We start from the raw sequence: 144,179 nt of genomic DNA on the forward strand, positions 1-144,179 counted from the left end.
AAAGAGGCAGTAAGAAAAAATAATGAGTCCAAGAGTGCAGAAAGAAAAAAATCTGACTAATGGATAGAATGAAGGAGAGAGATAGAGAGACATCTAATAGCTTCTTCAATAGAGATTTTTTTTTATGAGTGAATCATTTACTGAAGAAGATTCCAAAAGGCTCTCCCTGCACTCTGCCAATTCACTGGGGTCTCTCCTCACTTCTCTCTCTCTCACTCATTCTCTCTCAGTCTCTATAAAGTATTGGCATCATGGGAGGCAACTGTTAGACATCCCTCTCTTGCTTTCCATCCCCCATTTCACTGTCTCTCACCATATTTTCCTTACTTTCTCAGTTTCCTTTCCTCTCATTCCATTTTCTCAGTGTTTGGATTACGGCAGACTTGAACTTCCCCCTGTCCCCAAGCCAGCTATGAATCACTGGTAGACCTGGGACCCAGAGAAGCTGTCAGAGCTTCCTGATGACTCCCAGGCCCACTAACAGCCCTGCCATAACAAGTGGCTGACAGCCCCATTTACATAACAGGCAGCCAAGCAGTGTGAGGCCGCCTGGGCAAAGCCCCGACTCCACACACCAAGCAGTCAGTCAGGCAACCAGTTCCAGCCTACACTCCAAAAACCGGGCAGTTTAACACTCTACCAATCAAACAACACACAGAGTAAGATAACAATAAGTGGGTCCTCACAGAAAACGTAAGCATGAATGCATGTATGCAAACATGGAGGACATAATCAGTGTGTTTGTGGCCTGAGGCAAAGACCAAATGGTTTGTTTTCTTGAGGACGTGGAGTGCAGGAGGTGGTAGGGCCCTGGGGATGACCTCCATATCCGGCAGAGTAATACGTCTCTCATCACTGGGCTTTTCCACATAACCCTGAGGTATAGACACATAGAGGTTAATGGACGAGTGATGACTGATATTAGGGTGCCATAGCAAGACTGCTCTGTAGCCTGTATTTCAACTTTGGCGTGGATATGTAGATACATTTTTTTTTATTGATTTACAAGGACTTGGTTCTCAGTTAAGTCATGCATAATTTTTAAGTCACTACTTTTCATCATTTAGTGTACAAAAAATGAAACTCTACTGCAACACTTTCATGACAGGTACATTTGTATTTTATAATCATACTTACGTTAAGTTACTTTTTAGCAAAGCATCTATGGAGGTACATGGTTAAAAAAGTACATTCACTGTGCTAGCAAACGGCTAAAGAGGAGAATGAGAGAAAATATTCATCCTGACAGCTGGAAAGACTGTTTATGAAATAAACATCAGGGCTGATGCAATATCCCTCAGAACAGTTTACTGCAGCCACGGCCTTGGTCTTCAGGGTCTGGGACCCCTCATGTTTTCTGAGGTTACGTACAGTATACAAGATGGTTCTCATGTGCTAAGGGACCTAATGCAAATCAACTAACCATACCATTCCCAAAAAGCCAACTCAATAAACCCACCCTAGCCCAAAATGATAGACTAGAAGATATCCTATTTTTACTAAGACATGCACTGAAGGGTAGTACTCAAGTGGTAAAAACCCATAAATATTCTACCTAATTCTGTTAAACTATTACACCAAGGTTCATAATCACAAGGTTATTATTGATCGGTTTTGTGTGATTTCACAACACAGTACTACTAAAATACTAAATAAATTATGGCGATTGACACACATTGCTTGGTAATAAACTGAGTAAAATGCAATGTTCAGAATTTTATAAAAGAGTACACACCAGGCTATATAATTGATATATTAAAGTCATTATTTAAATGCTATCTGTTAAAATATGTACCCATGCAATATGGTTAATTAGGAATACCGTAAATATTGTTATTCATTGCGGAGCAATAAAAATCTAGCATTTGGATTCAGCAAAAATTGGCTAATAGAAAATTCCCTAAACCTCAAAAGGACACATTAAGAAAAAAAAACAAGTGAAATACAAAAACACTAAATTAAGTCCTAATTCAAAATGACCAATTTTTTGGGTGAAAAGTAGTCCACTAAGACAAACAGGTCTTGGTTGGAACTAAGCCACATTGTGAGTAATGCAAACTAAACAGCTCAGCTGGTTGCTAGGTGAAACAAGCCCAGGCCTGGGCCTTAGTGAATAGTTATGGACGCCATTCGCTCTCTCTGCGTGTCATTACTCCTGCAAACGAGCGGAAAAAGAAAAGTCACTTGTCGGAATAACAGCTCCCTGGGCAGACGGCTCCTGTGGCGAATTGTTGAAACCACAGGTTGGTTGTTTGCCCACCCGGAGACGATGAAAGAACACAAGCATCCTGTTGGACGACACAGTGGGGGGGCTTCCTCCCCCCTTCTCTCTCTAACAGAGGTCCAAGATGGATTCATTGACTGTGTCTCAATCCAAAACGGCAGCCTATTTCTTGTATAGTGCACTATGTTTGACCAGGGCGCCTATAATCCATAGGGAGTAGTAACCCATTCAAGACACAGCCATTAACAGCGTCCACTGACCAACATACGGTCACATTTCACCGGTGGCTTTCAAAGTTCAATTAGTCATTGGAGAGGCTATGAAACACCACATCCATGCGGTTTGGCTAGGCCTCCTTAACGGACCATTAACAGGACTTAGGTTGGCTTTCATTTCGGGAGCCTTGAATAGAGTATAGCACAGATTCAACGTTTATTTCAGATTGAGATCCTTGATACCCTCTTCAGATAATGGCAAACATCTAACTCAGTTAACCCATGCAACATACCAAGCAGAACAACAATTACCATGCATACAATGCCAGAATATTCTTAAGAATTAAGGCCCAAGACGGTGTGATATACGACCAGTTTACCTGGGCTAAGGGCTGTTCTTATGCACAGTGTTGTGCAGATGCCTGGATACAGCCCATTAGGATACAGCCCATAGCAGAGGTAAACTGGCCACAGACCACCAACCCATGAGGTGCGTTATTGTTATTACAAAACTGTCACCGAATCATTTAGAAGAGCAAATATTTTTGCCAAACCCAAAGTCCCATATATACAATGGTAGACAGACACCGTTATTTGGGGCCTACTGTAAAAATTATACAAGTAACTGAGGACAAAAGCAGAAGAATGTCTGCTATGGTGAGTGATATGCTATCAGGGTGTTTCATGCTTTTCTTCCAGGGCATGAGTCATTAATTGACACATTTATGGGAAACAATCTGATGTTCCTGGAAGTGCAGCCCATGGTGAGGTTCCTCCCAGCTTGCAGCCCAACCACTCAGGTTGCGTCCCAATTATATATTGCACCATGTAGAGAATAGGCTGCCATTTGGGACATTGTATTACCCATAGCAAATTACTTTATTATACAACACATGACAACCACAACAACAGCCCACATCCATTCCATTATAGCGTGAATAATTGATTCTACATGCCTGGTTAGGAAATTAGATATCTACAACCCACTGGGCTACACAGGAGACATTGTTGGATACGTTTGCACTAGCATGCAGTATTCTACTTCAAATGTCAAACTGGTAAACAAATTCATTGATAAATAAAGTCACACGAAGGCAATAAAGCGGTAGGACTACGATCATCAAACCGCTAGTGAGCATCAAGTTGAGAGTTGAGACCATCATTCAGACACACAGATATCATCCACTTTAACCAAAAGTATCATTTCATGTACTGTAGTTTACAGGGAGCCTTAACCTCTGAAGAAACTGACAACAGTGACTCACCAAACATTGGTAACTTTTGCTCCACAAAAGACATATAGACTTAGAGTAAGGTATAGAAATTCAAAAAATTAATAATAAAAAAAACATCTGTCTAAACAATACAATTCCCTTACCAACCATATAGAAAACCTCCCAATGTGATGTAATCACACTCGCAAACATCGGACTGAAAGTGGGTTCCGGAAACACCGGGCCAACATCCGTGACCACAAAACCCTAAGCAAACAGACACTCTTTTTAACTATGAATGCGTTCATAACTGCCCCTGGTGGCTGGTTTCCAATTTTCAGGAATGTAATTGCGAGTCATTAAGGACCAACAGCACTGGTATGTTCATACTGAATGTAATTGCACTGCTGATATGTTCATACTAAACGTAGGTGCACTGCTGATATGTTCATGCTGAACGTAATAGTACTACTGGTATGTTCATTCTTAACGTAGTAGCACTGCTGATATATTCATGCTGAACGTAACAGCACTGCTGGTATGTTCATGCTGAATGTAATAGCACTGCTGATATGTTCATGCTGAACGTAATAGCACTGCTGATATGTTCATGCTGAACGTAATAGCACTGCTGGTATGTTAATGCTGAACATAATCATGTTTTCCAAAAATAGTTAAATATGAATGTCAATCCTGCAATGATGCCTTCAAAAAATCTGCACACCCTCCTGATCCCTAAGATGCTCTTACTAAGAATGCGCAGCCTTCGTGCAGAAGAATGCAAATTGTCTGCCAGTATTTTCTGATAACATGCTGCATTCGTCTTGCCATACATTTTCACAAGATTCCCTGTGCCTTTAGTGCTCACACACCCCAAAAACATCAGTGAGCCACCACCATGCTTCACAGTGGGGATGGTATTCTGTTCCTTATAGGCCTTGTTAACACCTTTCCAAACAAAGCGCTTATGGTTGTGACCATAAAGCTCTATTTTGGTCTCAGCACTCCAAATTAGTGTACCAGAAGCTGTGAGGCATGTCAAGGTGTGGTCGGCCATATTGTAACTGGGCTTTTTTGTGGCACTGGTACAGTAGAGGCTTCTTTCCGGAAACTTGACCATGCAGCTCATCGTCGTATTGTGCTCCTTGAAACAACCGCACCATATTTTTCCAGAGCAGCATGTATTTCTCCTGAGGTTACCTGTGTGTTTTTCTATGTATCCTGAACAATTCTTCTGGCAGTTTTGGCTGAAATCTTTCTTGGTCTACTTGACCTTGGCTTGGTATCAAGAGATCCCCAAATTTTCCACTTCTTAATAAGTGATTGAGCAGTGCTGACTTGCATTTGCAAGGCTTTTGATATATTTTAATAACCTTTATCCATCTTTATTAAGTTCCATTATCTTGTTACCCAGGTCTTGTGACAGCGCTTTCCTGCTCCACATGGCTCAGTATCTAGCCTGCTCAGCGCATCCACGTGAGAGCTAACAAACACAATGACTATTCATACACAGACAATAATTGCAATATAAAAAGCCACAGGTGTGGGAAATTCACCTTTAATTGCCATTTTCACCTGTATGTGTCACCTTGTTTGTCTGTAACAAGGCCAAACATTCAAGGGTATGTAAACTTTTGATCAGGGCCATTCTGGTGATTTCTGTTATCATTATAATTTGAAAAGGAGACAAACAACTGTGATAATAAATGGCTTCACATGATCACTATCCTTAAAAATCTATTTTTTTATTTTTTTTTGCATGATCAGTCATATTTTCACAATTTCTGCCAGGGCATGCAAATTTATGAGGACAAATGTATATATATAATCAAGAGAAAAACTAAGTACACTCCCATGGAAAGTTAAAATGTGAAACCATTTATGCAATTGAAATAAAAAGGACTGCAATTTCCTAATGCAGGATAAATGAATACACACATTTAGCATCACACAAATCCAATCCAAACCCCTCAGAATGAAGATTACTGATACCCATGGGTCTGGGAAGGGTTTCAAAGCCATTTCCCATCAATCTCCTGTCCAATGGATCATCTATCTACATAGGATAGGTCATCCTCAGCCAAGAGTTGCCTGTAAGATGCTCATAGAAGTCTCATAGAACCCCAGGGTAACATCAAGGCATCTACAGGACTCTCGTGCCACAATCAGTGTCGAAGTGCATGAGACAACTGTCAGAAAGAGACTGCAAAAACTTGGCCTACATGGGAGGTCAGGAAAGACAAAGCCTCTGCTCTCAAAAACAGAATATCAAGACATGATTGATGTTTGCCAGACACCTAAGTATAGATCAAAACCGCTGGAACAATGTGCTCTGGACAGATGTGTCAAAGGTGGAGTTGTATAGCTGCAATATAAACCATAAATGCCTACCTACCTATTCGCATATACATAAATATTATAAATATATACACACACACACACACACACACACACACACACACACACACACACACACACACACACACACACACACACATACTGGTTTATATGGTTTAGAAGGACATTTTTCAAAAATAGGTGCTTTGGTGGTTTAAGGGGACTATTGATTCTGATGGTCCTAAAGACTAAAGAGAAACATCAAACAACTGTTTTTGATTGTAGTAACAACAATCTCACTTCAAATTTTCATTAAAAAAAATTGTTTATGTTAAAGTGACAACCTGACATTTCACAGGCTTATGGGGACGGGGCGGGACAAGCAGAAATATGGTTTAATGGGACCTCCCTGGTTTGGCTGGACATTGCCTTACACACAAACACAGACATGTCAGGACCCTGAACAAAGAGGACACTATGGGTTTAGCTGGACGTTGGTTTACACACACACAGACGTGACAGGACCCTGAACAAAGAGGACACTATGGGTTTAGCTGGACGTTGGTTCACACAAACACAGACGTGACAGGACCCTGAACAAAGAGGACACTATGGGTTTAGCTGGACGTTGTTTCACACAAACACAGACGTGACAGGACCCTGAACAAAGAGGACACTATGGATTTAGGTGGACGTTGGTTCACACAAACACAGATGTGACAGGACCCTGAACAAAGAGGACACTATGGGTTTAGCTGGACGTTGGTTCACACAAACACAGACGTGACAGGACCCTGAACAAAGAGGACACTATGGGTTTAGCGGGACGTTGGTTCACACACACACACACACGACAGGACCCTGAACAAAGAGGACACTATGGGTTTAGCGGGACGTTGGTTCACACACACACACACACACGACAGGACCCTGAACAAAGAGGACACTATGGGTTTAGCTGGACGTTGTTTCACACAAACACAGACGTGACAGGACCCTGAACAAAGAGGACACTATGGGTTTAGCGGGACGTTGGTTCACACACACACACACACGACAGGACCCTGAACAAAGAGGACACTATGGGTTTAGCTAGACATTGGTTCACACACACACACAGACAGACGTTACAGGACCCTGAACAAAGAGGACACTATGGGTTTAGCGGGACGTTGGTTCACACACACACACACGACAGGACCCTGAACAAAGAGGACACTATGGGTTTAGCTGGACGTTGGTTCACACACACACACACACACACACACATACATGACAGGACCCTAAACAAAGAGGACACTATGGGTTTAGCTGGACGTTGGTTCACACACAGACATGACTGGACCCTGAACAAAGAGGACACTATGGGTTTAGCTAGACGTTGTCTCACACACACAGAGACATGACAGGACCCTGAACAAAGAGGACACTATGGGTTTAGCTTGGACGTTGTTTCAAACACACACACACATACATGACAGGACCCTGAACAAAGAGGACACTATGGGTTTAGCTGGACGTTGGTTCACACACAGATGTGACTGGACCCTGAACAAAGAGGACACTATGGGTTTAGCTGGACGTTGGTTCACACACACACACACACACACACAGACATGACAGGACCCTGAACAAAGAGGACACTATGGGTTTAGCTGGACGTTGGTTCACACACACACACACACACACACACACATACATGACAGGACCCTGAACAAAGAGGACACTATGGGTTTAGCTGGACGTTGGTTCACACACACACACACACACACACATACATGACAGGACCCTGAACAAAGAGGACACTATGGGTTTAGCTGGACGTTGGTTCACACACACACACACACACATACATGACAGGACCCTGAACAAAGAGGACACTATGGGTTTAGCTGGACGTTGGTTCACACACAGATGTGACTGGACCCTGAACAAAGAGGACACTATGGGTTTAGCTAGACGTTGTCTCACACAAACATACATGATCACCAGTACAAGGAATGCACATCAACATTAGTGGTCATTTAGTTTAATTAAATCCCTAAGGTTTTACTCAATGTCTTGTAAATGTTCTGCCCTCTTCTATTTGAACTTCTGATTAGATGCTAACTGCATTTTGTAGTACTGTACTGGTAAGTGTTCAATGACAATAATGTTGAATCTTATCTAATATTTAAACTCCGACAATTTTTTTTTTCTTAACATCCAATAACTTAAAATGTTTTAATCACCAAATTGTAAACTAAATTGATATTTAACATTTCAATAGGATGCTGAAATCTGTACTCAAATGGAATGGAAATGATCAATTCGTACTTAGGGTTAGAGTTGATATTTGAATTACAGACTTTTCAGTTTTTTGTTCCCATTATCTTAGACCACAAAGATTGCTAATCATACCTTCTTCAAAACATATAATTGGTAATATTGAATAAAATCTGAATTTGCTGAGAACAATGCATTGAAAGAGACCATTTAACATCGAAAATCTTCTACAAAGCAGATGTCACATTAGTGTTTGGGTCAAAATCTGTCGCCACCTCCAATGAAAGTGATCTTTCGCACTAAAATTATTCTATTAAAAAGAAGACAGATTAGGGTTAGAGTATATTAGACGCCTAAGATTGTTACTTACATCTTTATAAACTCATTACGTTTTATTTTTCAATAGAATGCTGAAAGATGTAGCAGAAAGCAATTAACATGATCACAAAGTCACATATAAAATCTCTCAAACAGACAACAGATTGGGGTAAACGTAGATATTTATTTTCAGACCTTACTATTCCACTTTTCTCTTTTATCTTAGACCCTTTTTTAAATTTTTAAATTACACAACATTTTAAATTGACATTTAATATTTCAATAGGATGCTGAAAGCTGTAGCTTAACGCAATGCAAGTGATCAATTCACACTAAAAACCTTCTCTTAAACAGAAGACACATAAGGGTTAGAGTAGATAGTTAAATTGCAGACTTAGATCCCAAAGATTGGTACTTACATCTTAATAAATGCTTCTGAAGTTCTATTAGAATAGGATGTTCAAAGCTGTAGCAGAATGCTATGATAGTGATCAATACGCACAAAAAATATTAAGTTGACATCTCAAACAATATGGCCTCCATTCTAACTTTTGTGAAAAACATCTCCTCGGAAACCGCTGAACGGATTTGCATTTGGAATTTTGAAATCTCAAACGATTTGACCGCAATAAGTTAATGAATTAAAATCATAGTGCAGTGTACATGCAGTGCGCAGCGTGCGCGCCTGTTCAAGTGGTTCTATAGTTAGTGAAATTTTTAATTGTAAATGGCCTCAGCCATTATTATACCTATACACCCCATGGTGGCACTGTAGCACTTAGTCAAATGTTGTAGGTTTGAGCATGCATATCTCATGAACTGAATGTCGTAGAGTCATGCAGCCAAGTTCCATACATGCCCCTTCTCATGCTGGCTCAATTGAGCCAAATGTTTTTGTGTCCTAGGGCAAGTGAGTGAGTGACTGACTGCCCCTTATTAAATAGCGTAGTGGTTAGAGATGCAAACTACCAAACAAGAGGTCTTGTGTTTGAATCTCGTCACATTCAAAATAAATTATGCATTAGGATTTGTTCTGGATAGACAAAAACTTTGCTGTCCACAACCTTCATTAGCTACGTTATTGTAAGCCTAAAATAACTGTTTACAGTTGTATTGTGACTATTTCTGGTTGGATTTTCGAAGTACGCATCCATGCATGCTTTCTGGGGTAATATAGGCTAGATCACATCTCCTTGGGCAATAAAAGAGTAGGGGTTTCCACAATTCATCTTTTCACTTGACAAAAAGTCGGTTATCATCGCCCATATTGATAGTTATTGTATCAATGACATTCACGAATGAAAGAAAAACAAATGTTGTTGTGCCATGAAATGAAATTGCTTTGGCAGTGTAAAGTTAATCTTCAGTCTCACTTGCAATTGTTCAATTATTTTGACTATTCCAATTAGTAAGTTAGCAGATACTAGTAAGCCTGTTACTGGCTAATAAGCTGTTAAAACGGCCCTTTGCAAAAGCCATACAGTTCATCGATGGTATTTGTGGTAAATATAATAAGAAACGTTAGTCAGTTTAACACTGCTAAATGAGGGCCGGCTAAACTAGGCTTGCCTGGTTCCTTTTCTAGTTTGAGAAGGTATGTTAATCAGTGTTCTTCATTGTTCACTGCAATGGATCTATAGTAGGGGTTGGACGATATGAGAATTTCATACCACGATTATCCTGGCCAAAGTTATCCCGATTTATGATTTTATCCCAATTAATGACAATCCCTACAACTCTGGTTTCTAGCTCAAAACGGCTGATAATAAAACAGCAGATAATAGTGTGCAATCTTGTGCATTTAAAAATCCATTACAGAATAAATAATATCAAAGGTTATTAATAATTAACTAATACTATAATAACATACACATCTGTAAATGCGTATTGCTGCCAGCTTCAATGACAATACATTTCAGAGGATGTTTAGTGGCATTTAGAATTGCCATTTGTACTTCATTTACCATCATTGCACATCTATACATTGCACATCTGTATGTCACATCTGTAACATACACTTAATACTACAAAACTTAATACAAGTACATTTTCTGCCCTCTTCTATTCGTTAACTGCATTTCGTTGTACTGTACTTGTGCTTGTTCAATGACAATAAAGTTGAATTTAAAAAATATATATATTGAGATATGCGCTCCACCAGTTAAATAAAACAAGTAGTCAGGAACACTTTGGTGACTGCTGGTAAGAGATTTCTTAAGTCACTTATCTTAGGATCAGGGGTGAAAATAGATTTAATTTCTAACCCGGAACTGACCTGTGGGTGCATGCACTTCCGTGTGCATTTTGTGCCTTATTAGCTAAGGATAGGCCTATTTGATGTGTCGATTCTATATAATAACTTTACAATTCACTATAACAGCTCCCCGTTATGTTGTGCGCATCATGTATTGTGCAGATCATGCAGATCTAAAATTGTATTTCGGCCCGCGAAAATGATATTCTATTTGTGTTGTCCTGTCACTTTCAGTAGGAAAGCCTTAACAATTTGCCTACAATATAAACAAAATGATAATTAGAACATCCAAAGGGATGTGTATAATGTATATCCTACTCATATGTTCTACAATTTGCAGTTTGTTAACAGGTTTTTTCTGCATGCATCGTAGCTGTCTTCTAGGATATCAGTGGTTTGAGCTCAACATTGTTTCAACTGCTACAACACGACTACATAACGGGAAGAATGAGCACATAGCCTACATTACAGTTAAGTATTTTGCAAGTCAATACAATTCAGTTAATAGCGAATCTGTCCGTTTCAGTACTTTATATTCTTGTAATAAATATATACATGTTAATTAAATGGTAATCTGCATGAGAACTAAAGAACATTCATTTTGTCTTGCCTAAGGCCAGAATCGGCCCTGGATACAGACAGTCAATGATAACTAAATATTGATTTATATTTAATTTCACATGACATACAGGTGCTGGTTATATAATTAGAATATCATCAAAAAGTTGATTTATGTCAGTAATTCCATTCAAAAAGTTAAACTTGTATATTATATTCATTCATTACACACAGATATATTTCAAATGTTTATTTCTTTTAATTGTGATGATTATAACTGACAACTAATGAAAATCCCATATTCAGTATCTCCGAAAATTTGAATATTATTTAAGACCAATACAAAAAAAATATTTTTAGAAATGATGGCCAACTGAAAAGTATGAACATGAAAAGTATGAGCATGTACAGCACTCAATACTTAGTTGGGGCTCCTATTGCCTGAATTACTGCAGCAATGCGGCGTGGCATGGAGTCGATTAGTCTGTGGCACTGCTCAGGTGTTATGAGAGTCCAGGTTGCTCTAATAGTGGCCTTCAGCTCTTCTGCATTGGTCTGGCGTATCGCATCTTCCTCTTCACAATACCCCATAGATTTTCAATAGGGTTAAGGTCAGGCGAGTTCGCTGGCCAATTAAGAACAGGGATACCATGGTCCTTAAACCAGGTACTGGTAGCTTTGGCACTGTGTGCAGGTGCCAAGTCCTGTTGGAAAATGAAATCTGCATCTCCATAAAGTTGGTCAGCAGCAGAAAGCATGAAGTGCTCTAAAACTTCCTGGTAGACGGCTGCGTTGACCTTGGACCTCAGAAAACACAGTGGACCAACACCAGCAGATGACATGGCACCCCAAATCATCACTGACTGTGGAAAATTTACACTGGACAACGTGGATTCTGTTCCTCTCCTCTCTTCCTCCAGACTCCTCTCTTCCTCCAGACTTGCATTTCCTTTGATTTCCAAAGGAAATGGAAAATTTACTTTCATCAGAGAACATAACTTTGGACCACTCAGCAGCAGTCCAGTCCTTTATGTCTTTAGCCCAGGCGAGACGCTTCTGACGCTGTGTCTTGTTCAAGAGTGGCTTGACACAAGGAATGCGACAGCTGAAACCCATGTCTTGCATACGTCTGTGCGTGGTGGTTCTTGAAGCACTGACCCCAGCTGCAGTCCACTCTTTGTGAATCTCCCCCACATTTTTGAATGGGTTTTGTTTCACAATCCTCTCCAGGGTGCGGTTATCCCTATTGCTTGTACACTTTTTTTTCCTACCACATCTTTTCCTTCCCTTCACCTCTCTATTAATGTGCTTGGACACAGAGCTCTGTGAACAGCCAGCCTCTTTAGCAATGACCTTTTGTGTCTTGCTCTCCTTGTACAAGGTGTTAATGGTCATCTTTTGGACAGCTGTCAAGTCAGCAGTCTACCCATGATTGTGTTGCCTATAGAAGTAGACTGAGAGACCATTTAAAGGCCTTTGCAGGTGTTTTGAGTTAATTAGCTGATTAGAGTGTAGCACCAGGTGTCTTCGATATTGAACCTTTTCACAATATTTAAATTTTCTGAGATACTGAATTTGGGGTTTTCATTAGTTGTCAGTTATAATCATCACAATTAAAAGAAATAAACACTAGAAATATATCAGTCTGTGTGGAATGAATGTATACATTATGCAAGTTTCACATTCTGAATGGAATTACTGAAATAAATACATTTTTTGATGATATTCTAATTTTATGACCAGCACCTGTATATGCACTCTAGCAACTTCCACAAGCAAAAAAATACATATATTTGCGATAATGCAGTTATGAGCTAAAGCCCGCGGTAGTCATCACATGACCGCTGAGTTGTGGTGATCGTCACAGCCCTAATTACAAAAGCATGGCTCTGCGGTAAAAGTGCCAGGTATAAATAAACAGGCCTGCCTGCAGTCCAGACCTGTCATCCATTGAAAACTATTGGCTCATTATGAAATGACAAATATGACAAAGGAAACCATGGAGAAGCTGCAACCCTATATCAAGAATAGGAAAACATTTAACTTTCAAAACTATAGCAATTGGTCTCCTCAGTTCCCAAACGCTTACAGAGTATTTCTAAAAGAAGTGGTGATACAACACAATGGTAAACATGCCCCATCCCAACTTTTTTTGTGTTCCTAGCATCAAATTCAAATGGGCATATAGTTTTCCAAAAACAATATTCCAACATTTGATATGTTGTCATTGTATCATATAATTCAAAACAGGGATACATGATCTGCACATTATTGCATTCTGTATTTTTTTACCCAGCGTCCCAAATATTTACTATCAAACTAGACTCAACATTTTCAACTAATCACGAATGCTTGAAAGTCTCCATAAGGCATAACGTCCTCCTACACCACCATAAACACAAACACTCCATAAAATATGAAAACAATTCATACAGAAATTGAATGTTTGAACGGTCTCCCTAAGGCATGGTGTCTTCATTTTTACTGACTAAAAGAGTGACCGGTCAGAATAACCTGGCTGATGGAGGCACTATATAAAGGGCAATGTTTAGCGAGACGACAAATTCAGGCTGACTTAATTTAAAGCAAATACAGGCACACTACACTTCTACTATTCAACTTAATGCGTCTGATTTTAATTACAGAAATCAGCTCGTCTTAACCATGCAAAGAATAGAACTAGAATGCTGATGATTAGCTACAAGGATGACACACATCAAACAATCAAATGTCTACCATCGGTTCAGGAGTGGAGACAGCCCGCTGCAGCTCACAAACTGATCCACCTGTAGTGAATATTTCCTTCTGCAAAACAGAACTGCTCTGCACATCTAATGCCGCTAATATTTTATCTGCTTACAGCCTATTAGGGATGGTATCACTTCAAACTTGAGGGATATGGATACTTTAGCAAAGCAGTGTATAAAGACTACAACAAATGCATCCTGTAGTTGTTTACTGGTCTCAAATCACAGGAATTATGGCCAACTCTTTCAGTCACAAGTTTGTAACTCATTTGTTGGTTTTTAAGCATGAATATTATATAAATATTAAGAATATTGCCACATTTGACAAGTACAATTTCAGCAAACAAATAGGTGAATAATTATGAAACCCATTTGCAAAAACAAACGACAACTTAACAATTAAAATGGATCAACAAAAACAAGGTGGACATAAAAACTATTAAATTAAAACGTAGGCCACACCTTGAACATGGATGTGCCACCATTTGGTCTGTAATGTGCAAGTGCATGGGCTACTTTTTTGGTAAAAAGTTGAATTATTAAATTTAAAACGTAACAAATATCTACATTTATAGCACACCGTTAAAAAGACTAGTCATAACATTTCATTTTAAAATTAATGCAAACAAATGCTAAGCAATTAAAGGTTATTGTAGAAAAGTATTTTAAAAGTATTCAGACCCTTATTCTAAAAAATGTGTTAAAAAAATTACTTTCATAGCAATTACTGCCTCAAGTTTTCTTGTGTGTGACCCTACAAGCCTGGCATATCTGTATTTTTGGGGTTTCACTCACTCTTCTCTGTAGATACTCATAACCCCTGTCAGGGTGCATGGGGAATGTCACTGCACAGCCATTTTCAGGTCTCTCTATAGATGTTTGATCGGGTTCAAGTCCGGCCTATGGCTAAGCCACTCAAGTACATTCACAGACCGGTCCCATAGCCACTTGTGTTGTCTTGGCTATGTGCTTAGGGTGGTTGTCTTGTGGGAAGGTCAACCTTCACCTGAGTCTGAGATCCTGAGCGTTCTGGAGCAAGTTTTCATCCAGGATCTCTCTGTACCTTTCTCTGTTCATCTTTCCCTTAAACCGGACTAGTCACTCTGTCCCTACTGCTGAAAAACACCTTGCTTCACCATAGGGATGCATTGGCCGTATGACCAGTGCCTGGTTGTCTGCAGACATGACGCTTGACATTAAGCCCAAAGGAGTTCAATTTTTCCAAAATGGAAACATTTTAGAATGATGGAGACCACTGTTCTTCGAGACCTTCAATGATGCAGACTACAGGAAACCAGGCACCGCACATCTGGCCAATGCATCCCTACAGTGAAACAAGGTTGGAGCAGCAACAGGTTATGGGGATGTTTCTCAGCAGCAGGGACTGGGAGACTAGCCAGGATTGAGGGAAAGATAAAGACAGAGAAGTACAGAGAGATCCTGGATGAAAACCTGTTCCAGAGTGAACAGAATCTTAGACTGTGGAGAAGGTTGACAATCCAACAGGACAATGACCCTAAGCACACAGCCAAGACGATGCAGGAGAGGCTTTGGTACAAGTCAGTGAATGTCCTTGAGTGGCCCAGCCAGAACCTGGACTTGAACCCGATTGAACATCTCTGGAGACCTGAAAATGGCTATGCAGCATTGTTTTGCATCCAACCTGACAGAGCTTAAGAGGATCAGCAGAGAAGAATAGGAGAAACTACCCAAATACAGGTGTGCCAAGCTTGTAGCGTCATACCCAAAAAGACCCTAGGCTCACACCCCTCTTCCATTAAGGGATGAGAATAATAGTGTATATTTCATATTAGGGGTGGGCGATATAACCCAATAATATAATTATTTAAAAAACGATAACAGTATTGATTGAATTATCGTCAAGCCCTGTCATATTTCAGTTTCTTATAAACGTGCAAAAAAAAATTAAACCCGTTTTGTTTTTATTATGGGGTATTGCGAGCAAGTTCGATTTTTTTCCCCCTCATAATTTAATACATTTTAAATGTAGGCTATACTGTAACCAAATGTAGATTAGGGTCTATCGCCACTCATTAATTCACTACACAGCAGATTCCAAAGCAAGTGCATAACCCATTGTCTTTTGAGATGCTGATATATAATCATACTTTTTCAATGTGTTATAGTCACAAAAGTTGCTTTTTTGATTTGACCGTATAAAATGTTTAACAAATTATGTACTGAATGATAATCTTTACATTTGTGTATTGATCGCTTTTTCATTTTGCCTTCTGAATGTCAGTCCTTTGTTTCTTACAAAGTCTCGTATGTTTTGAGGGGACCTCATTTTTAGAAAAGGTTCTTCTGCATCTTTGCATTGTTTGCACTCCAGCATTGTTGCTGTTTTTCCTTGGATGATGTGGTTGCCAAAGTGCTTCATCACAGCTTGTATTTCTGTTTTGTTCCATGCTATTCTTCTCATGATTTTTCTGGGTTTGGAAACATCTGTAAGAAAAACATTATGAGCAACATAGAATTTCTAAGCAATAACACCAAAATATTAGGTTATAGTCAATACTACCAAAATATTTGGTTATAACAGAGTATCTTAAGTGTAGAAATAATTGAGTATTTCGAAAATGTATGAAACTGAAACAGCTTGGCTAGATAATAGCAATCCTAAATTAGCTTAGGCATAACAAACTGACAAAACCACACAGTATATTGGCTTTTTACCAGGGGCCAAAATGCTAAGTGTTATATTTGGACACCATCCAAAGAACACCTACTACTGAAGCAAACTGAATTGCATGTTTGAAAGTAATCAGGGGTTAAGCTCAGTCCTTAGTCCAAGCCATGTAGCCATGAGGGCAAATTGTTTTTTTCTTCCTATGACTGCTCAGATAAAAACTGTCAAAAACAAAAAACCAGGCAAGCCCATGTGAAAGGCTGTGTCGTTAACCACTACGCCACAGTGCAGTACATTTACTGGGTATCAGTATAGCCTCTTGACATTATATCATTTTGTCACGCATTAACATCACGCCGACTTTTAATACTTTGTTAGACACCATTAATCATTGTGTTAAACTGAGTATTGTTTCTTATTAAGTTTGCCTCCAAATAGAATCTATGAACTGTATGACGTTTGCCTCTAGCTGTTTTAAAAGCTTATTAGCAAGTTATGTCGCTAGACGCCATTAAACATTGTGGTAAATTGATTTATTTCTTATTTAGTTTACCTCTACCACAAATAGCATCTATGAACTGTATGGCTTTTGCCATTGGCCGTTTTAGCCAATTCGTGAATGACATTGATACAATAACTACTGTTTTAATATAGGTGACGATAACATACTTTTTCATCAAGTGAAAAGACGAGAGAATTGTGTTGCCAGAGAAGTATTTGTCTATCCTGAAGAAATCCTATGACAGAAATACTCGCAATATAACAGTAAACAGTTTCATTTTAGGCTTCCCATGACGCAGCTACTGAAGGTTGTAGCCAGCAAAGTTTGTATGGCCAAGATCTACTCAGCCAAGAGCCTGATCAATTTGAATAGTTGGGAAATTGATATACAAAGGACAACAGAGAGAGGATGGGAGACGTGTTTGATTTGTGCTGTACTTATGCCACCTTTCACTAGCCTCCTATTTTTTAAGAAATTAGTTGGAAATCTATATCACACTCAAATCCACAACTTCCAATAAAGGTTCAATAATGTTCAGATCTGGTGATTGAGAGGCCATTGAAGGCGTTTCACATTCTAGTGTTCATAAAACCAATCTTGAATTGGTTTAGTATAGAGAAATTAGCATCCTGGAATATTGGAACATCATGAAGGAATAGAGCAACAGCCTAAAACAGATCACTGACTTTCCAAACGCCTTTTGAGGAATACTAGCCCTATCAATCTTCATAAGCTTACATTGGTCATCCAAACATGCTGCTACAGAATGTACTCATAGATACACATGTATCTATAATTTCACCCAAAAAGGAAAGTACCAAGTTTTGGAGAAGTTTGTTCTGCTTGATGGCCGTGTCGCTGCTTCCGATTGTGATGAACATTTGCCTCGGCACGTTTGGAGTCTGGATGGTGCGAGGGATTGTCTGGTACACCACATGGATGTTGACCCGGCCCAATAAAATTGCAAAAATCTGGTACACTGGTTACGCCTGCAGCTTCGCTGTGAAGCTGTTCAATTTCTGAAAATCAAGGGAAAAGGAAGGTTAAAGGAAAAAGTTGAGCACTTTCAATACCAACATGTGTTCAATAATTGTCAATATAGATTACTACTCTTTACCATGATGAGCACTAATATGATCATGGCACTGCAGCTTTTGAAATACACTAACAGGTGTTTAAGGAAAACCCACTAGTGTTTCCATTAGGTTTTGGGCCACCACAAGTCCCCAGAACAGCTTCAATGTCTTGGCATAGATTCGATTAGTCTCTGGAGGTCTACTGGAGGTATTCTTCCAAAACATATTCCTTCATTTTGAGATTTGATGATGGTGGTGGAAGGCACTGTCTAACTACAGTGTATCTCAACCCTGCTCTTGGAGGCACCCAGCCCTGCATGTTTTAGATTCCTTCCTGCCCTAACAGACCTGATGTAGTCTAATCAAGGACGTGAAAATGAGCTGATCATTTGAATCAGGTATAATAGAGCATGGAAAGATCAAAAACATGCAGGGAGGGGTGCCTCCATGAGCTGGGTTGAGAAACACTGGTCTAACATGTCGGCCGGAATTCTCCCATAGATGTTCATTTGGGTCGAAATCTGGAAGCGAAGGTTATAAGTAGGCTTGGGTATCGAGTATTGATTGGAACCGGGACTAGCTTTGCGATTTTCCCGGTATCGTTCAAAAGTTCAAATTTCGATTCCTAGTTTCGATTCACAGTCCACCGACCGGAAGAAGAAACCGCTGAACACCAACGAAGAAGCGTCCACCAAAGTGTGGTTTCGCTTTTCTAAACAGAACTTCGTAACCTCTGACTGTTTCATCCTAACGTCGTTGGTTCCAACGTGAATAACTATCTCCTCACTCTATACTTGCCAGTTTTGCGGCTACGTCGGTGGCTCTGCCCCCCGGTAAACAGTGTAAGATCGTCGGCTGATTCTTTAGTCTAATACTGCGGGTAATGGAATCGCCGATGACTAAAGTTTTTAGTTTTTCAAGGCCACCGGTAGAACATGCCTGCCGATCATTCCCCTCCGAACGATTATTCTCCTCTGTGTTGTAGCTACAATAATTACAATGATAAGGCATTTTAATGATACTTAGCGTCGGGTGTTCAGGGGTGAGCAGTTCTGTTAATTTTGTCCATAAAGAGTCCCGGTGTAGTAAATTTGGGTAAGAGGTCAACAGAGGAAAAATATTGTGTTGGTAAACTCTTAAAGTATAATTCAAATCTCGCTTTCTCCTATTTATGTGTTCAAGCTTCTTCTACAACCAGCGAACTTGTTTTCTCCACAGCAGGAGATACTATCTGTCCAGAACGCTCACGCATCCTGCCTGAGAAGGCAGATATGATCATTTTCCTAAACAAGAACTGTTTCTGATTTTATACTGTACCTGCTGCTAATCTGGACTGGGTATTAAAAGCTGTTTCTTATTGTTTATTTGCTATTCTGCACCAGGTTAGCCCCTCAGTGAGAGCACGGTAACATGTTTAAGTTCCTGCAGCATCATACACTCATGTGTAAATGTGTTTTCATGAGGTTTTCAAAAATAAAACTCTCTTAAGGAAAGTGTACCCCTTTTTTGACCCTGCCTCTTAAAAGAATAAGAATCGTTAGGAACCGGAATCGAAACAAGGAATCAGAATCATTCAAATTCAAACAATACTCAACCCTAGTTATAAGATATGATTCACAGCATTTTCATACGGAAACCATTCAGTGACTACTTGTGCTCTGTGGATGGGGGATTTGTCATTCTAGAAGTGACTACTCCCATCAAGATCAAAATGTTTTACTCTAGGATAAAGGTGATCATTCAGAATAACTTAGTAATGATTTCAGTGACCCTAACCTAAGTGGAGAAATGAACCAAAACCATGCCAGGAAAATGCCCCCCATATCATTAGAGCCCTACAGACACTTATATCCAATAGATCTAAATGCAGATGTAACTTTAGTCATGTTTTTCTTTTCAAGGCTTCAGCAAGCAAAGGCACTAAAGTCCTATTGTTTCTTAGTGTTCCTTATTATTATTTTCCTTCTACCATTTTGGGTGAAAGATTCCTGTCAGATAAAATGCCCTTCATAACTTTTGCCATTATTGACTTTCCACAATTCTGGATTTTGTGAAAACTGATTCAAACGCTCAGCTGTAAAGTATGGTTCACTTTGGTGAATAACATTACCTTTCATCACAGGAGCAGATATGTCTGCAGAATCTTCATTATCTGACTCAGTGGTAGAACCGTCTTCGTCACTCACATCAAGTAGGTCTAAAATCGCAAAAACAAATCATGACCAGGCTGTTACTGTCATGAACTATCTGTACAGTGTCAGCTTGCACAATCACTAACATGCAACTCTAGCCTGAAGAAGCCATGCAGAAGAGACTTGTAAACCTTTTTTTGGCACAATATGCTAAGACTGCATAACAAGCAAGTATCTACAGAATTGGTCGGTCAGACCTAAAGTGACAGTGGCCACTTGAGGATTCCATAAATAGATCTTGGTAAGGGGTGAGTGCCATAAAGATGTAGAAAAGGTGTTGCAGAGTCCCTTCACCGCAAAGCCACAAAGGTAGGGAGGCAAGTCCCTGCAGTAACTGACTGTGGCATATGCCACTGAAAAAAAACATTTTAATCTATGCACTTAAAACAGCTAAGTATGTGTGTGTTTTTTTGACTATGAATAACATTAAGACAGAATCCCAAAGCTTTTTCAGTAAATATTTGATGGGGTTTAGACATACCTGCAACAGCAAAGGTTAATGTAAACATTACTAGACAAAAAATTGTACTCTGATATTAGAGAATATACAAATAAGCACTCTGACCTTCAATTTCAATGTCATCCAACGACTTTCCCTTCAGATTTGGAAGGCACCCTTTCTCCATAGCCAAAAGGAGCTTTGACAATTTTGCCATTTGTGTAGTTGCTTCTGGAAGTCTGTAAAACTCTCTATGAACTCTGATGTCATGACCTAAAAAGTTGGCCAAGTTATCCAGCTCGTTGTTCTTTAAGTTCAGGATTTGTGACAGTGTAGCCACATGTTTGCGTAATGCTGTGGACCGCAGATGCTGTGGGTTCTTCGCACCACATTCACTTGCAAAACACCTGATGCTGTCGTCTCCCCGAAATGGGCTCTCACATTTGGGTCTTGCAAATAAGTAAGGATTATCTTTTGTAACTCCACACTCTTCCCTTCTTCCAACCAAAAGTGTTAAGGTATCAACCATTTTGGGAGTAAGCAGTATTGCAACTTTTCGCCCTCTTTTCCCTTCCATTTCAACTCTACTAAAAGTCTTGCAAAGACTTTCCTCAAATTTAGATAGGCCCACAGCAACATCTGAATGCAGCCTACTCTGATCTCTATCCTGGAAAGATTTTAAAAGAAGGTTAGACACCTCACCAGCACGCCGTCTGTTAAAGACGATTAGCTGTGAAAGGGCTACTTTGGTCAGTTTGACATAGTCATGTAGTGATGATTCATTAGTTAGGGATAGAAAAGCTTGCTCTCTAGTCTTCTCCAGATGCTGGCTGAAAAGTACCACATCTTCTGTGAATGGTAGTGTGGATGGTTTGTTGAATTTGGCCTTATATAGGGTACGGAGTGCTGTGCTTGACACAAGTTCAGCCCATTTAGCGGTATATAGTGCTTTAAAGGCCTCAGTAGATTTTTCCAGGGGGCTATCTTCCGACATAAGGGCCCTACAGTGTATTATATCCGATATCTTAACCAGTGAGTGTCCAAGTTTCAAAGAAAGGCTTGGTGTTTGATAAGAAAATGTTTCTTCATCGAAACCAGCAACTGTTTTGACTGCCTCGGCAACTTTATAAAAATTCACAGGCTTAATGGCATCTTCAAGGCTGTAAATTGTTGAATTTTCACGCAGATACAACAAAAGTCTTCCCATTTCCCGAAGCTTTTGCCGTATGTACTCAGATCTTTTGGGGTTTTTTCCGTGTTTATTATATAAAGACTGTGCAAGTTGTAGTATTGATATGTCACTTCGCACAACAGATGCCACTTCATCCTGATTCATTTTGCTTAAGATCTTCCAAACATCTTGGGAAATATGTTGACTGTAGGGTGCATCCACTAGACTGGCCAGCCCTAATACTTTCATTCTTCCAGTAGCTTCAGTGGCTGTCTTTGTTTTTGAAGGGCATCGGCGTACATGCCTCCAGAGCTCTTTGCGGACAAACATGCCTTTACAGTAGAGGCAATGCATGTAACTTTGACTAGCCTGTTTGACCTTTGGTCTTCTATTGACCTTCAGTGCTCCACTCTTCTTGTTACAGACCTCCTCATTGTGCATATGATTCCCTCTATTTCTAAGTTTGTCCAGCAAACTTTTTCGTTGTTTGGAGTTTTTGGGGAGTGAAAAAGCAAGTGCAATTTCAGCTTCTTGTTTCTCATGTTTTTGAAAATGTCTAGATATCTTAGATTGGGGTTTCCTACAGACAAAACAGTAGTTCTTCTTTGTGAAAGATGGTGTGGAGGAAACATTCTCCTCTTCTGTTGTCCCGCCTAAGCTGGATGACAAATTGAGATGCTCTACTTCCATGTTGGAGTTGGATGGGATGATTCTTTGAACTATAGGCTTGACTTTGTATGTATTGGATAGTCTATTCAACTCTTCGGAGTCTCGTTCAGAGTCTCGTTCAGAGTCTCGATCAGAGTCTTGATCAGAGTCCGATTGGCTGTCGGGTACATATTGCTCTTCTGACGAATAGTCCTCGCTTTCACATTCCTAAAAAAATAAAAGTTGTATTAGTAGTCTCATTAGCCATAACAATATATATAATTGTCGCATAAAATAAGCACATCTACAAACAGGGCGTGAATACAGCTGGTATTGGATTAGGACCCGGTTGTATCAAAAAATGTAAGTTCAATACTCTGAATTGGTATTGAAACTAAGATCAATGCATCGCTAATAAATGCAATGAGATTTTTTTGTTTATCCTAGTCCTCAATACTATGTTAACAGCAAAAACATGTAGGTGAACTTACCCTATAAAGATGAGGTTGCACTTTTAATAAACAGCTTTTGTGCCATACAAGAGAGCACCCTAAAAAAAACACAAGTAGTCAATGTTATAACCCTTGCACATGAAAATAAACTAATAAAAAGTATTAAAAAGTCACCATTGTGACGCAGTGCTTTAGTAGATTATTTAATTAAATACTCTTATGCTAAGTATTGTTAAATAATGCATATATATGAAAGAAAACGTAGCATTCTGTCATGGATAATAAAACAATACAATGTTGGAGCCCACAAGAAAACAGGGTCTTGATCGATGATCATAATGATCACTTTAAATGCTCTGATAAACATTCAATCACATTAACATATTTTAATGTACCATTCATAGGAACTACAGTTTTGCTCAAAAGTTTGCATACCCTTGGAGAATTGGTAATATATGTTCCATTTGTAAACATGAGCAGGCACGTACATTTTTTTACTGAACCCTGTTCAACAGTCTGCATACCCTTAGTTCTTAATACTGTGTATTTCTGCCAGGGGATGCAAACATATGAGCACAACTGTATTACACTTATATTTATAGTATTAAATATTTATTTCAGATTTTCCATATTCCCCTCGTCTATACTCTTTGGAATTGCTGCTAATCTACATTTTTATGTATATTTTAAATTTTTTTTCTTTATATTTGACTTAATGATTACTGCGTAGATGTCGTGGGCCATGATATAAGACAAGTGTGTGAACAGACACGCATGTTACGTGTCTCTAATCGAGTGAGAGCTAGCTTGTAACTCCAAACGCCGGGTACAGAACCTTGTAGCTCGGCAATGATGCTCATTCTATGGTAAATTGTGCATAGCTTTGTTAAAAACTAAGACAAATCTTAAATATTCTATTTTTATTTAGTGACATGTCAATTAAGCAATAAACTATTTGAAGCAGGGATACCCTAAACACATGAAAAAAAATTGGTTTGGTATCTACAGCTTGAATTTGATTGTTTTAGGGTTAATATACAAGATGCAAATAAGGCTAACTAAAATAGTCTACAGTGTTTATGCTATTTCAAGATGGAATGGCTTTAATGTAAGCATTACAGCTTGATTGGCCAAAACGCATGAACATTTTGTCTATAGCCCGCTGAATCCCTATTGCTAAAATTTTATACCCATGTTAATCTCTGCAAATTTTGAAAGACTAATATAACAAACGTAAACATGGCATATTAAATGCAAATGAAAAAAAAAACTCATGTTGGGCAAGTCTGTGCCCATTGAGGTCTGGAAACCGGCTACCTTTGTTTCTCCATTTAAATAAATCAGAAGCCAATTGAAATATTGGCTTGATTATAAAAACAAATAAATATATCAAACCCATCTCCAAAATCAACTGGTACTAGCAGTCTCGATGTTTAAGAATTGTTTTTGTTGTGGACAGTTTTTATCATACAGTATGAAGATCGGGGCAAGAAAAGACACACCTTTACATTGCATTCCAGACCACCTGAGTGATGACATTGTGCCACCACTGCAGACATTGCATTTGTCCAAAGAGGATGCAACAGCATGTACAAGAATATGCTGACACTGGAAAAAAAAATTAAGAGAATTGCCATTAACAAACAGTACATTACTGTTCTATTCCAATTACACTGGGGAGAACAAGTATTTGATACACTGACGATTTTGCAGGTTTTCCCCACTTACAAACCATGTAGAGGTCTGTCATTTTTATCATAGGTACTCTTCAACTGTGAGTGACGAAATCTAAAACAAAAATCCAGAAAATCACATTGTATAATTTAAGTAATAGATTTGCATTTTATTGCATGACATAAGTATTTGATACATCAGAAAAGCAGAACCTAATATTTGGTACAGAAACCTGTTTCTGTAGTTCTTGACCAGGTTTGCACACACTGCAGCAGGGATTTTGTCCCACTCCTCCATACAGGTTGGAGTCTGTTTGTTTGATTGAGTGTGTGGATAGGTGTCGTTTATACAGGTAACAAGTTCAAATAGGTGCAGTAAATACAGGTAATGAGTGGAGAACAGGAGGGCTTCTTAAAGAAAAACGAACATGCCTGTGAGAGACGGAATTCTTACTGGTTGGTAGGTGATCAAATACTTATGTCATGCAATAAAATGCAAATTAATTAATTAAAAATCTTACAATGTGATTTTCTGGATTTTTGTTGAAGTGTACCTATGATAAAAATGACAGACCTCTACATGCTTTGTAAGCAGGACAACCTGCACAATCGGCAGTGTATCAAATACTTTCTCCCCACTGTACATTGGGCATATACCACAACCATCATGCATGGTTGATTACAAGAACATTGACAATATCCAAAGTCTTACATTATATAAACAGCTCTAGTTCCAGTATATTTAATGATTGAAATGAAATAAAAAAGCACCTCTTCAGTGTTCTCGGTCTCTGTAGTAACGGACATTTCTTGGACATGGATTTGCTATGAAGAGAAAGAAGACATTTAAAATCATTAGCCCAATAGTATTATAATATCAAACTAGACTCAAACGGTTTAACTAAACGGTTTAACACAGGCAATATTTCACAAACCCCAGAGATGCATTAATGCTCTATTAAATTGGTTACCAAACACAATGAGGGCAGTAAAAAGCAATGTGACGTCATACCCATGGTATACAGTCTCACAAACCAGGTAGGTGGAATCATGAATACCTATTGGCTGATAGCCAATATATATGGGACCGTATACCATGGCTATGATATCACTTTAATTCTCTAATTGCATTGGGAACTATTTCAGTAGAGCAACAAGGCCCAGCAGAGGTTTATGGTGTATTGCCAACATATTCCATGAAGCATTGTGCCTAAAAACAGCTCTTAGTTTTGGTATATTGGGCATATACCACACCCCTCATGCCTGGTTGATTACATGAACATTGACAATATCCAAAGTCTTACATTATATAAACAGCTCTAGTTCCAGTATATTTAATGATTGAAATGAAATAAAAAAAGCACCTCTTCAGTGTTCTCGGTCTCTGTAGTAACGGACATTTCTTGGACATGGATTTGCTATGAAGAGAAAGAAGACATTTAAAATCATTAGCCCAATAGTATTATAATATCAAACTAGACTCAAACGGTTTAACTAATCACAAACACTAGAACGTCTCCATAAGACATTACGTCCTCCTACACCAGTATTAGATCATAAACACACACACACTCCATAAAAATTGAAAACAGTTCAAAGTGGAATTAAACAGTCTCCATATGGCATGCTGTCCTCGTACACCAGTATAAGATCATATACACACACACACACTCCTCAACACATGTAAACCGTTCATACTGAACATTTATGTTTGAAAGTTCCCTTTAAGGCATGGCATCCACATATAGAAGCACAGAGAAACAAATCCACGTCACCATTAAAACCATGAAGAATATTAATAATAGGAAGCACTCAAATATTTTGATGTCAGCACATCTGGCAAGGGTAAGTTACTGAATTGCCTTTCCAATTTAAGATCTTACTCAAAGATTTCAATTGTCTAAGCCAGGTGGTTTGTATATTGGATGCTGATTGTCCGACTGCCGTGATACGTGGAGGCAATAAATCGGGGGGAGGGGGGTGTTATATGACCAATATACCTCGGCTAAAAGCGGTTCTTAGGCACGATCAAACACAGAGTGCCAGGACACAGGCAATATTTCACAAACCCCAGAGATGCATTAATGCTCTATTAAATTGGTTACCAAACACAATGAGGGCAGTAAAAAGCAATGTGACGTCATACCCATGGTATACAGTCTCACAAACCAGGTAGGTGGAATCATGAATACCTATTGGCTGATAGCCAATATATATGGGACCGTATACCATGGCTATGATATCACTTTAATTCTCTAATTGCATTGGGAACTATTTCAGTAGAGCAACAAGGCCCAGCAGAGGTTTATGGTGTATTGCCAACATATTCCATGAAGCATTGTGCCTAAAAACAGCTCTTAGTTTTGGTATATTGGGCATATACCACACCCCTCATGCCTGGTTGATTACATGAACATTGACAATATCCAAAGTCTTACATTATATAAACAGCTCTAGTTCCAGTATATTTAATGATTGAAATGAAATAAAAAAAGCACCTCTTCAGTGTTCTCGGTCTCTGTAGTAACGGACATTTCTTGGACATGGATTTGCTATGAAGAGAAAGAAGACATTTAAAATCATTAGCCCAATAGTATTATAATATCAAACTAGACTCAAACGGTTTAACTAATCACAAACACTAGAACGTCTCCATAAGACATTACGTCCTCCTACACCAGTATTAGATCATAAACACACACACACTCCATAAAAATTGAAAACAGTTCAAAGTGGAATTAAACAGTCTCCATATGGCATGCTGTCCTCGTACACCAGTATAAGATCATATACACACACACACACTCCTCAACACATGTAAACCGTTCATACTGAACATTTATGTTTGAAAGTTCCCTTTAAGGCATGGCATCCACATATAGAAGCACAGAGAAACAAATCCACGTCACCATTAAAACCATGAAGAATATTAATAATAGGAAGCACTCAAATATTTTGATGTCAGCACATCTGGCAAGGGTAAGTTACTGAATTGCCTTTCCAATTTAAGATCTTACTCAAAGATTTCAATTGTCTAAGCCAGGTGGTTTGTATATTGGATGCTGATTGTCCGACTGCCGTGATACGTGGAGGCAATAAATCGGGGGGAGGGGGGTGTTATATGACCAATATACCTCGGCTAAAAGCGGTTCTTAGGCACGATCAAACACAGAGTGCCAGGACACAGGCAATATTTCACAAACCCCAGAGATGCATTAATGCTCTATTAAATTGGTTACCAAACACAATGAGGGCAGTAAAAAGCAATGTGACGTCATACCCATGGTATACAGTCTCACAAACCAGGTAGGTGGAATCATGAATACCTATTGGCTGATAGCCAATATATATGGGACCGTATACCATGGCTATGATATCACTTTAATTCTCTAATTGCATTGGGAACTATTTCAGTAGAGCAACAAGGCCCAGCAAAGGTTTATGGTGTATTGCCAACATATTCCATGAAGCATTGTGCCTAAAAACAGCTCTTAGTTTTGGTATATTGGGCATATACCACACCCCTCATGCCTGGTTGATTACATGAACATTGACAATATCCAAAGTCTTACATTATATAAACAGCTCTAGTTCCAGTATATTTAATGATTGAAATGAAATAAAAAAAGCACCTCTTCAGTGTTCTCGGTCTCTGTAGTAACGGACATTTCTTGGACATGGATTTGCTATGAAGAGAAAGAAGACATTTAAAATCATTAGCCCAATAGTATTATAATATCAAACTAGACTCAAACGGTTTAACTAATCACAAACACTAGAACGTCTCCATAAGACATTACGTCCTCCTACACCAGTATTAGATCATAAACACACACACACTCCATAAAAATTGAAAACAGTTCAAAGTGGAATTAAACAGTCTCCATATGGCATGCTGTCCTCGTACACCAGTATAAGATCATATACACACACACACACTCCTCAACACATGTAAACCGTTCATACTGAACATTTATGTTTGAAAGTTCCCTTTAAGGCATGGCATCCACATATAGAAGCACAGAGAAACAAATCCACGTCACCATTAAAACCATGAAGAATATTAATAATAGGAAGCACTCAAATATTTTGATGTCAGCACATCTGGCAAGGGTAAGTTACTGAATTGCCTTTCCAATTTAAGATCTTACTCAAAGATTTCAATTGTCTAAGCCAGGTGGTTTGTATATTGGATGCTGATTGTCCGACTGCCGTGATACGTGGAGGCAATAAATCGGGGGGAGGGGGGTGTTATATGACCAATATACCTCGGCTAAAAGCGGTTCTTAGGCACGATCAAACACAGAGTGCCAGGACACAGGAAATATTTCACAAACCCCAGAGATGCATTAATGCTCTATTAAATTGGTTACCAAACACAATGAGGGCAGTAAAAAGCAATGTGACGTCATACCCATGGTATACAGTCTCACAAAGCAGGTAGGTGGAATCATGAATACCTATTGGCTGATAGCCATGGTATACGGTCCCATATATATTGGCTATGATATCACTTTAATTCTCTAATTGCATTGGGAACTATTTCAGTAGAGCAACAAGGCCCAGCAGAGGTTTATGGTGTATTGCCAACATATTCCATGAAGCATTGTGCCTAAAAACAGCTCTTAGTTTTGGTATATTGGGCATATACCACACCCCTCATGCCTGGTTGATTACATGAACATTGACAATATCCAAAGTATTTAATGATTTAGATGTTAGGGCACCGGGTAATTGTATCACACAGTACACCTAAATGGATGCATCGTAATTCGTAATATTCCTCCACTAATTTCTTGAAGTGTTTCCCTTAAATTTTTTACTCGTCTGTTTATACAACAAAGAGTTGTCAGTTTGTTTTTTTTCAACTTGTTTTGAAAGGAATAATTTGTATGTTGTGCAAATCTAATGGCAAAGACTACAATTACATTTTCATTCCAGGTTGTTACACAAAATGTATATGTCCAAGAGTTTTGTATACTTAGTGTTGGCAAGCCACTGTATCTTAGATTATGCTTCAAAGAACATTAGAATTTACCTTATTTCGCCACGGCCAGTCCGAGTCACCATAATCATAGGAAATTTCCTCTCCAGGTTTTATGTCGGACGTTGCAAATAAACAGAGATGGGGCTTCCCTCCAACTGTTAGCCTTTTCATTTTGCTGTTCGGATTGATATGGTCATCGTTGACAAATCTGGCAAGTGATTCAGTGTTTGCTGCATCAATACTAGACAAATAGAAAAATATTTCTTAGGCTTTTTGCTAAACCAACTATTCTATTAGCCTACATTATCACTGTACAAATATACACTTTCCAGTGATAAATGCTGTCATGTTCACAATTAAATATACCAAAAGACTGCATTTTAAACCTATATTTTAGATGCAAGTAATTTATGTTTGCAGCCAATACAACTACAGATATTATGTCACTCCTCCAGTGCCCGCCCTATTCAGACATCTGGATAACTACCCTGCTAAAATCATGCACATGCAAAACCTTCTTGCAATCTCCGGAGGTTGAACCCCCATGGGGAGAACCAAATTAAACATTATTACTTTGACAATAATTAATGGGAGCTTTGAATGACTACCAAACAATCTACCAGTATATGCAGGGCAATTAAAATGTCACTGTGCAAACATTTTTGAACAGACATGCCTCTTTAACAACACTAGCTTTGGTTCCAATCCAAGTTCAGTGCAGATTTCCATAATCCAGGGTGGTGAATCTGATTACATAATATAGTTTTTTGGCAACGCCCCCCCAATGTTTGGCATGGGGCTACCTCTATAGCTTTCGACAATCATTGCCCATGCCACTTTAATAGTACCAAAAATTATAGGTATGTAGTTCTTGCTTCAGAAAGTTAAGACTTTCATAATGTTACAAAGTCAGAACCAGACTTACCACCACAGTTTCCCATTGAAACTTAGGTCAAACATGAAAACATTAAGGGCATCACTGTATTGTATTCTTCTTCTTTTGCTCTCATCAAATGTAATAAAGTCCCCTCTGTATTCCAGCAGGAAGTCTCCTTTTCCAAAGTAGCTATTGCTGAATACTCCATGACCTACACAGGAGAAAAAAGTAGTTAACATTCATTCATATACTATATTCTACTGTGCTCTACTGTTGATGTCTATGACTAGCATAGGTGTGTTATGATCTGGAACAAAATGTGTGTTAGCACGGTGCTCCTATTTCTTCACCAGTTTGTATTAGAACGAGGACAAGGACATAATGACCAGCATATACTGTGAAAAAGGCTGTGTTTCCATATTAATGCCCATGGTTTTGGAACAGGATGTCCAACAAGCTCACATAGGTGTGATGGTCAGGTGTCCACATACTTTTGGCTATATAGTGCATGTGGACTGGATTTTGTGAATTTGGCTAGTTCAGCCACAACCATTGATTACAGGTGAATTTAATTGAGCACACAGCTATGAAATCTCCATTTACAGTTCATCAGTATCCCACCCTGCTAAAGGGTGCTAATACCAATCAACTTTCAGTGCTGTTTTAGTGAAGCTGAAATGTCTAGGAGAAAACACAGCAGAGCCATGTTTTTAATGCCATATTGCCCAGCCCTACCTCACTGTGCCAAAAATAGAGCGTGTTTGACATTTCAGATAACTATTTTGAGATTACCCAAATATAAACTGTTCTTGTTGAAATGTAAATGTCAATAAACAGGTTTTTAGAACACAATTTTATCCCTGCATTTTAATGCAGAATCCTGTGTTACCGAGACCTCTGCCCCCTATACATTTCAGTGTTTTGTTCAGATGTAGTAAGCATGGTCATAAGTCAAAATGAAAGACTGTAAAACTCACCTTTGAAGGGGTTAATGAACTTCTTTAGAAAACCAACTTTGTCCAGTGAATTGGAAATATAATATAGTGCATCTTGTTCAGGATTTCTGCCCCTTCCTCCTCTCCTTTCTTTGAGGCTCATTGTTGTTTATATGTTCCTAATCAATGAAAAGCAAATGCTACCATTAATTATGGATTCAAAAACATATACATTCAAAACATATAAACAAGAGAATATTAGAGATATGACCAATCAACATCACATACAATGCTTAGGCTGCCACCGTTTAAACTACATTTACAAAATACCCAACCTCACATGGCTAACAAATAAAAAAAAATAAAAAACACACCATACTAGACAGTCAGCCAGAATTGCTAACGTTACAGCACTCTCCATTCTGACCGGAAGATGTTGCAAACTCGTATGGCTCAAGTAAAAAGATCCTGTCAGAATTCTGTGCCTCAGTGTATGCATGCCTCCTATTCTAATCTTGCAGAATTGATGACGTGCTGCCGCAAAATGCAAGTTGGGTTTATCAGAGTTACTTGAATCGTGAGAGCCCTAATTTCATATTGAATAAACGTATTCATGTTATCAATCAACGGGATTAACCTCCAAAAAGATGAATACGTAGACGCTAAATATTTTAACCATAGTCACTGTATGATGCTGGTTAGCTGCATAATTGCATAATGCAAAGCACCAATCTGCTCGCGTATATGTTATTGTACTTGCTGCGTTATGAGGGGTGGATAATGCATTTAACAGGCCTAGGGAAGCTACTGATATGACTTTCAAAGTCACTTAATGCCTGAACAGTGCCTCAAAATAACACCCATAGGCAAATGATCATTACCACAACAATGCTTTCTGTTGTCGAGCGCTGATATTAAAGACCTATTCACCAATATTGCAGTGTCATGGATAGATCACCTAATGTTTGTCAAGGGTTATGATAATGTAAGTCTTCCTTAAGTTATCCCACATTTAATTTAATAGTTGCTATTACTACAATATATTAATGTACGTATCAAATGTATTATTTTATTTCCTTTTGCTGAAATGCCTGCATAAACACAAATACTTTGGGATTGCAATAGTTAACTTAAGGTCCATAAACTTACACTGCATTAAATATATTAGAACCCCGACATTCAGACTTATAGACGTATTTATAGGCATTCAGACATATTCAACTATGTAAATCTGTCTTAAGTTCACATTCCTAGCAGTATCATACAAGCAAAAAAGGATACAAAATATCCTCTTTAAACAGCAAATCTCATAATAGATTTATAGCTTATTTATATCATGTTAAACTCATGCGCTACACTGTACTGGATGCATAATAGTTTTTAGCCTCAAAATCATAATACCTTTCTTAACAAAACAAAGTAAATTATTTTTACTATATACATAACCATTTGAAAGGGAAATGTGGAGATTAAATGGAAATTACTTAATTCTAGTCTAATTGAAGCATTAAATGTAACATTTTCATCCTTAGTAATGCCAAGATCTGATGTCTCCCATGGTAGGTTCATCTCTTTTTCTCTACTTCTGATCACCAGCTTTCAAATTCAAAACAATTTTAACAATATGTTGACCTGGGACCTCAAACTTACTGCCCAGATAGAAAACATTACTTAGCTAATCATAGTCCAAACTAGTAATCACTAGAAGTGTGAAACTGGTCTAGTATATAAACTAGTCATATTTTAATGCAATGTGTCATGAGACAGGCATCACAAAAATGTTACACCTTTTATTTTTCTAAATTTCAGACAATAGTATAAAACAAAAATTGCAAGATTTAAAGCGAGCAAAAAGATAAACCCTCATGATGTACTGACATTGAGAGCACCCGATGTTCACAAATTCATGAAACTATTAGCATTTCTTTCAAACAAAAACTGCACAAGCTTGTGAAAACACAAAACAAGTGAAAGACCTTATGTATTGCATAACATACCTTAACAAGGGTCTCTAAATCAGCTCCAGAGCAACTGTCCTGGTTGTTGTCATTCCAACCCCATGTATATGCAGCCACATTCAGTTACTAACCGTATAAATATTTCTTCACTTGTGAAATACAAAGTCTAAATATTTCTTCACTTATGAAATACCAAGTCAATCATCTGACCAAATGTGCTGCGTTTACATCACAACCCAACATACAGGGTTATTTGAACCCAACTGTAATAGTGAACTATGAGTGATGAAAGACAGTTCTCCAACTCAATATCAATTGTGGCTTTAGTATGGGGCTACTCAGCCACAACAGGTAGACCTATCAATGTACTTGCCACTCGTTCCCCTTGTTCTTACTATTAGACCGCACAGGACCCCCGCAGTTGAGCAACAACGCCTGAATGCCTTTTTAACATGTGTTAAAAAGGCCTTCACTATTTAACACAGAGTCAAACTTACCCAGCCACTATGCCTAAATAAAATTACAAAATACATCGGCCAAGTGTTTTGACAATACACTATATTCATATTATATTACTATTACTCACCTATTTGGGTGAATGAGGGATACATCAGTCAAATTATCAGATCATGACAAGAGGAACACTTGTCATTCCTCAAACACGGCCAAACACAAAGCCATGTATTGGCTTTTTATACAGTTTCTAAACAACACTAAAAGCGAAATCATTTTGAGAGAAGAAACTGCTGGCACTTCAGAGCCCATTGAATGTCCATCATTACATTCGCTAACGTTAGCTTGAAACAATTACTTAACTTACCGCTAACAAGCAGACGACAACAATTAACTCACGTTTCGGACAGAAATACGATATTAACAAATGTTTTAAGCACATGCAAAAAAAAAAAAAATTAGCCAGACTACAAAAACACTCAGGACTGACTATAAAACTGCGAGACACTCCAACAATAACATCAACGCAAGTTTAATCTCAGTAGTATTAACCCATTAGCCTGCTTGAACAACAGAACAGGAGAAGTACAGTACATAATTACCAAGCTACAAGTACTATAGCAGTCATTACTCTACCCTGTTCACGTTTGTGTTTAAACTGCACATTTTATATATTTTAGCTATAAAATTGTAAACTAAATAATACATTTGATCAATTGTGTGAATAGAAAAATTACTTACCTATTTAGTAGTGAAGATAACCATTAGAAAAGTCCTCTTCGCGTCGCGGTTTCTTTCAGGTGATGTCTTCTGAGGTAAAATAAACTTCAGCATAACTTGGCGGGGTTTCACTAGCTATAGGCTCGCGACATAGAAAGTTGATAGTTTGCCGCCAGAATGCGGTGACTCACAGCCGCAACCGCGAATCAACGATCGTCCCCGTTATTGACAGAAGCAGTAGCCAATCGGTGATCAGACATGCATACAACCCATGAGCCAATGAAAAAAAATCGTATCAAGCTGCACTACCAACAACCAGACATAGGGGGAGTATGGGCTGTGTGTGATACACAACAAAACCAGGTCTTTATGGTATATTAGGACATGAGTTAAAAAAGCAGGACATAGTTAATAACAATGAAATAAGTACTTCTACAGTGCCCGACTTATGGGGACATTGAAAATGTCCTCATAAACCAAAATGTCCTCATAGTGCTGGTGAGATTTCAGGTCAAATGTCCCCCTATACCATATAAACAAGAACACACTTATACACACACACACACACACACACACACACACACACACACACACACACACACACACATTCATATACATACATACCTACCTACCTATACATACATATACATATACACATATACACTCACCTAAAGGATTATTAGGAACACCATACTAATACTGTGTTTTACCCCCTTTCGCCTTCAGAACTGCCTTAATTCTACGTGGCATTGATCCAACAAGGTACTGAAAGCATTCTTTAGAAATGTTGGCCCATATTGATAGGATAGCATCTTGCAGTTGATGGAGATTTGTGGGATGCACATCCAGGGCACGAAGCTCCCGTTCCACTACATCCCAAAGATGCTCTATTGGGTTGAGATCTGGTGACTGTGGGGGCCATTTCAGTACAGTGAACTCATTGTCATGTTCAAGAAACCAATTTGAAATGATTCAAGCTTTGTGAGATGGTGCATTATCCTGCTGGAAGTAGCCATCAGAGGATGGGTACATGGTGGTCATAATGGGATGGACATGGTCAGAAACAATGCTCAGGTAGGTCGTGGCATTTAAACGATGCCCAATTGGCACTAAGGGGCCTAAAGTGTGCCAAGAAAACATCCCCCACACCATTACACCACCACCACCAGCCTGCACAGTGGTAACAAGGCATGATGGATCCATGTTCTCATTCTGTTTATGCCAAATTCTGACTCTACCATCTGAATGTCTCAACAGAAATTGAGACTCATCAGACCAGGCAACATTCTTCCAGTCTTCAACTGTCCAATTTTGGTGAGCTTGTGCAAATTGCAGCCTCTTTTTCCTATTTTTAGTGGAGATGAGTGGTACCCGGTGGGGTCTTCTGCTGTTGTAGCCCATCCGCCTCAAGATTGTGCGTGTTGTGGCTTCACAAATGCTTTGCTGCATACCTCGGTTGTAACGAGTGGTTATTTCAGTCAAAGTTGCTCTTCTATCAGCTTGAATCAGTCGGCCCATTCTCCTCTGACCTCTAGTATCAACAAGGCATTATCGCCCACAGGACAGCCGCATACTGGATGTTTTTCCCTTTTCACACCATTCTTTGTAAACCCTAGAAATGGTTGTGCGTGAAAATCCCAGTAATTGAGCAGATTGTGAAATACTCAGACCGGCCCGTCTGGTACCAACAACCATGCCACGCTCAGAATTGCTTAAATCACCTTTCTTTCCCATTCTGACATTCAGTTTGGAGTTCAGGAGATTGTCTTGACCAGGACCACACCCCTAAATGCATTGAAGCAACTGCCATGTGATTGGTTGATTAGATAATTGCATGAATGAGAAATTGGTGTTCCTAATAATCCTTAGGTGAGTGTATATACATACATACCTACCTACCTACCTATACACATAAAAAATGCCTTGTTGATGCTAGAGGTCAGAGTAGAATGGGCATTTGTGAACCCACAACACACACAAACTTGAGGCGGATGGGCTACAATAGCAGAAGACCCCACCGGGTACCACTCATCACCACTAAAAATAGGAAGAAGAGGCTATAATTTGCACGAGCTCACCAAAATTGGACAGTTGAAGACTGGAAGAATGTTGCCTGGTCTGATGAGTCTCAATTTCTGTTGAGACATTCAGATGGTAGAGTCAGGATTTGGCATAAACAGAATGAGAACATGGATCCATCATGCCTTGTTACCACTGTGCAGGCTGGTGGTGGTGGTGTAATGGTGTGGGGGATGTTTTCTTGGCACACTTTAGGCTCCTTAGTGCCAATTGGGCATCGTTTAAATGCCACAGCCTACCTGAGCATTGTTTCTGACTATGTCCATCCCTTTATGACCACCATGTACCCATCCTCTGAAGGCTACTTCTAGCAGGATAATGCACCATGTCACAAAGCTTGAATCATTTCAAATTGGTTTCTTGAACATGACAATGAGTTCACTGTACTGAAATGGCCCCCACAGTCACCAGATCTCAACCCAATAGAGCATCTTTGGGATGTGGTGGAACGGGAGCTTCGTGCCCTGGATGTGCATCCAACAAATCTCCATCAACTACAAGATGCTATCCTATCAATATGGGCCTACATTTCTAAAGAATGCTTTCAGCACCTTGTTGAATCAATGCCACGTAGAATTAAGGCAGTTCTGAAGGCGAAAGGGGGTCAAACACAGTATTAGTAGCACGCACGCGCACACACACACACACTCACACACACACACATATACATACAGACACACACACACACACACACACATACATACATACACACACACATTATATATTCATATACACATACATATACACACATTATATATACATATACACATACATATATTTTCACACTGTAAAGCGATCTGAAAATAAACTGAAAATATAAACAAATCATTATGACCAATGAGAGTAGAGCTAGTGTGTTTGCGTTTCACACATACATACTGTTTGCAATACCTTGGCAGCAATTTTTAATCTTGTCCCAGGAACGAGGACCACGTTATTCTTCCCCATGTTGCCCCAGAAGCCTAGATTAGTGCTTTCATTATTCTGTTTAAGATTATTCAAAATAAATCTGACTATATTGTAAAACAGAGAAACCTATTGGAATCGTTTTCTTCTAATTTGCCAAGAGAAAAGTACCCTGCCTGAAATAGTATGCAGATTTTAATCTCAAACAGAAATTATTCTGTTAAAAAAGAAATAGGATTAAAAAAAATTACAAGGGCCATTTCACAGTATGCCAACATATTTTTACACATTTTCTTTACTGTTCTGTCCCATTCCTTAATTTAAATTCTGCATTAAAAGCTGGGACTGCAAGACAGTAATGTGACTTTTTTTACCTGGTGAAATTTTTAACAGTGCAGTAATATCACATCTAGTCATGTTTTCTTTTAAACACATGCAAACTTACTTATAAGTAACAAAATGTAGCCAGGGATATGATGAAGTGTTTAAAAAGTTTTGGCTGGGCGGAGGACAGATTAGACCAATTAAAGTGCTTGTGTTTGAGGCGTGCAGATTCAATCACATAACGCTGGGGGACTTACGTGTGTGAGTAAGTGTGTGTGTGTGTGTGTGTGTGTGTGTGTCTTTGCATTTGTATGTGAAGGGGTAAAACCCTGGCCCAACTCCAATTACTATGCTTGAAACTTCTAACTTACTGTAGCATTTCCATAACCCTCCCATAGGCCCAATGAAGAGTGCAAAGCCATATTTCTGGCAGAACAAAAAGAACCAGCACAAGGGAGTCTCCCTGTTGAAACCTGAGGGGGCAAAGCTGTAAATTTCAGCTACATTTACAACGTTCCCAACTTCTGAGGAAACCAAACACACAGCCGATGGCCTGGATGCTTATTAGCCCCAGATCTTTTGTAATAGGTGAGTGGCTTGAAGCAGGCAGGCTAGCCACAAGAGGGATGACAGGTCTAAAGCAGTAAAGCTCATTTTAAACCTTATTCAAGTAAAGAGGGAACTTACTACAGAACCTGAAACAAGAACCAGACAAGGTACTGTTCGTCTGCATGACCAATGCCCTGGCTGCTAACCATGAACCTCCTTCAGTGTTTATATTAAGTATGTGTTGATTTGTATTATTCAGTGTACTCCACAAAACTCTTTCCATTCCAGCCGTGACACACTGACACATGTACAGACATGAAATAAGCACACAACGTATTCCTAGGAGACTTTCTTTGAAACCGTATTATTATTTATTTTTTATTGTTTAATAAAGACTATTTAGAGGGTTATTGCTTGTTGTGTAAAGCCAAGGACTGTTTACCTGTTTAAATGTTAGGGCCAATATAAACCCCCACTATCTGCACGTTTTGCCAGCCCTTTAAAGTAAACAGTCCTCTTTATTGTTAACGACGCCAATGCTTTCATAGCTCTTTAAATAGTTTCAGTCAGCAAAGTCATTAGTAGGCTCATCACCAGCACTTCAGTAAAACATCGAACTAATGGATAATCATTTCACATAATAACCACCTACCCTTAATCTCTTTTACAGATACAGCCCAATTGCTGACAGCATCTGGGGGACCAATGGCATTAAGACTCTTGTCTACCAACCACCTTTGTTCGCAAATAGAAAGGACAGGAGTCTCCCAAAACACAGGCATTTGCTTAAAGACTCATGCTCATTTCCAAATATATTGTGAAATTGTGACTTTTGTTTGGGACATCAGCGTGCACAAAAAACATATAGAGGCAAGTCAAAGTTCAATAGCCATTTGGATACTTTAAATATTAAATCTTAATATATTAAAATCTTAATATTAAATTGGCATTTAAATGCCTCATTCAAGGTCACAATGGAAGATTTTCACCTAATCAACTCAAGATTTAAAGCCAGCAATTTTCCATTCACTGGTTTAATGCTGTTGATCAGCAGGCATTTGGCGCCAGGGCAACCTTGTTTTCTTATTCAAATAAACACTGTTGTACAAGGACACATTGATTCCTCTTCCTGATCCAACCTGAATCTGTCAGTAATCAGTCCTGCACTGACATCAATACAATAAGTTAAATCACATGAGATAGACTGCATCAAACATCTTAGGTAGATGTAAATCCACATAAGAAATTACACGTCTTCGTCTTAAATTAATTCCCACTATTTTGAAGAAGTGGTACTGAGTGTGTTGTTGCAAGGAGTCTCAAAACTGTTATTTGAGGGAATATGCCATCACATTTGCTTGTGCCTAGCAGAGTTTTGTTCGTACCAAATAGGACCTAGTCCTCAAGGCCCTTTAACCTACTAACCCAGCATCTCCCACATCACCTTCTCCTAACGTTTCTTTCATCAATTTGGACAAAGTACATTCCACTGTCATAGGATTCACTACAACTGAAGTATGATCAAATATTTTACTCAGTAAGGTCGCTCCCTTCACTCCCATTGCATTCTGTGGTCACTCCCACTACAGCAAATTTGGAATCCTGCTATCCCAGGTTTTAACGCCCCCGTAGCCTAGGGACAAGTTTACTATGCTATTAATATGAATTGGGCAGCGGGGCCCAGCTACACCTGAATAAATACGCTGTTGTTCATAAACTTGTTCAGGACTTAATACCCGCTAACATGGCTTTCAAAGCCAGAGCTAGCTGCAGCCCAGACAAGGCATGCGTTGAGTTGAGAGAGTCGGGTTTGTCACGCTAAACTCTGGGGAGGGTTACAGTTGTGCAGCGGATTATGCCTGGCACTGGTTGTCTCAGGCCTCAGGGCGTTGTTGGAGTCAACTAAGAGGTTGCCTGCACCCTAAATGGCACCCTATTCCCCATGCAATGCACTCTTTTTTGATCAGGGTCTTTAGTCAAAAGTAGTGCACTATTAAGGGCATTTGGGACCCAGCCCTTGGCTCAGGTGGAATGAGGTCACCGGTGACGGTCACATGGGAGGTGAGGAAAGGATGGGAGCAGCCGCTCATTGTTTGGCTGCTGTGTGCTCTGCTGTGAGGAGGGAAGAAAGGTGCCGTTCTGCTACTGGAGGGGGGTTGGGGTGGCAGAATAGAGTTGTCTGCTACTGGGGGGTTAGAATGCCTGTCAGACCACTGGTCACCGAGAGAAGGAGACAGAGTGAGAGATCCATTTACGGACCCATTCTAGACAATAGTGAGATAGTCTGTAAATTACGAGGCCATTCTCCATTGTTGTTTCCGGATAGGAGTCTCTTTTTGGGTCCATCAGTGATTGAGCGGTTTCACTCCAGAGGACTGTAATGAATCGAGCAGACGCCCTTTCACATTCTGCATACTTACTCCTCTCAGCTCAGGTTAGCCACACCAACACGTGATAGTGTAACAATACAATACAGCACAGACCAACCAACACACAAACAGACCCCCCTCCCACACACACACACACACACACACACATTTGTTGAATCAAGGTGTGACAAAATAAACAAATTACCCGAATGGAAAAAGAAAAGAAAAACACTAAGTAAGATTTAATGGTGGAAGGAGATTGAGACAGACAGTTTGCACAGTGTGCTGTTAGTGGGTCTGGGCTGAAGTGCATTATTATAGGAGCTAGATGTTTCCTACGTGAGTTGTGGATGAGGGCTGTTTTATTGTCTCTTCCAGAGGACGTCGAATCTGTTGCTGCCTCGTCGCAATACTCGGGCTTACAAAAAGACTGTCAAAACAGACAGGTTATAAAGACAAACTGGGAAGATGAACGGAGGATCTCCTTAAAAATGCACAAAAAGATGTAAAGCAAAGCAAAAGCTACAAGCAGCCACTTGATCATGCGCAGCTTTTAAGTGCAGCTTATAATGCAGAGAGAGGGGAGTTGGAGACTGACGGGGGAACAATTTTATTTTGATCAAGTCTCATGATGCATGCAGGACGTGTGTGAAGCTGAAACACCCCTAGGTCAACGGCAACAGATTCCATAAGAAGACCATGTAAATACAGATTAATGTCTGAACTCCCCCATACAAAAGGTCTAATGCAGCCATTCCCGCTTGTTGCTTTATCCGTTTTCAGGAAGAGGTCGGATATCGTCCCTCAAAGCCCAATTGTGCTCTTGTAAGGTGATGTTACTTGACGGAAGCAATTAAGAGAGAAAGAGAGAGACAAAACTACAAGAACTACATCAGTGTGAGTTTAGGCGGTGTTCTGTGAATCTAATTCAACTGTTTAGTTCAATCTCAGCAGTCTATAGCAGATAAAGACTTGGAGGAACTGGAGCATGAACCATATGGAAAGTGCGAAGCACAACAGCTAACAGGGCTGAAACAGAATCTGAGGCACACCTCTTTATAGGTCAGTCAACCTTGGGAAAATCAAGCCTCTTTTCATTGACGGCTGCATTTTGAAAGAAAATCACACTACCATTCCCAGATGCTACCACACAATGAAGGGCGGGAGGGGAGAATGATGTACATGCAAGACCGGATTTGCTCTTTTGACCTGTTGTGTTTTGGTTCCTTTACGTTTACAGTGCCCCAACAACAAAGTAACTCTAATCATCAAAAGCTTTTTGGCCTTTTTCATTCTAAAGGCTCGCCCATCCCTGGGAAAAGCTACTCACAAACAGGACTGCAACTCAATCCACCCCAGACTACATGATTACAATGTCGTCACCAAAGATCTGTACACAGACACAAGGATTAAAGTCACATCCCTCAAAGGTAAAATGGTTGTAGGCTACATGGGTGTTTTTTCCTGCTTGGGAAAAAGGCAACATCTTTAACAGTGAGCGAATTACAGGGGTTTTTCCATAAAGCAACTGATATCCAGATGCATTGAGAGGTTCCACTGAATATGAGTAATGATCATGGATAATGTACACAACATGTTTTCTGTACACATTCATGTTCCTAATGTTTCTGTGTGTAGGGCTTGCTATTGTTTTGGTTTCATATTTTACCAAAGCTAATGTGAAACACGAGCAGCACTGGGTTCATGATCGACATAATGAATAGTGGTTTTGGTTCAACTTTTTATGACATAGGGTGAACAGATGGCAGAAAAGACGGCATCCAAAATACCATAGCCGGTCTAGAAACAACACTCACGTCACAAGAGAAAAAAGCAGACCTGGAAGGCACTGTTTGGTGGCGAAATGGTGAGATCTCCTACGAACCGTCTGATAGGATTGGTGAAATTTTAGTAGCATTCCTCACAAGGGGTAGCCAACTTTTTGGCTACATCAGGAATTTCAAATGAAATGGAGGGCCGCTATTCAAAAGATGTAAATATGAAAAGCTTTTCTTTTCAAGCTTTTTCTCTCTGGTACAACAATTTTATGATGTTTTTGTGGACATTTCTTAGTATTTCTGCCAACCCACAGCCCGCAACTAAGTGATTTAAAACACACAGACAAGGACAACATCCTGGAAATGTATTTCCAAATAATGTGTTAGATTATTAAGGCAGTAATGGCTAAAAAGTGCTTGAGTTATTAAAATTGTTACTGGGTGCTTTGAATCAATCAATCAATCAATCAAATGTATTTATAAAGCCGTTTTTACAACAGCAGTTGTCACAAAGTGCTGTCTTATACCTGTGAGAATTGTTTGAAAGTCTGCGGTAGAACACTTCAAAATTGCAAACATCTTTAGAATTTCTACACATTTGCTCATTCGTGAGAGCAATAGCGTTTTCGTTCTGTCACATGCCAGTATTCTGTATTCACCTTTTAACTGATTAAAACAGATGGAGTGACATGGTTTTGACCTGTATGGATTTCTGAGCTCCAGCCTCTTCTACACGTGTCTGTCTTTGACCAACCCACAAGAGAGCTCTGCAGTCGAGCTGTAGAAATTCATAATTTAACAGGAGGCAATCAATACTGGAAAAAATAGAGACGCAAAGGCATAGGGGAGGGTGAGATTTTCAGGGGGAAAAGAGTGAGAAAGAGACGAGGGACGATAATGCTTCTTCCCATTCGTCTATCAAGAGTCATATACAGTGGGGTAAAAAAGTATTTAGTCAGCCACCAATTGTGCAAGTTCTCCCACTTAAAAAGCCCTGTCATTTTCATCATAGGTACACTTCAACTATGAGAGACAAAATTAGAAAATAAATCCAGAAAAATCACATTGGCAGGCCAATAATCTATGTTTGGAATATAAATGGAATTCATGTTTTTACTATTTTATCATCTTGGCACTTTATGGTTAACCTAATGAATGTGGATTAAATAACAATAAATGGTTGCATGTTTGCCACTTCAAGAAATTTTTATGATGAACATGGGGATGAACTTGTAAAAATCTCCTCCACTACTGAAGATTATTTGCAAACATTATCCCCCAAATCCTGTTCCGACCACTGGCCCCTTTCTCTCCCCACTTTCTCCCTCTCTCTTTCTCATCAAGAAAGTATCTTCAGTGTTCTGCAGAAACATTCCTATTAATTCTCGACAACAAGCAGCAGCAGAGTAATATGGACCCAAACCAGTCGAGTACATCCGGAAGAAACACATGAGTGTCTATGGTTACTGTAATGAACTGTAATCATTTGTGTCGTTACTTCAACTGGCAGATGGGACACAATCCAAAATAAGGAATGTCACACTGCACGCACAGTTCAGACCAACATGAAACACAATAAGCATATTTTTAAAAAGGGCAATTTTTCATCTGTAATTGCTCTCTAAAAGGCTGCTTTCTCTTTGTGCTCATTGTCGGAGTATAAAACTATGCACATTGTTTTTAATGTATTTTTTAATGATTGATGTAACATTTCCAGTCTAAGCAACTGCTTGAAACTACTTTCAACTTACCAAGGTTTTTGACTACGACATTCAGTAATTGCAGCACATTTTAAATAGTCCCCCCACTTTAGGGTAGCAAAGCTGTTTGGACAATTGGCGTCAATGCTGTATTCTAAAGACAGGTGTGTTTGTTTGCAGCATGAATCTGGTTTGTATAATCTGGTATGTATAATCTGGTTTCAAGGGTTTTCTTTTGAATTTGTATTTTGTTGCTGGTGTCAGACAACAGAAGGGCCAAAGAATTGTAACGCAAATCAAGCTGGCCACCATGAGGCAGATAAATCATATAACATTTATCAGAGACATAGCCAAAACATTAAGTGTGCCTAAATCAACTGTGTTGGTCATTAAGAAGAAAGCCCTAGTTAGCTCAGCAACGGCAAATGATCCAGTAGATCAAGGAAGACTTCTTCAGTCGTTGATCAAAGAATGCTTACCATAATGTAGACAAGTCAATACATACCCAGTCTGATGGATCAGAAACACTATCCAGGAGGTATCCATTGACGCGTAAGCCACTAACAACGGCAAAATAATGCAACCGATCTACAGAGGCTGGACTGCAGAAATTGTTAACCTCAAAAAATGGACGGCCTAAAAAAGCACATGAGAGCCTGCAAAGTTCTAGGAAAAGGTATCCTGGACAGAAAAGACAAAGATGTCCTTACACAGCTCTTTGACCTTACACAGCTCTCTGAGAGCTGTCCTTACACAGCTCTCTGTGTAAAAACGAACAGGTCTGTGAGAGCCAGAATTCTTACTGGTTGGTAGGTGATCAAATACTCATATCATGCAATAAAATGCAAATTAATTACTTAAAAATAATACAGTGTGATTTTCAGGATTTTTGTTTTAGATTCCGTCACTCACAGTTGAAGTGTACCTATGATAAAAATTACAGAATTCTACATGCTTTGTAAGTGGGAAAACCTGCAAAATCGGCAGTATATCAAATACTTGTTCTCCCCACTGTACATACACACACACATACATATATATACACAGGTTACCACTGGAGTCCTCTTCCACTCCTCCATGACAACATAATGAAGCTGGTGGATGTTAGAGACCTTGCGCTACTCCACCTTCAATTTGAGGATGCCCCACAGATGCTCAATAGGGTTTAGGTCTGGAGACATACTTGGCCAGTCCATCACTTTCAGCTTCTTTAGCAAGGCAGTGGTCGTCTTGGAGGTGTCTTTGGGGTCGTTATCATGTTGGAATACAGCCCTGCGGCCCAGTCTCCGAAGGGAGGGGATCATGCTCTGCTTCAGTATGTCACAGTACATGTTGGCTTTCATGGTTCCCTCAATGAACTGTAGCTCCCCAGTGCCGGCAGCACTCATGCAGGCCCAGACCATGACACTTCCACCACCATGCTTGACTGTAGGCAAGACACACTTGTCTTTGTACTCCTCACCTGGTTGCCACCACACATGCTTGACATCATCTGAACCAAATAAGTGTATCTTGGTCTCATCAGACCACAGGACATGGTTCCAGTAATCCATGTCCTTAGTCTGCTTGTCTTCAGCAAACTGTTTGCAGGCTTTCTTGTGCATTATCTTTATAAGAGGCTTACTTCTGGGATGACAGCCATGCAGACCAATTTGATGCAGTGTGCGATGAATGGTCTGAGCACTGACAGGCTGACCCCCCTTCAACCCCTTCAACCTCTGCAGAAATGCTGGCAGCACTCATACGTCTATTTCCCAGAGACAACGTCTGGATATGACGCTGAGCACGTGCACTCAACTTCTTTGGTCGACCATGGCGAGGCCTGTTCTGAGTGGAACCTGTCTGTTAAACCGCTGTATGGTCTTGGCCACCATGCTGCAGCTCAGTTTCAGGGCTTCTTATAGTCTAGGCCTTTATGTAGAGCAACAATAATTTTTTCAGATCCTCAGAGAGTTCTTTGCCATGACTTGCCATGTTGAACTTCCAGTGACCAATATGAGGGAGTGTGAGAACGATAACACCACATTTAACACACCTGCTCCCCATTCACACCTGAGACCTTGTAAACACTAAGTCACATGACACCGGGGAGGGAAAATATCTAATATATATATACACAAATATGTTTGCATATTATTAGCTGTACTTTTATTGAAGTATGGCAGGATAAGTGTTAGTAAACGTGGAAAGGCTGATTTGTAAAATGGCAAAGTTGGTCTTTCAATCAGGCTTCGCTAAAAGACATAGGAGCTTGTATTGGTTGTTCCCAATGATAATAAGCAACAGCCAAACATGTTGCAGACTTCCAATTATGTTATTCAAATTTTTTTTTCATACATACAGTGGTTTTATATACAGTTGTGCTCGTAAGTTTGTATACTATGGAAGAAATTGTGATATTTTGGCACTGATTTTGAGAATGACTGATCATGCAAAAATCATGTATTTGATTTAAGGATAGTGATCATATGAAGCTATTTATCATCACATAGTTGTTTAGGTACCTTTGAACTTGTGGCCTTGTTACAGACACACAAGGTGACACACATAGGTGAAAATGGCAATTAAAGGTGAATTTCCCACACCTGTGTTTTTTTATTTCCAATTAGTGTCTGTGTATAAATATTCAATGAGTTTGTTAACTCTCACGTGGATGCACTGAGCAGGCAAGATACTGAGCCATGGGGAGCAGAAAAGAACTGTCAAAAGACCTGCATAACAAGGTAATGGAACTTTATAAAGATGGAAAATAATATACAAAGCCTTGCAAATGCCAGTCAGTACTGTTCAATCACTTATTAATAAGTGGAAATTCAGGGATCTCTTGATACCAAGCCAAGGTCAGGTAGACCAAGAAAGATTTCAGCCAAAACTGCCAGAATTGTTCGGGATACAAAGAAAAACCCACAGGTTACCTCAGGAGAAATACAGGCTGCTCTGGAAAAAGACGGTGTGGTTGTTTCAAGGAGCACAATACGACGATACTTGAACAAAAATTAGCTGCATGGTCGAGTTGCCAGAAAGAAGCCTTTACTGCGCCAATCCCCACTGTGAAGCATGGTGGTGGCTCACTGATGTTTTGGGGGTGTGTGAGCTCTAAAGGCACAGAGAAAATGTATGGCAAGATGAATGCAGCATGTTATCAAAAAATAGTGGCAGATCATTTGCATTCTTCTGCACGAAAGCTGTGAATGGGATGCTTGACAACAACCCTTTCCAGCACAACAATGACCCTAAGCACAAGGCCAAGTTGACCCTCCAGTGGTTACAGCAGAAAAAGGTGAAGGTTCTGGAGTGGCCATGACAGTCTCCTGACCTTAATATCATCGAGCCACTTTGGGAAGATCTCAAACGTGTGGTTCATGCAAGATGACCAAAGACTTTGCATGACCTGGAAGCATTTTGGCAAGACAAACAGGCAGCTATACCACCTGCAAGAATTTGGGGCCTCATAGACAACTATTACAAAAGACTGCATGCTGTCATTGATGTTAAAGGGGGCAATACACAGTATCAAGAACTAAGGGTATGCAGACTTTTGAACAGGGGTCAGTAAAATTGTTCTTTGTTGCAATGTTTTGATGTATCATTGTGCCGTTCTGTTATGACCAACAGTTTTATGTGAATCCCATTAGAAATAAAAGACGTGTTTTGCCTGCTCACTCATGTTTTCTTTACAAATGGGAAATATATTATCAATTCTCCAAGGGTATGCAAACTTTTGGGCACAACTATAAACGTAACAAAACTATTGTCCTTAAAATCCCCTTAAATGGGTGGAATTTAATTTGGGAAACTCTAAGGCACTGACAGCAAAAATTTCATTTATGCAGAGTAAATTTACATTCTGCTAATTTAGCTGATGCTCTCATGCTCTTCTTTTAATTTAATAGAGTCAAGTTAAGGAAACATCAATCCACATTATGTTTTTTAAGACATTTACATAAACATAAAGTACAATATTGAAATATAACTTTCTGCTCACAATGATAATAGACTGCTTCCCTTCCAAATAATTAAGCCATCAGGTATTGTTTGTTACACAAGCGGTTTCCCTTGGCATGGTGAAAGCTAATGGAGCACAATGTTTTAATAGGGGCTGTTGTGTAAATGAAGATGACAGTGGCCCCACTGCTAGAGCTGTAGTCAGCTGTGGCTCTGTCAGGATGAGGTCGGCAACTTGTTATGGACCTCTAAATCTTCACACTGTTCCTACCTGTGCCTCCTCCCCCACAGCCTCACACGAGCCTGCTTAGCGGCGTGCGTCCTAAACAAAGAGTTAGCAGCAGAGCAGGGAGGAGGCCGCTTACGCACAGCAGGCCACATTTTAACTGCTAAATAATCAAACACAGAATGGCATGTCCATGACAGTGGGGGAGGAATAGCGCACCCAGAGTGCCAGGCTTTAGCTACACAAACACAGGGCCCAGGAATGACTGCCACCAACCCAGGGCCAGATGTCGGCAGATCAAGCCCGTAGCGGGGCACAGGGCATTTTCCTCTCAGGTCAACAAGGACATCCTGCGCCCTGGGGCTGGAGACCACAGATCACGGACTAAGACCAAGGGAAAAGAGATGTATAGGGTTGGTTTGGGAGGGGAGCTAAGGAGTGTGTTCTGCCCAGCAACAAATCTAGTAGCAAGGCAGGGGATAAGAGGTTAGGAGGGTTGGAACCAGAGAGGGAGCAGGTGTGGGTGTCCCATCCAGGAATTAGTCCAGTGGCTCAGGCAGGGAATGGCAGGCAGGGCACGTTAATAGTTTCATTCACATTTAGCGCACACGCTACGTGCACGTCTCAACTCATATACCTATATAGCGCACTGCTTTTGACCAGAGCCAGAGGGCCCTCAATGTAATATACTCTTAGAGAATAGGGTGCCATTTGAGATGCAGTTAATGTCTGCAGTAGACATTAACTGCATCTGAAATGGCACTGAGGCATGGGGTCAATGGTCAGTGTTATTTCCTAGATGAATATGACTCACCAGTAATGGGGAATATTGAGATATTTTTTCCTCCCAGTGATATGGCTCTGTCCTGTTAAAACATGGAACTCAAGTGATATGCAGATTCATCCCCAGCCCTTGTGACTGCACAGCTAATCTGGAAACCTCATTTCCAGATTCCTGATGAGTGGAACAGTACCTTTTCCTGCTTAAGTGGGGTTTATGCATGGCTCTCTCAAACGAGTATATGAAAGGTAAGGTAACACCGGCGATTGGGAACAAAATAATGAGGATTTGACTAGACGAGTTGTTCAAGAAGCAAGTCTAATTGAATTCAAAAATATTGACAAACCGATACTCACAAATTGGAGTTCAATTACTTGCAAGCTCCATTCAAACTTTGCCGTCCACTATTTCTCCTCTGTCCAATAAAGCATGAGAAGTACAGTGGCTGTCCGCAACTTATAAACAAATAAACAAACGTATCTATAAATGCCTACGCTAATTCTGGATCAGCACGTGGTTCTGTTCCTGACGTCATTAACGGAGGTGTAACTGGACTCGAGGACAACGATCCGCTTACGGGGACATTTCATAGCGAGCCCTCTGGGGTTGTGTAGAGAATGTGAGCAGGAATGACACACACCCTAAAATTCAAATATAGATCTCAAACCAGATCATTCACTACTCCTGCTCCTCTGTTTCTTCCGCTGCCCTTGGACCACACGCAGAAAAGTTATGTTAAAGAGTTATTTCAGACAAATCTACAGCAACCTGTTTAGGTAATGGGTGAATGTATTCACATTTTCTTCTTTTGGATCTATACTCTAGGAGATATAACTCGAAATCAAATGCCTACGATGAAATAAAAATGTAGATTCCAAGCTGTTATTTGAGGGGATTTGTGTACATATTTACATCACCATAGAAACGAACACTTTTTACACTCACTGGCCACTTTTAGATACACTTGATTCTGAATGCAAATAGCCAAACAGTGAACCGTGTGTCTGCAACTCAATACATATAGCATGCAGACATGGTCAAGAGGTCGACGACCTTACCAACCCCTTTTGAAATGAAGGTTGACAAGATTCGCAACTACCTTATTCCTTGACCTCTTTCTCCACCCCTCTCTTCAAATGAAGTCCTGTGTCTAGTGATGTCTGGGCATCCAGTAACCTGTCCTCTTGACCCCATCCCTTCCTTCCACCTCTAGACCATCTCTGTTGACCTGTTACCTTACCTTACTTTCCTCATCAACTCCTTCCTATCCGCTGGCTGTGTTCCCTCTGACTAAGTCAGCATGTGACGCCACCCTCCTCAAGAAAACTCTTTCTGCTGCCATTGACACAGTGAACCACCAAATCCTCCTCTCCACACTCTCAGAGCTGGGGGGGGGGGTCCGCAGGTTCTGCCCACTCTTGGTTTGCATCCTACCTGGCAGGACGAATGGAGTGGGTCTGTGTCTGCGCCACATGCTCTCACTACTGGGGTACTCCAGGGATCAGTCCTTGCCCCACTCCTCTTTTCCCTCTACACAAAGTCACTTGGAAGTCATATCCACATATCCATGGCCAGCCCTATAATTGCTACGACAATGACACTCAAGGCATCTTCTCATTTCCCCCTTCCGATTCCCAGGTTGCAACACTCTCCATGCCTGGCATCTCAGCTTGGATGTCAGCCCACCACCTCAAGCTTAACCTTGATAAGACGGAGCTGCTCTTCCTCCTGGGGAAGGCGTGCCCACTCCAAGATCTGTCCATCACAGTTGACAACTCCACTGTGTTCCCCTAACAGAGCGAAAATAACCTTGGCGTGACACTTGACAAGAACCTGTCATTCTATGCAAACATCAAAGCAGTGACTCGCTCTTGTTGATTCATTTTGTACAACATCCGTAAAATACAACCCTACCTTACACAGGAAGCGGCCCAGGTTCTGATCCAGTCACTTGTCATCTCCTGTCTGGTCTATTGTAATGCAATGTGGGCTGGGCTCCCAGCTTGGGGCATCAAGCCCCTTTAAGTTATCCAGAACACTGCAGCCCGTCTTGTGTTCCACCTTCCCAAATTCACCCATCTCACCCCTCTGATCCGCAAGCTCCATTGTCTTCCGGTAGAAGATCGGATCCACAACACCACAAAGCACTCTGACATTTTGCTTGGTTAGACAGTTCTGTTTCATCACATCATTTTTGCTGAAATAAGCAAGATGTCAATGGCTAGTCTCTATTCTAGGCTTTGTGCAAAACAAAGCCCATATGTATTAGCCATAATCTATAAAAAGGTGGATTTATCTTGCCTCAAATTTGTAACCATTAGTAACCAAATTTAAATCTTTATCTGAAAAATAATCAAACATACTCACACCCAAATAACATTGTCGCCAAGGTGACTGCTGGCTAGCTATAGGGATTTCAGCCATATCAGCCATGGTGTAATATTGACTCGTTGGCAACATAATGCTTCGAATCCATTGAAAACATGGCCAGCTTATTTCATTTTCTGATGAACTGATACATTTGGACCTGGTTAAAATCCAACCTACACAAACCTACACTCACCTAAAGGATTATTAGGAATACCTGTTAAATTTCTCATAAATGCAATTACCTAATCAACCAATCACATGGCAGTTGCTTCAATGCATTTAGGGGTGTGGTCCTGGTCAAGACAATCTCCTGAACTCCAAACTGAATGTCAGAATGGGAAAGAAAGGTGATTTAAGCAATTTTGAGCGTGGCATGGTTGTTGGTGCCAGGCGGGCCGGTCTTAGTATTTCACAATCTGGGATTTTCACGCACAACCATTTCTAGGTGTTTACAAAGAATGGTGTGAAAAGGGAAAAACATCCAGTATGTGGATGTCCTGTTGACAAAAATGCCTTGTTGATGCTAGAGGTCAGAGGAGAATGGGCCGACTGATTCAAGCTGATAGAAGAGCATCTTTGACTGAAATAACCACTCGTTACAACCGAGGTATGCAGCAAAACATTTGTGAAGCCACAACACGCACAACCTTGAGGCAGATGGGCTACAACAGCAGAAGACCCCACCGGGTACCACTCATCTCCACTACAAATAGGAAAAGAGGCTACAATTTGCACGAGCTCACCAAAATTGGACAGTTGAAGACTGGAAGAATGTTGCCTGGTCTGATGAGTCTCAATTTCTGTTGAGACATTCAGATGGTAGAGTCAGAATTTGGCGTAAACAGAATGAGAACATGGATCCATCGTGCCTTGTTACCACTGTGCAGGCTGCTGGTGGTGGTGTAATGGTGTGGGGGATGTTTTCTTGGCACACTTTAGGCCCCTTAGTGCCAATTGGGCATTGTTTAAATGCCACAGCCTACCTGAGCATTGTTTCTGACCATGTCCATGTCCATCACCAGATCTCAACCCAATAGAGCATCTTTGGGATGTGGTGGAACGGGAGTTTCGTGCCCTGGATGTGCATCCCACAAATCTGCATCAACTGCAAGATGCTATTCTATCAATATGGGCCAACATTTCTAAAGAATGCTTTCAGCACCTTGTTGAATCAATGCCACGTAGAATTAAGGCAGTTCTGAAGGCAAAAGGGGGTCAAACACAGTATTAGTATGGTGTTCCTAATAATCCTTTAGGTGAGTGTAGATACAGTAATTGACATTAGTGATGTATTTATGTTTAGTGTATTTACATTGAGATTTCATTTACTCATGAATGTTGACTTTCTGGCAGTAAATTACAAAGGTAGAATTACATATACATGCTGTTTCTGAAGAATCGAATTGTTAAATTGTCATACAACCACCATCTCACAAGGATGGGATGAAAATGTTTATTCATACTGAATATATGGCAGGGATGTCCGGAGAGGAGACAGAGCTGTATAATGTATCTTTTGACTCAAAGATAAATCACAAATTGTACCTCTCTATTGTGATTAACTTTTCCATGTTTACCCAGGGAATGTTTTGTATTAATTCAAGTGAACTAAGAGCATAAACACACTCAATCTGCATGTTCACAGTTCTTAAATCTATCTCAGGTGTGGTTTAATGGAACTACCACAGAACTGGAATGTTTTAAAATGACTGTAAAAAAAATTATAATAATAATCAAGCAGGGAAGAAAATACAGATATATATCAGCGCTACCAAAATTAGCAAAAAGTACTTTTCAGTATTGTTTCAGCTTGTAAAGCATCTTGGCTAACATCAGTTCATGAATTTGCATGCATTGTTAAATTATGTTAACTACTGGCTGTGGCAGATTATTGGGGATCCTGTCACTATGGCCTTAAGATGGTATGGAAATGTCCCCCCAGAAAATTATTTGCCAGAAAATTCCCAAAAAGATGGTCTTTCCCAATTTCAGTAACTATTATCACTAAAAGCATACACATTTTACCAGCTACATCACCATATGAGTGGTGATTAATGGAGGGCTCATTCTTCAGTGCTCTAGACCTCAACACTGTTAGTGGAATAGTGTGTCTGGAAAATTACACATTACTTCAGCTCTTTGGGAACAGTAAGAGGAATAGCGGACAACGTCCGGAATGTTCCTGTTAAAACAAACAATCCCACACTTGCAATTTAACTGATCATAAGTGAAGAGTAGTAAATCAGGTTTATGTATGCACATATCTGGAGATACCCAGGGATCAAATTCATCCTGTAGCTTTTAACATGATACTAAAAAAAGAAACCATCTATAGGTTTCTCAGACTAGCAGCAAAAATAACTCACATGATGCTTAAAGTTATATGAGGGCATTTCTTACTAAATTTGGATTGCAGCATTTTCTTTTCTTTCTTCATCCAATTTTTAAAACATTTCCTCCCAATCTTGTTATCATCTCCAATTCACGCTCATTGCCTTGCCTCATTTGAAAAACTATGAAGCATGTTTAGGAAAGCTACCAACCTACCCCAAAGATTTCCATTGGTAACTGGATTATAACCGCAATTAGGCATCTTTGGGTTTTGAGAGATATTGACTATCAGTAGTTGTTGACCAATCAGGAGTTGAGATAGTTGATCCATGTCAAATTGAAAAAAACATTTAAAAAAATCAATAAACCTTTAAATTAAACACAACAGAATTAATTGATTGCACAAGTATTCACCCCCTGTAGTACATTTTTGAAAGAGACACAATTGGCAGCAATTACAGACATTAATTTATTTGGATAAGTCTCCACCAGCTTGGCATGTCAGGGCACAGCACTTTTTGTACATTCTTCTTAAGAAAATTGCTCAAGCTCCGTCAAGTTGGATGGGGACCTTATAGTGAACAGCACATTTCCACATTCTCAACTGGATTGAGGTTTGCGCTTTGACTGGGCCACACCAAGACATTGACCTTTTTGTATTTAAGCCACTCCAATGTGGCTTTGGTTGTGCTTGAAGTCATTGTCCTGCTGGAAGATTAAATCTTCTCCAAGTTCCAGGTCACATGCAGACTTTCCTTCAGGATTTCTCTGTTCTTCCCAGCACCTATTTTACACTCTCTTCACAAGGTTTCCAGGCCTTGCTGCAGAGAAACATCCCCATAGCATGATGCTGCCACCACCATGCTTCATGGTAGGGATGGTGTTCTCAGTATGATGTGCGGGGTTAGGCTTGTGCCAAACACTGCCCTTAGTGGTAAGACCAAATTCTATTGTCTCATTAGAGCATATAACTTTCTTCAACTTGCCAGTCTCCCAAATGCCTTCAGGCAAACTCCAGCAGGGATTCCATTAGATAAAAAAAACTTTCTATTTACCACTTTTATGAAGCACCCAGGTAATTGTTGCGAAATGCACAGTGTTTCCAAGCACATCTGTGGTAGACTGGAACTCCTTAGGCTTTGCCATGGGCCTCCTGGTGGCATCCCTCACTAGTGCCCTTTGCGCCTGTTTGCTCAGTTTTTGAGGCCTGTTTTAGACAGATTCACAGTTGTTTCTTAATAACTGACTTTCTGGTGCTCTAGGGAATATGCTCCAGACTGTGATTTCTTTTTTTTTCTTATTATTAGAGTACTTTTTATTTAGATTGTCTTTTGTAACATTTAAATAAGGACTTGCTGCTGCTTATATTGGCCAGGCTGCACTTGTAAAATAGATTTTTAATCTCAATAAGCCTTTCCTTGTTAAATTAAGGTTTAACCAAAAACAATTATATTCAACACCTTGGAAATGTTCTTATATCCTACCCTTGCTTGGTGCTTTTGAAGAACCTTATCCCACATTTGCTTTGAATGTAGTTGAATGTTTTGATTTCATGTTCTAAAACATTAAAACATTTTGCAAAAAACGGGAGTGAATACTTTTGACAGCCACTCTATGTGCTGTAGTATGGACAAAGTAGTATAACATTAGACAGAAGATATTTAAAACCTAATATTCTGGTGACCTAAGCCAGAGCTAAATCATGGGTTTGAATCAAGCCTACAGCTTTTTCTGCCAAAAATTATTCTCTCCACAGTCCTTATAAATAAAGGATAATCCCTGAAAAATACTTGTTTTGTAAGGATGTATGGCATATTACCCAAACTGGGGGAGAAAACAATGGCCTTTGATCTCTTTAAGTGGTTAATAATTCACATCTTTAATACAGTAAACTAGAGTTGTCTGTGTATGTATGTTTGATAAGACCACAGATTATTTTATCAACCAATCACACTGAGCCGTGTTGATAAATCTGTGGCCGAAAAGGGCTATTTGTGAGAATTCCATGACTAATCCCTCTAATTAAGACAACCGTTCTTTTACAGCACACGGAGGGGACAACATTATTGTCTGTGGTGGTATCTAGATTAAAATCACTGTTGAAGCCACACTGTTGAAACACAAGCAATGTTATAACCTCTTTAAAGTGTCATTCATAAGTACGTCACTGGCAGGTTTCTGTGGTTCAAGTTCTTGGTTCTAATAAAAATTTCTTCATACAGGGCATTGTGGAAAGCATCCTTCTGGCATTGTTATTAACTGAGGGGTGAACTGGAGTGGATAGTAGAGTCTTGATTTGGCTGCACGTCTGGGGAGTAAACCTGAGTAGTGATGGAACGGTCTCTGGTTACAGCGCTTTGCCCTCACCCACATATCAGGGTGATCATCAACCTATCAGGCCTCCTGTCATCGGGGGAATTTGCAGTGAGTTTGTTATCAGATTCTGGGGGCATGTGGAAAAAGTATTCCCTGCTGTCATATGCTACAGCATGTTTGACATGTTGGTTGTTGGGTTGTTTTACAGTAAGCACGAGGCAACATAAACACCTCATGCCTTGCTGCAACTTTCTCTGCTCACTAAGGCTGCTATAGTTCAACGCCCTTCTTTTTCACTTGCATGCAAAAGACATATTGAGTCCAACTTTGAATGTGAATATGAATTAGTCCACTTTAAAATATTGTAAAATGATTTTACTGTTTAATGAATGCAATTAGTGTCTCTTAATGATGCTTTACCAATGATTTAAATGAATTATAGTTCCATTTAGATTACTTACATTTTTGTTCAGTGTTGACTGTCCATTGTTAACAATGTATTAGTTACCACATTTCTCAGTGTCACTGAGATCCAGCTTAATTACTGTGTCTGAGCACCACTCCAAAGCATTTTGTTGTGTCAAGTTTGGTGATACATGGACATCCTGGAAACCAAAAGCTATGCAACAAGATCCCCAAGGAAAATCAAGCAAAACTGATAACTACAAGTTCAACAAGTCGCCCACAATATCTATTTGTGATACGTAATGTAAGTGTATAGTGATGAAAAATAAGTTTATAGTGATGCATTGTTCATGGTTCATAATACCAGTGAAACCCACCCAAAACATTTTAACTGGGAAAGGAGCCTGCTCTAGAATAGTTTTATCCTGAATTTCTTTTCACAGTGCTTGCAGAACCATGTCTTAAACCAGAAACCTTATAGTTGAAACACACAAGGCCCAGAGAAAATACTGGTATTTCAAATAAACCAGGCACAATATTTTCCTTTCAAAGGGAACTTCATGATTTCTGCAGTGCCCATCACCTTAGTTCCACGATCTGCTCCCCTATCTGTGCATTTATAAACACACTGCATATAAACAGAGAACACATATATGAGTTGTTCAATAATACAGTTACAATTAAAACAGTCAATTAGAATAGTCCTAGAATATTAGATCTCAGTGCAGCATTTGACACTGTAGATCATAGAACACTGTAGATCATTATAGATAGGCTGGAAAATTGGATAGGACTCTCCGGGACAGCCCTTGATTGGTTCAGATCTTATCTAGATTGCCGGAGTTGCTTTGTCACCATTGGTAATCATGAATCTGATAGGGTGGCTATGAAATGCGGAGTTCCACAGGGATCAGTTCTCTGAGTGCTTCTGTTCAATATTGGTATGCTACCTCTGGGCCAAAATCTACAGAACAACAACATTAACCGATGATACTCAAATATATATGGCTCTCGAACCGTATGACAACAGCTCAACAGACTCTCTGTGTCACTGTATAGAGCACATAATGAATGTGAATGAACCAAAATAGTCTACAATTAAACCAAGATAAGAGATGACTGTGTTTGGCAACAAAAATAAAAGAACAAGTATTAGTAAAGAGCTGGATTCTCGGGCCCTTAAAACCAGGGATCAAGTGCATAATCTTGGTGTTCTGATCGACTCACACCTCACATTTCAAAGCGGTCACCAAAACAGCATTCTATCATCTAAAGAATACAGCCATAATAAAAGGCTTGGTGTCCCAAAAAGACCAAGAGAAGCTCATCCATGCTTTTATCTCTAGTAGGGTTGACTACTGAAATACCCTCTTAACTGGACCCCCCAAAGACTGTAAAACAGCTGCAGCTCATTCAGAATGCTGCTAGAATGTTAACCTGGACCAAGAGAACAGAGCACATCACTCCGGTTCTTAAATCTTTCCATTGGCTTCCAGTCAGTTACAGAATCGTTTTTAAAGTGGTGCTTTTAGTTTATAAATCTCTGAATGGTTTAGGACCCGAATACATTTCTGATATGTTTGAAGAATATAAACCGAGCAAGGCTCTTAGATCCATGAACACAGGTCAGCTAGTACAGCCCAGAGTCCAAACTAAACGCAGAGAAGCTGCGTTTGGTAGTAATGATGTACACAACCGGAATAAACTACCAGAAGATCTTAGATGTGGCCCAAATGTATCCATTTTTAAATCCATGTTAAAAACACTTCTCTTTTTACGTTTTCATTTGAGTATTTGTACTTATGATATTGTATTTTTTTCTTTTTCTTTGTAAAGCACATTGAATTGCTTCAATGTATAAATTGTGCTATATAAATAAACTTGCTTGCTTGCTTGCCAGAATAGTCCCAATAAGAATAGTCCCAAGGCTACAGTTAGGTGCAGTTAGGTGCAGCACGTATTTATGTACACATACATATAATCAAACAACTTCCAGCATTATTATAGCAACTTGAGTTCACATTATGGATAATAATGATAATAAGTTAACTTAACATTTATTCAACTGGTGGGACAGCAACATTTGACAAGAATCATAATTTCCAATTAGCTGCAGTAGTCTGTCCTTCTAGAGTATTTAAAAGTATTTTAATGTGTGCTTTTAATAAGAGTGTGTCTAATCATATACAGCCTAAACTGGTTGGTTTCAGAATGGGCTTCTGCTCTGAGGAATATGGCAGTCCATCTCCAGGCAGGACTTAAAAATGCAGATTGGACAGTTTTGACCGTACTGAATACAGCAGTCGTAACGAACCGCGTTTGTCTGCTGGGGCCATTTCAAAACAGATTTAAATCGAGCTGCACTAGAATTCATAACTCTGATAACGCTTTGATGTAATAGGTGAACCCTGATAAACAGAACGTCCGCACTAACTAAATAAACATACTTAACTTAATTGTAAACAAGTTCAAACTGTGGATTTGGTGGATTTCAAGGTCAAGTTGACTTTGCCTGTCACCTCCTTAACTCGCTGTGAAACAACTAATACATTCCCTTTAATGGGATGACAGAACAGATTGGCGAGGGCTGTCCAAGATTCTGTTTGATCGTGCTCACCGGTGCGGAAACCTTGTGGTGAGCCTGCCGAAAATGTTGGAGGCCCAGCTCCACGGCTCCCTCTCCAGTGCTCCTGCCTGACAACCGGCGTTAGTTTGTTGCCTCCTAATGGGCTCCGGCATGGAGTGACCCGAGCAATGCCTGCTGATGGACCACAATGCACCAGTCCCCCTGTGTTAAGTCATCAGTCTACTCCTTCATCAGAGAGGCCCATGTGTCTCAAAACATTTGGCCCACTGCTGTGGGTGTGACGCTCTTATCATGGAGGCCAAGGACACCGCTCGTGTCAGAGATGCTGAGACGTTCAGTTTTGTCCAATCAGACAACAGGGTTTGGGCGCAGCATTGTGGCTCCAGGGTAGGGGAATAATGGATTAGGTGTAAAACAGTCACATGTAATCTGATGAAAAGAAAAAAAACACAGATGATTGCTACTACTTGGATTGTTTTTAAATTCAGAAAAGATTTCTGCGAAGCAAATACATCATGACACCTTTATGTTTCCTCAGTGATATTCAATGTAGCTTTAAAAGACATCACAGTCAATTGGTTTTCCACCTGAGCGAATCTGACCACAGGTCAGTGAATACTATGTTTACACAACAAATGCTGGAGGACACCAGGTGGATGTTTCTCTTATATTGCCTTAAAAGTAGAAAGTTCATGAGTGTGGTCATTCAAAGTGTTACACACATTTTTAAAACATCACCCCCAGACAGATACGTTTTATCAGATTAATCACGGGAGAAAAACATTAGGACGTTGGACGAGTTGTGTCAAAATATATAAGTGGTTGAAATAGAAGGGAGAGAGAGAAAGACAACTAAAGCTGAGGAGATGAAGGAAGACAATTTCATGCAGTGGAGGTGACTTAACTTTTTCACCTGATTTGGATCAAATGTTTGTGGTTGTCAAGCCCATTTGGAAGTAGTTTTACCCTAACAAATGAGTTTCCCACCTCCGCCTTCACCCGCCTCTATTCAATCTTAGCCAATACTTCACAGACAGATGGAATCGTATTTACCTAATAAGATAATTATAATAATATATGGAAATTGGCAAACACTTTCATCTCACATGTACATACCATTACATAAATGGGTGTTCCCAGGAACAGAACCATGTACCCTGGTGCTGAAAGTGCCGGACCATACAAGCACCAAAGGATGAGATGGATGCATAATCTACATGGTACTACCACACCAGTGCACACACATATGTGTGGTTTTCTATTCTTGTGGGGATAAGAAAATGCACTGCTCGGAACTGCTCTCTGAACCTTAACGGCCGAATAAAACTCTAGGATTGACAAACTAAATAGTCCTGTAAGACTGACAAGTCCCGTGCAGCCATTTCCTAGCGTTTTGCAATGTACTGTTTCTTAAAATGATCAGTTTTTATTTACACCCGAGTTGTGCTATTGATGAAATGTGACAAAGGAACAACTTTATAACTGTAGGCCCTAGACAAAGCTGACTTCCAGATCTCTCTATCCAGAGCAGGAGAGCAGAGCTGTTACCAGAGCCTGTCACTGCTTCACTCACCAGGGGCTTGACATGTTGCCCTACAGCCCTCTCTCCTGGTTCCCAGGGGACTTCATTTCTCATGCCCTCCTGGTAAACATAATATACAAACGTTCCATTACTGCTGCCAGGACCACCTAAGGAGACAGACAGGCAAGCCGGCAACCAGACGCTGACAAAGATTTTCTTTCATTACCAAAAGGTTTATCCAAAATAAACCAACTTCAACATGATAAAGATCAAATCATCATATGGAAACATCCACTGGGTCCGGAGAGCGGGAGACATCTTTGACCTTATGCCATTTCTGAATGGAATTGTGTGAATGGATAATGTGGTCATTAGTTACATACTAACCTAACATTTCGATCTTAATTGTTCAATGTCAATATTTTCAAACAATATACTTTAGTAAAATTCCCTAACATACACATGGGTTTAAAAGTTTATCTACTGATTACTTAGTAAGTAAACATATCAATGGAAAATCAACTGAGAGGGTATTTAAAACATTTCACCTGAATTTCACCTGAATATCACCTGAATATCACCTGAATATCACCTGAATATCACCTGAATAGAGGAAATTCTGAGTACAATTTATTATAGGACTCAGGTTGGCTTACTGTTGAATGGTACAGACAGCCGTGAAGTAATAATTCACCCGCTCTTAAAACATTGATTTGGCAGAATACACTCCGATGACATTTGCACAAGGCCAATTTGATATAACCTGCATGCTCTGACAAGAACATGGAATTTAGACTGTGGCACGACTCTTGTCAGATACAACGTGATAGGCATGAGATTAGTCACTGATAGAGCATATGACATTTTTAAATGGACAGGCTAAGAATGTGACCACACCGAAGCTGGTTTGCAACATCGCCAGTCAGAAATTGATTAAATATCACTGTTCATTTCCACTCTCCATCTCCTCTCTGCCCTGCATGTCATGGATGTGATATTGTTGCGTTTTATCATATGTGAAATTAAAATGATGGCGGCCCAGGACACAAAAAGCCTGTTTGACATTGAAAAACACTAACAAGAAAATAACAAAATGCATGCATACACTGTATTTGCTCTTGAACCAAATGTATAATTCATAGTTCCATCTGTGCTCCTTGGAACATTTAACTTCATGTCTTACAACAGACAAAAAAAATAATGATTAAATTAAATCGCTATAAAATTTATGAACAAATGTTTGGCTTTTTTATTTATTTATAAATTTTTTTGAGAACAGAAACGGTGTCTCAATAACACATCAATAATCTAAACAGTGGCAGGATCACCTCGCCTGCCAATCAAAGAATGGTCTGGGGCATGCTGTCTGTCCTGATTTCAAATATTAATACAGGTTAGCCTTGCCAGATGCAAAACTGTAGACTGGGGCACTTGCTGGCACCAGAAGCAAGGCCACAGTTTGACAAGACAAACAAGAACCTATAAATAAATTATGAGCTAAATGGTTTGGAGAGGTTTGCAAACACGTAATTACAAGAAGTACCATGCAACAGTAGCAAGAACCCAGGCCAAGGATTTAATATATTGCAATACGTACTAGGACTTTAGCATAAACCAGCCATAACACAAATCAAATTAAAATGAATATGCTGGGTTTTTTCCTAGAATGGGAATGGTCTCATATATACACCTCAGGATATACACACCTCAAATTTACACTGAAATCCAAAGGTACCCCTATTTTAAGGTGTCAAACGTGTTTGAATAGATGAATGTTATGTTCAATGAAGAAGTGATGTTAAATATTTGGTTGTGTAACCTTTACAAGCAATCCTAGCCTGAAGTCACATCTTGCACATCTTTCTTTGCCAGGTCAGCCCTACAGCCATATTCAGTTCCTGCATGTTTCATGACCTATTCACCTTTATTCCTTACAACTGGATTCAGAATTCAGAATTGATTCATTTGGTTATATCTGAGCAGACAAGGTGTTTCTGTACACTTCAGGATTCACGCAACAGTTCTGTCAATGGAGACCAGTGAGACAGCCATTCACGCCCCAAAACATAACAACCCCTCCACCATATATCGTAGATAAGGTCATGTTGTTTTTTTCCACCAAACCTTCCTCTTGCTGTCGCTCTGATACATGTTAATCTGTGTCATCTGTCCACACAACTCCTCCTTCCAGAACTGCAGGATATTTATTTTATGCTATCTTGTTTTTGTGGCAAACAAGTGCACCTTTTTGCACCTTGCAGTCCAGCCTCTAATAGATGACACAGCAATGTCTAACTCCATAAGAGTGGAGGTCGATCTGTTGAATTTCTTGTTTATTTTTTACATCATTATGTTGATCATGTTTTGGTAATTGACTGTGGCGTTCTTGCTTGATCTACCAGGCAGTTTACCATTAGAGAGCTCACAAGTGATTATTTTCTTCTTTTTAAGGTAGCCATAATTACCAGCAGCAAACCTGTATATCAGCAAGAAACATAACAGGTCAGAGGGCCCCTCAAGAAGTTATGGTGACAAAAGCTGCTGTACATAAAAAAATAAGCAACACTAGCACCAAACGTTCATTAAATCATATAATATGTTGCAATGCTAAACAGTTTAAAGAGTTCACTAATAACACAAACACACACACACATAGATTTTCTGCATCTGGGCATAATGTCGGAAAAAAAAAACGGCAAGGACTAAAAACAAACAAGCACATAAAGAATAATTCCCTTGCAGTTAAAAATTCCAGCCCTCTTCTGGAGGAGTTAGTTATACTGTATCTGTATGTGGGTGTTTGTGTGTGCAAGCACATGAAAATGTATGGAAAGTCCAAACTGACAGTCTGAATGCTCATTTTCAAGCCCTGGGGATGTGAAACACACATCCATTGCAGGCAAGGAGAGGGCTTCTGGAAGACAGGAGGACAGAACTAGAAATGGATTTTGCGTGGTGGTGTGGTTGGGGGGAGATAAGCAGTCTGTGTCTGCTTAGTGGACATTAGCTTCCTTTAGGAAGCAGCAGCTGTTGACCGTTGTTGGATAAAGGATGTCAAGAGTCACATTATCGTAAGCAGATGGATATCCAGGATACCCTGATGTAGGTCTGATGTTTGTAAAATGAGAAGAATGTGCTAAACAGGGCATGTACTCCCAATATGCACCCCGGTAACCATGAGTGTGGCAGAAGCTCCAGTTCCTGGGACCTGCCGGTATGTCACTCATTTTTACCATTTAGAATATATTAGGATCCTATTTAGCTGGGGACAATGAAGTAGCTACTCTTTAATTACAACACAACAATAACTCATGTGTTTCCAATACATTCAACTCTAATTATTACAGATGTAAACTGGTTTAGTCAGTATGGAAATCCATTGCACAGGAAAATATTGATACTAAGGACTGTGGAGTAAAATAATGCACACTGCTCAAAATAATTAAAGGAACACAATCATAACAGTATAACGCCAAGTCAGTCAAACTGCAGGGATGTCCAGGTAAGAAGCATAAGCGATTGTGTTTCAATGTCACTGGTGAAAATGAAAGTGAGAACCGGTGCATTGGAGAGGCAACAGCAAGACAACCCCCAAAAAGGGAATTGTTTTGCAGATGGTGGCCACAGACAGTTGCTCTCTCCGTATCCTTCCTGACTGATTCTTCACTAGTGTTGCATTTTGCTAATGTCCATGTCACTCCTGGTAGCATGAGGCAGTACCTGCAGCCCATTCAGGTTGCACAGGTAGTCCAGCTCCACCAGGATGGCACATCCATACGTTAAGTCGCAAGGTTTGCTCAAGAACAAAGTAGCCTCAAGAGCATGGAGGAAATACCAGGCGACGCCCAATACATGAGGAGAGCTGGACAGGGCCACAGAAGGGCATCAACCCAGCAGCAGGAACAGTATCTGTTCCTGTGTGCGAGGAGAAACAGGAGGAGCACTGACAGAGCTCTACAAAATGACCTTCAGAAGGCTACTGGTGTGCATGATTCTGACCAAACTGTCAGAAACAGACTCCATGAGGATGGCAAGAGGGCCCAACATCCTCTAGTGGGACCTGTGCTCACAGCTCAGCATCATGCAGCTCCATTGGCATTCGCCAGAAAACACCAGAATTGTCAGATGCACCATTGGCATACCGTTCTCATCACAGATGAGAGCACATGACAGACGGGAAAGAGTCTGGAGACGCCATGTTTAATATTATACTGCCTGCAACATCATCCAGCATGACCGATTTGGCGGTGGGTCAGTGATGGTCTGGGGAGGCATATTCTTAGAGGGTTGCACCAACCTCCACATGCTAGCCAACGGTATCCTGACTGCTGTTAGGTACTGGGATTAAATGGTCAGACTCTTACGCTGGTGCAGTGGGCCCTGGGTTCCTCCTGGTGCAGGACAATGCCCAGCCTCCTGTGGCCAGAGTGTGTAGGCAGTTCCTGGATGACGAAGTCATTGATGCCATTGACTGGCCCTCACGTTCCCCAGACTTGAATCCAATTGAGAACCTCTGGGACGTTATGTATCAGTGCATCTGACACTGCCAAGTAGCACCACAGACTGTTCAGAAGCTCACTGATGCCCTGATCCAGGTTGGGGAGGAGATCCCCTAGGACACCATCCGCTGTCTCATCAGGAGCATGTCCAGACGTTGTTAGGAGTGCATACAGTCAAGTGGATGCCATACACACTACTGAGTCACATTATAAATTGGAGTTGGAAATGATTCAATTGTACACTTCGATTTTCAGTGTGAGTTTGAATCCAGCCCTCAGTCGGTTGGGGATTTTGGTTTCCACTGACTGTTGTTACGTAATTTTGTTCAACAAATTACACAATGTACAGTAAAGATTTTGATATTTAATATAATCTGTTCATTGAGATCCAATTTATGATTTTTATGTTCACTTAATTTCTTTTGAGTATTTGGATGTTTCCAGAGCCTTTGTTGAGGATTTTTGTCTACCTTGAATCTCAACAACAAAGAAGACATGGTAAGTTACTAAAAACCAATTAATACTTCATAGAAAGTATTCACCCTTCTGTAACAAGGCCTTCATACCAAAAATACAGATTAGGTTGGTAAATATTGACATTTTCCTTTAAGTCCATTGTAATGCATTATTCTCTCAACTTGACCTTTGCGATCAGTGACTGGACTGGTCGATAAAACAACGTGTCATTCCAGACATTGCCACATTGAAGAAGTTATTTACACAGAGATCGACTATTTTGTGTACATCCACCATTTATTTGTGAAGGATGTACGCCAGTCCATTAACTTACTTCAATATTGCCGGAGAGCTTAAATCACAATGTATCCAAGCTCAGAAATTAAAGCCTTTGTTGACCAGTTTTTGTCATGAAATTCACTTTGCCTAGCACATCGTTTTCCACCTTGAAGCAGCAGAGAAAGCAGGGAGGGAGAAAAATCAATTACACCTTGCACTTGTGTGCAAGAGGAGGAGAAGTGTTGGGAATAGCAGCCTAATTAAATAACCCTCAAAGGAAGGGAAAATACGGCCGGGGCACTCTATATGTGCCTCCGATGATTAGCGCATCGATTTATTAAAATGCAGGCTCAATCTCTTCCTGTTGGGTGCTTGTTTGCCAGTCTACACTGAAAGGCAGACAGGGAGAAGAGACCTTAGCAGAGTGACTGAGGTAATTAAGGTCAGAGTCTGTGTGCGCGCGCTAAGCAGGCGCAACTCAACGAGGAATCAGAGGATGTGGGTGGTGTTGTGGGGTGTCGGATGTGTCTCTACAGTGCTTTGTCAACCCAATCCATTTCGGTTTGCGAACCAGAAAAGCATTTGTAAACTCTTGGCAAGACTGGGCCTACAATGTGGACAGTGGTACGCGGAGTTGCAGCTGTAATAATTGTGATGAATGTCAAATCCTTCCAGACCAGATGAAGATAACAAACAGTGGAGGTCATGAGGTCTAGGTCACAGGGCCCCTAATCCACAGGATAGGGCTAAAAAATTTAATATTCTGGCAGCCTGGTCTTCGGGACATCCGGCCACTTAACCAGCTTTGTCAGCAAGACTGGGGGAAAAAACTAAATTTAAGGAGATATTAGCTTGAAATAAGTGAAATAACCTGCCACTGGAACAAGACAAATGACACTAGGTAGGGCGGGACTTGGATGAAATATTGAATTTACACATATATAGCAATAAGGGTTATGATTCGCAATTTTCAAACATGGATATAAACAGTAGATAATCTAATTTAAAAATAGAGATCATAGTCTACATAATGTGCTATTAAACTGATTAAAAATGTTAAACTGATTAAAGTGTTTTCTATTTTACACTCATGACCAATTTGAAGGTGCAGTCTGTGTTGGAAGTATTCGTTTAACTGCTCATTTAATGCAATGGCGTTTGCTTACTGTTTTCATAGCTGGTTAGGCAAAATGTCTACCCTTGAGGTATACTTTCTCCCATATTAAGTTTTATTTGTAGGCACGGACATTGAAGCCGAAACGTTTAATAACCATGCTGTTGTGTACGTGGGACAATAAATCTTGGTGCCACTCGCTAACTTGAAGCAGACATATTCGCTAGCTGTTGCAGTGTTCACTCTAATATTGAAAAACCAAACAAATTTTAAACTACTTAAATACCTGTACTAATTTAATCTATAAAATCACCTACAGCACCCGCAAGAAATGGATGCATGCCCGTTGCCTCGCGCAAAGCGCATTTAAATAAAAATATTTGGAGCTGAATATTGCGTAAATTGGCGATTTGGATAATGCACAGGTAAACATCGCTATTTCGATTATATTTTGATTAATTGTGCAGCCCTAAGACTTAATACGTCTTCTTAGCTAGTGTTAGGGTTGCTAACAGCCTAACAGTTTTTACTCTGAAAAGATTATTAATATTGATCTGATGTCTCAATTCTGTTTCTGTCATGTCAAAATAACTTATTTCAGCTAAAACATACCTCATAACGGGAATTATATGCTAAACAAGATATTCAAGGCATATTTACTCAAACCAAGTGTTATTATCTAACACAAATGTAGCTGGTTAAGGAAATATAGGAAATCTCTTATTTTAAGGACTTTTAGATTTTTAACCAGGAAACAATATAAATATACTGTCTGCCAGAAGACCTTTTGCAGTGCAGTTATCTTTTATGCACGAATTATGAATTTATTGTATTTTGGAAGCGAAATTTGAACTGCTCTTTAGAGATTTATTGTGCTTATATTACTTAACAGGGATGCAAGTGCAAATAACGGTGTTATTTGGAGAAAACCATTTATTGGATTTAAAACTCACATTAGCTCAAATCTTACCAGTCTTGCTGTTATTAGAGACTTGTATATAGATAATCTTAACAACTTTTGTATAAGCAACACTTGTGTACTTCTTATTTAAAGGTTAGTTGATATCATTGATGATAAAAAAAAGTATTGTTGAGATTCCCATAATGGTCCTCATATTTCCCTGGGAGACAAAGGCCCAGCGGTGACACCATAATCTCAGGGGAGTCTGCATGCAACTGGTCTCAATGTGTCTGATGCCACTCCTCTACCTAACTGACTGTAATTGGCATTCTCTCCTCTCTTTACGGAGTTATTACATTTCACCTCTCAGCTATTCCATGCACCCCTGGGAGCACTTTGCTCCCTGGCGCTTCTCCCAATGTAGTATAATGTAGTCATCTTTATAAGCTCTCTCGCTGTCCCTCTTTTTGTCTCACCGCATTAACTATAATGGGGCATCATCACAGAGTTGTCTTTTCTCCTTCTGAATAATGAGGTTAGGTTAGTTTCGACAGCGTGACTCAACTGGAAAATTGCACAGTAGCAGTGTGCATTATCACATTTAACAGATACCTGTGTCCACAATTAATGCAAGAGAGGATTTATTTAGAAGAAGAAAATCAATTATGTTTTAAAACATTATTGGAGGCTTAACTTAAAACAAGTTTATCTGTAAAACAAGTTTATTTTCCAATAGAATAGAGGTCCCTCCCAATCTCCTTTTTGTGGTTCTTATGATGTTAGCCTGCTGGCACAAGAGGCTGATTCATTCCTCTCCATAGTCACTGGAATTAAAAAATACATTCCAGTGGCTGTCCGTGTCATTGCTAACTAAACACCAACTTGCCCACAATTAAACTGGGGCTTCCTTCTCATTGGAATGCTGACATCTTGGTTCTATCTCTGCGTGTCTTCAAAGTCATGATGGCAGGCAGAATAACCCACCATCCATTTCCTACATAGTTGCCTGAGCAATAATAACCATACATGTTTATCTGAACGTTTTTCCTTCCAATTATTCATACTATAGCTACAACGTGATTTGAAGGCATCTTTAAAAATCAGAGCTGACATGTACCAACAAAAATCTCAAAATTAGGGAAAAAAAAGTTTGGTCCCTTGATGGATAATCCATAAGTTCTAATTGATCAAATACAGCATTAATTAATATATTGCGTTGATCCGATATCCAATACATCACAAGTTACTCTTCTGTCTCAAAGGCACTGAATTGATTCTTGCCATGCTCCTTTCCTGTAAAATGGGACTAAATCAACCTTCCTGTTTTAATGACACCAATCAGCCAAGAAAATACAACCTGGTCTGTCTTATTTGTGTAGCCAGCTTGACCTCCAGAACAAACCTTAAAGGGGTATTCCACCCCCAGACACACAAGTTGTTACATTTGGGGAAAGCCTATACTCTTATTAGTCAGTGAAATATTTTGTTTAAACATGATTTAGCTTCAGTGTGGTGCATCTCTGAAATATGAAAATGTTGGCATGACATATAATCCTTTTCTATTCTTTGGAATGCAAATTAGGAATAACACATTATAACACAATGCTTTAAAACAATGACCTGGACTCCAGATCACCAAAACGGCCAGTACCTTGTATGGGCATTCAGAACTAGTCTAGAACACATTGATCAATCGTCTACACTGTCATGGCAAAGTACTTATTTCCCATATTACACACGGTGCCAACAATTTATCTAACCAATTTCACATGTAATTTGCTAACTTACTATAATCATGACATGCAGAAAAAGTTGTCACAACATATATTATTGTCTTATATTAAATATGAATATTACTTAACTATGTACAGTATGTCATAGGGATTTGTGTTGTTTTGGGTGGATTACTCCTTTAAAATGCCACGTTTTGGAAAACACTCCCAATTTAAAGTATCTAAGGGTATTATGGATGGATTAAGTACTGTATTAATCAATATTAACATGATACAGCCCCTCCACCCTCACTCAGAGTATGCACCTGCAAATGTTTTTCATTGATGTGTATCAATAGTATTCCTTTCCTACTTTAAAGAGCATGCCAGTTTAAATTGTGGCCTTCTATTCAAAAGAAGGCATTGCCAGAGTAATGAGTGTCTGGCGTTCACTGCTGACAAGGGTATTTAACCGGAGGAAAGGTGCCAGTTGGCTGTTCACCTGACTCCATGCAGAATATTAACACAGACCAAGTAAATCGAGCATGAAACAGAAATCCATCTTTCTGTCCTCCACCACAAAGGCATCTTTTTAGGGTTGGCAACCGTTTTATGCGCAAGCCAGCCCGTTTCAAAAGCCATATCTGCCCCGCTGAGTTCCATGTCTACACTCCAGTGACTGAATAACAGATGACACAACACTACACTTTCCAAGACTCCGGAGCATTTGCAGAGAAAAAGATTTTCAATATTTTCAGCACCGTAGCTCCACAAATTAAAACATGTCACAGTGCCCTGATAGCAATATAGTCAGGAATTCAAGCCTAGTTTTGTCTCGTTTCCTGCCGTAGGCTATGACCCGACTGCAAAACATGGGACATCAGCTATTTGACACTCTTTAACGGTGATGAATGTCTGTAAAATATGTAATGAACCCAGAAAACGGTGACAGTGAACGGACACATATGCATACTAAGACTCCAATCACCTTGCCAGAAGGTCGCTATAAAAGATTTAGATAAGCTATGATAGATGCACCTTAAAACCCTTTGATGCACAACATGGGTCAAAAGTGAACCGACTGAGTTTTTATTTTCTATATCTTTGCAATAAATTAATTTCTTTATTCAGTACTCCAGGTATTCCTCAATTAGCTTGATGTTGATCCTCACAAATAGTTGTTTTAATTTTTCCCTTCCTACCTTTTGAATATTTTTTTTTGTATCACAACACTTCTAATGCACAACATGGGTCCAAAATAACCCATATTCATTCCATATGTTATTTTATACATGATTTAGTGTTTTTTGCTATATCTTTGAAATAAAAGTATTATAGTCTTACATATTCCAGGTATTCATGAAATATGTTCTACATACATTTTACACACATGGGTAAGAAATTACCCATATGTATTCCTAATGGAATTTGTTAGGAACTTTTGATATTTGTAAATGTTTGCAATTAGGAACATATTTACTACGGACAACTATTCACCTGCCAGACAACACAGTTGGCTTTGCACATTTGATACATGTAAGTCTTTTTTTTACAATTGTTTTACCTCAGAAAATTTTATATCTCGTGAAAGATAACTGTACATACTTTTTGAACATAAGGTTACCTTGACGACCTCCATACTAGAGAGTATGCCCAATACTATTAGCTAGATAGCTAGCTAGCTACTACTCTATTCTATCTACCTACCATACGCTAGGTCAACAAAAGAAAACTTGAAATAGAACAGTATATAGTGGATCAACTGATTGTTGTTGATTTGAAAATATTCTTGTGCTTTTTTTTTTATCCAGACTGTTATTATGGCTGGCCCCCATCATGCCAGACTTACAGCAAAAATTGTCATAGAGATGCTGCATGAAGAGCAGGGTGAGGAAGCAATCCTGATTCTGAGTCTGAAATCCCTGATGCTGATGACCTAGACTATGTGCCACAGGATCAAGCTGGAGTTGTGGGTGTGTCTTGGAATTCAGCTCTCCTAGATGAAGAACACTCCTTTGATGACATGGAAGACTCTTCTGATGAGTCATCTGAAGAAGAAACTCAGACCAAGACCAATAGATTGAGTACAAATGGGTCTTACTAGGATGAGCATCCCCTCACTCAGGGCAGAACAAGAAGCCACAAGATCCTGAGGAGTGTCCCAGGAGCTGCACCTGGTGGCCCATGGTGCTCTGGTACAATGTGCTGGATGTTGCCCCCCTCAATGCCTACACCTTCCCTGCACAACACCCTGATTACATGGGGGGTATGACCAATGCCTACACCTTCCCTGCACCAGACCCTGATTACATGGGGGGTATGACCAATGGGGTCATGTAGTAATACAAAAACTAGATGATAATGATTAGTGGTAATCAAAAACAAGATATTTAATTATTTATTCGAATAATAAATGATTAAATACATTTATTTCAAAAGATATAGCAAAGAAACACTCAGCCATGCACAGAATAACATAGGGTATGAATATGGGTCATTTTTGACCCATGTTGTGCATTAGAACCAATCATTTGCGAATATGTTCACATTCTAACATCACACCATGAACAAACTGTAACTCAAAATATCTAGGTCCCACTGCTTTTGGCCAGGTCTCATAAGTGAACTGCCTAGGGAATAGGGTCCCACTGCTTTTGGCCAGGTCTCATAAGTGAACTGCCTAGGGAATAGGGTCCCACTGCTTTTGGCCAGGTCTCATAAGTGAACTGCCTAGGAAAAAGGGTCCCATTTGGGACGTGGCCGTAAGACTCTCACACATAGTCAAACTGTAAATCATTGGGTCATATTTCATCATCAGCTGTCAATCCAGCCCACGCCTGTCCGATGAGGAGGTGTCAACTGTGACAGGGAGGAAAGGGGAAGGGAGAGCGCGAGCCAGCGGAAACTAATACAGAACGAGAGCGGGAGGAGCGATCTTGTGTGAACGTACAGCCATGCAGCACCAAGCACAACGGCTTTTCTTTCCGTTTCAGGTGTCCTTCAGGCCCCCCACTGACTCAAACATCTGCTTACATCAATAGTGTATGGAGGAAATCAGTACCACACCAGAGACATGGCAAAGGCTGCCAAGGTTGGGTGTCACGGGGAGGTGGTGATAAATCGGGATTTCACGGTCTATTAGTTGGCCCCACTTTAAAATTAACAACTACTATGAGGGAATTCATAAAGCTTCATAAGCCCCGCATAGAGACTTTATTAATGTTACTGTATGTCACATAGGCTGTGATGTTGAAGTGATTGTATGCCAGGGTAATTGTATATTTTCAGACACCATGTTGGAAGTATCCTTGAATTTCAATATAACATTTACAGAACCTGTATCTGTCGCAAACACCAACTGTTAGTTCCAGTTTCCAATCACCATTCTGGCAGACTGAATGAGGACATCCACAGGTGCTTTGGTGACAGTAGACTAGACCAAGTCAAGGGGAATGTGATCAAGAGAATGATCATTCAGTCATGTTCACGTCTACAGCTATATTCAGTTAACAGGCTCCAAGGATTTCTATGTACCACTATATTCTCGTCATGAAGCCAGACCAGGCAACAACAGCACATGCTGCCTTTTTCTGTTAATACAACCGAATGTGACCTCTAACAACCACCTTAGCAACAGTAAGCACCAGGTGTTCAGCGCTAAGTCAATCTTTTACACGGTTGGGTAGAACAATATGGATTTTAATAAGCTCCTTTAGGAGCAGGCCGGCATAGAAGCCTGGGAAAATAGAGGTCTATGTTACTGAATTACACTCATGTGTGAATATAGCAGGAGATAATAAGCATTCTGTGCACTGTTTTCAACACCAGGTAATGTTTAAATTACTACATTTACCCTCTGTTAATGAAATGGTCAATGTTGAAACTGGTGGTTCATTTAAATATATGAGGTACAATTACACTCTTCAGATTACATACATTTAGTTTCTCCTCTTTAGCCTGTTATCAGTTACTTTATTAATAAAAGTACAATTGTACTACAGCTTCCTATGAAGTTATGGATATAGCAGATCAAGATCAATGTTATATAATCAACAATTATTGCAGGCCTACGGTATAGATATTTCTAGAACCAGCTAGGAGATACTTTAGTTGTGTACTGCAGGTTACACCACACACTGAAAAAGATTTTAGACCGGTTTGACTGTAAACAGGGCTATACAATGCAGTGCCATATCCTTCACATGGTTGCTTAGTTTAAGCCTCTCAATTATTCATCCTTCAATCGATATACCCAACGAGGACATGTGGAGGAAAACTGAAGGACAGACCAATCATTTGAATCTGTGTTAGACCAGTATACATAAATATATTAACTTAGCTACAAACTCAGTGGAAAGGGCCCAAAGGTTTAAGTAGCAAGTTCAATGTCTTTCCCTTTTTTCTGTGAATTTTATTCCCTAGTTCCTTTCTTATGTGTTCGGTTGCAGCCAATTATGACAAAGCAAGTTCTGTGTCAGAGAAGACCTTCTCATTAGACAACCTCCAGTTCAGTCTGGAGACTTAATGAATGCCCCCTCTATTACTACAAGTTTACTTCATGGCTTAAAAACAAAGTCAGTTTGAGATATTTTCTGGTGCATGCAAAACACACCACCGAAAGTCACACATCAACGCTGCTCCTAACTAGTTAGTGAGGAACAAAACCAATTTTGTGTTAGCGGGCTTACTTTGGTTTGACTTTTCCTTCCAAAGAGAACGAGCAACGTGTTATGCTCCCTCTGTGCCGTTGCGCCACCTTGTGTTCTATGTTCTACACAGTATTACGCTTCACCTGCTATTCTCTGTTCATTACCCAGGTTTCTGATACCTTGGATCACTTCCATGAAATATTTACTGTGAAAGAAGTCTGGTGTGGTGGTTAGACCGGGGTGTTATTGTCAGTTGGGCTGTGTGAGACTTAGGCCCTGGGGCCTGTGTGAGACACAGCTGACCCTCTCCCTGCACCTGGCAATCCTGGCAACTAAGGTTAACTCCAACTAATGAAATAATAGCTCAGTTACCGTTCCTCGCCCGCCGACTTGACCCTACAGCTGTGTGCAAAACAGCTAGGTAAACACTGGCACATATAAGCAAATTGGGGCAAGACAAACAAAGGAAACAATTAATAAGGTGGAGCAGAGGAGCATGTAATTGTGTGTGTGTGTGTGTGTGTTTATGTATGGTTCATACCTTCTACTAGGTCTTCTCTGACTCCTTCCATTGGTTGCATGTGCCTCGGCGAAGCCACTCACAGCGACCGATGGCCTGGCGTGAAATCAAACCTCACAATTAGAGGCGACGTTGAAGCAGCAATGCATCGAAGGCTTAGCTTCATTTTGGTTGGCCAGGGAACAGGCGATCTGGTCAGGCTGTTTATGGAGAGTTCCTGTCTTAATTTGTGGGAACGGTAGCTCGTAACCTCACTGTAAACAAAGAGCCAGAATTATTCTCCTCTACAGTCTATAGTCCATATGGTTGCCCTGGGCAGGCCTCAGGACAATTATGGGATTTGGGGGTTTAAAATTAAAGGAACCCTGATGCTCTACAATATTATTCATTTATTTTTTTGTTGTTGTCGTCCAAATCGGTTGTTGACAACAAAATCAGAAATATTTATTTGACTTCCATTATGAACTGTAATGTAATGTTAAAGTCAATAATGTGGCCTTAATGTATGAGACTACGCTTCAATCTGACACCATTGCTATTTGCATGATTAAATACAAATTAGGCTGATCAATTCTCTATATTAGAAACTATGCAAAGTTAATGACACTTTTCCAGCCAACAGCACCCTATATTTTACACATTACTTGACTACATTAAATTAATTAAGCAGGAATGGCAGCTACTCCTACTCATACTTTCTACATTTCAGTCCTCTGATTCAGACAGAAGGTCAGAAGTATGAGTATTGCATGAGTAGGGGAAAAAAAAAGCTAAAAAATGAAAAATAATAAGAGGTTGAAAATAGAGTAGGTAAAAATACACAGCAGAGAAATGCTATCCCACTTGAGTGGGACAGACATGTAATTTAAAAAAAAAGATTTAAATAATACAGAGAGTAATTATAGATCTCAAACACACATAAGTAACTGAAATAAGAAAGTACCACCTAAGCCTGTCAGGAGACTCTTCCTCCTTCGAAGGCCAGGCTTACAGAGGAAAGGACAGTTGTGTTGTATGAAATATGCCACCACCCATTTTCAGTATTTAGAGGAAACCAAAGAAAACCAAAATTATTTTATTGTTTTCTACAGATTCCCCCAGGCTATTTCTGAAGGGGCACAGATAAAACATGAGCAAAGTTCGGAATAACACAACAAAGACCTGACAAGTGTGTCTATTTTGAGAGTGTTTACCTTATTAAAAGGTGTAGCATGTCTTTAGAGCATTGCTACACAATTATGAGCTCCTGCAATCACTAGTGGGGTAATGAGGTATTTGCATACTAGTCAGAACTAGGAAAAAACTTTCATGTATTTGTTTGTGTTAAGAATACAATTACAAAGACTGCATGAGGGCTTTACACCTATTCTAACCCGATTCCAAAAATGTTGGGACACTGTACAATTGTGAATAAAAACAGAATGCAATGATGTGGACATTTCTATATTTTATTCAGAATACAACATAGATGACATATCAAATGTTTAAATTGAGAAAATTTATCACTTTAAGGGAAAAATAAGTTGATTTTAAATTTCATGGCATCAACACATCTCAAAAAAGTTGGGACAAGGCCATGTTTACCACTGTGTGGCATCCCCTCTTCTTTTTATAACAGACTGCAAATGTCTGGGGACTGAGGAGACAAGTTGCTCAAGTTTATGAATAGGAATCTTGTCCCATTCTTGTCTAATACAGGCTTCTAGTTGCTCAACTGTCTTAGGTCTTCTTTGTCGCACCTTCCTCTTTATGATGTGCCAAATGTTTTCTATCGTTGAAAGATCTGGACTGCAGGCTGGCCATTTCAGTACCCTGATCCTTCTTCTATGCATCCATGACATTGTAATTGATGCAGTATGTGGTCGGGCATTGTCATGTTGGAAAATACAAGGTCTTCCCTGAAAGAGACGACATCTGGATGGGAGCATATGTTGTTCTAGAACTTGGATATAACTGTCAGCATTGATGGTGCCTTTCCAGATGTGTAGGCTGCCCATGCCACACGCACTCATGCAACCCCATACCATCAGAGATGCAGGCTTCTGGACTGAGCGCTGATAACAACTTGGGTTGTCCTTGTCCTCTTTAGTCCGGATGACATGGTGTCCCAGTTTTCCAAAATGAACTTCAAATTTTGAATCGTCTGACCACAGAACACTTTTCTACTTTGCCACAGTCCATTTTAAATTATCCTTGGCCCAGAGAAAACGCCTGCGCTTCTGGATCCTGTTTAGATACGGCTTCTTTTTTGACCTATAGAGTTTTAGCCGGCAACTGTGAATGGCACGTGGATTGTGTTCACCGACAATGTTTTCTGGAAGTATTCCTGAGCCCATGTTGTGATTTCCATTACAGTATCATTCCTGTATGTGATGCAGTGCCGTCTGAGGGCCCGAAGATCATGGGCATCCAGTATGGTTTTCCAGCCTTGACCCTTACGCACAGAGATTGTTCCAGATTCTCTGAATCTTTGGATGATATTATGCGCTGTAGATGATGATAACTTCAAACTCTTTGCAATTTATCTTTGAGAAACTCCTTTCGGATATTGCTCCACTATTTTTCGCCGCAGCATTGGGGGAATTGGCGATCCTCTGTCCATCTTGACTTCTGAGAGACACTGCCACTCTGAGAGGCTTTTTTTATACCCAATAATGTTGCCAATTGACATAAGTTGCAAATTGGTCCTCCAGCTGTTCCTTATCTGTACATTTAACTTTTCCGGCCTCTTATTGCTACCTGTCCCAACTTTTTGGAATGTGTAGCTCTCATGAAATCCAAAATGAGCCAATATTTGGCATGACATTACAAAATGTCTCACTTTCAACATTCGATTTGTTATCTATATTCTATTGTGAATAAGTTTATGAGATTTGTAAATTATTCCATTCCTTTTTTACTCACAATATGTACAGTGTCCCAACTTTTTTGGAATCGGGTTTGTATTATGAATATGGAAGAGGGTCTGTCATCTTTCTTTTGAACTACATTGTGACACAATATGGTTGATTTCACTTCACACTACCAGGGGAAGTCCCTGACAAAGAACGATGGGGTAGGGGAAACTGGGATGAAGTAACGCTTTGGCTTACTATCAAAATATTGTTTGATTAATAAAATGTGGATGGAAGAGATACTGTCCATATCTCAGTTGCAAATACAGATGGTATTTACAGTACCAGTCAAATGTTCATACACACCCACTCATTCAAGTGTATTTTTGATTGTCAGAAATGTTTCACATTGTAGAATAGTGAAGACATCAAACTATGAAAAAAATATTTGGAATCATGTATTAACCAAACAACATGTTAAACAAATACAAATTGATTCATATTTAAGAAGTAGCCAAGTTTTGCCTTGATAAGAACACTTTTCAAACAGTCTTGAAGGAATTCCCACACATGTGAACGACTTGTTGGCTGCTTTTCCTTAACTCTGCAGTCAATCTTATCCCAAACCATCTCAACCGGGTTGAAGTCAGGTGATTGTGGAGGCTAGGTCATCTGATGCAGCATCATCAATCTCCTTCTTGGTCAAATAGCCCTTCCACAGCCTTGAGGTGTTTGGGTCATTGCCTGTTAAAAAAAAATGATAGTCCCACATATCGGCATCCAGAGGGGAGGTGTTGCGCAGCAGAATGCTGTGGTAGCCATGCTGGCTGAGTGTGCCTGGAATTCTAAATAAATCGAAGAACAACAAACCACCCCCACACCATCACACCTCCTCCTTCATGGCAGGAATCACATGCAGAGATCTGTTTATCCACCCCTGCGTCTCACAAGGAAATGGCGTTTGGAACCAAAAATCTCAAATTTAGACTCATCAGACCAAAGGAAATCTTTCCACCAGTATAATGTCAATTTCAAATGTTTCTTGGCCCAATCACATCTCTTCTTATTGGTGTTCTTCAGTAGTGGTTTCTTTGTAGCAATTCCACCACAAAGGCTTGGTTTATACAGTCTCCTCTAAACAGTTGATGCTGAGATGTATGTTACTTGAACTCTTATTTGGGCGGCAATCTGAGGTGCAGTTAATTGCCGATTTCTGAAGCTGGTACCTGTAATGAACGTATCATCTGCTGCAGTGGTAACTTCTGATCCAATTTCATCATAGTGGTTGATGGTTTCTCTGACTGCACTTCAAGAAACGTCCAAAGATCATGATATTTTCCTGCCATGATATGGACTACTACAGTACAAAAATAATGATGGTCTATTGTAGTGAGCCACTCTCTCCCTCACTCACCCCTACTTCCCTAGAGTGACTGTGAAAACAAAATCCTGGTGAAGCGCAAAACAGATCCTAGAAAACCAGCCCCCTGCAAACAGAGTTTGAGGGTAATATATGCAAATGTGTGCCATATCATAATCATGGAACATAAAAAAAGTATGCTGTTCCTAAAAAAGAAAAAGTTAGATGTCTTTATGATGCTGCTTGCTGGTCTTTTAGGCCAAACTTTTATTGAGATATACTCCTACCTATAAAGGTTCACCGTTATCACACCTCAGATTTATCTACATTGATAGTGCCTTCGTAAAAAATAATATATATAATAATAATCATGGGCAATAACATATCTAGTGGAGAAATTAGCCTGCCATTTTGTCTGGCAGCCACCCAAACACGTCATTCCCAGAAAGTAAAAGAGTGCAGTACAGTGCTGCTGTAACAGAGTCAGAATGACACTGCTTGTGCTGTGGACACGTAGGCCAGACTAATACCAGGCAGGGGAGCAGGTGCTGCTCTCTGTTTGATAAAGATCTTGCTTTGATGTCAATCTTACTGAATCAAGCCCATTTCCTACATTAACCAGTGGACTAACTGTGCTTTGATCTAACAGCTCAATCGGCCCATCACTCTCTGTCTGTCATGGCAGTGCCATCTGCCTGTTGTGGGGTGGATAAGGTCCTGTCTGAATGACAGAGCCGGCCATGACTGCCATCACGTCTGGCTCTGTGGACACTAATGTACAGAACACAACGCTTTGAATCTGCGAAGGGAATGAACCAGCAGCAACAAACCTGAGACCTTCAGTACTGGACAGCTCATAGTTAAGATGTCAATCAGAAAACCTCTCGTTATTATGCAGCACTTACTTTTTAAGGTCACAAATAATTTACCTTTTATCTTGATCTGATCCTGTTCATAGTTCCCCTGCTTTCAATACCATCCCTGTAGAAGGTGGTTTGCTGTTCTTTCAGAAAAGTGAAATCAAAATATTCAGCACACTCTGTAACTGCCCCGTGAACAGTTGATTATTTTCACATGGTGTTTGAGAATAATTTTAGTTGATGACCTGTAAACCATCTTTGCTATCTTCATCACATTGCCGACAGTAAAAGACGCTCCACTTTGTCCACAACTCCATGCTGTGGGTCCAGGCCTGGCTTTATGAGATCATATCTGTCTGGCAACAGAGTGATCCTCAGTGGCCCTGACCCATATTGAATTACTAGAAGGGACAAAGACCCTCAGATGATGGCAATTTGACTGGAACACCACGACAATTATATTTCTATGCCCCCCCCCCCCCCGTGCCTCAGTGAAAGACACCATGCATGATCAAGATCACCCTGGGAACATGTGACACACATTAAGCCCATGCAGAGTCTCCACATGGAGTGGAATGTAATTACATACAACTGGGTTGCAATAGCTTTTGGGTTTGATGGAGTGGAGTGGGGTGAACCTTTCTGAAGCCTGTTGTGCGGCCTGGACATTGAATTTTCCGTCACACAGTATAATCGGCCTCTATTCACAGTACCTTGCTGACTCCTAGTGGCCAATTAATTAAATGCAGACAATAACAAGAGTAGAAGTTACTATGTGAGCAGCGCCCCCTCTGCACTCTCTCTTAGTTGACCGTTTGTGTAAAGGACACTGCTGTGCCTGTATTTTACTGTAACATTAAGCTGAGTGGGAGAATGTCACAATAATGTATAACAGCTGTGAAGTATGACTGTGTGATCCAGGTCTAACAATGTGTGGATCATAAGTCCCCACAAAGACAGTTAAACCAGACTAATCAATCCCCCGGAAGGTTTTGTAGTCAGACCTCACAAAAAATGCTATTACCTATTAGGTTAAAGGTAAAACAAGTGTAATTTGTTTTAGAATTGTGGTTCCATTTAGGTTTTGACATTACAGGTTAGGTTTCGAGTTAGAAGTCAGGTTAAGTTAAGGCATAATCTTAGGTAACTAAGGTTATTTTAAGTACAAGGGTGAATGCAAAGCCTTGAATCAAGACTAGACATTGACCGTTCTCTTACGCCTGCACAAAGGATGTGATGAAACACCTGACTACCAGTAACAACTGTCAAGCCAACGGAATAAAATACCTTTGGTGCTCTGAAAGAGGGACCATTTATAAAATGTTTGCCATTGATCAAACTAATTAATAAAAGCACACAAAATGAACATTTAAGAATCTACACCTTGACATCATAGTAAGTGTAAAATAAATATATACCCAATTGATGAAATGTAGATGTGAAAAGGTTTTAGAAAGACATTAATATGTTTCTAGCGATGAGTAGAAAGCCTTTGGGAAATGATACCGGAGTCTGGTGTGTTTTTGCATGCGTTTGTCTGTCTGTGTTTTTATTTTATTTTTATCTCCGCTTCAAGTCCTCGAATAATGTAAGCAATATACGAGGACTTGTTGCACTGGCCCAAGGTCCAAACAGTGGCCTGACGGCCTGTTGGGGTTGGCTGCCTTGCTTTCAGGGTCTGACGGATGGAATGGGCTTTTTGGGGACAGCCACTTAATTCAGACAGAATATTGTCTGGCTCTGTTGTGTCAACAGCTTCCTTTCATCTTAGAGGGCTCAAAGAGACTGTCTTTGTCTGTTTTTCTCTTTTCCATTCCCTCTCTCCCTCTCACATACAAACTCCTAAGTCATTGTCAGTCAATGTGTTAAGGTTAGGATGGGTGTAGCACAGAGGGCTACAATAGGACCAGGGCTGAGGTCGTGGTATAAAGCTTTGGAATACAGAGTTCCTCCTCTGGAAAGTACTCCATACATTGACGGATTGGGCTGGCGAGTGTCCAAAAGGAGAAAATGCACATTCTTCACAGAGCCTCTCGGTTGCAACTCCACTAGACGATTTTTGAATCTATGTCCCTCCAGAGACCAGCCTTCATAAGTGAAGCACATTTACTAGGTTCATCCATCATGCTTTCAAACAGAAGCCTTCGTGTGGCTGGCTAAGGTTAAGTAAGACCCTGGCTCAGAGCCCTGAGGGGGTGACATTCACTGCCATGATCGAGTCATCTCTCACTTTGTGTTTGTCTGGCAGGAATAATACAGTACAACTTTACTCTCCATGTGTTACAGCGAACACTGGAAACGTGCCTTTGGCTATGTTTATAAAACCCCTGGCACATAAAGCAAATGTTTAAGATGAGCACGGGCCGAGTTACAGAGCAGTGCCCCTGGATGGAAAGTATGTTGTGGCATTATGAGCCTCGCTCAAGGGCCTGACAGCAGAGGAATATCTTGAGGGTGTGAAACCAGAAGTCTTCCAGGTGCCAGATCAATTTCACACTTCCTCCATCGCCCAATCAGGGAATCAAGCCAGTCACCTCTCACAAACAGGTCCAGCTTCTTAGCTGTTAGACTAATGAACGCCCACATCTCTGAGGATGCCAGATTGGTGTCAAAACCTCAGACACATCCAATGGATTCAAATGAGCTAAAAGTAATACATCTGTGCCTTTTCTGTTGAGTCCTCAAACTACTACCTTCCTCTAGTTTTTCCTTTTGGCAGTTTTTCTTAGCAGGCCTTTCTCACAAGGCATTGTACTGTACACATTGAAACATGTCATTAGGACATACCTCCTTTTCACACAATGCCTTTCCACTACTGGCTGGTCAAGTGTACACTCTGCAAAGCATGTAGGAGTGCCCACCAGAGATCAAAAACATTTGGGGAAATTGCTGAATATAACCTTTGTGTCCAAAAGAGGAGGATTTCATTTTTGTCTAAATTGCTTCAGTACATGATAGAACGTTTTGTTAGGTTCCTTTTTCCTCAGCTTGCTTCTGCAACTTTGTAGAAAGACTATAACTGCAATGGAATAATGCAGAGTTTTACATTAGACACTTAGTGGCCCCGTAGTGCTTCCACTAAGTTGCAGATACTCTCCACGGACATTAATGACATCTAGCACAGCATATCTTGCCTGGACAGGTGGTTTAGCGTACAGCAATCAACGTAACAGCAATCAGATCAAACTCAACATCAGCTGTTTGCAGGCTGTTACAAGCCTTTTGAATAATAATACATACACACACTTATGCACACACACTAGTTTTAACATGCCATATAAAGTTACTAACACATTTACACTTCCTTACTCTTCCGTCTCCCGCTGCAACCTCCCGAGTCTCTATCCAGACTCCACACAGCAAACAGCATTAAATCAGCTGGTTCGGCACAGCGCACTCCCTCTCATTATAACAGCAGAGTGGAGGGTTGGCTAGCCAGAGCCCTGCGTTTAGTGACATGATATAGGGATACAGAGATGAGTGGAGCCCTTCATCTCCCTGCCTGTCTATCTATCTGGAGTGGTGACAGCTGTAGCAGTATGGCTGACAGTGGTGCTGTTGTCCCTGGTCTTCACCGCAGTTTGTGAGTGTGTCACCACTCTTTTGTCCCCATTTTCGTTGTTCTCCTATCTTTCCCTACTGACACACGCGCACACACAGACAGACAGACACTCGACTTTGGGGTTGACCAGAGGAACTATTGTAACTATTGAAACGCAGGGCCTGGGAAGAATGACAAAAAATGCAAGAATAAAAATGCTTCTATCTCACAGTGACAACCTTAACTCATTCCGAACAATATATTAAAACACAATGATCAGAACTGTGAATCTTCAGATAATGACTGGAAGCATATATTATTATGGGTCCATTTATCAATTTCTGGTCAGTTTGCAACTGTTAAGTTCATGCGGTCACATCAAATCTGCTGGACTAAGTCCCGGCTAACTAAAATGTTCCCAATCAACAATGTGACTGTTGAGGAAAGCCACTTGTAAAACGTATACATATTTAGGCTCTGTCGAAAGAGTGGTGTGATTTGGTGTTTTTGCAACATGTCACACAGGTCCAAGGCATTAATTTTCTTTAAAGTTCAGTGAGGGCAAAGTTAGCATGAACAGTTGTTTGACAGATTCATTTTCCAAACATCGTTCTTATATGGAGTTCCAGAACCTATGTAGCGTGACCAAAAAATAATTGGAAAACGATGAGATCACAATGACAGCGCCTTTTGTGTTACTTAAACTATTTTGTTAATTTTTCACATTTTCCACTTCCATGTACATTTTATGCAGTGCCTATTTTGCTTCAAAATACATTCATTTGTATTTGTTTTATTTTATTTGTTATTTATTTTCTTGTACCCTATTTTCTTGTATTTTCTGACAGTGCATCATTCTTACCTTTAGCATTGTAAATCAGCACGAGGTCGTTCTAGAGCATAACCAAAACCTCCTGTTCCAGAGACTGTCCTGCATAGAATATATTTGTATTTTTTTTTTAAACGTTTGTAAGTGCTCACTGTGAATGTAATTTTCTTCTGACTATTCACTTACCTTTTGGAAAATACCACGGCTTGCAAAACGGTGTTGTAAAACGTGTTCCAGAGACGCCTGATTCGAGCTGAGTTACTTTGCATCTCCAACCACTTGGCCATGGCGATTGTCTATGTGATATGACAGCTGCCAGTAATGACTCGAGACAGTTTGGGAGTAAGAGATTACAAGTAATCAGTTACATGTATTACAAAAAAATAAAAAATAACTTATCAGTTACGTTACCGAAAAGATTACTTTTGGATTACTTCAATTGAAAAATAATAGTTGCGCCAAATAATTATGTACGTTGTATGTTTGAGTTTAATATTTAATGTTAAAAAACATCGTTATTTGAACCAAAATATTTGTTGTGTGCCTGCAGTTGTTTGTGATCATCATGCGCGCAAGGTGGACGGGCAAAACCAGTTTAGTGACGGAGGATCGCGCTAGTTAAAATATCTCAGAGTTTATCAGAGTGGATCTTCGATAATATTAGCCGAGTCATAAAATGTTATTTAGTTATCTACTCGACACATAATTCTCAGAACAGTGATAGCCAATATGCCTACCTGGTGTTATCTTTTTCATGTTTTAGGTATATTTGTCAAATGCAACGAACAACACAGCCAAGACGAGTTGCACCGAATCATTTTTACAGGAATTGTTTAGTAGACTAGGCAACTATTTGTTAGATAGCTGTAACATGACGCTGCCTTCGAGATAAAACATTATATGGAATTGACCACGACATTTAAGAAAAGCTGTGTTGGGAAGCACTCTGCCAAAGGATGATTATTCGCATTTGACGCAGCCACATCAACTTCTTCCATACAGGTAGGCCATGTGATTATGCTTGCTTTGCATCTCTGAAAATGTTGTTCCTTGGTTATCATTGGTTGCTGACGTCATTTACTTTAAGCTAAGAGTGCAGGTTTATAATCAATTTATTTCTTTAATTTGCTTTTTGAAAATCCATCACTGGTGGCCATAATAATCGCAGGTTACGTTCGCCCGGGTAAATCTTACCCACGCGAACGTAAGTAGCGAGCTTGCGGTTACTGTTCCCTTTATTAGGAGACAACTGATGTTTGGTTGCCCGTGAACAATTTATTCTCTTTGTTTGGCCCATCGTTCCATGGGTGCCTGTGGTATACACAACAATGTCAATAGCCTTTTCGAGTAATAGCCATTTATTTTTCAACAATGTTTTGAAGCAATTAAAAACATGAATAAAACACAAATAACCGAACAGGCTTGAGCGTCATTACATTTTGGGAGAAAACGTCAGATTCTGTAAGATCGAGGTTTATTGGATTAATTGGAATGACTAAATATCTGACCGACCTTTAGCATGTGATGTAGATATGTAGCCCAATCATATTGAAGTAAAAAGCAATAGTTTAGAAACCGATTTCCAAAGGCCCTGTGGCCTACACAACCCATAAGGTAAAATGCAAATTCCGTTTTCGGCCAGTAAACTCAAAAATTCCGCTAAAGGTGTTCAGTTGTTTATAGGCTATTCCTATGTGTTTCCCAATTACTCTTAATTTGAAAGTAACCTAAAACGAATTTAAAGTAATCAGATTACTCAAACTCAGTAATGTAATCAAATAGTTACTGATTACAAATGTGGACAGGTAACATGTAACTGTAACGGATTACATTTAAGAAGTAACCTACCCAACCCTGTGTGCCTGAGCGAGAAATAGCAGTGACCATAGTGTTCCCCTGACTCTGCCCCTTCGATCGATATATACCTCGCGTTTGTGATATGAAAATACATCTGCGAGTTCTGTCTCTTCTGGACACTCAACCTCAGCAAAAATAAAAAAATTGAACGCATTCTGGCGCAATGCATTTACCGTAATGGCTAATATCTTCTGATTCACCAGATTCTGACTGGAAAGGTCAAAAAAAATTTGACTAGCACAAACACAACACAAATCAGATGAGTAATCACATGAGCAGATTCAATCACTCCTGCGTGACGATAGACTTTGAATGTTTTTATTGTTTGGAGTCAATGTAGAAAGGTTCCCTCAGGTGGCCATCATTTGAATATAGAGGGAACATTTTTATTTATTCACGATTGTTTATTATATATGAAAATATGGTCTATCAAAACTATATGGACAACATTTATAATCTGAGTTATAGTAAAGAGACATTCAGCTATGGCTTTGTAAACATATATTTTCAGAACATTATTTGGTATAATCATCCAGCTAGTAGCAGGCAAAATTTAGTGACACAAAATCAATACAAATTTTGAAATACGATTTGGCCCAAGGGTCAAGCAAAGGGTGCACAATCTGACTCAGGGACACAAAGGGTGGATGTCTGATAGGGTTGCCTATATTGCGCTGGGTCGAATCCTTCATTGGATCCCTACCATGCGCCCTGCTCAAAAGAAATTAAGGGAACACATAATCATCACATTACACCAAGTCAATCAAACTTCAGGGATATCAATCTGTCCAGTTAGGAATCGTAAATGATTGTGAATGAATGTCACCTGCTTTGGTGCAAATAAAAGTGACAACAGGTGCACTGGAGAGGCAACAGCAAGACAACCCCCAAAAAGTGAATGGTTTTACAGGTGGTGGCCACAGACAATTGCTCTCTCATTGTCCTTCCTGACTGATTCTTCTCTAGTTTTGTGTTTTGCTAGGGTCCTTGTCACTGATGGCAGCATGAGGCAGTACCTACAGCCCATGCAGGTTGCACAGGTAGTCCAGCTCCTCCAGGATGGCACATCCATACGTGCCATTGCAAGCAGATTTGCTGTGTCTCCCAGTACAGTCTCAAGAGCATGGAGGAGATACCAGGAGACGGACCGCTACATGAGGAGAGCTGTACAGGGCCATAGAAGGGCATCAACCCAGCAGCAGGACCGGTATCTGCTCCTTTGTGCAAGGAGGAACAGGAGGAACACTGCCAGTGCCCTACAAATTGACCTCCATCGGGCTACTGGTGTGCATGATTCTGACCAAACTGTCAGAAAAAGACTCCATGAGGGTGGCATGACGTCCTCTAGTGGGACCTGTGCTCACAGCCCAGCACCGTGCAGCCTGATCGGCATTTGACAGAGAACACCAGAATTGGCAGTTCTGCCATTGTCACCCCGTTCTATTCACGGATGAAAGCAGATTCACATTGAGCACATGTGACAGACGTGAAAGAGTCTGGAGATGCCGTGTTGAACGTTACGCTGCCTGCAACATCATCCAGCATGAACAATTTGGCGGTGGGTCAGTGATGGTCTGGGGAGGCATATCCTTGGAGGGTCGCACAAACCTCCACATGCTAACCAACGGTACCCTGACTGCTGTTAGGTACCGGGATAAAATCCTTAGACCTACAGTATTGTCAGATGCTATGCTGGTGCAGTGGGCCCTGGGTTCCTCCTGGTGCAGGACAATGCCTGGCCTCATGTGGCCAGAGTGTGTAGACTGTTCCTGGATTAGGAAGGCATTGATGCCATTTACTTGCCCTCACATTCCCAAGACCTGAATCCAATTGAAAACAACTGGGATGTTATGTATCAGTGCATCTGACGCAGCCAAGTGGCACCACAGACCAGGAGTGTCTAGAAGCTCACCGATGCTTTGATCCAGGTCTTGGAGGAGATCCCTCAGGACACCACCCGCTGTCTCATCAGGAGCATGCCCAGACGTTGTTGGGATTGATTACAGGCACATGGGGGCCATACACACTACTGAGTCACATTATGAGTTTTCGTGATGAAATTCATGCAAGTTGGAACAACCTGTGATCTCAATTGTTTACGTAGATTTTCAGTGTGAGTTTGAATCCGACCCTCAATCGGTTGGTAATTTTGGTTTCAATTGACCGTTTTTACGTTGTTCACTTAGTTCTTAATGAGTTAATCAATGTGGAGTAAAGATTTTGATCTTTGATATATTCAATTCATCGAGACTCGATGTGTGATTTATGTGTTCCGTAAATTTTCTTAGCAGTGTACTTTCTGATCAAGCAAGCAGTGTTATGAGAAGCAGAATGGCTTGGCAAGGTTTGTGAATTGGGGGACGTGGCTCGATCTTTGACTCTCCCTTGTCTGCTGTGGAGATCTTGCATTCAGGCAAGGTCATAATGGTGAAATTTAAACAAAGAATATATTCTTATATATTATATATTGACATTACTTTAGCATGTTGTATAATTTGGTAAGTTCACATTTACAGTTTCAGTATATCTAAATGCAGTCAGATGGGCATACTTTGGAGTGCAGTAGGGTGCAGCTATCTATGTAACATTATGGAGGTAGCTTGATATGGATCATAGTATTTTTTAGTGTCTGTGGGCCAGATACTGAAAGAAACAGGTGGTGGGATTTTTCAGTCCTGACTGACCTGGTCTGCGCTGCGAATGACACAGCATACTTTTTGGAACAGTAGGTGAGTGGGGTAGGAGGGGTCTGCAATGAACTTGCCTTCACAAATCTTTAGTCTGGAGTCACGCAAGACCTCGATGGAGTGTGGTTGGCAGCCAGTGACCTTTTCTGTAGACTAAAGTGTAGCTAACGACTGCAGCAGACCACAACCAGAGTAGATGATAGATTGCAGAGAATTTCATTACTTGAAACCTGCATTACCAGCCTGATTTTAAACACGTGTTTTGCAGTTCAAATTCCTGATTTTAGCTTTTATCTAGGCCTGCCTGTGTTATAACAGAGGCCAGTGGCATTATTAAAGGTTAATGAAATATACCCATAGCACATCTGTAGCTATATATATTGAATGGATGTCAGCCCACCAACCTCAACCTCCCAAATCACCCCAATCCTCCATACACTCCTCTGGCTATCAGGTGATGCTTGCCTCCTCTACAAGACCATGGTGCTTGCCTACAGCAGAACCTCTTCTTCCTCCCTTTGGGCAATGCTCAAATCATTGATCCCTACCTGAGATCTTCAGTCTGCCACCTCAGAGGTCTTGGTCGTCCCAACCCAAAAGGAGGAGGGCAAGCTCTCATTTAGCCCATTCAAAAGCTCTTCTCTGTCCTGACATCCTAGTGATGAAATCAGCTTCATTGGTTTGGTATAAGAGGAGTCCCCCTCAATTGTCTGTAAACCTGCTTTTCAAAAGAGTGAAAGTACTGTGTGTCATAAGCTAATGCGTGCACTTGACAGATTTTGTACTTCATATTACTGCGTGGTGTGGTTGCCTTACATAATCATCTTAAAATGAATGAAATATAGATTTAAACATTCATACTAGAACTTAGAAGTAGCATATGTAAGATATCATGTCTTTCCTGAATATAAAACTCTATAAGATGTGACAATATGTAAGACATGATTTCACATTATACGTGAAATGGCAGCCTGGGTGGCTCATCCATTGGAGATTAAATATTATGGGCTGAATATCTGTTTTAGTGACACCGTTTCAGGAAAGCGACACAGTAAAACTGAAGATGAAAATGCCAAAAGAGGGATCGGTGTATTTGAATTCGGTATGTGATGTTTACAAAAGGATACAGTTCTGGACAGAGTTCAGTGGGCAGTAGCAGAGGCCCCACACCACCGACTGAAATGTTTTTGCCTAGCAAGGCTGATGGAAGGGATGCTTGAGGTCCCAGAGCTTGTTAAACATTTTCCCAGTCAGGACTGGGCTCTTAGCCTTGGCTTTCATCCTCATCCACTCACTCTGCAAAACGTTCAGAGCCTCATCGCTCACTAAACACTGAATGCTGCCAGATCTCCAGTGACTAACAAGTTCCTCCAGCCCAGCGCCACGCACACACACACACACTGCACTGATGCAAAAGCCCTAACACACTGTACAAGCCAGATTGAACATGATCTTACAGCTAAAGTAAGTTAGACATTTGCTTTCACTTCACCTAGACATGTTGATCTTCCCCATGACAGGCATTGATTGCTGACTTGAGCTATTGAGATCACGTTATACACACACACACACACACCACAGATAAAAATAGCACAAAGCCCAGTTTTCATGCAGAAGAATCAGATCTCAGTCTGCAGTCTTGGCTTCTCCTGTTGATTACAACATGTTTGGTCCTCAGATCTTGTGACAGGGATGTTTTTAAAGTGACCAAGGGCACCACAATCACCAGCAGGGTTTTAGAGGACACCCTCTAGTTCAGGGGTATTGTTCTCAATCCCAAATGACACTCCCTATGTAGTACCCCTGACCACGGCCTATGGGCTTTGATCAGAAAGAGTACTTTAAATAAGTACTAAGGGGGCATTTGGGACGCAGTCTGGGTTTAGATCACTGTAGATAACTGAGATGAGAAGTCTCATCTGTATTCACTAATTACATTTACACATACTTAGAATTGTACTTGACGTAATGGTGCTTCTGGGTCTGGACAACATTAGCATTTGGAATAGTCTTGGTTAAGATTAGGTAATTAGGGTAAGTTCCTAGCCTGTGTAAACATTATCAATTTTAATTGCTAACAATTTATTAAGTTATGATGCATGACCAAAAATATATATGTATGTCCTATTGACTAAAGAGAAAAATGTGCTGTCATGCTTTTTTTCTGACTTAATGTACTTAATGTGTTATCTTACAAGCACAGATGGTGCTAAAATGTGGTTAGATTTGGATAGAAAGCAAGACTGGGGAAAGAAATACAGAAATAATTCACTCATTCCCATTTACCTCATGAATGACATTTATAAAAATCTGATTGCTGGACAGCATTTACATACTGCAGGGAGTTGCTCTAAAATGTCATGAGGAATTAGTGGTTTTGATAGGGCACAAAGAAATCTTGTTGTTTTCTTCTGTTTGGCATTTTGGCATTACACTGTTAAAATTTGAATGAATTTCATTTCTTTCTTTCGGGCAGAGTTGTTGGATGTGGTCTTGTGCTGGATCCAATGGCAATGTCTTTTTGTCAGCCAGTGATTATGAGGGAGAGTAACTATCTGATTTTGTCCATGGTAGACAGAAAAAGCCACAATAACACTGGCTTTCATTAAGGTGGACTCCAGTAAAAAAATGTTTTTTATCTCTCCGTCACTTCTCTGACATAATTAGTTCCTGTAACAACATGCTTCACCTCCAGGGGGCACTACTGTACTATAAGTAACCACAGACTGACTAGAAGTGATGCAGTTGGAATGGGAAACCATATATAGTACTTTTTCCCCTGTACCGTTTATACAGAGATGTTGCAAGCTGCTCAGTACATAATAGTATTGCCACACAAAGGTTTAAAATAATTAAATGTAATATGTTTAAGTCTCTTTCCTCCAATTAACCAGTAGCACTCTTTTTTACAACGTCACCATTGGCACTTCCTCAAACACTAATCTGCTATTGGAAGATTAACCTTGTTGAGTTAGGATGTTAAAACCATACAAAATCTCTGAACAAATGCTCGTTCCACTCAAGCAAACTATTGGATTCACCCTGGGGTTTTAGAAAAACTATTTTCTCTCTCACTATTAAGCCTAAAAAAACACAAAAAATATAACTTCACTTCTACAAATTAGCTGTACATACTCTTTTTAAAATGTGTCCCGAATGTACATTTGGCATGGTTTACTGTGTTTACTCATTAATGGTTAGACAGCCACAATGATTTAACCGTAACATAACCTCTCTATAGTCTCTACCTAGGCCTTGTGAATGCGCTATATTATTTAACCATTAGGTCCACTACCAACTACAAAATTTCCAAGAAAATAACACAATGGTGTTTTTGGCTTCTCGTCTCCAAATAAGTACATAGTAGATTTGACCCAATTACCTATGATTCATTTCCATTTAAATGATATCTGACGTTTTCCTGTTTTACACTCTATTAAACTAGCAATGACTGTGGACTGTGAGTAAATGTCCTCTGAGGATGTCTCATCCTTATTCTTACATTTATTAAATTAGGATGATTTATGTCTGGCTTGCATGGAGCTCAGGTTATTACCTGAATGACTGTTTAAATAAACAGAGGAATCTCGTTAGCTTCTGACCTCTAGAGTGCAGATTAAATTGCTCCAGTCGACAACGTTCAGCCCAGTGTGTGTGTGTGTGTGTGTGATTGTGTGTGTGTGTGAGTGTGTGTGTATAAGAGGAGGTTGGGTCAGTGTGGGTGCATCCCAAATTGCACTATATCCCCTATTTTGTGCACTACCTTTGACCTACTGTTTAGGCCCTTGTTAAAATAAGTTTTATTACGCAGGAATAGTGTGCCATTTGCCTATTGGTGGGAGAACTCTGTTGCAACTTTGTACTCAAGTAATACTATGTGACCACTAATACTGCGTTGAAAAGAAGCATGTTTAATTATTATCTGCGATTAATTAGAAAGACGTACATATATATGATTGTCATACACGTGGTGCACGTATTTCTGTTGTAGCATTTTGCCACCATTCTAAATAAGCAAATTCAAATGCAGTTAGGACACGATTCTCAATGCAATGCCCTAAGATCCAGTGCGTTCATAAAGCCAGGATCCTGTGTGTGACTAGGTGTTCTGCATGGGGATTTATATTTTATTTCATACGTGGAGGTGTGCTGCTCGTGTGATGAACCAAGCCATGCCGAGATGCATACATGAATGTGAATATCCTTCACCACCTACCGCCAATGTCCACACATAACCAGCGTGTATAATCATCCAGCCATGGGCCTTGATTGTTCTCAGCAGACAGAACTACACCTGAATTCAAAGCACCCCTTTAAAGCCGTACAATTCACCTGGGATAGGAAGTTACCCGGAAAGCAATTTTTCAGGCCAGCAGTGTGCGATCTAGTTAAGCCTGTTTCCCCGGTGACCTGGCCCTTTAGGTAACAGCGGATGGACAGGTGGGGAGATAGTATGTAAAACGACTTTACTGATCCAACGCCTGAGGTTAAAGGGAGAAGGTCAGAGCTTGTAGGACATCTCAGTTTTGACTGTTACAAAAACAGGAAAGATGACCTTATCCTTCATGACTGGAACGGTTTACATCTTCACTGTGTTTAGCTCATTGGAGCTTTTAAGACTAATATTGAGAGTATATTGCCTGATTGTGTATTCATGTTTTCCTCCTGTTCTGTTCAATTTGAAGACGCATGTCTGAAATGTTCCATGCAGCGATGCTGTGTGTGTATGTGGGTGTGCTCATGCCTTTCTGAGTCTCTTATGTTGGTGGGTATTCAAGACTTTGTGTGTTTGCATTCTCATGGACGTTTGTTTGTGTGTCTGTATGGGTGTGTGTGCCGACTTTCCTCCTTCTATGGCCTTGAGCATCCTACCCCACTGGGCTAGCTGACAGCCCTGTTCATTCCACTTTCCCAGATGATGCAGACATCATACATTGTATTGGCAGCTGCCAATGCCTATCTATTATTATGGAACAACCCAGTGCTTCACACAATATACAAATCTAATTTAGATACATGGCTTCCTGGACACTGTAAACTCGGTCAAAGTGAAGGATGCCAAGCGAAGATGTCCGATGTGTAAATATTCCAGGTTTAAACTTTTGGCAGTGCCACGTTTGACCTCACAAAAGAAAATCCTGTTTAATCATAGTAGGACAGTAAATTACTTGGAGGTTAGCGCAGTAGATTCTGATCAGACCTTTCCCATTCAGAACACTGTCAGAACTGATCATGTGAATGTCAGTACAGAGATAGCATCCTGCTAAATTAGGGTTTGGGGAAGCAGGGTAGCCTAGCGACTATGTGACCAGTAACGGAAAGGTTGCTAGACCAAATCTCATACCTGGAAAGATAATTCATTTGTTGTTTTTCCGTCCCTGAGAAAGGTAGTTAACCCATATTACTTACAGGTTGATTCTGAAAACAAGAATGTGTTCCCGGTCATACTTATCTTGTAAAAGATTTGTAAAAAAACAAACAAAAAAACAACAAGACAATCAAAAGGTTATGCCTTAGTCATCAAAGAAATAGTAGCTGAACTGGTAAAGGGCGGGAATAGCATCTCATATAAAGAGGAATACTCTATAAAGTAATGTTCATTTGTAATAAAGTGGTAATGCCAACAGGTTTTTTTGATAAATGGTAAGTGGTTAGCATCAGTACAGTCTACTCTCCAAAGCACCATTTGAATTAGTGTTGCAGTGCTCCATATTCATTCAGGTTACAGAAAACGAACTGTCTGTACGCTAGCTCTGCATTTCTGTAACACATGAGACCGCATACAGTAGTACTTGAGACAGGGTTTTTCTATAGCACTTGTATTGAACCACATTACCTTGCACTGCACTGCATCAGTTCCATGCAAATTGCCCCATTCTTTTTTAAATGGCACTACACCCACTGACACTATATCATTAGCCATAAGCAAGGAACTGACAAGCTAAAGGCAGAGAGCCAAGGATTTTAAGTTGTGCATAAATCTAAACACTGACATATGCTGCTGTCTTTTAGAGCATTGTTCCCTGTAACATGTTTATTTCTCTCTTCATGGGCTTGAATCAATTAACCAAGACATTTCAGCTCCCACATTACGCCCCTGCCTTCTGTTTCAAGATAACTGTGAGCTTTTAATTCGGACCGCGTTGCTCCAATGAAATGGTTTAATCAGAAGTAGACTGACAGGCAGGCAGGGAGTTGTGGTAATTTACAGGTGGACAGGGTGAGAAACACTGTTTTAGCATGCAGCACGCATGCATCGATAACATTTCGATTTTCCGCCCAACTCTGCTGGTTGCGTGATGTTGGGCGAGAAGGTGCAGCAATTCACCAGTAAAAAAGTAATAGCTCTAACTGTAAACATTGAAATGCTGTAACACCTCCAGTCCAAGGTTTTACGCAGCCCTGAATCAAGTAACATGATGTGGCGTGTTTCTGAATAAATGAGGCAAATACCTTTACTCCCTAAACTGAGGTCTTTGAAGTCCACAGACAACTGAACTGAAGAGACTTTTTCTTTAGCTGCCAATAGCTATAGGCTAATGGAGTGTCAGGCTGAATTCAATTCCTCCAGTCCAGTCTGTCTCTCTCTTTCTCTCCCTCTCTCCCTCTCTCTGTCCCTATCAGTATCTTTAAACCTCAGACACATTTATACGAAAATGTGACTAACCTAGATCACAATACCTCAACCACTTGTAACGTGGACTTCTGACACAGAAATATTCTCACTGAGTCATGATCACACTGCCGGCCATGACCACATTGACCCAGCTATATCTGGTGGATTCCTGGATCCTGGCAAGGAGGTGCAGATCCTTTCAGAACGGACACACTGGTGTGAGCTCACAGTTACCGCATGTGGTGTCCTATCCGGAGCCTTGAGTGTGACTGAACCACACGGAAAAGAACTCCCTCCCTCTGTGGCACCTCTGTGTTAATGGATCAGAACTGCACAGTCATCGGAGAGTGAGCCGACACACTGGGTTGGCTAGAGCTGGTCCAGTTCTCTCCAAAGTATGAAGCTGACCCAGAACTTCCATGTCACTGTTTGATATATTCCCAATACCTCCTCCATACTTATTCAGACATGCTGAGAGGGAAATGTAAACGAAAGAGTATAATCATTAAATGGCCATTGCCTAAATGCTTCTGGATTCATAATGCGCTTATTCATTACGTGCCAAATCTATCTCATTCTCTTACTGAGTTTAGGCTACAGGGCAGAAAAATCTTTAAATCACAGGCAGTCAACAGTATATTTCGCCGATATGTTATAGCAGCTAAAACCTACCAGATATTATGCAAGCACATTAAAATCTAATTGAAAATGGAAATGAATCATATGGAAATATGAAAAGTGAAATTAAATTAAGAAACTGTCATCCCCAAGGAAAGCACTTTTGGGAAACACCAGCAGACATTCGGTAGTTACATAACTGTTCGCTATCCTCCCTTATTGGTGACAAAAAGCATTCCCTCCCTCCCTCCCACCCCACACACACACAAACACACACACACACACAGTAGGACCGGCCACGCATGCATGGACTATATAGCGATAGTAAGGCAATTACATTACAGCACATGGATTACAGTAGCAATTAGCCCCGGTGTTTCCATAAAGGCTAGCTCCTTCTATTCAACTACCAGAACAACACTGCGTCAATTAAGAAAAAATGGGTCCAATAGTATTTGTTTTCTCTCAGATAACAGTGTGCTCCACTGGGCTTGCCTGTTGCAGTGAAACCAAGACAACAATTCTAGAATGGTAAATTCACAGCCTTCTGGCACAGTGGGCAAGCTAGAGGAAACACCCCATGTGAATTATTCAAAATAGTACTTAAACCCAGTTTTGGTCAGTGAAATGGCTGGCTGTTTTGGGGTGTCGTAGTTGGCTATTGAAACCTGCTTATTTACACCATAATAGCCTTGGCCCTTAGACTGGACAGGGTGTGACATGAGCTTGTCAACAAGCTGCTTTTAGCCACGGGGGACACTCCCAGTGACTCATCCGTCCCGTCACCCATCCTACCCAACATGTCACATGTCCCCTTGTGTAACCCTCTCATTGCCCTCTTCCTCCTCTCCCTATCTCCTCCTCCTCGTCAGTCCTCTGACTCATTCTGCCGGTATCCCATGACACTTCCTGGATCAGCCAGTGCATACTGGCTTGCACTAAGACCCCAGCTTACTTAGCCTCTGGGGCTCTGGATGCCTCCCAAATGACACCCTATTCTGCTTAGCCTAGGGCTCTTGTCAGAGTAACGCAATAAAAAGGGAAGAGTGTTCTATTTTAGACACAGCCTCTGAGTACACCACAAGCTAGCCTTGCTGGGAAAGAGAGAGGGCCAGGCCGGGCAAGCCCCAAAAGAATTCTAATGATGTCATTAACCTCTAGCTGTGGGGTCAGGGCATAAGTGGCACTGAAAGGCAAAGATCACGTCACTCTTTCAATCACTCATTAGATTGTTAAACAGTGCGTAATATTATGCACACAGGGTTCCAGAAAATGCGTTAGGAAGTATGGTCTACATTTCCTTCCTCGGCGCATGGCAAAGTGTTGGACTGACCTTAGCTTTACCCCAAATGTTGTGCCGCGGGATGACACGAACCAATCGTTGGCAGTGTACAGGGCTTTAACAGAGTTGTGAAGATATTGTATGTATTCATTCTTCAAAGTCAAAGATTTTAAACCACATTAGGGGAACACTTCTGAGGACAGGGAAAAAAAATCAACCAAACTTGTATTTTTGTTCCCATACAGAGTTGTTTGTTTAGCTGTGTGTCTGTTGTGCTTTGTGGCCAAAGTTGTATTTAAACCACCTAGCAACATGTATTGTTTAAAGATGCCAGCATGACATATGTATTTTGATGTGACAATGATTATTGACACAATTAACTACAAATATATATATAATAATTGCATATAACCTGTGAAAATAACCTGTTTTTCACATAACACTGGGACCTAATGGTTGGAGCAAGAAACAAATACATGCATATGTGTGATTCAATACAGGACTCTGGGGATTTCCTGTAAAAATAATAGATTATTAACTTTCAGTAAGATAACCTTCTTTTACGTTTTTGGTTGCTAATGGTTGTGGACTGTAGGTACAGTACAACAGTTGTGTTTATTTTTACATGCGATACCTGTTGTGTACTACAATGATTACTTTAGACAGTGCAGATGACAGGACATTTATGCTATATGCTTTGAACCAAATTTAAGCCAATCAGATTGCAGATGTCTCAGAACCTGTTTTATAAAAGGTAAGTTATGAATGGCCGAAAGGATCACACATCAAAGAATTCAAGCGCACCACAGAAAATGTGAAATAGGTTACCAACATTCTGCTTATCATTGGTTGTTCTTTCATGAGGGTCCTGTAGGGTGTAAAAGCCATTTAAATTATTTAATGGTCCTGCAAAGTTGGTATGTGTCAGCCAGGTTTTCCTCTGTTCAGATGCTGGAGACTGGGGCATGATTATTAATTACACTGGAGCCAACATTTTGTGGCTGGTATTTCACTGGGGAATGGGTGAATGTGACAAAGACCTGGCTGGGCCTAGCATTAAACGATATGGCTTGTTATAATGTTATGTGTGTGTAACGTGGTGTAACTTGGTCCCAGATGAAGGGCACATTTCATTTCCTTGTGTTGGGGGCTGTCATCAAGGTAAGTGTATCTTGGTTTATGTGACTTCTGGACCATCCTTCTGCAGCAAAATACCTCCCTTAAAATGAGCAGCTAATAAAAAATGTTGGTATGCCACACTGTTAAAGTGTGCCATTTGAAACAAAATATCAAATAAACAATATTTAACAAGTCGAGTGCTTACAACATTTAATGGGTCATATATTGAGATCAAATGTATATTTTAAATGAAACAAGGTTGACTCTTATTATAATGTAGATGATAGGCCATGAGACGGATAAAATATTCCAAGGGAAATTATTCTCCTGATAATAGAACCTTACAGAAGAACAACCCTAATAGAAGCAACATCATGAAATATAACCCATGGCTTCACATTAATATTACGTGATTACAAGTCTGAGGAAGGTCACCAACATGTGGTGTCAACAGTTTGTTAGTCCGACGCTTCCACCGAGTGTATGATTGCATGCAGAGTTTGCATAGCAAGGAAAAATAATACTGATAGCCTTTACAATAAAATATACTCATAATAGTAACACAGCTAAGTAGCATAACAGAGTCTACTGCTGATGTTAAACTTAATGTGAAACTATATCAGTTTGCCACCCTTTGCGCTGTGAGGTGTCCAAGGCTTCATGGACACCCTAAAGCAGGTAAAAAGGAGCGACCGACAGTATGGCACAGTAAGGTGCTACAAAGGACACGCCACAGTATTCCAGAAGCACCGTACACCTGTCAGCATTAACCCCTTAGAGGGATTGCTTGCTCTATTCTTGCTGGACGGGGATTGGGTTGGTCACCCCATTCAAACCCCTGGGGAGAAACACTCTCCTGGACCGTGGAGTTCAGTGCCTGCTAGGCTAAAGCTAATAGGGTTACTGTTGCTAGGCCAGCTGGCCAGTGAACATCTGGCTCCCCTCTGGGGAGTGAATATGGATACAAGGCAAGGGGGGGGGAAGGGGAAGTGGTGTAGGGAGGCTTTGAGTGGGCATTAGGATATCAGGGGGCTTAGATTGAAATGGAGGTTCGCTGGATTCAAAGGCTGGAAGGAAACTGCTGACTTTCTGTTTTCTTACCACACCATACATTTTAATATGAAAGCTCCATGACTCAGTCGTACTGAATGTGTAGAGTCCGAGCCCATGACCACGGTGTTGTCCAACTCATTCAAGAATTTTTGTGTCAAGCGGTTTCTGAAGACATTTTTAGCTTAAACTCTGGAAAATTCTTTCATTTCCAAATGAAAATAGACGGGACCTTGAAATAATTGAACATCACTTTATAATAGCAAAAACGTTTCCCTGAACACCGAGGACTCCAACGAGGGAAGGTAAAAGGAGAGGGAATGTTCAAAGTATCATGTAAGATTCCCCTCTCTACTATGTATGCCTGACTGTTTTCTGTCTGTTCCTGTGTAGTCTCAGATACAATAGTTACAATCACCAAAAGCATATTCTCATTTTATTCTTAGATTTTAATGATGAATACATTTGTATTTTTACATTATCTTTACATTTTGCGGTCATGCATTTATTTAATGTAATCTTTATGTCAGATTACTCGATTTACAATGTGATTGCCAAATGAGTTCCTCAAAAGACAGTAAGCTACTTTGTTCACATACTCACAGAGCCCACCAAGCACTGAGAAGCTTGATTAATTTATATGACTGTTTTTGGAGAACCATTTCTGTATCCTTTGTAAGGCTTTTAACTGTGTATTTGCTTGTGAGGCACTTTAAACTTCCAGGAAATACCCGGCACCACATTCACTTTACCCCTCCACTTTTCCTGCCCATCTTTCGACATAAGTGGTATATTGTGTTTCAGACAGACAATTTTTCACTGTCAGTAAAGCACATCAAATGCCACAAGTGGAGGGTTAAGAGATTTGATATGTTATAATTTCTTTACCTATACTGAAGGCTTACTGAAAGGAAATCACATTAAAAAGTTATGTTCTACACATCTGGGCCTTTGATTTTTTCAGGCTGGGGTAGAAATCATGCAGTGCACTCCGTGAGACAAGAAGTCTCAAACAGAATCCAGAGTTCCTAGTCTATCTTGATCTCATTTACACACAAGTGGCAAATTTTGACTAATATTTTCCTTGATATATTGCCATCGCGGAATAAGAAGAATGGTTCAAAGTTCCTTTAGTCTGGCCAAGCTAGGCTAAGGGGGATATATTTAGATTTGGACTCTGAATGAGCCGGGACAATTTGGACATCCCAAAGGGCACCCTATTCCCTACTAAAGTTCAGGATATGTGGTAAAATGTAATGCACTTCAAGGGGAACAGGGTGGTCTTTGGGATGCTGCACAGCTTCAGTCTGATTGGCCAGTGAATCTGGTTATTACCATCTTTTCCGTAGAGCTGGAGGGAAAAGAATGTGGTGGTGACGAGTTTCAGTTTCCATTTTCTCTTTGCCTCGTGCTGTGTATCCTTAAATGACCCCAGTCTTAACAACCACAGCTCAATGGAGGGAATGTCCCTTTTCCACATGGAAATTTGTTTTGTTTTTTTCAAAGTTTTTTACCCCATTGCTAAAGTTTTAAACAGTAATAAAGGGAAACTTCTGGATTCATGTCATCGGAGCCTTCGAAAAAGTACTTTTTACTAAATGTGCAGGCCATTGGCAAGTAAATAGCTAAAGTTGAGAGTGGCTTGAGCATTTTTTTTTCTCTCTTTGATAAATGCAGTGACACTATGTGTCAATCTGTTATGAGAGAGAAGCACAAACTGCTTGCTCTTTATTGATGTATAATATTTGTTGCAATGTTAAAAAGACTGAGCTCTGCAGAATTGCCATTCCATGGTCTCTACTTGTTGACAACATGCTGAGAAGATTGATGCATCACACACCCACACACACACACACACACACACACACACACACACACAACAGCATAACATTGAGATGCACTAGAGGGCAATGTTTACAATAGCAAAATAAATGGAGCATTAAAAGGAAGGTACCGTCTCATACAATTTTACCATTACAGACGTATAATGCTAGGAACCATTGAATAAATAAGATTACCCATTATAAAGTATTTAATTACCCAACCAGAATAAAACAATGTTAACAATATAAGCACTATTCAGATTTCCTCATTTGTCATACTGCATTAGACAAAGATATAAAACATGATATAATGTCTGGTAATCACTATGAATCAATGAGATAACGAGAGAACATCAGACGATAACTTTGTTCATTGTGATGCTTCTTAATGTGATTTAATCTGACCGTCATCATTTCCCAATAGATTTGGGGGGGGATCTTGGGAGAATACTATAATGAAAATGTTCAGCCAATATATCAAGTCTTCAGTGAAACATCAGGTTTATCATAACATATGGGAGCCGAGCTAATCTATTTGGACCTTGGAAGTTGTTTGGGATGTGTGTTTTTTAGTTGGATATTTTGTGGGGACAAAGCCATGAACTTGTAAAAGCCTTTTCTTACACTCTAATAACAGAAGGGAACATTTCACAGGGGGGATACAGGTTTCTGGGAGGTTCTAGGAATGTTCATGTTGATTACTTTATTAAAGGTTTTATAAATGCTATCGGAAAGAAACATGTGTAATTTCGTGGTTTTATAACAATATCTTTAAATCCGTTTAATGTTTTAATGAGTCACTGCTAGCATATTTTGGTTTATGTTTTCATAAAACACTAACAACTGATTGAATGGGAGCATACTATTTTAGCACTATATAAGCTCAGATGTGATTTCTAGTTGTGGGCAACACCCCTGAACATGCACACACAGTACAGGATAGAGAGTGTTTGGTAATGTTGAAAACTAATGTATGCATGTTTTTTTTTACATTAAATGTGCTGAGCACGTTTCAAATACAAGCAACTATCCTGCACCAATCCAAGACTGTTGGGGGATGGGTGTATGTAAAATAACCACATCAGAACAACACTCTTACCAAGCCCCAAAAAACATATGGTTCTTAAAATATTATTTACTACCTGGGAGGTTACTTTGGCTCCTGTTTTAGAGTTTTGCAAATTAACTAATGAAGTCAATCAAAAGACTGAAATCAGGTTGAATAGTGATCCTTCATCTAGACAAAATGTGCTTCAATCTGAGTCGGAAAAAACGGACCCTTTGTGTCTACGGCCTACTAGGCTCTTGGCCAATAGTTGGGTTATGGTGAGCGGAGCAGGCTTGGCATCAAAGAGAGACAGGACCTGTCACATTATACAGCCCTGCCTTCCCTTCATGCTCTTTGATTGAAGGTGCTGATCCACAACTGGTGCCTCTTTGATGCAGACTGGAGACGTAGCGATGCAGCTTACCTCTTGTCAGATGTTCTCCATAGCCAGACAGGCCTGATGCAATGACAGCGTTGGTTACACTCCACAGCCTCTGACGAACCTTTCGACTCACACACTGGCATCCTTAGTGATGTCTCACTCTGTGTAATGCTACTGTCTTAAATGAGGGGATTCAACTGGACTTTCTTTTCTGAAGGGATTCATGGGTATCATATGGCAAATATTAACTGTGACCGAGAGTTAAAAAGTCTAACATTGTTTTAATTTCTACTGAGAGGTAAATATTTTCTTCACTTTTCTACACTTTTCTGAAAGTGTGCAATTATTTCTGAAATGTTTTCTACAGAAACACTGACAAAAAGGGAAAACACATGACCCCGTGCAGTACACACTTACTGTGAAAAACCTATACCACCCACCTTGTCCAGCACACAAACTGTAGTGGAATGGAACCCTGGCCTTCATTAGTGTAACATGGGAGACCACTTAAATCTTTATATAGTCTCATGGAATTTTATCCCCGTCTCACACGACAGAATGCTTCCACTAGCATGGCCCACTGGTACTGCTTGCTCTTATTTCCATAACCCTGTTGCAGGAGAACATTTCCAGACACTGGGAACTAAAATATAGTCTATTCGGGGTTTTCTGAAATGCATTTTTAAGCTTGTACTCAGGCTTCATTTTCCCTTATCAAGTGCAGCAAAAATGTCCCTTAATTACATAATCCACATAATAATTCACATCTCCTGTTGCTGCAGGGATTATTTTCCTGCTCTAGTCGACTGGCTCAAATAAAGATCCCCCAGGCCACAACACAAACAGCACAGCCATGCACTCTGAACCGAGGTTCACATATTCATATCTTTTCCATCTACATAAAATATGCATCAGCGAGACACATTTGATATGCGTGAATGTTAGCACATGTCATTTCCAGGTGTCAAAAGCTCCCCCCTCACACTGCTAAAGAATTGCCATGGAGACTGCAATGGTGAGTGACATCGCTGATGTATAAAAATCCTCCCTGGTGCAGTGTGATCTTTCCCCCTCCAATCAAAGACGCAGTTTGTAAATGGGCTTGAGTGCAATAGACTGAACGGTACATTGAATTTGATTACCAGTGTACTTTAGATATCAAGAAAGCACACATGGACTTCCCCGCCATTTACATTTGACATTTCATTTAAAAGGAACATGCTTTTTAAGTTTCCCCCAGTTTCCGTCTCCCAGTCATGACGGCTTTCCATTTGCAGGCCTTCCATGGCCGTTAGTGCTTTTGTCTGCACGTTCGTTTTTGATGAGGCTCAGGATAGCGCATGTTGAGATCATTCATTTCCAACTTAGCCAATAACACTTCCCGCGCATGAATGACATTACTCCTTTCTTTTTCTCTCGCTTGCTCTCTCTCCCTCTCTTTCACATTATGTACGGCACTGTACTACACAGTACATGACCACAGCAAGTGCCCTGAGATATTTAGTGTGTGTAAAAGTAACGGTTCTATTAAACACTAAACAACACTTTAGAAGTGTTCAAATCAATATAAACCCAAGCAAACAATCCACATGAAATAACATGAGCCAAACGCATCCACAGCCTCCTCGAGGCCTATCCGTTGAGGAAACAGAAACTTTCCAATTTCCATACATACATATTTCCATATCTATTCAGCATTTGTATATTTTCTATCAAGTCTAGACAGCCAGCTGCATTAATGGCATCATTTGCATGTCATATTGGTCAATAAAGAACGTCTGTGATTTTGTTCATTTCATCCTTTTCTTTATCCTGCCTCTGATTAAAACGCTGCAGTTGTGATCTCGGTAGGATCCACACAGTACACTGTACCTGTCTTGAGATCAGTATGTTCAGCTAACATTCCACTCACTATGCTCTGCCTCATTCTTTGACATAACGGGTAAAGTCACTGCCTTCTGGTTGTGTCACAGGGAAAACAGGGCTGGAATCTGGCTTTTGGAGTAGGCCAAGGGTCCGACGGAGGTCGGGGGGTTCTTAACGGAATACGTTTGCCTTCCCCGGTCCAACTCCAGCGACACCTTGCGGCGGCGGGGGCAGTTGTGAGCTCAGTCACCGTAGGAGTCTGGAGAGCGTGCTGAACGGCGTCATGAATCCGTCTAGACCGTCTGGTTGATTGAGTAGCGTGATCAGAACTAGAACATCGGATGGGATTTGAAAGACGTATCATGACAACAGATCAATAATCACAAATTGGATATCACCCAATTGGGAAGAAAAACCGGATGAAAAGTAAAGAAACAAAGGTGAAAAAACTGTTGATGAAATGAGACTACTGTACATTACTCATGTTAGTTGAAGCAGGAGCTTCTGTTGTGGCTGGCGATGAGTAACGTGCCATTCGTTTCACACTTTGCCTGTTAGAAATAACACTGTGGACCAGGGTTGGGGAGTAACGATTACATCTAATCTGTTACATGGAACTGTTTACAAAAAGCAATTGCTGTAATCCTACTACCATTCTTCTCGTTAGGGAAGGTGTTAACCAAGTGATGAGCGTTACCTTGTTGTCGCCAGACTTTGTTCGTGGTATTCAGGCCTAAAAATCTAATTATTTTCTCATCTGTCCAGAGATCTACAGACGCCATGTCATTTGCCTTTTACTCAGGACTGGCTTACATCTAGTCATAAGTGAACACATTCCAAAAACAGTGTACATAATCCACAAGGCAAAATGCTAAATCCGTTTATGGCCAGGTATGTAAATATATACATTAATTGATCCAGCAATAGATGTTGTTCAATTGGTTACATTTATTTTTCTCTTGTAATGTCTTTTAATATGAAAGTAATGTCAAAAATCACTTATTATATAACTGTAATCCAAGAGTTACGTTACAGGTGACATTTGTGGATGGGTAATTTGTAACTGTTAAGGATTACATTTGAAAAGTAACCCACCCAACCTTGCTGTGGACTATTTCAAAGCTGCGGCTGATATAAAATATTCATCAACCATATTATTATTATTACAACACATAGTTAAAATTCCTGTGTGCACTCCCTCCTGCACTTTTTATTTTGAAACTTGATGATTATTGGTTTGAATAGGACTCCCACCACTCAGCAGGAATCGTTGCCTGTGGAAAGAAGACGCCATGTCTAACGAGCCTCTCAACCCTCCAGAAAGCTGCACAGAAAAAAGGAAAAGCACTCTACTGGGGAATAGCACAGGCATAGCAATCTGCTGGCGAACAAGTTCTCTCGTCTCTCTCTCTCAATCGTCTCTCTCGTCTCTCTCGTTCTCTCTACTCTTCAGAGAGAGCTAGGGTCTCAAAGCCGAGCGGCAGACAGCAAGCTGGCATGGAGGAATGCCTGCCTGCTGTCCTGGACTATAGAAACCCACTCAAAGCCTTTCACCTTCAGAGCATTGGTTGGCACAGTGTAATGTTTATCACACAAAGGCAATGATCAAAGGGGCCTGGTATCTGGCTGCACCACTTTCATCTGCTCTCTCCGAGCTGACAGGACCGTCCATGGGGGGCTTCCCCTTTAATGGTCCCTCTCTCTCTGTTTCTCTGTGTCTATCTCCTAGTCTCTCTCTCTCCCTCTCTTCCTTTCTCTGTCTCTCTCTGTCTCTATCTCTATACTTATCATGGTGATCAGGAGCAGCTTCTGTTTAAAATTCCCTGCGTGTATAAGGCCCTCAGTGCCAATCAGAACCAGCTTGGAGAGGAGAGAGGAAAGGGAATGTAGTGAGAAGTGGATTCAGTTTCCTGATTAAATGTGTATCTTCCACAGTCCAATAAACAAACAGTTTTTCACGAATGTCTCGTCACTCGAGTACAGTAGGTGGTCGCACATTAAACTTGTAGCTCAAGCATACTCAGAACAGAAGACGGAGACACAGTATGTGAACAGTGACTCACAGTCATTGGATTTAACTGGCACTTGGAGTAGTTAAAATTACTAATGTAACCCATGTGACTCGGTGACGCGTTTGCAGCCATATAGGAACATATACACTGGATACAAATCTGCCAAATAACAAATATATATATATTTATTTTAAATGTATATTAATGTATTGTAATGTATTTAAAATACATATAGTTATATTATAACTGACTTCAACAGACCCTCAGCAGAAAGTTTCTGTGTCGGAAAACGGGGAGGCTGAATACAAATCTGCCAAATAACAAATATATATATATTTATTTTAAATGTATATTAATGTATTGTAATGTATTTAAATTACATATAGTTATATTATAACTGGCATCATCCTTGACGTCCCACAACTCCCTGGGCGGTTGTATTACTTTTGCCCAGAGCCCATGGGATGACCAGTGAGATGCAGCCTGGAGCCCACCATCATGTCAGACTGTGCTCTGACTGTTAGCCGCTACATTGATTTGAGTAGAGCACGCTCCGGAAGTCGTGGTTTGACAGTTCCTACTGAGACTGCAGCAGTGTGTGTAGGGTGTCAGGGGCAGTCTAGGATGGGTATTGTGAAATCTCCGTCTTACAGGATAAATTCTTCTGTTATTTCCTGATGTATAATCAAAGCCTGGTTTTGTTAAAATATGCACCGAGTTGGTATTTCCTCCACAGCCATATGGAGCCACACGCTACATATAGCAGTTAGCATGGTTCTGCAAGTCGCCCATTCCGATGGAACAGAGTCAACATCACAGATATCTGAAATAACTGGTTTCTGCAGATTCACAGTAAATTGCCGTTGTTTTTCAGGCTGTCACTTGCTGAGGAGCGGGAGTCAAACAAGAGATAACGTGGTAACCGAAGAAGGTCCTCCTCACACTCAGAATCAATGCAGTGCTCTGATGAAGGTCCGTTAACCGAAAGCTCAAATAAATCGAAAACTGGATTGATTCGGAATGTGGGGAGATCCTTTCTCTGTCACCACGTTAGTGTTGTCTGTCAGAAAATGAACTTTTCCGTGTAACACAGTGTCAGACGTGTGACTTCCATTGCAGTGATCAATCCCAATTTAACAGACACAGGCTCAAAGTCGGGCCTTTAGGGAGCCATGAAAGCTGACAGGTAAGAACTTACTACCATCTTTCCGTCTTACATCAAAGCACAGAACAACAGTGACACCCAGCTTCAGTAACTTCTGTGGGAGATGAGCAGTTTGAGACAGAACAAAGAGACTCCATTAGAAGAGACAGAACCAAAAGAACTAGCCCTGAGACAAGAGAAGAGGAATGGGATGTCCAGTACCAATGATGAATACTAATGCATGAATACTAAGTCATGTTATTTGGAGACTGTCAACTAGTTCCAATGCCACGTGAAGGCTCATAGACACTGCAGACTGCTAAGTGTTTTTAGAGCTATATTTGCAATAGATATTTTACATGAAACAATTTATATTATTTGTCACTATACCAGGTAGTACTATACCTCTAGTCTGCAGCAGAATTAAACACCGTAGTCCTGCTGGTTGGACTGCATGGTTCTGGAGATCAGATTAATGACCAGCATTTATTTAATCATACCTGCTTTATTTTAGCAGGTATGATTTGACTGAGAACCCGAGACAGTATTCGCCTTTTGGGGTTCCTAAGCGGATTTAGATTTTGGCCCCCGCTTACGCCAAATTGATTTTCATTGTAAATCTTTTTATAATAACACGTTTGAGCAAACATAAAATATGTAAATAAGCAGAAAAAAGTTATACGGAGGGACCTGTTAGAGACAACATGATTATGTCTACCAGTCCTGTTGTCTGAAGACATCTGAGTCCTTACTGGCTGATGTTTATTACACATCTAGCGAGCACATTTTGTGCACAACATAAGCCTACAGAACTTGCGACAGTACATTTCCATAGCTGTTGATGCCCCCTTTGGCTGAAATAACTGTATTTTCATTTATTGTTACAGTCCATCAGTCTTTTACATAGACTTGGAGGAATGTTTGTGCACACTTCTTTACAATACAGCTTCAATTGTGTCATGTTCAAGAAGTTTCTTGCATGCAGAGCTTGTTCCAAGTCCTCTCAAATCATTTCAATAGGATTGAGATCTATGCTTTGACTCCAGTTCTTTTGTATCCATTGTGTTGTAGCTTGGCTTGTGTGTTTTCATTGCTCTGATGCAAGAACCATCTTCGGTTAAGTTTCAACTTTTTGGAAGATGCCTCGGATTCTCCACAAGAATTCTCTGGTACAATATTATAATTTCTCTGGTACAATATTTTGGTTTCTCTGGTACAATATCATAGTTAACTCAAAGATTGTTGGCCAAGCAGCCTCTAACCATAATACCACCCCCTCCATACTTTATGGTTTGTATGAGGTTCTTTTATTCAAAGTGTTTGGTTTTGGCCAGACATAGCATCTGGCATTGTAGCCAAACAAGTCCACCTTTGACTCAACTGTCCAGAGAACATTGTTTTAGCTGTTTGTTCTTTTGGTGAGACGACCTGCCTATGTACAGTATATTGCCAGTGGTCTGGACTTTTCATTTGTAAATGTTGGACAGTGAAATGATGCACTACAAATTGTTTGAAAATGGCCTCGTAATCCCTTCCAGACTCATGGACATCATGAGTACCTCAGTTAGGTCTTTTGATCTTATCATGATGTGTTACCACACACTCATTATGGTTATGACCAAACCAGACCAAGTATTAGCTATTTTATGTAATGGTAAAGGTGCTGTTGTACTATCCGCTCAATTTGTTTTAATTTCATAACTGCTTCAAAGTAAATGTTTTTGTGTTATTTGTTAAAGGTCATCGGGTAACCTTTATTAATTTAAAATATCCCTGTGCCCAAATATGTGTACAAATGACAACTATGTAATCCTCTGCAAAGCCACTGGAAGATCATTTCTTCCCTCCCTGCATCTCATCGCAGGTGTCACAGCAGACAATGCATGCCCGGCTCATTCTCCATCATGATGATGGCCGTCCTGAACATGCCAAAATCTGTACCAAAAAAACCATGTGACTACCATTGTGTAAAGTGCTACATAAAAAAACAAAAATAGAATGAACAATTGTTAGGGGGGCCATAAGGGATTGCTTATGTCGCTTATGCCTAGGACCAGCGCTGCTGAGTACACATTAATAAATAAATGAGCTGGGAGCAATTAGGATTAACCACCTTGCCTAGAGCCAAAATTACATTTTTCATGTTGCCCGCTCTGAGATTTGATCTTGCAACCTTTAGTAACTGATGAGATGCTCTAACCGCTAGGCTGCCTGCAATGCCCAGCACCATGCTGGTTCTCATGGGTTAAATCTCTCATTGAACCAATCATTGGAATTTTTGACTAAATCATTTGTAATCACATGGTTTTCAGAGTAGACTTCCAAATTCATGAAGAAAGTAAATGCAGTTCAGGTTTTCTATTTCTGAATCCCTTATGATGCCATAGTACAAATCTCAAATTCAAGCAGGTGCCAGTTGAGGTTCTGATGGGCATGAAAACGACAAGAGGTGTCCCAAACTGCATTCTATACCTTGTATGAACTACAGTTAATTGTGATTTGTCACAACCAGTCTAAACTATCAACAAGTATCTCACTGAAAGGCTGGTCGTAGCTCCCATCTACACTGTCATCCTGGAAACAGCTCATAGCTAAACCCAAATTACCCTCCAAGCTCAACAATAAGTTCAGGACCTGGGAACTGAACATCACACTTTGCAACTGGTCCTTGCTGTTTTTCCTGTGATTGTGAGGTCATACGCCACCTTAACATTACCATCAAGTTTGCTGATGACCCAGTGGTGGTAGGCCTGATCACTGATGATGACCAGACTGCCTAGAGGTCAGGAGGTCAGTGACCCGGCAGTTTGGTGCCAGAACAACAATCTCTTAATGTCAGCAAGACAAAGGAGCTGATAGTGAACAGGATAGGAAACGAAGGAGCATGCAACATAGACAGTGCTGAAATGGAATGGTTTGATGGCTTCAGGTTCCACTGTGCAGATATCACTGAGTAATTGACATGGCCTACACGCACTCACACGCACTCACACGCACTCACACGCACTCACACGCACTCACACGGTTTTGATGAGGGATGTAGTAGCCTAGTTTACGTGTTTGTCTATACCTGTTGTTTACAAAGCACATGAAATGTGACATTACATTTTATAGTGCAATTACACCCTTTTTATTTGCCAAAGACACCGCAGAATGGCTTTCCAAGAGATGTCATAATTACTGAGCTTAAGCAATATTGAAGAAAGAAATATTACAGTGGGGTGAAGATGTTATAATATTCAATAATAAGGATTCAAACCTGCAGTCACTGCCAAATGAGCTTACAGCACATATTTACTCAGGGAGTTAAACATATTTGTGTTATATTTCGGCACTGTCTGATGAAAACCTCACACGTCACACACCCTGAATATAGTCACATCCTTTCACGACTTAAGTACCGATATTTCTACAATTGTGCGTTAGTCAAAAGGTTTTCATCGGATAGTAGCGATTTCTCTAACAATCTGAAGTAGGTGGTGTTGATCTTGAGAAACAAAATCTAATGTAATCCCATTATATTAGACTGGGACCTCAGGGCTGGAGTTGCATTCAGACATCATCCCTGGGAGTTTCATCACCTCTAGCCCTGACCGAGTCTACCACTCCATCACTCAAGCCTTTCTGCACACAGACCCGCAGCTCCCATTCAGTACCAGCATGCCATTTGCTGTCCAGCCCGTCATGGGGCAGTTGGTCACGGGAAGGTTCGCTGGGCTGGGCATGCCAAACCTCCGCACAGCTCCTGGTGGTCCAGACTGCACTGATGCTCCAAGACCCCACCCGGAGTGATCACACCAGAACAAATTGCATCCTCAGACCACCTGCCTGGTTCACTCCATGTCTCTACCAGGTGAGGCGCCAGTCCATCTCCCCAGTCTACATTTCCTGGAGCACCAGGGACGTCCTAGACATTGTCTTGCTTCACACTGCCATCCCCATCGTTGACCAAAGGGGATTTCTATTTATTAACACTTCAGCTTTATGACTGTGGGGGTGGCTGTGGAAAACTCCCTGCTTCCCCAATCAAGAGCTAGGTGTATGATGTCACGCTGGGGAGAGTTTGCGCGCAACTTTCTCCATCCTTTGTTTCCATATTTAGAACTACTTTTATCCTTCTTCTGGCTTCTGTGTATTAATGTGTTAACAGTTGATCACCGGCTTGTGGCGTCTTTCTGGCCAAAGACACGGGCTAGAGAGTTACTTCCAGCACATAACGCACAGAGGATCCTACACAGATCTTATCTACTCTACAGATGAACTCTACAGCTTACTTGCAGCTTTGAAATAAAGCCAATCATTAAGGGTAAATCTAAACAGGAAATACAGATTGTTGCTGTAAAAGCATTAAGATCTGTCTCAGATCTCCTTTAATGATGTGCATTGATCTGTTTGCCTTTAAAAAAGAATGGACAAACTGTGCGGGTTGAAATTGCCTTTTTTTAAGTAACAGGCTTGACAGAATTATATATATCATTTTACGCCAATACTGCCCAAAGTTGCAACAATATATAACTTAATAAAATACATGCAGTGATACTATTACCAGGCTAAGCACAGGTTAATATTTTAGCTTCAAATATATTTCTACTGTGGTAAAATAATTAAACATTATTGACATATAAACTCCAAATACACTCTCATGGAATACGTTACACAACCCCTTATCATAGACCCTGGCTCCTGTACAGATAGGAGTGCAAGCTGAAGGGAGGGGGCTTGGACAGAGGAGCAAGATGTGTTCTGTTTAATCTTGGATGAGCAGCAGCTAGCATCCAAAGAAGGGATGATCAGGCCAGAGAGACAGGAGAGTTGCTGTCAACAAGCTCTTATGTTGAACAGATGTGGGCCAGGGAAACTCCCTCCCTTTCCCCCTCTCTGTCTAACTCTTGACTCCTCCTGTAGCTTGAAGACAAACACGCACTCCTTTAGAAGGAAAACAATAATTTAGAGTAGATTCCTGAAATACCAGGAATGCTTGCGGCAGACATCACATGTTCAGGCCAAGTCATAGCAATCAAAATGAGATGTCGGGTGGTTAAGGGGTAAACGCGAGCAGCTACGTGGGTCTCTACTCAATGGTTACACAGGAATGTCATCGGAAGGGAGTAGACTAGAATGAGTTAAAGCCAGTGGCTTGGGCTTCTTGTGCAGAGATGATTTATTCCCAGGCAATGCTGAAGTGCTTTCTATAATGCCAAAGCAGACATAAACCAGAAGTCTCTTTGTGTGCAGTTTCTAAGAGATGGTATCAGTCTATGGGTCATACTTTAGTAGCTAACTGTAAATCTCTCCACCCTACGCAAGCAAAGCCTAGTGTTTATCTTTGCCAAGCGTTTGTGTATCTCACGTAACATCAGCAACTAAACCCAGACTCACAGTAACGCAGTAGTGACACACTTAGGAAACGATAGGAATGAAAAACCAAGAAGTATGTTGTACTGCTGTGGAAGATGATATGGTTTTGCACGATTGTCCGGTGTGGGGTGTTTTCCTTCCTCTTGTCTGACCACAGAGGTGGACAAATCCTTTATAAACCCACAGAGTATTGAGACTGGTCTGTCCATAGGGGCCCATTTTGTGTTCCATTATATTGGTGGTCAAACCTTTGTCAATTAACCTTCAGCTTGCTTCTTTTCTCTGTGCTCATTCTCATTCTCTCTCGGTAACATGCTTTATTTGCACCGTATCTGACCTTTGTGAGACAGACCATCTAGTTTGATATGCTGTCGTACAGATGTTGTGTCAAAATTTGGTCACCTTGTTCAGTCATCCCGCACAACAGGAATCGTAAACTTGTAGTACATTCAAAGGGTCTAAAGCTTGTTATTTCACCCTAATTCCATGCACTATAATCCACATCATTTAAATGTTCTATATGATGATGGATTATCATCCTGCTGTGGCAAACGGCCTCAAATGAAGACACTGCACCATTGCTATATAGGTTCATTACTGTTCGATTTTACCACTCTGATTGCTTTTTTTTGTTCCAACTTTCTTGTCTAATCAAATTAAATATCATCTCATTTGGTAGGCCCTCAGCCACTAATGGCTGCAATTATTTCTGGAATATGTTTTTTTGTTGCGTTGCTTTTAAATTGTGTGGACCATTCAGTATGTAATGAAAATGTATGTTGACATAACGATATTCCCATTTTCGAGTGGTTGTTATTGGAGGCGGGTTGGATACATTTCATCCTGTTCATTCTGCACTTATGGGGGTCCTCAATGGAATTGTAATATTTTCAACTAATTGTTCTTGATTTAGTGCAGAGAGATTACTTCCCTACCTTCTCCCTTTGCTTGGATGTTCTCCTACTGTGGTGTTAATTAAATCAGTTGGTCGTGACTTTGTGTTGAGCAAACATTTCCATAGTTTCTTTTTATTAGTTGCCCATTTGACATTAGCCTAACATTCCCATCCAGAATATAATTAATGAAGTCAATACCAGAACATAAAAATACATGCTCATGAAGTTAGGTTTCAATTCAATTATTGCAGTTGACTGTGTTATAATGTGTTTTAATATAAGACGATATTTTAAAAAACATTTTGTTTTTAATTATCTGAAAATAATTGTAATCCGTTAAAATTACTGTTCTCTGTTGTCCCTTTGTCTCCTGCTTTTCAGAGAAATTAAAGAACTTCTGAAACTTTGCTCCATAAAACCCCATGTTGGCACTCTGAAGCACCCCAGCTAGCCTAAAGACTAAAACGCCTGAGATTTTACAGTTATATTATAGTTCAAATAGGAGATTTTAGTTAACAGTAAGAATATAGATATTCGCCAAAAACTATAAAAATAAAGCAAAAACGGAAAAAAATATATACATTGGCAAGAAAAATGCATGTTAAAACGTTACACATTATATCACAAAGCTTTTTACTGCACTCCTCGATGTTTCATGTCTAAGAACAGCTCTTAAATGTGCTACATTGGACGTACACCCCACCCCCTTGTTGCATTATTGCTGAATACAAATGCATTCTGAGATAACCAAATTATTTTAATAGTGTTCCAAGCCTTTTCATATTTTTCTGATAACCACAGTCTGAAATGGGCTAATCATTCACAGGAGGTATGTAAAATATTCACATCCCAAAAATGCATAGTGGACAATACTTATCCAAGATTAAACTTGTAATAACCCCAAATTTTAAATACGTTTAATGACTATGTCTTGAAAGACAAATCTAACATTCCCTCAGCAAAATAGCATCCTGTTGCTGTGGACTTGCAAGCTAGGTACAAGACATGAGTAAACCCGGCTATTTTGTATACAAACAGCACTGCTCAGCAGCCAGTGCATGATGTTCTGTCTTGATGATGACAATAGCTAGCCAATGTTAGCAGACTAAGACAGCTAGTATCAGGAGCTTATGGTTACCGTAGACAAATATGAATAACCAAAGAAATAGATTGAAATAATGGCTAGTTGCTTTATGCACTGACCACCAAATTCATAAGCGTAAGTCACAGAAATGTAACTAAAAATGAGTGGTCAAACAAGAAATGCTGAAGTAATTTCAGTCTTCACTGCCACACAGCTTGGAGAAATGCATGTCATTCATAACATTTTATATAATGTATCCCTCACCATCCCCCAAAACACATAATAATAATTAGAATAATCAGTATCGTAATTAAGGCCTTCCCATCAGAAATAATTAAGTGCTGTTTTAATCAATTAAATCAATTCAAACAAAACATTATCTGTTATATCGATACATTCAGAAAGTAGAGGAAAGTAGATAACAGCCCCATTTCACTCAAAACGATTTCCTTTCCTTCAAATCACATAAACCAAGTGCATTTCGTGGCCTTTCACTAAGTGAAAATAAAAGATAAGTGAACTGTTTAATTAATCCAGGAGAAGCAAACACATAATGATACCATTCAACAGAAGGTGGAACGGATACTTTAACTGATAGTCCATGGATTGAGAAAGTTCCATTCTTAATTGTCCAGATAAGTATATGCATGTCATTTAGTCCTTTAACAGGTGCTCTTATCCAGGGCAACATGCTCAGGAGAATGACAACAAGCTGGCGACAGCTCTCTGGAACGATGAAGCTGCATGGGTTATTTATTAGATGCATTACATGGAAACTACAGTAAAGTACTCAAAAAAAAAACTAAAAACATCAGTATGAACCTAACAGTTATTTTAATAATGAGAGGTTTGCTTACGGTTAGTGTTAAAAAACAATATCTGTAGTTTACAATCGAGACTAAAATTATGCCCCATAGCACAGGCCACCAGGGTCCCACCTGCTCCCCACCGACAGACACCCACACACACACACACACACACACACACAAACCAAGAGAGAGAGAGAGAGAGAAAGAGAGAGAGAAAGAGTGAGAGGGTGATATGTTTCCCAAATTCCTGTTAAAACTGTCGGCTGACTGCAGAACATAAAGACCCTGTATATCCTACCTTGGGGACAAACATTCCTGTTAAATTCATTCTATCCCATGGCTGCCAGCTGCAATGGGTGACACCCTATAAAGTCTTACATACATAATATATTGGCTAGTCTGTATGGATGTAGAGAAAGCGAGGAGGGAAAACAGGCCTATGTAGTGTCAAGCTCCCCACCACAGTCCAGGTTCGTGCCTTGACTGGGTCACTAGCTGGTGTGTGGCTGGGGAACTCCCTGAGGACATGCATATTGGGCTAAGCTCATGTAAAGGCATGTCACGATCTTCAGCTCTCCAAAGCCTGTTGGTAATTGCTGTGAGAATTACACAATCTGATGTCACAAAATTGCTGGAGGAAGAAAGAAAGGATGAAATCGAAGGGGGATTTCTAGGAAAGCACAGAGAGCACTAAAGTAGGAGAGAGAGAGAGAGAGAGAGAGAGAGAGAGAGAGAGAGAGAGAGAGAGAGAGAGAGAGAGAGAGAGAGAGAGAGAGGGAAAGAGCGAGAGAGAGAGAGAGAGAGAGAGAGAGAGAGAGAGAAAGGGAAAGAGCGAGAGAGGGATAGTAAAATACTTATGGGTTGTGTTGCATAATTAGGAATTACTGGTTCAAGCAAATTATTATTTAAGAGTCCCTAAAGAGCTGATCATTTATTTACCATGTACAAATTCCATCCTACATAATTGTTTCTCGCCATGTGCTTTGTGGCGCTTTTGGATTGGAAACAGTGTCTGTCTTGTAGAATTGAAGGAGAAAAATGTTCCCTTCAGCTCCCTTCTTGTTCCCCATACTGCCACTTTCATCTTGCAGTGGATTAATCTGGCAAAAGATCTTCTCAGTATGTTGGAGATGTTCCTACCAAGCCAAATAATCCACTTTTGCCACATCTTCCTCTGTCATTTTTACTTGTTCCTTTGTGAATATTTTACCCTCATTTTCTGTTTCCACAATATCTTATTTTTCTTCTTCCTCCACCCTGATGATGGTGATTGTTATTCCTCATGCCTTTGAATTTCACGTTCATAACTGTTATGTGTTGGTTCTAGTTTGGACAGTTGCCTATTGTACAGTTTTTTGCCTTTTTACTTCATGGGTTCATTTTAACTTCACCAAAACAAATTACGCTTTTTCATTTGTATCTGCCAAAACTTCATTGTCATATTACATTTTTCATAATAACACTTAGTTGGGTAATCTTGTGTTCAGAAGTTTGGAATTTCGGGAAGTCGATTCCGCAAGATGGCATGTCTCTTCCAGTATGTTACATTTTATCTGATGGGATAATACATGCCTAGAAAAATGTATCTTGAAACACCAATCAATTCGGTGAAAGCCTATGTTCTAGTAACAGGTAAAAGGATTTACCACCAAGATTTAATGACTAAATGGTCCATGTACTGTATGATAACTGAAAATTGTAGGATATACTGTATTTTAGTGACTGGAAATGGGGGATAAAGTATATTCATGTGTATATACACTCACAGCACTGTCAGATTAATGCACTTTCCTACTTAAGTTACCGTAATGCAAAGAAATGTGCTTGTTTTTCTCACTGTCAGTGTTGCCATGTCCACAATTTTCCTGGAAACAGTCAGACTACATTTTTATGCATTTTATGCATGTTTTGAGTGGTCACTGGGCTCCTAATATCCACTGAATCAGGCTGCCCTGCCCATATTTCAGACTCATGTTGTGCAATGCTATTGCTGTGCTCAGAACACATTACCTAACATTGTGGTCCTTACCAAAAATAACATTATTAGTTCTTTTATTCCTAAATTGATAATGGAGTTGATAGTGAAGCATTTTTACATCTATTACAGCTACTTAGATATTATTGAATGGATACATTTTCTGACTAAAATTGTATCCAGCCAGCCAGAGTCTGCCTAGTGTGGCAGTGTGAGTCTCAACAGAATATTTCTGTTTCAGACAGGCAACACCTTGATTACTACTATTATGTCTCAGAATGATTTAAAATGGCTTGTAGATTACAAAATGTGTCTGTTCATGGTGAAAATAAAGTAATAGTAGTGAATTTCAGCAATTGTATTTTTGGGACAGAGGGAATTTAATAAACTTTACTTGCTTCACTGTGCTGACGAATGAGAATGTAACCTACTAATCTAATGTTGATATCCAAGAAATATACCATAGACACAAGGTCTCCTTGTGGAGTGCTCAAGGATCTGTTATGTGAGGAGAAAGACAAAGTGGTATCAGCTCTGCTATACAGAACCAAATAAGGCTGGCTGACCATCCATCAACTACATAGAGATCCATGCCACACTCATCTCTGTACCCTTTCTCTTTGTACTTTGGCAAACAAGCTATTTGGATCCATCATTCCAAGAAAGAGGGAGATCGGGCTTCCCAGAACTCATCTGTTAAGTGACCATTAACTTTGGAGTGTTCCAAAGGTGACAAGTTTACAGAAGCAGTAGAGAAAGTAACTCGTCATAGCAGCTAGATGAATGGAGTGGAATAAGGCAGAATACTTTTGTTGATAGAAAATGATCTTATTGATCAAATCATTAGCATTGTTAGAATTGGCTTAACATTCAAGGCTTAAATTACTTAGATTCCATTGTAGTATAAGGCGACATCTTTCATTTGATTTTTGGGTTAAAAGATTATCTTCTCTTTCTGCATTTCATGTTTAACTTCATAATTTACTTTTAAATCCGTGTAGGCGACCGAGAGAGGAGAGAGGGAGAGAGCGAGAAAGTAGCGAGAAGGATTATTCTGCGTAGATGTAATCAAATCATAAAAGCAGAAGCTGATTTCTTATCTTTTTAAGATGGGGCATTTTCCCCTACTCTCAGAGAACATAGAGAGCATTACGAATCATTTGATTACGCACAGTTAAAATGGATACAAAACAGGCCATTGCCTGGGGATGTCTGACTTGCACATCAAAATCCAATTGAAGGGTCGTACCTTATGTATTTGTTTCAAGATTTTAAAATAATTAACTGAAGTAAAAGCTGTTATGGTTGTGCAATAGGATTAAATGGAGCATTAAGAGTTCCTTGAGTTCAAGACGTTCCCAGGACAGAGGACTTTTTTCTCTCACTTTTACTTTGCTTTATTCAATTACTGCGCGTATAGTTTGTTATTCTGACTAAAATGGGAGGCAGATAATGAATGAGTTTGTACTGTACATGTTGCTTTTTTGTGGATCTGTATTTGTTAACGTATGCTGTAGATAGAAGGATCTCCTCAGTAAAGGCCTAAGGCAAAGACATATGCTTTTTACACACCCAGCTGGTCATATGAGGTCGAGAAACACATGGTTCTCTTTGGTTTCATATGGTTCACCGCACCGCATGTTAGCGCTCGATCATATATTTAATGTTTTATCAGTCACGAATGGTGAAAAGTTGTGATCAATGGAGTAACACCAACAACTCCGTAATTGCGCCTAAAGCTGAATATTATTACAATGCTGTATTTTCTTCGAAATCCTCAAAGCTAATGTGGTCACCAGCTCTACCTTTTGTTATGGCCTTTTGTTCCAGCGTCTTCAACAACACTTGTGGTAATTGCAGAGGGAACTGGAGGCCTACTCACAGGTTATGTTGAGGGTTGGGTACTCCAGAACCACACCATTCATCCTCCGCATAAGGATGCCATTAACTCTGATTGGCTTTTATTAACCAAAGTGCTCTCGGCTAGTGTGCAGCTTAAGTGTGTAATTGTTGTATTAGGGGTCCTTGGCAGATCAAGTATTTAAATCAAGTTGTTCCGAAGTGGCACAGGCAGACATACAGTAGACGGTATAATGGCCCTTGCAAATTAGCAAAGCTGTTTATGTTGTCAACATTGTCACAGAGTTAGAAATGTCTTTTTCACTTTCCAGCTAGCTGCTTTTCAACACATCTCCTCTCAATAAAGATTTGGAGATGTGTACGGTCTTGACTGTGAAGATACTCTTGTGGCTGTTGCAGTACATGTTTACTGTTGTTTTCTGTGCTAGTTTCTCATGTATTATGAAGTCAATCATGTTAACAATGTACAGCTGTTGAGCACAGCAAGCTAATGAGGAATTCATGAGCACATAGACTGCCATAGACAGTTCAGTGCTTTGCTATAACACTATTTAAGAAACTCGAAATACGTCAGTCCCTCTATTATGGTAGACAGTTTTTATAAGGAAGCGATACTTTCATAGATCCCCAAAATAATGTATTTACACTGCATATTAAACATTGTAAACTTGTTATGAAATATATTTATAAAGCTATTCCCAGGTTAGTAGTGAAGAAGAAACATTGTGCATTGATTTTTCCTGCTGTGATGCTCTTCTGTGATGCAGCTGCTGAAAGATGGGGAGGAGAGGAAAATGTACCCGTTTACTGGAGCCTGGTGCTCAGACGTGAATGTGTTCAATGGGCTCTTGATGGTACTTCAGAGGATGTGCCAGATCTGCTCAGATTGCTTAAAGATCGAGTGATTGGCACAGTTACCATCAGTCGACTGTGATGGGGTAAAGCAGAGGGAAAAGGGAGGAAGAACTGAGGGATGTTGGAAAAGGCAAAAGAGCAGAGGCACACAGGAGATTTGTCTTTACATAGCCGGATCAAGAAAACACGATTGGGTTTTCTCGTCATCTTCTGTGTGCTGTGGCAAATTTCATGTGTCAGACATGGGAGGGATTTCTGTTTTACGCTTCCCCACTTCAAAATGTGTGGACAATGTTGATTCATTTTCTCTGAGACCCATTCAGTGATTCCCTCTGCGGTCAGAATGATGGTGACTACGGGGGGCCTACAGGAAGGATTTAGATGCGTCTGAATTGACTCAGACATTTTGTTAAGTGTTATTGTGCATGGCGATGGAGCGTTTAAAAACCCTGCTTTTTTCTCTCCTTTTCTCATTCATAACCACTCTCCCGTCTCTTTCAATAGGGAAGGCGTGGGGGGAGGAGTTAGAGAGAGGTTAACCCAACACCAAAACAGTCATGCCCCCCTCAATCCCTCTCCAAACATAGCCCTTCCAATTGTCCGCTCAGCCAAGTCCGCTTTGTGCGCCAAAGTGAATCACAGAGTCACGTGTTCCCCGATCCGCACCCCTTTCCAGCTGGGCTTTTGAAATGGGGGTGGCATTAGCGAGAGAGAGACAGAGAGGGGGGGGGGGGGTGGAATAACAGGGGCCAGTGTTTGTGGGTGTGTGATGGGGAGACGTAACCTAAATCACCCACAGCTGGTTCGCCTCACTGTTTTACTAAACACAGTGGAACGGTTCAAGGGGAGTGTATGTTTAACCAATCGCCAGCATCTGCAGGTTGTGTGAGTGTGTGTCTTTTGATTTCAACACGGCGTATCTTTCAACCATTGAATGGCCGTGCGTGTGAATGTGTGCCCATAGGCATTGTGTAAGGAGAATGCAGTCAGACACCCATGTGATACTCGGTGTCTCCTCACAGGTTGCCAGGCTGGCCCTTCCTCTGTGGTGATACCATGGTGGGAGAAAGGTCAGTGTTCAATACACTTTCATCGTGAACTGCATTTCCTGTCTCTTCCTTTTTTTTTTTTCTCCTGTCAAGCTTCCTGTTAATGCTTCTTATTTCACATAACGACAGTAAGTGGCTGCAAAGGGACTCGCTGTTTGTGCATCTTTTCGTGAAATGTATATGGTAATAGGAGGCGGTTAACAACATCTTCTGTGGACTGCTCGGTGTGCCATTATAGCGGGGTAAATACCGAAACTTACTGAGAATACAGAATGCTGAAACCCCACCACAATGCACTGTAGTTTACAAGATTGACAACCAAACACTATGGAGCCATTTGATTCATCCATATTTAACATGAACAAACGGGTTGAGATGTTTCCTCACATTCAAATCTACTGTAAGCTCGTGGTTAATGGAAAGAAAATGTAGTTAAGAAAGCTACAAAAACTTGAAGCAGCGTTTATGATGTCCACCCAACAGGTAAATGTAACAATCTAGTAGTTGAAATCAAAGCAGCCCTGCTTGAGTTATGCCATCTTTGTGGCTGTTGGCCTTTGGTCCGTTTGTTTATGTGTGTAATGGAGAAAATGACAGTGAGTCACTTTTTATGACCTCAACTATCTAAATGACTTGCCCACAAAGATGGCGGCTTACGAATGACTAACTAAACACAGTAGTCATGTTTCTCCTATGTTACTCAGTGGAGCCTTTCACGGCAGGAGGAAACAGATGCAGCCTGATACCAGCCTAAAGAACAACACTGTTCAGGATGTGTGTCCTTTTCTGTGTGTCTGTGCACTTCTGTGTGTGCCAGTATCTGTGGGTGTCAGTATCTGTGCGTGTCAGTTTCTGTGTGTGTGTGTGTGTGTGGGTGTGTTGTGTTTATCATAATTGTGTATGTTTTTGCACGTGTTCGGTGTGTGTGTGTGTGTGTAGTCAGCGTCTTCCTGCATGCCTGCATATGTGTGTGGTGTGTTCCCCGAACGAGCCTCCATCTGCTTCCATGTTCCATTCGACATCTGAAACAGTCGCCACAGCTGCGATACACTGAGTCCCAGCACCTTGTAAAACCAGCAAGCATTCTGACCCAGGCTTAACATTCATCTGAAGTACATACATGTCCCACTGTTTTCTGGTACAGGTGAAGATTATAGGATGTGTATACAAGGGGTGTCGCGATATACTGGTATTGACGATAACCGTGGTATTTAAAAAATAAAATATTGATATGATGTTAATAATACACATATGATAATATCGTATTCACTAGGCTAAAATGACGTTAGATTTTTCCAAAAACTCCTCTGTGGTTTTTTGATAGCTTATTCATGTCTTATATAGACAATGCATGTGCTTGAACTTCGAGTCTGGACCTACACACTGGCATTGAAATCAACTCATTAGCCCCACTAGAACCCCCGGGAGAGATACACAAATACGCACCATTTTTATAGCCTATTCACTTGGAGAAAAGGACGTTGTATTTTTCCAAAAAAAACTCTTGGTGTAAGGCCTTGTGGATCTTTTGTTTATCAGTTCATCTGGTAGGCATTTCATTATCCATTACGAGTAATTTTTCTTTTTGTACACTTTTATTGTTTTTATTTGTACAGTCATAGTTACAGACTCTCTTTTCACCTCCCTACACTCATATTTTGAGTCTAATTCATTTGCCAAGAAACAGACAAAACACACAATAAACAAAGTTGTAGATGAATTTGGCTGATAGCATTATTATTATTTTTCTCTTCACATTTTCTATAGATATCGCAATAATATCGTTATCATGAATTATTTTGGCCACGATAATCGTGTAGTGAAAATCTGATATCATGACAGCCCTAGTGTGTACCAAAATTAGCAGATTTATCAAACTCTGTTTTCCCCATGATAAATCAGAGCTGTACCATATTTCTATTATCCCGACTTGGAAAACACCCTGCGTTCTCCTTTTACGGTAACAGGAACGCCCTTGTTTGCTAATCAGTGCCTAACACTGGCTTGTTTGGAGCCCAATACGTGGACAACCACACCCACGCACACATGCTGAAGTCTTACAGATCACATGCAGATGCTGACACACAATAAATGGGTCTTTTAGTTACAGATGTTTCAGACACAGACAGACCAGGAGAGTACTTAGTGAACCATGTCCAAACAGATTTCACATGCATATTTGCATGAAAAATGTTGGCAGTGAGATATCCACAATCCAATGATTATTGATAGATTAATAGGAAATCCACATTCTCGTGGTGTGTGCCACAGTTTATATGTTCACAGAAATGCAGGTGGTGTGGTCAAGAATGTATTATAGGACCTTGTGTTTAGATAAAGAAGACTCTCCAGATTAATGACCTCACAAGGAGCCAACGCTAAACAAGATGACTCCACACTTAAACAGAGGGTATTAATATAGCAACTTTTATTGTGGCTTAACTTTCCTTCTGAAAAAAAAACATCCCTGAGTGAAAAAATTCATTAATTCATAACTTTCGAGGGTATATTTCAGCACTGATCTATTGGGCTGCCTGCGATAAGGATTCAAAGGTGAACAGCGCTTGAGGACATCTTCAAAGCAGTGGAGGACATCATAGGAAAACCAATGAGCTTGCGTTCCTGCGATGCCCTCTTCCGCAACATACTTAGAATACATTTCATGTATTTTGTGGGCTCCACGCTGTCACAGAGAATTGGATGCCATTGCATCTCACTACCATTAACTTGATTTACACTGCTTTAGATTCTCAGTCAAACTCAAAAAAATTGGTTGCGTTGGCAATTTTGTATCTGAATTTGTTAAACCGGCATTATAAAGCAGTCTCCTGGCATCGACAGCTGCAGTTGAAGGACACCATTAATCAAGACGGCCAAGACAGACTAACCCACCAAGAAAAGAACATGACCAGACATACTGTATAAAGATTGTCTCATACTGTATGTTTGTCTTATTTACCCAGAGCCGCTATCTCCTGTATGCCCTGCTGTCTATTTCAGTCTTTATTAAAGCTATGCAAACACAATGCTTCTGTCATTGTGTATCAAGCTACAGAGATCTAGCACTAGCGGTGGTTGCAGCCTACAAGACAAGGAAACTATCAAAGCACCAGGCTCTAGTAGGGGTGACTGTGAAGGAATTCTAGATGTGATAAAGCGCTTTGAACCGGTTGCTTGACCTATGCCCCCTGGTCTGATGGGGTACAGCCCAGCTTTGATTTGGACTGCCACGGCACCTCTCTTCATCTCTGCTGGGGTTTGCTAGCATCTGCAAGGGTGATAGTTCCACGTCTCAGATCAGTGCAGTCAATCTGGCTGGGCACAAACCCTTATTCCCAGTCGAACAGAGACCTTCTGAAGTTTAAACAGTTGAATCGTGAGATGCAGAAATGTAGTGGCAACATCTCACCATTGGCTGGCATGCTGTAACAATTTGGATGTTTTTTGGTGCCACCCAAGTACTGTAGTAAAACAAATCATGAAAACATGTTTTGAAAAGCTCTTTCACCCAGTTTAGGAAATGAATGGAGAGAAGACACTAGTCCCACAAGGATGTCCGTGTACACATCATGTAATGGAACAACACGGTCATCTGCATGTTTTAATTGCTGTTCAAGCCTTTCTCCATCGTCTGCGTTCTTCACCTTTGTCTCGACTCGGAAGACAGACACTGTTACTGCAAGAGGTACGGGGTCACACAGCTGTGGGATCGTCAAACACACCTGCAGGGCTTGCAGTCAAAATGTCAGAGAGGCCTTGAGAGGTCTGTGTGTGAACTGAATCAAACCCACACCAAATACAGAGCAGAACCCCGGTGTGGTATGCACACGCGCATTCAGACACATAGAGAAATCTTTACATAGAACAACCCATCTATAATTGCATCTCCACCTGAGTGTGGCGGGGGGGGGGGGGGATAACCCGGGGCCTTACTGGCAATATTGGTCTGAAGTCAGAGAGGATATTTAGCAAAATTGAGCTGCGTCTAGTAGAGCACGCTTGTGTTTAAAACCCCATCTCTCCTCCATTTCAAAGCACCAGAACTGTACCATGTTCATTTTAAACAGTGTGGAGGCTTAAACCCCCCTGAGCATTTTGTATTCCAAAAATCGTGATTTGAATAGCATTTTTTTTCCACCCAGCATGGGGCTGTGAAAAATCCTACCTGAAATGCCACCAGAAAAAGCAAGAGGCTATAAAATTGATGAATCCAGTGAACAACACTCAATGTTAGGCTCTCTTGTGCTTGTGACCACTTGGGGATAAATGATTAGCTCCTCACTGCCAATTACTAGAAGCCCTTATCCTTCATAAAATTATACCCAATTATAGGAGGAGGAATATCTATCTGTGTGTTTGGTAGATGTTTACCCCTTCACTGTGGGGGCTGATGTAGAGAAAGCGGGAGTGTGTTTGGGAGGGTTGGGGGGAGAGTTGGGCCACCTGCAGTAGATTGTGGGGGTAAGCACAGAGAACTTCATTAATATTTCAACATCAACATCATAAAAGTAAAGATGGGAAAAACACATTTTTTTTATGTTCAAACACAAAAAAAATTGAAATGTGGGCAAGCCTAAAATTGCCTTTTGAAAATGCTCTTTGAAGGTAGCAAAGCTAGCTTGTGGCACAGAGACAGGCGCTATGGCAAAATGGCATGTTTTTAACTGGTTTATCTTTTCTGCTTACTTCACACTTTGGTAGTGCACACGCCCAATGCCGAGCATCCATAGTGTATATCGCAACCCACAAGCCATGTCTGGCCAAGCAGCCTGCAGCAATGTGTTTTTGAAATAAATACAACATATTTGCCAATGAAGTACTTTTAATTTTTTTGTGAATTTGGCTATTGTGGCTTTGCCATACACTGTATCAGTACTGTAATACAGAATGCCCATCCTAATAGTGAAATCAGTTCATTTATAGCATGCATTTTGTGTCAATAAATGGAAACTCAAGGTTCGAAATTTGAGTCCTGGTTGGGCGACCCAATACTTATGCTCCTAGCTATATTTAATATGTCGATATTAAACTGGCAAGGAACAGACCAGCTTTATAGGTAATATCAAGGAATCCCTCTTGTCACATAGTAAAAGAACAGGTAGTTAAATGGGTAATTTCACTGGCCATAAAGCGTGGCAAAAAAAGAAATACTATCTTTAGTGTTATTCCCATAGCCTTTATAATGAGAAATGTACTGTGGTAGTAAGACTTTTTATGTTCTTTAGTGCTAACATTAATGTATGAGCCATGCAAAATTCATACAAAAAAAGTATTAATGAAAGGGACTTATGTATAGTATATACTAAAGTTTTCTATTATTTAAATGAATAACCTGCAAGCTCATGTGATAGAAATTATTATTGGGGTTTGAATATAAATGGAATCGGATGTGTGTAGGTTCCTTTACTATCAATATTTGATATTTTATTTGCTTCTAAGTACGTTTGCTAAATAGAATCAATAAAAATGTTAGTGCCTCGTGATCCTTGGTTTCACTCTTGAAACCTTTCAAACCCTGTCTGTCCCCGCAATCCTAAATAGAGGAAGAGCTAGGGAAACCAAAGTTAATCTGTAATGCATTAGCAAGCACACTAACAGTAGCCTATGTTACAGCCCATTAGTGGTTAACAATGATAGCAGATTTTCAGATGGCACAGATAGCCATTACTGTAATTCGCCACAGCCTGATCCTGGCTGGCTGCGTTCCTCAATGACAGCCACTTCCCGGTCCAGCTCTCTGACATTAGATCAATAATATTAAACCTCCTTAAAGTCCTTTGCCTTGTGGTTTCATTTAAAAGGGCCCTCAAACTAATGATGCAGGTTAATTGGCTTGTCATCGTTTGGAAGTTTACTAGAGAAGAAACAGGGACCTGCTCTGGGGATGTTATATGCCCTGTGTTGTGTTTGTGATGGGTTCGCTCTCAGTCTTCTTTAAGCATATCAACAGACGTTAGAAAATCGGGAATATTCTTTGAAAAGTGTCAGTAGTGTCAAGGATACAAAATAAAATAACTATAATTTGCCTCCTAAATAATAAGCTGGATTTTTCACATAAATGTACACTAAATGACAATGAATGCAGGGAACAAATTGTGCAATGCAAGGAAAATAAGCTTTCAACGGTCTCTCATGAGGACCACGTTCATCCAATGAATAGTCAGAATAAGTATTCTCATGGAAATGATAGAACATTCACGTGGGTTTCTGGGGGGTAACCAAAATAAAAAATGACATTGGTCCTGGCCTTACTACTGTCCCTTGTGTGGTTCCATTCTTACCTCCCAGTTTTACAATATCAAGACCTTTTTGTCGGTCCCAGGGGGCCCAACACCTTATCGATTGACACAAGCAGCCCTGATTATTAATCAGACAGAAACGCGGACACTTCGGGCCTGCCATTAGTTAGTGGTAACAGGAAGGAGGCCATTAGAATGACAGTGTCCTACATTACGCTGAATAAGTCATGAGGGAACCGGTAAAACACCAACTTCCTCCTACATTAGGACAAATGACTTTGAGAACAAGAGAGGGGGAAAAAGACGCACTTAGTTAATATGCAATACAGGAGAGGGGAATGGCTGGCACCACTGACTGGCTGAAATGTAGCTCCTAGAAACATACTAGAATCCTAGAAAGAGAGAAGGGCGTTCAAGATGAATTAGTGGGAGGAATCACAGGGCTGTGTCCTGTAGTTAACTGTTAATGGAGAGGTATTGAGTTTGATTGGTACAATGTGGCTAGTCTTTGTGTTAGGTTAAAGCCCAAGTAATACTGACATGCTCTTAATATTTTAGGGGTATTCACATTCAGAAGTTTTCTCTCTCTTTTTTTGTTGCTTTTTTATTTGTGTTAAATTGAGCAGTTGCGTATAGCCATGAGCTGGCATACTATACCATTAAATATACCATTTTATCCTACAGCACATTTGGCAATCAAATTATATGACAAACTGACTGGAACCACAACTAAATATGAACACACTGAGGTCCAGCAAATATGATGATGACTGTGAAGAATCCTTTGGGAAGATTTCACTACTTCACCAAGTTGGAATGTGAGATCACTGCAGCTTTGGGGGCCTGTGGCTTGTTAGCAGATTTTGGGGGAGGATAACCTAGACAGCCCAATTGCCCAAAGGCCCTACATCAGATGCACCTCATCAATGGAGAGGGACTGCTCGTAGCAATGTTGCAGAGCAACAGAAAACAGAGTCTGCATCCTAAATGGCCCTTACTGCCTGTAGCATGTTCTAGTGCACTACCGTTGACCTGGGTCCATGCCACTCTGGACATTTGTAATGCACTAGCATTTGCATTGGTGTGTGGAATCAGGTGCATTTAGCACCCAATCTTAGATATTTGCTGCTGAAAAATATCACTGTTGCATTGAAAGCACATTTTGGAGGGTTCCACAGCATGTGAAAAAATAATACACTATCAGTCAGCCATCCATACTGACTGCATACAGCCAAACAGCCATCCATACTGACTGCATATAGCCAAACAGCCATCCATACTGACTGGATACAGCCTAACAGCCATCCATACTGACTGCATATAGCCAAACAGCCATCCATACTGACTGGATACAGCCTAACAGCCATCCATACTGACTGCATACAGCCTAACAGCCATCCATACTGACTGCATACAGCCTAACAGCCATCCATACTGACTGCATACAGCCTAACAGCCATCCATACTGACTGCATACAGCCTAACAGCCACCCATAATCTTTATGTAAATCCATACAACCATTTTAAATGACTACCGTCAACCATCTATGGTGATTACACACAGTACAGCCATCCATTCGGACTATATAGAACCTTACAGCCATCCATTCTGACTGCATATAACTTTACAAACATCCATACTTACAACATATAACTGTACAGACATCAATACTGACTACATAGAGCCTTATACAGCCATCCATTCTCACTACAGACATTTACAGATATCCATACTGACTACATCAAACTTTATAGACATAAATTCTGACTACATTTAACCTTACAGCCACCCCTACTGACTACATAGAACCTTACAGCCATCCATTCGGACTAGATAGAACCTTACAGCCATCCATTCTGACTACATTTAACCTTACATATATCCATACTGACTACATAGAACCTTACAGCCATCCATTCTGACTAGATAGAACCTTACAGCCATCCATTCTGACTACATTTAACCTTACATATATCCATACTGACTACATAGAGCCTTATACAGCCATCCATTCTCACTACAGACATTTACAGATATCCATACTGACTACATCAAACTTTATAGACATAAATTCTGACTACATAGAACCTTACAGCCATCCATTCTGACTACATAGAACCTTACAGCCATCCATTCGGACTAGATAGAACCTTACAGCCATCCATTCTGACTACATTTAACCTTACATATATCCATACTGACTACATAGAACCTTACAGCCATCCATTCTGACTAGATAGAACCTTACAGCCATCCATTCTGACTAGATAGAACCTTACAGCCACCCCTACTGACTACATAGAACCTTACAGCCATCCATTCTGACTACATAGAACCTTACAGCCATCCATTCGGACTAGATAGAACCTTACAGCCATCCATTCTGACTACATTTAACCTTACATATATCCATACTGACTACATAGAACCTTACAGCCATCCATTCTGACTAGATAGAACCTTACAGCCATCCATTCTGACTAGATAGAACCTTACAGCCATCCATTCTGACTAGATAGAACCTTACAGCCATCCATTCTGACTAGATAGAACCTTACAGCCATCCATTCTGACTAGATAGAACTTTACAGACATCCATACTTACAACATTTAACTGTACAGATATCCATACTGACTACATAGAACCTTTCAGAAACCAGTACTTACAACATAGAACCTTACAGCCTTCCCAGTTGACAACATATAACTTTACAGACACTCAGTACTGACTACATAGAGTTTTATACAGCCATAAATTGTCACTACATAGACGTTTACAGATATCCATACTAACTACAGAGAACTTTACAGATATCCATTGTGATTACATTTAACCTTACAGATATCCATACTGACTACATAGAACCTTACAGACCCCAGTACTTACAACATAGAATCCTACAGCCTTCCCAACTGACAACATAGAACTTTTCAGACACCCATACAAAAAAAAAAAACTGAACTTTACAGCCATCCCTAATGACAACACAGAACCTTAAAGACATCCCTAATGACAACATAGACATCCATACTAACAACATAGAACCTCACAGATGCTTATACTGGCAACATATAACCTTACAGCCATCCATACTGACTACATACACTTAAATAGTTTTAAAGCTCTGGGCTCCCGTTTGCTACATCAAAAGATTTCTTGTTAAACCACCTTTACTGAGCTTTCACATTCTGTTTGGCGTTCATTATGGAGCCAGTAATAAAGAAATGTGCTAAGAACAGCAGAGAGCAGAGCAGACCTTTTCATGTTTACTTGACTGGTCCTTTCCGAAAAGTGATTTGTAAGAACACAATTCATTTGGCATGTACAGTATCTAAATCTACTGCCTAAAGACTGCAGACAGACAAGTCACTACAAGCTGTTATTGAAATTAGTAAGTCCTTTCTGCATTATCTAAAAGTACACAGCTAGATTTGCTTTGTCAAGACTGACAAAACAGGAGACATATTGTATAAACAGAGTGATGATTGAAACGTTTTAGGCAGCCAGATTTTTTAATCATTGCCATGTTAGAGGACATGTCTCAGTCTGCTGTTTCAGTGACACAATCACAAATTAACTATGCTTGTTAGAGTTATTTAATGCCTCTGTTGACAACATCCCTTTGTGCAATGTGGATTCATTTATTATGCTACACCTGGGCTGTGGTCGGAATCAGAACTGAGTAAGACGGTGAGGAGAGAGAACTACACACCATCATTCATCTTATGGCAAGATATTTTGCAAAACTATTCTAAAATACTTGCACTTTCACTCTTTTTTTTTCTCACAAAGGTGCTCAGAAAAATTAATCAAAAGCAATGACGCACTCACGCAAATGCTCACACACCCTCCTCTCTCTCTCTCTCTCTCTTTCTCTCTCTCTCTCTCTCTCTCTCAGAGGATAATGTCAGCTGGCATCTGAGGGTTTGGACAAACAGCAGATGAATGTTCTCCTTCTCCGCCAGGCCTAGTTTCCTCCCAGGGTGCCGTGCGGCATGTGTTCACAAATCAGTCAGAGCCCTTGTTCTAATCACTCCCACTTATATCAGCCTGCAAATAAATGACACTCCTCAGGAGGGGAGATCAATAGGGGATAAGGTGAAAGTCTGTGCCTCCGGCCCCAGGGGACAGCAGTGGGGGTTGGGACGGGGGCTGGGATGGGGTCTGGGGTGGTTATAAGCAGGGTGATGGGGGTTGGAAGAGGTGGAAGAACTCCTCTCCTGCATTAAACAGGCTGGTCTTTCGACAAAGTGATTTGTCGTGCCGATGGCGGTCAGGTCACTATAGTAGCTGCGAACAATCAGGATGAGGCCACCCTGTTTTCCTCTGAAATGTCACTCAATAACCCATTGCGGGAAGGGAAAGTATTGGGGGGGGGGTGAAGAGGGCGTTTGGTTCGTGACTGGAAAAGGGTAATGGAGGAGAAGGGGTGGGGGTGGATATAATATGGTTGGGGCCTGGATATATTACCCTGTCATCTTCGAGACAACTAAACCCAGAAGCAACTTGACCCTGTTACTGGTACCCCCCCCCTCCCCATTGATGGGTAACCTGTGGCCCCTGAGACAACCACATGAGCCAGCACCCACTGAGGGGCCGTTAGAACACCTGGCAAGCCACAGGGTCCAGCAGTTATTCTGGGGTCCACATCCAAAGGCCGCTGGTCACAGGTTCTTCAAACACCATTCAGTACAGCTGCTGTGATTAAGGCATTCTGATCTAAATAGCAAAAAACACTCAGTGAGTATGGCTTTAATTAGTATCGCTGGTCGACGGCCATAAAAGGGATGGTAGTGAACCCTGCAAAAGGCCTCCTTCTCACTGCAGGAGCCATGATTCATGAATGACTAATGTTTAATCTGGGCCTCTTCAAACACTATTTATTTTATTATTCACCCTCTAGATATGCTGCGGTGGATGGGCTGTTGGAGGACCACACCCACACTTAGGAAGGAGAGATGTCATGGTTGTTATGGTTTGAAATGTTTATTTGGATCCTATTTTTCATACACCACTTTCTTTGCTGGTAATACACAAAGGATGTGGAAGCCAAACAGATGTGTGTTGTTTCAAAGATTCTTGCTCTTACACATATTTAGAAGTAACAGTATCAACATTTATTAAAACATTCTGATGCATACAGTCATTCATCCTGGTGTGTGTTCAGGTGGGCATTAGAGCTGGTCGGACATCGGGGAAGCCAGGTTCTGGTAGTGGGGTCCAGGACCAATGGGCCCAACAATGTTAGTTTTTTCTAATTGTGAAAGAAAAACAGCTTTTGAAATTGTACATTTTAGTTACTATTGAGAAATTTTTAATCTTAATTTTTCTACAATATAAGAACTAGAATAACAAAAATATTAAGCAAGAACTGGTTAAAAGGGAGAAAAAAAAGCCTATTTGCCTGTTACCTTATTTTTGGCCTACTGCATGATGCCACAAGTTCATCATTTGAGCAGAGTAGGTATGCATAAGTAAATATCTTCACATTTCTTTCCTAATGCCCACTTGGTCAGTCTGAGCATTGTTATGGGCCAATAAAGACTGTTGAATTATATACAACTAAAAACAAATATTAATTTTGCTGAAATTATTAAAAAGTACTCCCGCTGGTACAGTCCAGTCAGTCTTTGGTCCATGGACATTTTAGGATCTTGATTAATTACAGTCAGTAGCAGCAGTTGGGGTCAACAAACCAAAAAAAAACATCAACTCCTAACATTATACTGGAAAATAATGAACAGGAAGAAAACAAAAACAGCATAAATGTAAACACTTCAACACTCCAATCCTTTGCTCTACAACAACAAATGTTTTGTTTGAGCAGGCTGTTGAAATCTTGGACCATCAGCTAACGTTTTGCGAACCCAAAAACATTACACAGGACATCCAGCAATAAAGAACATTAATAGACAAATATACTACAAAGAGAGAGCTGAATACATTTATTAACTTGGATGATCAGTTCAACGTCAACGCTATGCCTACAACTATATCACGTGTACTCAATCAGTCCATACAACCATTCAATCATCCTTACATGGCAGCACATTCATTCATTGGCCTTGTGAAATTCTATGGGATCTTAAAAGGTATCTTGGGATAACTTACAATAATTCTCAGCATGATTCTGCTGTATCTAGAGCCCAAGTGCATCTATTTTTTATTTTGATATCAAGTAACAGTTTTTAGTTAGAACGGTCATTCAAAATGGATTCAAAAATAGCTTTTAAACAAAGAACAATTTAAGTAGGATTTCAAATCAGCTGTGGTCAGCCATTACCTGAATGGGGCCTCTGATCGTGAATGCCTTGCTCAGGGGAGAAGGAGACGGCACACCACACTTTACCAGTTGTTCAAATTCTGCACACACAGAAATCACTCTAGCTCAGGTTTTCCCTACCAGCCACTCAGGTGAGCCCATTTAGGGTTGAAAGTTGAATGTCTGGGGAGGTCCAACAAGTGTTTTTTTTATACCTTGCTTTAGTCTATCGAACCAATGTAATAGTTGTGTCTCCTCAAAGCACTACTTAGAAATTTCATACTGAAATATACAGTTATAGCACTAAGATTTGCATACAACGCCAAATCACATTTCCATACAAAACCCACAGAACCTGAATATTCTTTAACCATAAAGACACAGAATGTCTGCTTTATTGCCCTGCAAGTCGGAATAAACTGTTTTTGCTTTTCTGACTGTGAATGTCAACTTTTCACATGCATTTCCTTTTTTAGCTTAGCCTATCTACAACACGGTTTACAGCTTCATATTTTCATAATGACATCCCTAATTCAAAAAATGTATGAAAAAAACAAGTATTTATAAATGGTGAAAACAAACCACAGGCGCTGTCTTTCATTAATTTGTGCATGTTCATTTAGATTACAAAGCCGATTGCTGGCCTGTTAAAGCCAATTTAGGGATGCCTGCTAGTATGCTAGCAGTTCTCTTAACACACCCCCAGAGTTGCAATGCTTTTAACAAGTAATGTTCCTTTCCAACACTCCATCATCCTAAGCACAGCATCTCGGTGTGGAATAGTTTATGCAGGTGAAATATCATAAAATAGGCTACCTGAAGATGTTCACCTTAGGCAAATGCCAGTCACAAGAAAACAAGTTGAAAACAGTTGAAACAACGTTTAAATAGAACTATACAAGTTCACTATAATGAGAGCTCAAACCATACCTTGGTTGTTGCCAAGAACTATGACTTGACAGTAAATGCTTTTTAGTCTAACACAATGAAGCCCTGTTGGTATCCACCTTATATATATAAATATAAGGTTGACTCCAGTCACACATTTTGGTTGTTAACCTATACATGTTATACAAACCCGATTCCAAAAAAGTTGGGACACTGTACAAATTGTGAGTAAAAAAAGGAATGGAATAATTTACAAATCTCATAAACTTATATTTAATTCACAGTAGAATATAGATAACATATTGAATGTTGAAAGTGAGACATTTTGTAATGTCATGCCAAATATTGGCTCATTTTGGATTTCAAGAGAGCTACACATTCCAAAAAAGTTGGGACAGGTAGCAATAAGAGGCTGGAAAAGTTAAATGTACAGATAAGGAACAGCTGGAGGACCAATTTGCAACTTATTATGTCAATTGGCAACATGATTGGGTATAAAAAGAGCCTCTCAGAGTGGCAGTGTCTTTCAGAAGTCAAGATGGGCAGAGGATCACCAATTCCCCCAATGCTGCGGCGAAAAATAGTGGAGCAATATCAGAAAGGAGTTTCTCAGAGAAAAAGTTATCATCATCTACAGTGCATAATATCATCCAAAGATTCAGAGAAACTGGAACAATCTCTGTGTGTAAGGGTCAAGGCCGGAAAACCATACTGGATGCCCGTGATCTTCGGGCCCTCAGACGGCACTGCATCACATACAGGAATTATACTGTAATGGAAATCACAACATGGGCTCAGGAATACTTCCAGTTGTCGGTGCCATTCGCCGTTGCCGGTTAAAACTCTATAGGTCAAAAAAGAAGTTGTATCTAAACAGGATCCAGAAGCGCAGGCGTTTTCTCTGGGCCAAGGGTAATTTAAAATGGACTGTGGCAAAGTGGAAAAGTGTTCTGTGGTCAGACAAATAAAAATGTGAAGTTCATTTTGGAAAAATGGGACGCCATGTCATCCGGACTAAAGAGGACAAGGACAACCCAAGTTGTTATCAGCGCTCAGTTCAGAAGCCTGCATCTCTGATGGTATGGGGTTGCATGAGTGCATGTGGCATGGGCAGCCTACACATCTGGAAAGGCACCATCAATGCTGACAGTTATATCCAAGTTCTAGAACAACATATGCTCCCATCCAGGCGTCGTCTCTTTCAGGGAAGACCTTGTATTTTCCAACATGACAATGCCCGACTACATACTGCATCAATTACAATGTCATGGCTGCATAGAAGAAGGATCCGGGTACTGAAATGGCCAGCCTGCAGTCCAGATCTTTCAACCATAGAAAACATTTGGCACATCATAAAGAGGGAGGTGCGACAAAGAAGTCCTAAAACAGTTGAGCAACTAGAAGCCCGTATTAGACAAAAATGGGAAGATTCCTATTCATAAACTTGAGCAACTTGTCTCCTCAGTCCCGAGACGTTTGCAATCTGTTATAAAAAGAAGAGGGGATGCCACACAGTGGTAAACATGGCCTTGTCCCAACTTTTTTGAGACGTGTTGATGCCTTCACATTTTAAATCAACTTATTTTCCCCTTAAAGTGAAAAATGTTCTTCGTTCAAACATTTGATATGTCTTCTATGTTGTATTCTGAATAAAATATAGAAATTTGAAACTTCCACATCATTGCATTCTGTTTTTATTCAAAATTGTATAGTGTCCCAACTTTTTTGGAATCGGGTTTGTACAAATTTGTAGATACATGTACAACATGTATATGTTAACAACCAAAAGTGTGACTGGAGTCAGGTAAAATACATATCTTTTACAACTCTGTCTCCAAAAAATTTGGGATTCTGTGTAAAAAACTAAATGCAATGATGTGCATATAATTTATATTTGATGTGGTGCAAATCATTCATATGTTGTCTTTGAAAATAATACAAAGACAAAAAATGTAATGTTGAAACTGAGAAATGTTATTGTTTTTGGAAAAATTCATGCCCATTTCAAAATTCATATATTTAAATGATTTGCACGAAATGGAATCCGATTATTATTTACATTTTACGCAATGTCCCAACTATTTTGGAAACTGGGTTGTACATTATTATTACATGTCCCTCCAGGCTCCTACACACTTGCATGTTCATATTGCGAGGACGTGTGTGAATTCCAGTGGAGACATCTTGACATTTTAATGTAAGCTACTGTACCTCTACCTTATTTTACATCCTTAATCTAATGTAAACATGTTTAATCTAATGTAAACATTTCATTATTTCTGAATTTTCTCTGATTTCTGTGTCATAGAGAATAGCCGTCATTAAATAACAAATCTTGAGAAGGTATATGCTGTTATGTAACATGATGACCACATTAAACACCTGTTTCAGTATCAGAACCTCTGTGTATATCTGTTCTTCAAATTGTTTTCCAACTAAAATAATTCAGTTTTTTTTTTTTACTTCAGAAAAGGGATGTGTTGGGTTGAAAGCCTAAGGAGTTATAAAGGTTACGGCCATATATTTCGTAAGACCAGACAATGTTTTTTCACTTCTCAATTGTCAAGTGAAGGTGGTTGCATACAGCTCTCCAAACAAAACATTTCTAGAAGAATAGGAATGCCTGAAGCCTTACTGTAAATCTAGACTAAACAAAATGACACTGGACAAGCATCGCCACAGATATTGAGACTAGAGAGATGCAAAACTGCTCTCATGCAGCCACATTGTATAGCGCTGTAGCCACAGGACGACAACAGAGTTGAAGTTGAGCATTGCGCTTTAATTTTCTTACTTCTGGAAGAAATTGACAATGTATGCTGTATTACTTTTTGCATTTGCCTTTTCGCTTAATATACCTTCAGCAGTTTGCATGTGTTTGTGTGTGTGTGTTTGTTTTTGACAGTCCCCATTAAGACAAATGTGGCTTCCTCCTTAAGGGTGAGATTTAGGGTAAAACTAAAAAGGGGTAAGTGTTACAATTGGGGTTACTTATCATGTTATGGGATAAGTTAAGGGTTAAAGGTAAGGGCAAGTTAAAGGTTAGGCATAAAGGTTAGGTTGTTGAGGTTACTATATAGGTTTAAAAGAGTTTAGGGTTAGGATAGGATTGGGACTAGGATTAGTTTTAGATTCAGGGTTAGGTGATAGGGAACATGGAGTTCTGATTTTTAAACTAAAAACATACTGTATAAACATTGCTAAGTAATTGTCACTGTTTTGGCAGAGTGAATACAAAATGCCTCCCTAGTGCGAACACACATATTCGACACCCAAATTAAACCACATCCCCAAAACTAAATCACGCATGGCTTCAGTCATGGCTGATAGCATTTCTTAATGAGCAAGTAAAAAGAAATAACCAGGCCAACTCAGTAAGTTCCGCCCCCTCTTCAAAACGTCAATCAAGCATGTTGGCCAAACCCTTCTGTATCCTGATAACATTTTCAGATATAAAGAAACTAGAGATATGATAAACTAGAAGAATGTAAGCTGATGGATTACTGTATTTCAACTGTTCCTATGGTTACATAGCAGTGCTGCCAATTGTGTGAGAGGTTTGCATTTCATAAACACAAACAAAAGCTACATACACAGTTAAAGTTGAATTCATATGAAACTACTACTGTTTAAAATGCTCACCATTGTTGACGTAACTAAGCAACAAGAGGAAGCTTACAGCACAGCTTGAGACTAACCAAACTGTCAACATAATATCTGATTTAATGTGGCTTCAAATAAAAAAAGAAGGAAAAAAAAGATACATTTGTAGAAAATATCACTCCTTAATATCAAATACAAAGTATTGCATGTATCAAAGTGAAAATAGAAAATAAATTAATTCCACAGAGTAATTCTTTATTCAGTAGATGACTGGGGGAGTTTCTTTGATCTTTATAATTTTGATCTTGTAGCTGTTTAATGATAATGTAGGCTTTATATCGAACAGGGCCCTCGGTGCAGTACTTCATCATTGAGATGAGCATTTGGAATTTATTGTACAAAAATAATTTACACAAATTATGATAGAATAGTTCTCAAATTTCTCATTTTATTATATGTGAGACATTTGAGTATAGTCTTTATGGGCTTTACATGCTGTGAACTGTATTCAATTGAGCTTTGAGAATGGGCTATCACAAACAAAATCTACCATGTGGCCTTACTCACCAAGCAAATTGTCACTGTTTAATTTGTATTCCCATGAACAAGTCTATAAAGGTCATATCCCATCTCCTGTATCCACATTGTTATTTCCTTGTTTTTCTCAGTGGTAGGGGTTACACTCAGGGAACTCAATGGGTTCTCGGCAGTGATTGGCTAAGCGGAGAAGATGGGGGAAACCTCAGAGGACGCGTGGCCCTTTCCCATGCACGCTCCGGCCAATGAAAACAGTGGAAAATGACACATTCCCATCAGCGTGGTTGAGGGATGGAGTGAAACTATGACCCCAGGAAAAGCGTGAGTAAATACCATAGGCAGGCCTCCGTGGGGTGTGTATGTGTGGGTGGGGGACTGGACACATACCCAAAATCATAACTGATGGAATGTGGACAACGTTTACTCTCAAGGCCATCTGCCCTTCATTATCATGAAAGCCTTCATTAGTCGCTTTCAGTCCCTTTATTTTCCTTTTGTAATCCTGGGTGGATTGTTGTTTTTGGTGGGACGTATGCAACGTGACACTATGTAGAGTCATCAGGCTTTAAAAGGTGAAAGGTTTTTTTAAGAACTCCAATGTTTTTGTTTTCCTACTTTACCTCAAATTCCCTATGTGCCCCAAACCTACTAAAACATTACATCTGGAACCTGAGTGATACGCAACATTACTGCCAAATGAAACTGCAGGTCGTTTATGTTCATACTTTTCTAAAGCCCTGTTTACAATGTCTGACAGACAAAATAGCAAGCTGCTTAAGTTAAATGCACCTAATATCATCAGAAGTGAAGGACCTCCAAATGCATTTGAACCAAGGTCGGAGCTACACTGCCAGTAAAATACAAGCCGTCTGAGCAGCAAGCTAGCCAGGGGAATAGCTGGCTGATGTGCCACCACTCAATATTACAAGAGAGGGAGACAAATGTAATGCTTAAAGCTAAACCATGCATGACAATGTCCTATTAGTCCCAGTGGTATGACTCAATGGAGAAAAATATGGGAGCCAGGCAGAACAGTAGAACAATCTATGCCAAACATTGAGTGCTGCTCTACAAGCGGTATTAAAGAGTGTCTCATTTAAATGTACAGTACAATATACCAACACACACAGAGGACTGTTAACGACACCAGCACTAATCTAGCTTCCAATATTAATGTGTGTTTAACCTCCTCTTATTCTCAAATGACGGTAATTTCGCCTTGTGTGTTAGTGGACAGGGCAACAGTACTGTTGCATACGGAAAGTGGCTTTCCAAAGTTGTCGTGACCTTGCGTGCTAGTGGGAGTCGGACTTCAGAGGTATGCGTGTACTTGGGGTGATATCCTTCCATGTGCACACAGATTTCCTCCGCTAATGCAAACAGGACATACTGTTCTTATGGAGGAAGGGGGATGACTATTAGGCAGCTCCACGAGCCCCACGGCGTGGAGGGATATCCCTGAAGACACGTGTGTGGTGTGTGTGTGTGTGCGCGCGTTTGTGTTTGCGCATGTTCATGACGTGTGCCCATGATCTTATCGGTCTTTGTGACCAAAGTTTCAAGTTTGCCTCTTCTGCAGTAAACTTGAAGGTTTGTCTGTTTCAAGCTTCGTCCCAAAAACTGCCTCTTTTTTAAAGCTCACTACTAATGCAGGCAACAATGAAGTTATCAAATGGACATGAGCATTATGTTAAGGGTAGGCGGGCTAATATTGCCAACATTTAAAACATGCCCTCTTCTTCCTGGAATGGTGGATATATTGCTGGGGTACAATATATCAAGGCTATTAACTTGAGTGCTTTTTTATTCAGTCTCATTACTTTTTAAACAGGATAGGAAGTCATGGAAATGTAATTTTAATTCTACAGTAGCATCACTCTGACAGTTTCAAACGTACACAGTTGTAATGATGGTAAAGATTTTTTAATTTGAGTTTGTTTGTTGATTCGACAGGCGGGACTGCACACGTTTTGGCCATGTTGACTCATTCGTCTTTATCTCTTCCTTATTAGATTTCTCCCATTCCTGACTCTCGTGTCTTGTACTGGGGTAGAGAGATGCTGCTGTTTAAGTGACACAACGCCAGGCGTGGTGTGAGAGTGGATCTGACAGCTCGGTGTGAGGCACGGGTGAGCTGTGGGTGCGCCTCCTGACTCCTACTCAGCCCTCCAATCAGTTGGAGTCAAGGACACAGACAGGCAGCGATACAGAGATCTAGCACGCGCCCGGAGATGCAGTACCACACACTGCCTGAGTGGAGGAAGTATCACACAGTCACAGGCTTACAGCAGCCATTCTCTCTCTTTCTGTTATTCTGTCTTTTTCTTTCTTTTTATCATTCTCTTTCATACTTCCCCTTTCGTTCTTTCACTCTCAATCTGTCGGTCTTCCTTCCTCTGAAACATGCATGTGAGCACACATATGCGCACACACGCACAATTTACATTTTGCTCAGAATGTATTGGTGAGCACAATTTGGATCTTATTCAAATGGAAAGGGACTCCCCTATTTTTGGTGCTAATAAGATATTCTTGAAGTGGTGAGCCTCATCATAAAAAATTACCTTAAATGCCATTAATAGTTTATAGGCTGGGTTAATGAAAGAGTGACTAGATTATGTTAAATTGAACATTCAGAGAACTGGAGTTCTGCCATCTGGTAGCTCCTTTAAAGTCTCTGAAAGACTTTGATTACTGAAGAATATGTGGAAAGTTATCTCATTTTGAAGAATTAGCATCTTTTTAATCATATTCCATGATTCCATGTTGCGTTTGTAATGACAGATACAGTATATTGTATATGAACTACTCACAACAGTGGAGGTCTCTCAAATCTGAGGAGTGAGTGTGTAATGTATTTACTTCCTGTTCATCGTTAAATGAACTTGAAACGGGATGAAACATTCAACAGATAAAAACTATACTGAAAATAAGTAATACTAAAGAAGTACAGAGAAAAAAGTACTGAAAATATTGAACCATGTCATGCGTTTAATATCTGACGATTATTTGCTTTGACCATGTTGCCATGGTACAAGCTGGACATGTTATCCGGCCCTACTTCATCATTTAACCCTAAACTGCTGACCACTGGTTGTACTAATCAGTATGGACAAGACTGATGGTGGTTAGACCACATCTTCCACTGCCGTTGGACTGTTTGGACACACAAAGGGCCCTTGGAGTTTATAAATTGGTATTACTAAATGAGTCCGTCGTTGAAATGTTGCCGGCTGCTTGGCCGCTTCGTCATGTAAACACAGATCACCATGGAGACCGCTGCCATGGCTGACAAAACAAGACGAAAAAAGGAACTAGAGAGACGGGATCCTCTTTCAACTTCTGATCCGTGGTCACGTGGATCTACTTCAGAGAAGCAGAAGGGCTTTCCCCACCAATCTTTCTGAGTCAAACCAGTAATTCTAGGCTAAATGCTGGAACGTATGGGGCTAGGCTGTCATTTTGCCGTGTAGTCACTGGATATGGAAAACCACAGTATAGTGAAGATAATAAGTAATCGTGAATGTTGAGCTATGTATGCTTATTTGACTTGGTGATGGAGGAGCCGAAGAGACTGTACAGTCAAACCTAAATGCTGCACCCAGTTTTGTGAGTTTTAAATAATTTTTCACAGCAGGTTTTAGCTGGAACACACATTGCTCTTCTTATAGACGTGAAATATTGGGATGATTGCTTCCCAGTTGCTCTCCACTATTTTAAGATTTCTCCAGGTTTGTTTCCCTCACTGTCTCTTTCATAGGGCGCATTTCCAACATGGCAGATGGCCACTGTGTTTGAGACACTAGACAGTGCAAAGGAAAAGAGAAGAGAGAATTACGAGGAGGAAAAAAAAGGGGGCTCAGACTCCGACTCTTGGATAGCACATTGGCTGGCTTCCACATTTTAGTGGGAAAGCTACAGTATGTAGATATATAATCAAAATGTCAGATTGCATTTAGTCAACATTTTTATAAACCACTCTTTACAATGACACACATTTTACTTAGTCTTCGCTTGAAAGAATATTACAACTCACCCTTATACTGAATAAGCAACCTATAAAACCAGTAGTTTTGACACATTCAATAACTGAGCAGTAAAATATTTCATTGAAATGTTTTCCACAGCATGTGTTTATAGTGGGACCTGTCACAACTTGAACTCTTTGTGATGAATTCGCTCTGCGTTTTAGTTACGCAATAAGAAACTACCCATCTTCAGTTACCAGATGTTGCATTACCTTTTGTGGAACATTTGAAAAATGAGACAAAAAAACCCAACTTGGAATATCGGCCACCGTCTCGATGTCATAGTGACAAATGCCAATTAACTAACATTGTTGCCCTTGGTATGCATGACGACAAGCCGGTGTGAATGACCAGAGTACCAGTGTTGTATGGAGCAACTTACTGCCAGTAAGTTGCTTCTCACCGGGCAGCCAAATGTTTTTGTGCGACAACTGTCACCAAGCTGTGAAGTGTAGCTAGCATCGCCAACTTGAATTTCATCTTCAAAAATAAATCATGCCGGTATGAAAAATGACCATTAGTGGTGGTTGTCTGGATGTCTCTGTGATACATACAGTCTAATCAATGGGGAGATGAAAGCACTGGCCACACCTGGGAAGTTTCCTTCTTTAAGATCAAGGGAC

The 144,179-nt window shown here is 40.2% G+C and overlaps 1 protein-coding gene and 1 long non-coding RNA gene across 7 annotated transcripts; both read right to left on the reverse strand.

The window, feature by feature from the left end:
• Positions 1-200: 200 nt before the first annotated feature.
• Positions 201-84,920, reverse strand: LOC117593605. 2 transcript variants are annotated; one of them, XR_004575052.1, is made up of 4 exons: positions 84,794-84,920; positions 84,641-84,709; positions 75,205-75,279; positions 201-875 (listed from the first exon to the last, which is right to left on the reverse strand). It is a non-coding gene; the product is annotated as an uncharacterized LOC117593605 (long non-coding RNA). The 2 variants fall into 2 exon arrangements; XR_004575053.1 differs by lacking the exons at positions 201-875; positions 75,205-75,279 and adding an exon at positions 75,291-75,437.
• Positions 14,000-35,407, reverse strand: LOC109615254 (histone-lysine N-methyltransferase, H3 lysine-36 specific-like). 5 transcript variants are annotated; one of them, XM_034289283.1, is made up of 14 exons: positions 34,887-35,407; positions 31,777-31,913; positions 30,848-31,010; positions 29,974-30,163; positions 28,568-28,621; positions 27,434-27,487; positions 26,300-26,353; positions 25,707-25,760; positions 24,765-24,870; positions 23,302-23,360; positions 21,118-23,038; positions 20,471-20,557; positions 18,103-18,303; positions 14,000-16,598 (listed from the first exon to the last, which is right to left on the reverse strand). In XM_034289283.1, the coding sequence occupies exons 2-14, from the start codon at positions 31,895-31,897 to the stop codon at positions 16,348-16,350; spliced, it is 3,315 nt and encodes a 1,104-aa protein (XP_034145174.1). In that variant the 5' UTR covers positions 31,898-31,913; positions 34,887-35,407; the 3' UTR covers positions 14,000-16,347. The 5 variants fall into 5 exon arrangements, with proteins under 5 accessions (XP_034145174.1, XP_034145173.1, XP_034145176.1 ...); XM_034289282.1 differs by having other exon boundaries at positions 33,732-35,407; XM_034289285.1 differs by having other exon boundaries at positions 18,103-18,292; positions 31,777-35,407.
• Positions 84,921-144,179: the final 59,259 nt, after the last annotated feature.

Source organism: Esox lucius, chromosome 21 (assembly GCF_011004845.1).
Source record: "Esox lucius isolate fEsoLuc1 chromosome 21, fEsoLuc1.pri, whole genome shotgun sequence".
Lineage (NCBI taxonomy): Eukaryota > Metazoa > Chordata > Actinopteri > Esociformes > Esocidae > Esox > Esox lucius.

Excerpts from the sequence above, each read along its gene's own strand:
- LOC109615254 (XM_034289283.1), bottom strand. The coding sequence starts at position 31,897 with ATGAGCCTCAAAGAAAGGAGAGGAGGAAGGGGCAGAAATCCTGAACAA. Across the intron at positions 28,622-29,973 it reads ACTGGCCGTGGCGAAATAAG|CAAATCCATGTCCAAGAAAT; the intron begins GTAAATTCTAAT and ends TTCTCTTCATAG. Across the intron at positions 23,361-24,764 it reads GTCTGGAATGCAATGTAAAG|GGTGCTCTCTTGTATGGCAC; the intron begins GTGTGTCTTTTC and ends TGTTTTTTTTAG.